The sequence below is a fragment of the Ananas comosus genome, linkage group 18, assembly GCF_001540865.1.
Source record: "Ananas comosus cultivar F153 linkage group 18, ASM154086v1, whole genome shotgun sequence".
Taxonomy (NCBI): domain Eukaryota; kingdom Viridiplantae; phylum Streptophyta; class Magnoliopsida; order Poales; family Bromeliaceae; genus Ananas; species Ananas comosus.
This window is the reverse complement of record NC_033638.1, coordinates 5492988-5637166: the sequence shown is the minus strand read 5'-3', so window position 1 is coordinate 5637166 and position 144179 is coordinate 5492988. Positions and strand designations below refer to the sequence as shown.

The 144179-nt window shown below is 37.6% G+C and overlaps 5 protein-coding genes and 4 long non-coding RNA genes across 9 annotated transcripts in view; 6 read left to right on the top strand and 3 right to left on the bottom strand.

Moving 5' to 3' along the window:
- The window catches only part of LOC109723765, a 4358-nt gene extending 3641 nt beyond the window's left edge, over positions 1-717 (top strand). The window contains exon 3 of the long non-coding RNA XR_002219743.1: positions 487-717. This is a non-coding gene — a long non-coding RNA (uncharacterized LOC109723765). The remainder of the gene's footprint in view (positions 1-486) is intronic.
- LOC109723716 lies at positions 6669-9458 on the top strand. Its single transcript, XM_020252180.1, has 2 exons — positions 6669-7556; positions 8996-9458. Exons 1-2 carry the CDS (start codon positions 6917-6919, stop codon positions 9139-9141), a joined length of 786 nt encoding a protein of 261 aa, XP_020107769.1. The 5' UTR covers positions 6669-6916; the 3' UTR covers positions 9142-9458.
- On the bottom strand, positions 16722-18338 carry LOC109723845. Its single transcript, XR_002219748.1, has 2 exons — positions 17232-18338; positions 16722-17162 (listed from the first exon to the last, which is right to left on the bottom strand). It is a non-coding gene; the product is annotated as an uncharacterized LOC109723845 (long non-coding RNA).
- Positions 27976-33273, top strand: LOC109724448. The gene is made up of 2 exons (XR_002219936.1): positions 27976-31595; positions 32808-33273. It is a non-coding gene; the product is annotated as an uncharacterized LOC109724448 (long non-coding RNA).
- LOC109723771 (UDP-D-xylose:L-fucose alpha-1,3-D-xylosyltransferase MGP4-like) lies at positions 33343-41516 on the top strand. The gene is made up of 5 exons (XM_020252256.1): positions 33343-33347; positions 35264-35789; positions 35862-36023; positions 36766-36981; positions 40944-41516. The coding sequence occupies exons 1-5, from the start codon at positions 33343-33345 to the stop codon at positions 41151-41153; spliced, it is 1119 nt and encodes a 372-aa protein (XP_020107845.1). The 3' UTR covers positions 41154-41516.
- LOC109724058 (rho GTPase-activating protein 7-like) lies at positions 42404-90530 on the bottom strand. Its single transcript, XM_020252693.1, has 22 exons — positions 90146-90530; positions 85079-85115; positions 83225-83301; positions 73298-73368; positions 73117-73195; positions 72847-72991; positions 72545-72664; positions 71753-71830; positions 71621-71676; positions 71432-71501; positions 69622-69709; positions 69285-69528; positions 67119-67340; positions 66641-66991; positions 65872-65921; positions 45671-45731; positions 45502-45585; positions 44953-45066; positions 44693-44862; positions 44182-44251; positions 42934-43098; positions 42404-42851 (listed from the first exon to the last, which is right to left on the bottom strand). The coding sequence occupies exons 1-22, from the start codon at positions 90206-90208 to the stop codon at positions 42660-42662; spliced, it is 2607 nt and encodes an 868-aa protein (XP_020108282.1). The 5' UTR covers positions 90209-90530; the 3' UTR covers positions 42404-42659.
- LOC109724059 lies at positions 52884-55156 on the top strand. Its single transcript, XM_020252694.1, has 2 exons — positions 52884-55045; positions 55115-55156. The coding sequence occupies exon 1, from the start codon at positions 54044-54046 to the stop codon at positions 54764-54766; it is 723 nt and encodes a 240-aa protein (XP_020108283.1). The 5' UTR covers positions 52884-54043; the 3' UTR covers positions 54767-55045; positions 55115-55156.
- Positions 58096-60038, top strand: LOC109724060. The gene is made up of 3 exons (XR_002219810.1): positions 58096-58235; positions 58447-58617; positions 59420-60038. It is a non-coding gene; the product is annotated as an uncharacterized LOC109724060 (long non-coding RNA).
- On the bottom strand, positions 122726-130946 carry LOC109723696 (endo-1,3;1,4-beta-D-glucanase-like). The gene is made up of 7 exons (XM_020252159.1): positions 130728-130946; positions 127095-127116; positions 126591-126720; positions 126035-126125; positions 125818-125907; positions 124330-124430; positions 122726-123143 (listed from the first exon to the last, which is right to left on the bottom strand). The coding sequence occupies exons 1-7, from the start codon at positions 130876-130878 to the stop codon at positions 123003-123005; spliced, it is 726 nt and encodes a 241-aa protein (XP_020107748.1). The 5' UTR covers positions 130879-130946; the 3' UTR covers positions 122726-123002.

The window sequence follows — 144179 nt, the reverse complement described above, 5'->3', positions numbered from 1 at the left end:
CATATTTCTTCTGTATTTGCCTACATTGTAGTATAAATATGAAGGTCGTGTTGTTGTGATTCTTATTGACCAACTGCAATGCCACTATCAGACCGCATAGTCTCCAATTCTCATTGACCAACTGCAATTCTTATTGACTTTACTACCTAATCTTTCAATTTGTTTGATTTAGAGCTCGACTTTCTATGTTAGTATTGTTCATAATTCACATGATGTCAGAGTAGCTTTTCTTTTTTCACATTTTTATTTGCTATTTTCTGTTTTTTCTCCTTCAATTGTATATAGCATTTGTTCTATCTAATTCATGCACTTTTAAAGAATAATATATATCACAGTTTTGACAATTGTCTATTTTGTTAATAATCCATTAAATCAAAAATTCAAAAGGACAAATTGTTTGTGTATCCAACTATGCAAAAAATACTCCTACTTTGTTGTATATTGTTTAATTTAATAATTTGCTTTTCTCTCTTTTGTTTGTTGCAGGAAATGAATTGTTGCTGAAATAGGAGTTGAAGCATTTTTTTTATCGTTTTTAAGTATTTTCTATTTTCAAAGTTGAGAGAGTCAGGAATGATGTTGAACTGTATATCGAATATTATTACTCTATTGCTTTTAAATTGATTTTGCTATTATTTTGTTTTTAAGCTGTTGTGGATCAGAAGACAATTAGCCTTTTAAATTGTTGTTAAAAAAATAATTTTGTTTACTTTAATATTTTGTTTGTTATTTTGTATATGTTCTGTTTATAAAAAATAAGCTATATATTTTTATATTTAGTTTATTACATTTTTATTATTGGTGGCCATTTATCGCACAGTTGGTGGCGACAAAAAGTTGCCTTTTTATCTTCAACTAAGGTGGCGACTGTGGTGGTTGCCACATAAGGTATACATTTGGTGGCAAAAATGTATTGCCACCTTGTCTCCATAAAAGGTGGCAACTAATAAGGGCCACCAAAAATTCATATTTGATGGCGACAAAATATTGCCACGCTATCTTTAATAAGATGGCGACTAATAGTTGCCACTAAAAGTTATATTTGGTGGCGACAAAATATCGCCACGCTATCTTTAATAAGGTGGCGATAAAAAATGGCCACTAAAAGTCATATTTGGTGGCGACAAAATGTCGCCACGTTATTTTCAAAAAGGTGGCGATTTTTCATACTTCGCCACAATTTCATTTAGCGGCAACACTTTCGGTGGCAGCTTATGGCGACTTTAAAAGTCGCCACCTTTTGAAAGGTGGCAATTTTTTATATATATGGTGGCGACATTACTCGCCACCAATATATAATATTCTTGTAGTGTACATCTGTGGAAATTAAAAATAAACAACTAAATGTGGTGAACCATTCATCGCATTTAAATGCGGTAAGTGGTTTACAGTATTTTAAATGTGGTGAATGGTTTACTGTATTTAAGCAACCATTCACCGCATTTGAGCATAATCCAGGATACTTAAAGACGGTGAACCATTCATCGCTTATACTGAAAGCAGTAAATGATTCATCGCCTTCATAGAATTTTTTTTACTTTTTCGAAAAGCAATGAATCATTCACTGCTCTCACCTTAATACGGCGAATGGTTCATCACCTTTACGTAATTCTGCCAGCTTGGCGCCCACGTATCAACTTGAAATCTATTTTTGCAAATATAAATTTGAGGTCTTAAGTTTATAATAAAAATTTTCAAGAGGGTTAGCGGGCTAAAGACACCCATGACCATCTATACACTTTAAACAAAAAGTTAAACAATCTGGTAACAATATTTTACATAGTTTAAATTTATACTATTTGACGTAAAATTGTACATCCTAAAATATACTAGACTTCTTTTTGTAGCAATAATGAGTGAACGGGAAGAATCAATGGGTATTCTGCTGACCGATTCTAGTTTCAAAACCAAGGATGAAGCGAGTCCCGATGGCGATAAACTACGTAGTATCAAAATCCAACTTGCACAATCTCTATACTCCTACTAAATCCATGCCCTTTTGTCCACGTGACGATATTAGCTTAAGTTTGTACTTTTGTGGGACCTACGTGTCACACTAAATTACCTCCCTAAATGCCGCTCGCCTCCCTAGATGCCTCTCCAACTCCTGATGCGTCCTTCATAGACAGAAAATTGGGCCAAGTTCATTATCGGTCCTTCTTCCCATCACACCTTTTTTGTTGGCAACGCTTCATTCCTGCCAATTAATCCCCCTCCGGTTGCAAATATGGTTCGCATTCATTCTCTATGCTCTCTTCGACTCCTCGGATATTTGTATTTATTGAATCCGAAGGGTCATTTTATATTAAATGCGATTTTTTTTTCCTATATAATATGTCTCTATAAAATTTTTATTTGCGGCAAAAAATCTCTATTTCTCTGCTAGTGCTATTTTCTTCTCTGATTTGGTTTTCACCTTTCATTTTTGTTTGAATTTCAATTTGGCTACTTATTATTTTTTTAAAAAAGATATTGAATAATTTTACTATGTCTCAGGAAATTGACTATATGTGTACAGTTGATCTGTGATTGATTGTCTCAGATTTTGTAAGTTTTCTGATTTAATTTTTATGTATATATACTTTTTTGCCTTCCAATTTATTGTTGTGAATAATTTAGAAATTTATTTTTTTTCCGCGGTACTGATCGTAATGCTATTATATATGACATAATCTAATTTGGTTGTCAATTTAGAAATATTTTTGCAATAATTATTTAAAGAATTTTTTTTGTGCTAATCATAATGCTTTTATATATGATTTTTTTGCAAAAAAATTTGTATATGTATTTAGTTTGTTTAGAATACCAATTCTAAACATTAACCCATTGGTTATAAATTTAGGTATTACACAGTCAAAGCATGACAAAATAAATTGTCCATTGAAAAAAAAAAATTAACGAGAATAAAACCATTAAAAAAAAAGAGAGAATATCAAGCTGTAAAGAGAAAAAAAAAGAAAGAAGAAAAAACTCCGACCAATGATTCTTCGATGTTGTTATATATATATATTGAGTAGGGTTACTATACTCTTATGAGTATAAAACCCTTCGTACTCATAAGTTATTTTCAATGTTGGGCTTTTGAATCGATGATCTACACCGTTAAATATGATCTAGAATATTTGAAACTTTTAGAAAATACAACGAATAATCCGATTGTGATAAAATCTAACTAATTTTGTGATTAAATAAATAAAATCTACTTACCGATAATAGCTAAATTCCAAAAAAAAATTGTGGAAGAAGAATATCAACAAATTGATCCGGAAGCGTGCGAGGCACTGTCCTAAGACGTATTCTCGTCCTTCGTGCGGGATTAACCGAAAACACCACCCCAAGATACGACCGGTACTCCTCCTCCTACGGACACGAACGCGGAAGAGGTTGACGGAGCTTCTTTCAACACCCAATGATAGAGGATCAAATAAAGTGAATTAAGCTTAAAAATTAAAAGGGAACTCTCGAAATTATCTCTTTTCACTGTGTTCTCCTTAGTAGTGTTCATAATCTCAATGAACAGGTAAAGGACTATATAAATATCCATATAGGAGTACACTATAAATTTCGTAATTTTTCAAAATCATTATAAAGTCCATCGAGCCGGTATAAAATGAATGGTCATAATCGAACAACATCATAAAAATGGATGATCGGATCCTTCAATTTAAGATCAGAGTTATTGATCTTTATTTAGATAGTGAATAGAATTTTCTATCAAAAATTCAACCGATTCCGATTCTTTTATACCGTTAAACTAGCAAATATCTCATACCAGCCGTTAAAAATTGTCAATTTTGTGAGATTTTGATCATAAGGTAAATGATATCGAAAAATTATAAAATTTGATTTTTAAAAGTTTTAAATGATCTAGATAATATTTAACAGTATGGATCGTCGATTCGGAAGCTCTATCATCGAAAACAACTTATGAGTATGAAGACAATCGTACTCATAAGAGTATAGTAGCCGGACTCTATATATATAAATTTGATTTTTAAACGTTTTAAATGCTCTAGATAATATTTAACGGTATAGATCGTCGATTCGGAAGTTCTATTATCGAAAACAACTTATGAGTACGAAGGCGATCGTACTCATAAGAGTTTAGTAGCCGGACTCTATATATATGTATAGAGACTGGCTACTAAACTCTTATGAGTACGATCGCCTTCGTACTAATAAGTTGTTTTCGATGATAGAGCTTCCGAATCGACGATCCATACCGTTATGAGTATAGTAGCCGGACTCTATATATATATAGAGTCCGGCTACTATACTTTTATGAGTACGATCGCCTTCGTACTCATAAGTTGTTTTCAATGATAGAGCTTCCGAATCGACGATCCATACCGTTAAATATTATCTAGAGCATTTAAAACTTTTAAAAATCAAATTTTATAATATTTCGATATCATCTACCTTACGATCAAAAGCTCACAAAATTGATTATTTTTAATGGCCAGTATGAAATATTTGCTAGTTTAACGGTATAAAAGAATCAGAATCGGTTGAATTTTTGATAGAAAATTCTATTCACTACCTAAATAAAGATCAATAACTCCGATCTTAAATTGAAGGATCTGATCATCCATTTTTAGGATGTCGTTCGATTTTGACCATTCATTTTATACCTACTTGATGAACTTTATAATGATTTTGAAAAATTATGAAATTTATTTTCTAAAAGTTTCAAATGCTCTAAACCATGTTTAATAGTGTGGATCGTCGATTCGAAAACCCTAACATCGGAAACAACTTATGAGAACGAAGGGCTCTATACTCATAAGAGTATAGTAGCCCTACTCTATCTCTCTCTATATATATATATAGGATGGCAATTGCGAAATAATTGCAGCCAATGTGTGTACTAACTAATTTTTATTATTTTCTTCATTTGTTTGTTGAATATTTTACTTTTTCAATTGTTGTGATGGTATTATTTTACTATTTCTGTTTAAAATTATTTTTTTGACTATAAGTTCTGCAATTTATATATTATAATCAATTTTGTAAGTTGCTGAAACACTTGATCTATTGTTGTTGCTATTTCTTCTACTGCATATTTGGGTTGCATAAGGATATTGTGCTTTTGCTTTACTACTATTAATTTTTGTACTATTGTAGTCGTATCTTTTTGGGACAGTCGGTTAGTAATATTTTTTAAAACTTTTCCTATTAATTCTATTTTATTATTTCCTTCATTCCTTATTGACTATTGGTTTTTCTTTGAGCCAACTTTTGCGGATTTTTTTCAACTTCTACAATTCTAAATTTTATTGTATCTATAGCTGCTCCTGCTACTGTTGTTTTAGCTGTTTCTATTTTTATTTCTTTGTTAATTAAAATTTTTTAATTTTTTTTAATGTATTTACTATTTTGTCTTTCTTTAGCTTTTTTTACAAGTTCTCAAATATTTCTTTAGATTATCTATACATCAAATTTTCTTCTCTTATAGTTCTATTTTTCTTGCCCTTTGTTTGTTCTTCATGTTGGAAGTATGATAGTAACGAAAATAGTCGAATATTATAATTTAAAGAAAAGAAAGAAAAAATTTTAGTAAAAAACTAAAGTTAAATATCGAATATTATCTACCCGCCGCAGCGCGCGGGTTACTACATTAGTATACATAAAGATCATAATTTATGAAATCGTGCAACACGAATTTGCTGCAAAGAATTTGAGTTATTAAAAAAACAGAAAAACAACAAAACAAACCAAGGCCAAGTTTACGGGTGAAATAATCAGGAGCCTCCAAAAAAAGATTTTTTTTGCATTTGGGCCCCCTAAATTTTGTTTTTTCACAAATAGTCCCATCAAATTTATAATTGCAAATTTGGCACTATCCCCGCCACGCAGGAGCCATATCAGCGCCATACGAGTTGGGAGGGTGTTAAGTTGAATACGATAAATCATTCACGTATTCAAACACGGTAAATGGTTCACTGTTCCATACTTATATTCCTTTTATTCTCCTTTTCAATGTTTATATTTATTCATACTTTTTCGCAATATATATATTTTCTTTAAATACGGTGAATCATTCACCGTGTTCAAAACACGGTGAATATTTAAACACGGTGAATGAATTATCGTGTTCAACTTATTCCAGCACCTCCCCTTGCTTGCGTGGCGCTTATATGGCATATGTGTGGCAGGGATAAGACCAAAATTGTAATTGTAAATATGATGTGATTATTTGAAAAAATAAATATTTTGAGGGGGCCCAATGCAAAAAAAGCCCAGAATAATCGTATAAAAGGGTTTTTTTGCATTTGGCCCCCTAAATTTTTTTTCCACAAATAGCTCCATCAAGTTTATAATTGTAAATTTGACTCTATCCCTGTCACGCAGACGCCACATCAGCACCACGCGAGTTGAAGCGGTGTTAAGTTGAACACGATAAATGATTCTTTTCAATATTTATATTTTTTCGCAATATATATTTTTTCTAGACATGTATATTCTTTCGCAATACATATATTTGTATTTTCTTCGGATATGGTGAATCATTCATCGTGTTCGGACACAATGAGCGTGGGGATAACGTCAAAATTGTAATTATAAATTTAATGAATTATTAATAAAAATAAATTTTTGAGGGGGCCAATGGCAAATAAAAACCCCGTATAAAACAAAACCGAACGTCTCGCTACGCCGCGGGTGCTGCCCGCACACGGGTGGCCTCCTTTCATCGCCTTCGCTGCGGTGGCACGTTCTATCTCCTCCTTCCGTTCTAGATTTAACGCACGTGCAGACTGCGGACTCCCAACCATCGTTCCACGCCCCGCAGCTCTTGCTCTTCTCTTTCTCCGATTATTTGATCTCGAGATACAAGCTAATTCAGAAGCGAAATCGGTTAAAGAAACAAAAGCTTTTTTTTTCTTGATAGTGCAGTTCCTCGAATCAAGATTCTAAGATGCGGGACAAACCCTTGTGGGTTCCCCCCACTCTAAACCTCCACTTCCTCGAGCGGCTACTCCCCTCACCTCTCAAGCTCCTCCCTCCCAACCCCAACCCCAACCCCAACCCCAACTCCCGCCACCAAACCCAAATTTCCGATCCCAACCCCGCTCCCAATCCCATCACTCCCCTCGCTCCCCTCCCCCAATCCCCGCCCGGGAACGCGACCCTCGGCGAATTCTTCGCCACCATGACGCGCTCCCTCCAATCCGTCCTCCCCCGCCGTCCTCCGCCGGTAAGCCGCCGCCGGCGCGCCGACGCCGGCTGCGCGGTGCCGCTCTTCCGGCCCTACGTCGCGAAGGTGCCGTGGCACGGCGGCCCCCGGGCGCTCCTGTCGCAGCTCTTCCCCCGCTACGGGCACTACTGCGGGCCGAACTGGTCGAGCGGCAAGAACGGGGGGTCGATGCTCTGGGACCAGCGCCCGATCGACTGGCTCGACTTCTGCTGCTACTGCCACGATATCGGCTACGACACCTACGACCAGGCGAAGCTCCTCAAGGCCGACCTCGCGTTTCTTGAGTGCTTGGAGAAGCCCAGGATGGCCACCAAGGGTGGCGCCAATGCTGCACTCCTCTACCGAGCCATGTGTATTGCAGGTCAAAGTTGTTAAGCCTTCTGCTTCTGCTTCTTCTTCTGTTTTCGACTGCTATTTGTTAAATATAAAAATATTTAAACACCATCTCTACCCGCTTAAACTTTTAGAGAATAACGGTTTATTCGTATTATTTAACATGGTATCAGAGCAGAACAGAAGGGAGGTTCTAAGTTCGAGTCACGCTAGGCTCCTAATATAAAAGTCTCTCTCGAGCCCAGGCACGAGGGGGGGAGTTTTGTATAATTTAACACTATTGTCTTGGACAAATAGAAAAGTGTGGATATTCTGCTAGTTAGATAAGAAGATTCTGGGTACCAAAACCCCTTATTTTGTTGCAGAGAGAGATGCTATTGGAAAAATTTTACTGTGGTGCTTCCACTAAAAGCACTACTTACACAGCAATTTATACATAGCATTAAGCCCTACAACCTATGTTGCACAGATACGGATACGGAGATACGGATACGACACGATACGGATACGGTGATACGGCAATTTCTAAAACTTTTAGGATACGATACGCGGGATATACTTAAATAAAATATTATTTTAAATATATTAAAATGTATGTTGATTATATGTAATGATATATTGAGAACAATTAGAATATCTAGACTATATTAAGGAATATATTCCAATATGCATTAACTTGTATAATTATTCTACATATGTTCATAAAAAAAGATAATAAATCATATAAAATAATAATTCAAAAAGTATCAAACCAACTATCATTCAACTTGATCAAATGATAACAATAAATATATAGTCGCACAAACTAGATAATTAGCCATTCAATATATATGTCTGATTTGTTAGTTCTATTATGAAAATAGTAATAAAAAAATGCTAACAATTTAATAGAGAAGGAAAAAAAAAATCATATTTTCTATAGCCTTTGATGCTTAATACTAGGTTGACAAATTAGATGGAAGAGAGTAAATACTGTGTGAAAATAGAACGAGAGAGAGCGCCTCTACTATTCAAGAACAAAAAGATAGATGAAATGACAAATTGAACAGATATTGGTGTTTTTCTCACTCTTTTCCTTCTTTCCAATAGGTTTGGACGTGAGCATTTAAAAAAAATTTAAGTTTCAATCATTTTAGACCAAAAAAGAACCTGGCCGTGTCCTCTCCGTATCCCCCCCGCATTCCTCACGTATCCGAGCCGTATCCGATATTTTTTTATTTTTTAAAAATGCCGGATACTTCATTCCCGTATCGGACACGTATCGGGCACGTATCGGGGGCGTATCGGTATCCGATACATATCCGATACAGATACGGCATGAAATTTGAAGTATCCGTGCTTCATAGCCTACAACAATGCCAATCGGGCTGCCCTTAGTTGAATTGCAGCAAACCAATTGTTTGTGAAAATGTCAAAGTGGGACTAATGCTTTACTCTCCCTCTCTATCTTTCGACGTGTGATTACAGGATTGAGGAGCATACTCATACCTTACAGGATGCATCTTGTGAACCTGCAGTCTGGACCCTCATTTGTAGAGATGTTTGGCAATTTTATCAGTAAACTACAATTGCCAGGCAAGATAGAGACTGCGAACCAGAAGGAGAGATTGTGAAAGAGATTACACTACTAGTGAATCTGTTCTTTTGGTGGTTTCGGATTCTTGTGCGACAAGAGACCTTCTTCGCATCTTATGTCCATAGGTTCAGCTGGTTAGATGTGGTTTCTTCGAGTCTGAATTGTTTGGGTTCTCGCCAAATTGCACATATTTACTATACATGATTTATCTTGTTGTAGATCATTCTGTATGCTAGAGCAGAGCTGTGCATATGTTTAATTTACTAATTACTTGTAAAGAAACTAGGAAATTGTGTTACCTTTTGGTAAATTTCCGTGATTCAGTTGATATAGTTTGAATAATGTCTTTAATTATTGTTTTTGTGATTAGTATGTTTCGCCTCTTGATTAAAGCCATAGATGGATTATTCTCTTTGCAAGTCCTATACGAGGTGTCCGTGTTTATTACTTCCCTATTTTCTCTTCCATCTAAAAGAATGAAATAGTTAAGTTTGAATTTTGATTCAAAATTAGGGCATTAACCTTGTAATGACACCTTCTATGAGATTATCATCTTATTTTCTGTAAAGACAACTGGGTGACCCAACTAATGGAAAATTGACAGATGCATATAGACAAGAAACTACATGTACATGATTCTAGCATTTTATTCTCTACAATTAAATTGGAGTATAACTCGTTTTGCTAAGCAAAGAGTTGTTGTGTCTTCTTGTGAGCAGTAACCAAGTAGAAGTTTAATTGTTGGAAGGATGTGGAAACAAGTTGTGATGGATTTGAATTTTCTGCAGTAAAAAGTAAAAAATGAATTGAATTACACTTGCATTGTTTTGGTCATGGAAGCTAGAATATTAAACTTGAGCAATTGTTTCTTGTAACAATGCTGGGAAAGAGATCTTGCTTGCCTTGCAGAATATTTGTTAGTGCTCACTTTTCCTTTTCTTAAACAAATCTGATGAATGCCTATGTGGTGGCATGCTAGCATAATATATCGTATGGCTCTTGTTTGTTTGATATGGAGTGATAGAGTTAGTAAATGGCTGTAGGTGTTAAAACCCTAGGACTTCATGTTATTTTGCTGTTGACATTCCCAACTTGGGAAGGTTAGAATTTTGTATTGTTAATCTTTCTTTTACATAGCTTCTTTAGGAATTTAGGTTGAGAAAAGTGGAGTATTAGAGTCTACTTCTGGCCTCTTCGAAATCATTGGGATTCATTTGTTTCACCGTTTAAAGCCTTTTATACAGTGATGATGAGTCTTTAATCTTATTTTCAGAAAGGATTTTTTTTAATAAAGGTTTAGTCAATTTGGAATTTATTCTTGAGTTGGATTTTACAAGAATTGTTGCCTGTAATGATTCAACTCACTAACACTAATAACCTATTGGGCCTAAATCACTAGCCGTAAATGCTTATGCGTAATAATTAGTATTAGGGTTCCTGATTCTTATATTCTCAATCGTAATTCCTTTTTCATCCGATACGGGATTATTGAGGTGTTATAAGGGTCCCTTTGTTTAGACCCTAACGTGCTTGGCAGGTCCAATTTCTCAACCCATGTTCACTAAGTAATGTGAGACCTATGTCACACTTCTGGCTAGCAAATTGGCTTTGATACCAAATATAACGACCTGACTCACTAGTACTAACAACTCGTCGGACCTAAATCACTAGCCCAAAATGCTTGAGCGCAGTTACTGGTATCAGATTTCTCGGTCCTTATATTCTCATTCGTAATTTTTTCTCATCCGATATGGGACTATGGCGGAGTCACGTCATCCATACATGATAATAGATAGGTCGAGAAAGCATTTAGAGATCTTAAAACTTAGGTGTATATATGGGGGGTTCGCTGTGAGTGACTTTGGTGGAAATTATGAATGAATACTCTTTACTTGGTGCTTAGTGACTATCCCCATTTTGCTTTCATTTTTTTTCTTTATGTTGTACCTCATTTGTTATTTTCTTTACCAATTATTTGCTTGGTTATTTCTAGCTATGGTTATTCTATTCAATCCACTTGTTTGACCTGCATGTATAATAATGTTGCAATTGCTACTGTGTTATAAGATGTTGAGGACTTGAATCCTTAGAACAACAAATAGCAAATTTGCCGCTCATAATATCTATTACATGCATCTTCTTGAGCTACTTAATTCTATTTTAATTTCTTTACCCCTAAACTATGCTGTTCACTGGCTCTGTCTATCTCTCTTGCATAGTCTATTAATTGTCAGTATCTTTAGGATAGTTGCATTCATATTATTGTGTTGTGTACCTACTGAAAGACCCCTTGCGTTGCTTTGGTTTGTTTTTGTTCTGTTTTTCTTCCCCTAAATTTGAGTTTCCTATTTTAAGATATGGATTCAAACTTCTAGTTCTAACTGATGTATCCTCCTATGATCCTATCCTTGCTTGCTAACTTTAATTTCTTTACGACTTTTATCTTGTCTTTAATTCATTAAATATTGCGTAGCAGAGAGTATGTAATCTTTAGATAGAAAGACTAAATTACATTATTCCACTTTATCCGAGCAGCTTGGTCCTATATTCTTCATGATGTCCAAACTCCCTATCATTTGGGTGGTTGTGCTAGTTTTTAAAGTCAGTTTTGAATGTTTTGCTTATCAATGATACAAATATTCATCCTGCTGTTTCTTTAATAATGTTACTATATTGGGCTTATTTATATTCTTCATAGAATTTATAACCTCCAAAATTTGTCTCCATTTCTGAAACTCTGCTTAAATCTTGGTAGTATCTTAACCGTCTGAGACTTCATGACCTCTTTTACCTCATTGGCTTGATATGCTTAACAGAACTTTTTTCCTACTTGCAATGTTACTAAATTCTACTAGGCTCCTTAATATCCTCGCCTTCTTCTTGAGTACTCTGGAAGCTTCAAAATTTTCTTCTTGGCTTCCTTATGCGGCTTTCTCATAATTTCTTGTTGTAAGATCTTAACCAGGGTGGAATGCTGCCATATTCATTGTGTGCAATTTGACCTGAGTCTTGCTTCTTTGTAATGGATTGTGGATTAATTCTTTGGTTGTATAATTGTGGTTTAGTTTTCTTTGAGAAACATTGTTCTTTGATTCAAAAAACTAGTTTGATACATAAATTAAGTGGATCAGGGAGTTTAGTTTAGCACTGTGCATGTGACACAGTTGTGTTCTTATGTGGCCATTAGTGAGTCACTAGATGAAAACTGCTCCAAATACCAACTCATGGTTTTAAAGATGCAATAATAACTTTCTCAAAGCTTACAAAGATAAACTAGGAAAAGAAATATTTGATTTAACAGTAAGAAATCTGAAAGAAGTTGGTCGAAATTGATATCAACGACTGAATTAACTCACCCAGATTACTTGTCATAGCAAGAGTCAAGAAACTCAGTTCAATGAAACTTTACAGATAAATCCCAGCTCAAATCAAAGTTACAGGGTGTCTAGGTAAATGATAATGGATAGGCGAGTTTTTCAGTTTTAGCAGTAGGTTGAGATGACAAATATGAACAATCCTGTGATTGGACCTCTTTTCTTGTGATAAAGTTGACATTGTCGATGACTCAGAAATAGTATCTCATCTGGAAATAAGCTTGATCTTATAGGTAGGTCAATGGAAGTTGAATTTTGGCTATTATCTTCCACGGATGAGCTTATAACAGCTCACTTGCGGAAGTGCCATACCTTTTTGCCATCAATGTAGAGGGTCATTCACGTACCTTCTGCAGAATTTTTAGGGTGTGTTTGGTAGAATGAAAGATCGCTTAGGGAAGTGTCATGCCTTCTTTACATCAATGTGAAGTGTCATTCATGTAACTTCTGCAGCCATTTTAGGGTGTGTTTGGCAGAGTGGAAGTGGGCGATCGAACACATCAGTGCGGCAAAGTAGACAAAATTAATGTTTAGACAAAGATGATGGTTTTTCACTTGCTAGGGCCCATGTGGTTCCCATATGCATTTATCTTATACGGTGGAAGAAGAGGGCGATGTAGAGTTCCACTATACAGATGAATCTCGAGTAATTTCATTGACTACAAGATTCAAATACCTAACACATCCTTAGCCTTAATGGCTAGTTCAATCAAGAATAGGAGAGTTCTTAATTTGAAAATGAATTAGAGCTTTGATATAATCATATGTGGCTTATTTGGTTTATTTGCATGATTAGTGTATCGAATTTGATTTTGAATTTAATTTTCATAAGGTTTAAAATTTGCTCAACACATAAAATAAAAACTAAATTAGATAATTTTATGCTAATTAATACTGCAGCACTTCTGACATGATCTTTTCGTATGTATACTGTAATCTAACCTTTCATCAACCCTAACAACATATACAAGTTGTTGACCTGCGGTTCGCTACGGCTAATTAGTAGATTCTGATTAATTTATGTAAATATTTTTATAAAAATTTAAGCAGAAAGTAGTATAAAAGTGAACAAACTTTTAGGCCATATAATTCTAATTAATAAAATTTCATACAATCAACCGTCCCTAGAGCAAGTGACAAAAGGCTTGATGGTTGGTACTTGAGACCTAAGTTCGAATCCTAATTGATTCACATTTCTAGCTAAGTTTATTTCTAAATGAAATAAACGAAGCGGGTAGCGTGCTACCTATTTCTCAAAAAAAAAAAAAAAAAATTTCATACAAAATATATATTATAAATGTAAACGGCTACCATCAATTGCAATTCTTCACTTTTTGTCTTCATCAGTGGAGTAGCTTCATCATAACCACAAATTAAATTAAATAATTTAATATAATTCATGTTATATATAAATAGCATCTGTTTTAAGTAACGAAATCAATTAATATTAGACATTACATATTAGACATTACATAAGTCGATATCTTTTGGCATGTTGGATTTCGTATAAGTCAACAGTAGGTTGTATAGAGCTATCAATAAAATCATATAAAAGTTAAGAGGAAGTAAATAAACGTATCTATTAACCTAAATGAATTCCCAATATTTTTTGCCACATGGCAAGTTTTCTTTCAACCTTACTAACCCTTTTTTTGAACTCACATTTGTTCTTGGCTTTTTCCCCTCCCCTCCTCTCTATTCAATGACAAGTAATTAATGTGCTCTTTAATTTATATGTTACTTTTTTTTCTCTTCAATATTAGTCATTTCTTCTCCCTCAAATCTCTTTTCAACGCCAAACCCTTCACCTCCCAATTCTTTGAAATCATGAAAATTAATTAATCGAAAATGCAACATTTAATTATAGGCACTATATTCTACAAATAAATGGGCTTTATAACACCAATCCACCCCCACCTTCATTAATCCCCCACCCCCCTCTCTTTTGCATGGCCTCTTATTTTTCATGCAAAAAAAATATCATCATCTAATTTTCCACCCAACTCTTCTAACTCTCTCTCTCTTATTGTGTTAACGAAGATGATGAGGACGATGAAAAAGAAGAAGAAGAGCATGCGAAAAATGTTGTCTCCTTCGAGAAGCATCGTTCCGCAAAATCGAGCCGCTGCTCATATAAGTGCCCACTAGGTTGATTTAGCTGCACTGGATCTTTTTTATTTTTCACAACGGAATGTTTAAGATGCACATAATACGATAAAATTATATGTCTCTTACTGTATTTCGATGATTTTAAAATATATATATAAACTTCTAACTATAATTTATTTTTTTAATAGTTGAATTTAGTCATACAAATTGATTATGTTTAACATGGGTAAAGCTTCTTATACATCAATAAGTTATGAATATAAAATTTTATTATAATTTTATTTCTATTATCTACCCGCTGCATCGCGCTGGTCTCTATACTAGTGTTTACAATTTTACATTATATAATATAAATATAATTATACAAAATAAACTTACCTGTGATGAAATTCCTGTACTTGGTGATGTCTCTTCAAATAATTCTTACGGATTTGTTTCTTGGTAGCAAGAGAATGAAGTTGTTCTTTACATTTGATGAAAAAAAAAAAAAATGTTGTAGGAGACTTTTCTGGTATCAAAGTTTAGAATAAAAATTTTTATCACTTTAAAAGGAGCACACTTAGTCCTAAATTTTTGTGTATCAAGTGCAACTTGAAAAATATGTTCTTGACTAATAATTGTTTTAATTACAGGAGCGAAAGTAAATTTATCTGAACCGGATGAAGTGGCTAGATTTTGAGTTGGAAATATGAATCAAATTTGCCTTTTTTTAAAACTAATCAATAAGATTTTTAGAAGAAAAAAAGAAAGCATTGAACAAAGCAAAATTTTAAAACTGTGGAAAGAATTAGTAGAGATAGCGACTTCTCAAATCCAACAGTAACAAAAATAAGAGGCAAGGGAAAAAACTTGCAAATATATTTGGAATTAATAGAGGAAGTTCGTGTAAAATAGTAAATATAGCTGGCAAAATCCATAGAGTGAAAATAGTTCCAAGTATGCCTCGAAGTATTAGAGAAAGTTTGTGTAAAAAAGTATTACAAAAGTACGAGGTAAAATGCATGTTTATAATAATAAGTATCTATACACGGCAACAGATTGTACACCATAGGAAAATTACAGGGAGAAAAAAAAATCAGAAATAAATCTTGTAAATATCGCTCAGAGTGGCAAGAAAAGATAGTGTAAAAAAATACGCATTAAAAAAGTAGGTAACTAGTACATTTATTGTAACTAACTATCGGTACGTGATAATATACTGTATACCATAGACAAATCACAAAGAGATAAAAGAACTGCAAATAAGCATCTAAGTAACAAAGAAAGCTCGTATAAAAAAATGTAAGAACAAAAGAAGTAGGTGAACTGTATATTCATTAACAATTAATGATAATTAATATGTCAATAATTTTCGAATAAAGAAAAAGTTTGGTACTGCACAATCATACCTGGCAAACGGGTGAGTTGGATGACCCGTGGACGGATCATTGTACCCGCGGGTTACTTGGGCATGGGTAAAATTTATCCACAAATTTTTTGGTAGCCAACATCTTTACCCATACTCGCCCGCGGGTGGGCGGGTGGGTATGCGGGTTACCCGCAATTTTTTTTTTTCTTATATTTTTTAAATGCAAATGCATATAAATAAGTTTCAAAAATATAGCATAATTCATTTTTTAAAATATCATAACATACAATAAAAATATTTAAAGTCTTAAAATAAAAAAAAATTCGTAATATAAAAGACGCGGTAAGAAATTAGGGTTAGAATTTTTAAGATGGATAAATAAAAATATATGTATTTTAATTAAGAAAATATATTTTTTAATTAAAAAGTATATGTGTGGGTACCCGTATGTACCCGCGGGTTATCCAAAATGCCCACAGCTTAATGGGTACCCACCCGTTTTACCCGTAATTTTTTGGATTTGAAAAGTTGATACCCATACCCGCAAATTTGCGGATAATCCACGGACACCTGCGAGTATGGGTCGAGATTGCCAGGTCTACGCACAATACTTACAAAATATAGTGAAAAGAAGAACTATAAACATGCCCCCAAACTGTAAACATACACCCATCATCAACAACCATCCGTATACTAACGACTTTCTTAAAAGTCACACAGTGAGAGCTTCTAAAAAAAGATAAAAAGATGATAACAATTCGGATAGAAGATGAACACAATGAAAAGTAGATAATATCAGTTCTTTAAAATTGGAGTAACATATCACAAAACATAAATAACATCATGAAGAAACTGAAGATTTGCCCCAAATTACCAACATATTGGGCAAATATGGTAAGAAAAAACCACTGCTTAGAAGAGAGGATAAAATAAGCAATGGAAAGAAAATGTATGAGGCATAAAAAATTGTAAGACAACAGTAAATCCTACTGTAAATAGCCGAAAGCAAAACAGGTCGACACCAAGAGGAAAAACATAGGTACCTAAGAAACAGTAACAGCAGTTTAATGTAATGAGTATTTAGATTGACTTTATCTAGAAAAAGTAAACAAAGGTAAACAAACAAACAAACAAAAGAAGAACATACCTTGAGGGTAGGCAAAAAAGATGGAGAGAAATATAGATATTACCATGAGGGTAGGCAAAAAAGGAGAGAAATATAGATATCTATGAAATAGTACAATAGTTAGAAATATGAGAATAAAAGTAATGATATTAATGAAATGAAAAATATACCTTTTGGTTTCAAAAGATGACCATATTGTGTTGTGTGGAAGAGTTTTTTTTTTTTTTTTTTGAGAGATAGGTAGCATGCTACCCGCTTCGTTTATTTCATTTAGAAATAAACTTAGCTAGAAATGTGAATCAATTAGGATTCGAATTTGGGACCTCAGGTACCAACTATCAAGCCCTTTGCCACTTGTGCTAGGGACAGTCGGTTGTGTGGAAGAGTTAGCATTAATGAAATGAGAAATATACCTTTTGCTTTTAAGAGAAGAACATATTGTGCTATGTGGAACAATTGGAGATTGTAAGTCTTAGGCTGCCATATAGCAAGCAAAGAGGAGAAGAAGCAAGAGAGCAAGAAGAAAGTAACATGGCTACGAGTAGGCCTTAATGATTGTCGCCAATCATATCATTGGCAAGTAGGCTCATGAAAATCATTATGAAGATCTTTCTCTTCACAAAGTAAATAACAGTATAAGAAAGAGGAACATAGAAAATCATCCCATCACAATCTATAAAAATCTTTCTCATTCCCCATGAAATCTGTAAAAAATCTTTAAATGCCCTTGAGATAGGGTAATATTAGGGCAAATAGCAAGTGGACACATGTCATCGTTGCCATCGAATAGAGCAGTGGGGCAATTAGTGAAAGAAGATCAACCGAGAGAACAAATAGAGATAGGCATTGGAAGAGGAGAGAGAAGACAGGTGAAAGAGAGGCATCGAAGGGAAGAGAGAAGCACGGATAAGATCGAGAGGAGAAGAGAGAGGTTAGAGCAATCCCACCTCTAACCTGGATTACCCCCATAGGCAGGGCTAGGGCACAGTCAGTAGCAAAAATACCTCATCATGATGATTAATCCAATCACGACTATCCGATCGGATTGTAGGGTAATTGGGAAGAGCAAGAACAGTCAAGCAAATAAGGAAAGAAAGGGAAAGAATGAGAGAGGCATTGGAGAAGGGGAAAGAGAGAAAGAGAAGCATCCGAGAAGAAGAGAGAGAGGAAAGCGATAAGATTGAGGGGGAGAGAGATAAGTGATGATAAGATCACGAGGACGCATAGGAGAGAGAGGAGAAAGGAGAAGCTGCCATGTTGATTGAAGGAACTGTCAAATAATATATATGTATATAATATATATATATATATATATTACATATCGATATATATTATATATATATATATATATTATATATATATATATATATATTATAATATATATATTGATATTACTGAATGCCCGCGCTCCCGATGGCGGAGAAGAAATTTATATAAAAAATAAATTTAAAATTTTAAATTTTATTTTTAATTTTTTGTATTGATACACAACCAGACAAATAAAAAAATTAGAAAGAGGGGAAAAAAATAGAAAAAGAGATAATAAAAAAAAAATGAAAAAGAGAAAAAAAAGGAAACCCCCAATAGCCTATTATTTAACATTTAATTTATTAATTTACATTTAAAAAGATAAATAGTAAGAGATAAATAAAAAAATTAGAAAAGGAAAAGGGGAACCCCTCAAATAGTCTAAATATTAACGATTTATTTATTAATTTTAAACATTTGAAAAAAATAAATAGTAAATTGTATAATAATCACATATAATAATATTATCTATATTAAAAATAAAATACTATATATAATAAATAAATATAAATTTATAAATAAAATATAATATCGTATATATATATATATATAATATATATATATATAATAATTATATATATATTATATATTATATATATATATATATATTATATATATACATCGGCGAGGCGACCTGCGTCGCGCCCCCCGCCGAAGCCCCAGCGACAGCGCGCGCGCCCCGTGCGGAGTCCTCACTCAGCCTTCCGCTGTGCCGGCCTCCCGCCGCTCCGCCTCCCGCTGCGCCGCTCACGAGTCGCTATCGCTCGCGCTGGAGAGAGGGAAGGAGAGAGAGACTACCCGCGCCTCGCGCCGTCCGCCCCTCGCTCATGCACCGCACCGCGCCGGTGTCGACGCTCACCCTACGCGTTGCCCGCGGCCCCGCGCCGGAGCCCGCCCCGACTCGCGCTAGCCCCGCCCCGCCCTCGCAAGGCCTCCGCCTACGCCCCAGGCTCGCCCGCGCTGGGGAGAGGGGGGAAGAGAGAGTGAGCCGGAGGGGAGGAAAAGAGGGAAAGAGAGGGGAAGAGGAGGAGAGATGAGCCGGGGGGGGGGGGAGAAGTAAAGAGAAGGGGAGAGAGATGAGACACTGCCCCTCTCTCTTCACGCCGTGCGGCCCATGGGACCCCTCCGTCTCTCTCTGCCTTCTCTCTCTCTCTCGCGCCGATAAGTATGGCCGGAGCGCGGGTGGGACCTTCCCCGGGCAGCCCCGCACCGGCCGGGCGCGGGCGGCGCACTGTGGGGAGAAAAGAAATGGGGGAGAGAGATGAGCTGCGGGAGGGAGTGGGAAGAGAGAGATGGGGGGAGAAAGAGAGAAGTGGGAGCCGTGGGTGGCCTGGGTGGAGAGAGAAAGAGAAAAGAGAGAGTGAGAGAGGAACCGAGGTGGGGGGTCGGGCACTGCATGTCGGGCTGCCCGGAACCCCCCACGCGCACTGAAGGAAGAGCTCTCTCTGCTCGTCGCCCGTTCTCCTGCTGCTCTCTCTCTCCCTCTCTCTCTCTCTCCACCCCCCTCTCTCTTCTCTCACTCTCTCTCTTTACCCCGGCACGTAAAAAAAAAAAAAGGAAGCCCGCCCAGGTGGCTCTTGTCCAGACCCGCCATATGCCTACACATATAAGGCGTTTAAAGCAATAGTATACGAAAGCAAGGAAAGAAAACATCTAGAGATATCAGAGCATAAATAAAGCTAGAATCTAACCACGAGAATTAAGTAACTAGACTAGAAGATCATCATTCCTGAAGTTAAGTAAATACATCAAGAATCATAAATAGCACTAGATACATAAGGTGGTAGTCTCTACAAAAGGGGTACAAAACTCTCATTCTCTCCAACCAAAACAAAAGGAGAAAATGAACCACCTAAAGCAAGACTCCTTGCTAGCTATCCCGAAGCGACACCCTTACCGCGATCCCGAGCCTCTCCCGGCGTAGAAGGCTCTGAAATAAACAACAAACAGAGGGCGTGAGAACTATTAAGCAATAGTTCTCAGTGGGAAAACCCCTGACCTCAACGAAAATACTCCACTAGGCTAAAGAGGTATAAGAACTATAATAAACAACCTGTAAGGAAATACAATAATTAACTTGGCTAAGTTAGGATGTCGCAAGTTTAGCATGATATGAACATGAAAAGTTGCTAATCTATCATGATCAATTATATCCAAGGAATACACTAGTTTGTTCTAAACATGATCATCATAATTGGAAATATGCACCAAGCATAGTCCATCAATATACCACTAAGTCCAACTAGTGTAATATTATGCCCAACCAATATCTACTATCAAGTAGTGAATGTCACTTAGTTGTTACATTGTCATATTCCATTTCCAATCTAGGATCTACACAAGTGTAGTCCAGCTTGTGCCGCCTAATGGCCCCTGGTAGTCCAGCATTTCTCTAGGAATGTGACTGTCCCACGGTGACCCAGTAGGCCCTTAATCCCGCACGGGTGAGCATAAGTCGCGTAGGCCAACTCGAGAGTGCCGGCTTGTAGGGAGCGACCCTCACAAGCATGTGCGACTGAGCATAAATGGCAAGCAAGCGTAATCATCATCTCAAGTACTCTGTCATCATGTCTCAACATGGTATAATACTAGCAACCCTAAAGGTCTAGTTCTATATCACGAGGTAAAGGATCAACCATTTAATATCTAATGCCACTTTATGATATTATAAATTTACCAAGCCCAACCATAATCCAAGCTCAATACCCCTTTATGACATTGTAGCTCACTAAGTCCATGCATACCCCAAATACCATGCCACTTTATGACATTATAATTCTACTATATTTAACATATTTTCATTGTTCCAGAGCTAGTAATTGCATGTCATTCATCTACATATAACATGATTCCAACACATCATGAGGATTTCATATACTAGCATGAGCACTTTGCACATATTTCTCTACTACATATATAGAGATGAAATCTCATGATACATAACATATGCATTTTAATCGTTCTAAAATTCATTTATGCCCTATCTAGCATGAATATACATGAATTTTCATTTTACGATAAAAAATAAAGCATAGGGGGAGTTCACCTATTTCGGTGAGGTCAAACCCACCAAGAGCTCCTTGCAACCCTTTCGTTTGCGCGAACGAAGGTGTCCACGAGTTTTCTAGCTCCCTAAAGTAATTTCTAAGAGAGTTAGACAAAACAAATGAACACCCGAAGTGTTTATCTCAAATCAACCCAAGAATAGCGCAAAACTCACCTAAGTGTGGGAAAAACCCTCTCAAATTTCAAATAGAAGTTAGAGGCCTTCAAATCTACCTCAACGAGATATTCTATACCTATCAATTAAGCCCCAATAGCTACAAATCAAAAATCCTCAAAATAAACTCTAGTTTTCTCATTCTAGGGTTTCAATATGAAAAATTCACCAAAACATGGATTAAATAAGGGAAACATGCTACTAACCTCTTTAGAAGCTCCAAACAAGGTTAGAAATCAACTAGGGTTGAAGATCTCTCCTCCAACAAGCTTCAATCCAAGCTCCAAGACTTTTCTCATGGTGGAAATAGCACCAAAAAGCAAAAAGAAGCAAAAAGAGGTGATTAAACCTCAAAAATCCCAACTAAAATGGAAGAAATCCAAAGAAGAGGTGAGGGGGGCTTCCGTACCTTTCTCTCCTGTGTTTCTAAGCTCAGGAAACTTCCAAGGGGCGTGAGGTAACATATAGAGTAGCTACAAATGCAAAAACACCCTTAAAAAACAAGCAGCTCGCAGTCTGCACTGCGTACCGGTACACGAAAAAGAGTACTAGTTCCAAGCAGCAGTCTGCGCCAACCCGAGTCTCGGGTTCGCAGAAAAATACACTGGGTACCGGTACAAGTCCGATGCTGTACCGGTACCAGGTCTGGTTCCGGTAAGGGCCCGATGCTGTACCGGTACTCTGCCCTGCAGAGTCCAACCCGAGAGCAGCTTAGAATCTTCACTTTAGAGATTTTAGTGCTAAGTTTTAAATCTCGATTCTCGGGATGCGAGCCATAGGTCGGAACACTGTCAACGACCCTCCAGAATATCTGAAAAAACTCGGAACACAGATCAAACACTCGAACCTTACAATTTGCTAAAGTTTAGTGTGTTACACTCTCTCTCTTGCGCACACGCTGCAGGTGCGGCCGCCCGCACGCAGGCCCCCCCGCATCGCTCTCTCTTCCTTTCTATCTTCTCTCTTTCTCTCTTTCTCGCGAGCGCGGAGAAGCGGTCACGTCGGCCACAATAAAACTCAGGATTCATTATANGAGAGAGAGAGGAGGAGAGTAGTTTTGCTATATTCTTATGAATATAGAGTTCTTCGTACTCATAAGTTATTTTCAATGATGGGGCTTCCGAATCGATGATCCACTCTGTTACATATGATCTAGAGTATTTAAAACTTCTAAAAAATAAATTTTATAATTTTTTGAAATCATAATAAAATCTATAAAGTGGGTATAAAATGAATGGTAAAAATCAAACGACGTCCCAAAAATGGATGATCGGATCCTTCAATTTAAGATTGGAGTTATTAATCTTTATCTAGATAGTGAATAGAATTTTCTATTAAAAATTTAATATATTCTAATTTTTTTACACAGTTAAACTAGCAAGTACTTCATACTGGCCGTTAAAAATTGTCAATTTTGTACATTTTGATTGTAAGGTAAATAATGTCGAAAAATTATGAAATTTATTTTCTAGAAGTTTTAAATGTTCTAGATAATATTTAACAGTATGGATGTCGATTCAGAAGCGCTCTATCATCGAAAATGACTTATGAATACGAAAACAATCGTATTCATATATAAGAATATGGTAGTCAGACTCTCTCTCTCTCTCTCTCTCTTTCTCTTTCTCTTTTTATATATATATATATAGAGAGAGAGAGTCTCTCTCTATATATATATATATATATATATATATATATATATATATATATATATATATATGGAATTGAGCTAGAATACTTTTAGAAGCACCAACCCCTTGGTGCTTCTAAGTTTTTAGTTCTTAGATCTACTCTTTAATTACTAGGGATGATTGCCTATATACCCCTCATACGTTTGGAAATATCCAATCTACCCCTACTTTTTCTTTTTTTCTAAAATACCCCTCTTATGTTCCACCGTTATTCCAAAATATCCCCGCAGTTATCCCCTGTTAGCTTAACTCGGATTAAAAATGAATTAAATGTATACTAGAGTTAAAACCTAAATAAAATACCTATTTTGCCCCTACCTTATTATACTAATCCCTTAAGTTATCCTCTCTTTCTCTCCCAACTTGGTCGCCGGCTCCTCCGCCTCCACCTCGCCTCATTTTCTCCCAGACCACCACCACCTCCCACAATTCCACCTCCAACACCACCTTTCTCACCCAAAATACCTATTTTGTTGAATCGTCGTCGTCGTTGTCGTCCTCGTCCGCAACCAGCGTCGCTCGCAACCAGCACCCCTCCCCCACCACACCCCACCGCGCCACGCCCACGCCCTTGTGGACGCCGGAGCGCGGCGCGCTCTCGCCCTCGCAGACGCCCGACTGCAGCGCGTCCTCGCCCTTGCGGACGCCCTCGCCCTCGTGCACTGTCCAAAGAAATCAATTGAATCAATCGTTCCTTCAATCGTCCTCCTCCTCTGCCGCCTTGGCCGCCACCTTGCCGGGAGCAAGAGGGCGCGATGTTGCGCGCGGAGAGGAGCATCGGGTGTGCGCGGTCCTCGAGGCCAGTTTGGTCTCATGGACCGCCGTGGACCTCCCTCTCATTATATATATAAATATATAAATATNTTATTTAATAACTATGTTCCTGTAAATCAACTGTCGTGTTTTCTGATGATAATAATAATAATAATAACTAATAGATTTATTCATATAGTATTTTATTTTTATATAGAAATATTATTATATAATATTTTATTTATAAATTTGTAATTATTTATTAATATTTTTAAATATATAACTCTTATATATTATTAATATATGTTTATTATAATTTTAAATATATTTAATCTATATATAAAAATTATAATAATAATATATATAGTATATTAATTATTATATATTTATTATATAGCCGAATTTTTGATCCCGAATTTTTAATTGGTGAACGTATAATACCCGTATAAATCACGTATCCGAATAATTGCCGAATCCGTTTTTTAGCCGTATTTTTCAACGAATTTAAAAATTAAAAGACGAATTTTATCCGAATTATATCCGTACCGAATTTTTGCCAAATCCGAATTAACTAACTATGCCTCCAGCCACCAAGGTTGATTTAGCTGCGATCGATCTCATCCGTTCATCTGCTCGCTCCCGACGCACTTAATTAATTAATTGATATTTGAATGGCAAATAAGAAAAGTATTTGCTATATGAAAGGTACATAAGAAAAGTTAGTTACGATACAAAGATATATTGGAATGGACAAAATGGTAATTTTCCAGAGATAATGGCAACTGTTAACAGCTCACTAACGGAATTTAACTCCAGGAGTATGTTAGAAAGAACTTGGAACATAAGAAGGGTATTTTCAATATTATCCTTCTAAGAGGTGTAAATAAGAAAATCGGAAACTTTTCAGGAGTATATAGGCAATTGCCCCTAATTACTAATAACCCTTGTATCAAACACTATTCCACCTACCACCATCATCTTAATCCTACTTCTCTCCATTCAATGGTTAAAAACTCAAAAGCACCACCCCTTGATACTTTTGAGAATGTTCTGGCTGAACTCTATATATATATGTATATATGTGTGTATAGTTCAGTTTTTGGATTAATCTAATCCAAGCTAAAACAATTCAACTTGTTTGTACCCTTTATATCACATTTTACAAGATGAATACGTACGTAAAGGCGAAAGCACCCTATTTGAGATAAAAAATAGTTTCCAAAAAAAGGGAAAGAGAATTAGAGCATTGCCTTTGCTTATGTTGAGAATCCTTATTAAGGTATCCATGTTGATGGTCGAGCTCCTTTTCAGCAGAGATAAGACCGCAAAATTGAGTTCTCATTTTATTTTCATAATATATGTGATTTTTATGTAACTAAAATAATAGAATTTTTGACAGAAGATTCGTTACGTGTAAGAAGAAAAAATAATGTTATACGACATTTAAGTGTATATTTTTCAAACGATAAGATACTAAAATGCAAATCGGCAAACTTAGAAAAATGACTAATTGGAGCCTCAACTTTTCTTGACCTAGTTACATTAGACAGTTTCAATAATATACAGATTTTATGTCAAACCAAATAAAATTTGAGAAAGCATAAATTTAAAAAAAAATGGCTGAGGGCATATATCAAATGTTTTATAGCTAGGGAAGTCACTTTCACTTTAAAAGAACTAGAAAATAAAGAGCAATATTATAGCTACAACCCACTTCGAAAGGTTAACTTAATAAAATCAAAGTTTTCGAAAGGTTTCGTAGCCGACAAAATGGTTTATAATTTAGATAAATTATGTATATCTTTATCTTTTAGATATTTAGTCACACTCCTCAATTATTAAATATTGCATATGTGTTGGATAAAATCAAAGAGATATACCGAATAATATATTTGTATATTTAAGTATATAATGTTACTCAAGAAATTTGTAGTATTTGGTGGATAAGAAGTTATGATCAAATGTCTAAAATGAAAATCATAATCAACCTTCAAATTATTTTTTAAAAATAAAATAAATCACCTCGTCGATGAAATGTGCTATCCCACCAAATCATAAATGATAAGATTTACAAAAATTAAACTTCAAGCTTCAAATCACACAAAAATAACTTAATTTATAGCGTATGATTCGATATCTTATTCTAACATCTAAACAAAACTTAAATTTCATTTAACATTTTATAAGTTATTAAGAAATAATAATGCTTTACAATTACGTCAAATCGGCCGATTTGACCGGTTCGACCATAACCCAGTTGATAAAGCAGTTTGTTTCAAACCTTTAAACCGAATAAGCTAAAAACCAGCTTTGAACTATTCGAGTTGGTTGTTCAATAAGCAAACCAGTTGTTCAATAAGCAAACCAGTGAACCAGTTCGGTTCTAAATATATCAGGTCAATTTTTTATTTTTTATCTTTTCTTCATTAGTGCAATTTTTAATTTTATTTAGGGTAAACTTCAAATACCACCCCTCTGGTTTCGCATTTTTTCACTTTAGTGCCCTATGGTTTAAAGTAGGGGTGGCAATCCAGCTCGCTGTTCGCGAGCCAGCTCGTGTTCGGCTCGAATGAGCTCGAGATCGAATCGCTCGTTAGTAAACGAGCGAACACGAACCGAATTTTTCGGCTCATTTAATAAACGAGCCGAACACGAGCTGGGTAGCTCGCTCGTGTTCGCTCCATAACAGCTCGAATACATATATTTTATATTTATAACAATTTATTTAATTTATAATTTTATATATAAATATATAATTATATATAAATATATATTTATTATTTATTTTTAGCAAAAAAAAATATATAAATGCGAGCTTAATTATAAAAGACTCATTTATATGTAAATTTCAACTATTAGATTAAAGTCAATGAATAAAATTTTATAAATTATTTTTATATATATTCAATCTAATCCTTTTTAACTTATTGTTCGTTGGCCAGCTCGTGAGCCAGCTCCTGTTCATCTCGTTTATTAACGAGCCGAACACGAACTGAATTTTTCGGCTCAATTTTTTAACGAGCCAGCTTGTGTTGGCTTCGTTTATTAAACGCGCGAACACAAGCCGGCCCTAGCTCGCTCGTGTTCGGGCTCGTTTACACCCTTAGTTTAAAGTGTATTAAGTTAGCATCCTATGGTTTTATTTTTATCTTTTCGTCAGTTTTTCCGTTAAATATTTCGTTAAATTATATACAAAAAACTTCAGATACCCCTCGTTGGTTTATCAAATATTTACTTTAGTATCCTTTAGTTTTAACTTTGTCACTGATTTCACGAAAAAAATTAGTGTAATCAATAATAAAAAGATAAAAATAAAACCACCAGATACTAAATTAAAACACTTTAAACCACTGGGTACTAAAGTAAGAAAGTGTGAAACCACATTGGTGGTATTTGAAGTTTTTCCTTTTATTTATGATTGATTTTTACTAATTTTATTTTTTATTATGAAAACTAAAACTTAAAATGTGACACCCCAATAATCCCACATCGGATGGAAATGGGGTTGTCATTGGGTTTATAAGAGACTTAGACACTAGTAATAATAACTGGGCTTAAGCATTTTGGGCTGTTGGTTTGGGCCCAACGAGTTATTGTTGCTAGTGGGCTAGGTCGTTTCATAAAAACTTGTATCTACTTAATTTTGTCTAAAAACCGATATTATATAATTAAGTATGGTACTAGAATAATAATATATGTATATTTTCTATATAATAAAATTAAAAAAATTATTAAATATTTATAATGTCATGTTGACACCACTAATTCAACCAGTGGTTGAACCATTGGTTGGATCAGTAATCATTTATTCATTAATTATACATATATAAATATTTATATAACATTCATTTTATTTTTCATTCGTCAATCATAAGTATATAAATATTTGTACAATATTCTCTTTATTTTTCATTCATCAACCATCTATATATCCTTTGAATCGTGAATCCTAAACGGGTTTGGAAGCTCCTCCGCGTTTGAAGGGTAGTTGTTGACCAACTCCCCTCATGCGTCTTATCGACACGACTTCTCTCATCCTCACTCTCGCTCTTCATTAATTTGCTCCTTCCTAATCCTCACCCGATCGCTCCCATTCTCACTCATTAAATTGCTATACGCGAAATCGTCGGCGGCATGGCGAGCGAGAGATGGCATTTGTACGATCGCTGCCCTTACTCCGCAGCCCTTTGCTTCCCTTCGAGGTTGGGATTATGGTGGCCACAGGGCGGGTGGGATGGCATTTTGTACGATCACTGCCCTCGCTCCGCAGTCGTGGGGATTTCACTTCCCTTTGGGGCTTCCGTACAGCCGGCAGTGTCTTTGGGTGGTTCTGATTCCGAGGCCCTGTCTTTGGCTTGAACCCTGGCACGTTGTACGCCGCCCATGCATCCTCCAACCTGGCTGTACGGTCCCTCCCCCCTTGTCCTGGGGAACAAAGCGGTTGGTTACATAATCCTCCGTCCTTCTGCTGCCGCCGGTAGCTTGCCTGCCGTACGCGCCCCCCCCACCCCGGCACGCGCTTTGCTCAAGTGCTTATAAATATAAGGATTGTTGTGGGGTTTTGTGGCTGTTCATGTGCTCTTCTTCTTCCATTTTCTTCCTCTATTTCTGATCTACCTTTTCCCTTCATAATTTCGCTCTACTGGCCATTTGCTGTCTGAACAAACCGTTCGCTGTTGTGGGTTCTCTTCCGGAGGGCTAAGAAAGTTGGGGTTTTTGTTCAGTGAACCCTTCGCTGTTGTGGGTTTTCTCTCGGAGGGCTAAGAAAGGTGGGGTTTTGGTTCAGTCATGCTATCTATTTTTGAGCAGAGGTCTAGCAGGAGTTCTGTTTGGTTTCTTGCCATTGCGAGCTATCGTAACTGAAGCTTGGTTTCTTCATACTTTCTTTGTTGTTTTTACCTGCGCTTTTTTTTTTATGTATTTCCCCTTCAAACGCGGAGAAGCTTTCAAACCCAGTTATAACGTAGCTTGGAAAGTTTTTGGGTATTTAGCAGTTCCGATCCCACTGCTTCTGCGTCTGAGAGATGGTCGAGAAAAGCTCGAATTATGAACATATCCAATTTCAGACAATATTAACACTGATAACCAAGCTATTGGTGCATGCTATTATAATATTAAGTATTGGATAATAGTTTAAACTAATACTTATTTTGCACTGTGCTTTATAGGCATGAGCTTTTATTTTCAGGTGCTCTTGATTGTCCCAATTGCCAATGTATCATGCTTATGCTATCAAGTGGTTAATTGGATCAAGATTCACATGATTCCAGCAGTGATAACCCAATAAAGTTCATATTTTATAAAAGATCACAAATTCAACTAAGATGACAAGAAAAAAGATGAACCCCAAAAAAAAAAAAAGAGAAGCACATATTAGATCAAGTGACTTATGATTTACAATTTGTTTGCAAATTGGACCTCTGTTTGGCAGCCAATGTGTACCAAGAATTCCTCGGCGGATTATTTCCTCTTTTTTTGATAATTTTTTCGAATTTTAGGCATACTCTCTTTATTGTTTTGTTGCTATATATATGTTTGGCTCTATTCAGGTGGATTGGATGCATTTCTATGCTTAATACACCCAGCTTAGTGATTTACTCCATCTTCTGTCTATGGTTCTTCTTGGTCTTCCATTTTTTTTCCCAGTCTCCTGTCTAAGGTCTTAGAAATTACATATCACGTTAATTTCCGCAGAAAACCAAGCATAAAGAGGCAGTAGATGGCTTTTGTCTATAGTGAATGTAATTAACGATGAAAAAAGTGAGTGAGTTTATGTTCAAATCTTGCTAATATGTTTTTGCCTAGGGTTTTTTATTATGCACTTTACCTTTTTTGGGTTTGTTTCTTATAGTTTGTGGGTCCCATTATTCTTGCCTGTAGTACTTTTCTCTTGCTCAGATTCATGAGGCTCTGAGTCTAGCTCTGATTAACTCTAATTTTGAGAGGGGAGGAAAGATAGTGCATGCCTTTAGAGAAAAAATTATCCGAACTTATCGTTTATTTTATTAAACTTTCTCATTTCTGAATTTTGCTTATTTGTTGTAAAGCTATGCTAGATGAAGATAGGTCGGAATTGTAGATTTATAATGCCTTTAGTGAATTGGACAGCGAAGTGTGCTTTTCTAGCATCATAATTTTGTGAATTAGGCAGCCAAGTTCATTTTTGTGAATTTTGTTCGTGATTCATGAATGTTGTGCTATTCTTTTGTACGACATCTTAAAAATTACAACAGATAAGCTCCTCAGATTGGTGTTTCCCCACTGCTGGTTAAATACTTTGTTGACAATGACATGGGTATGTAACATAATTCACAAAAATGTCCCCACTGCTTTTCTTTTTATTATTATGTAACATTAGTTACTGCACTGTCCCCCAATGGACATATATCCCCACTGTTGGTTAGAAAATTACAGAATGTTGTGTTTTTTTTTTCCTCACAAAAATTCCTTGCTTCTTTGGTGCCTGCATTATGTACTATACTAATAGCCTGAGATTACGGATGCAAATTTGGCTCTATTCAGCCAATGCGTACATATATCTGATGCATGCATAGTAAAAACACCTCTATTTGAATCGGTCCAAATTTGACGTAGATATATTTTCAGTGGTAGTATCTTGATGACCTAATTGATTAGGATCGAATGTGAACCTAGATCAATTCAAATATGATCTGTTATCATTCTTACCCTTTCCTGCCTGCAAAGAGTTGGAGTATAAAATTAGAGCTAAAGAATAGCATCCATTTAGCAGTATTTGAAAATGAACTTGGCAAATTTTTCTGGCCTTCATTACATTGACTGTCGGATCCTTGCAAAATCAATAATGCATGTATTGTGTACTTAGACACTTCTTAAATTTGTAATTTCCCAGTTGGTTTGCCTATAATTTTTTCGATTTTATATGATAAGCAGTGATGAAAAAAAAATACGGCATCCTTCAAATGGATGACTTCCTTTTCCTCCTCGCATTTTTAGTTTTCGAAAAAGGATGATCGGGTGCTAGAATGTCATTGCAGATTGGATGGCCCTTCGGCAACTATTGGATGCAAGCAATTCGTTGGTGCATTGCAAATTGGGTGGCCGTTGGGCAACCATTGCATACAAACAATTCGGTGGTGTATTATTTTCTCTTTTTTTTTGCGAGGGGTGAAAAGATGATGGCTGCTTCTTTAGACAAAATTATCTGAGCTTATCATTTATTTATATTATAAAAAAAATGAACGCTTTTTTTACCCTATTGGTTACTGCTGCATGTGTTTGGCTTTTCGACGGTGCTTGGAAAGTTTTTGGGCATAACTAAACCCTAAATCCTAAATCGGACCAGATTGCATGTCGAGTTGTGGCCGCCACTTGCTGCGAGGTCCATCTTGACAGTCTTTTCGCATAAGTCGTCGGTAATTACATAAGATTTGCCTGCTACAACATATTCGGTGAAGGCGACTACTGCGACGGTGTCAGGCTACTGCTGCTGCGTGAGTATCTAGCGTTGCAGCCAGTTCCGGTCCCGCTGCTGCTGTGTGTGAGAGATGGTCGAGAGCTAAGCTTCGCTATTCTCTCTACAGGTCGTGCTATTCTTCTGCTGTACTCTCTCTTTGCTGCTAAGATTAGGCTATGATGCAAAAGAAGGGAGACTTTTTGGATTCTGTCAGCAGCAGGAACAAATTGAGTTATTCATTGTCCATTTGATGAGGATCTACGAATAATTGATCTCAAACTTTCTTGATGCATATTTTTTGTTAGGTTAAAAAAATAGAAAGCAAATCAATGACATGGTTCGAAACCACACAAAATAAAAAATCCAAAGACAAACTTACATTGTTTTCTTTGGGAGAGCTTTAGTCTGATTCTGTAATACTAGTTAATAAGTATTACATAACATGTGATATTTTAAATCAAATGACAAACATCAAACTGTGTACCTAGATCACAAAAAAATCTCTCTCCTGTTTCCATATGTAGATCCAATCGTGACTTATGACTTACGATTTGTTTGCAAATTGGACTGCCGTTTAGCAGCCAATGCGTACAAAGAATTCTTCGGCGGATTATTTTCTCTTTTTTTTGATAACTTTTTCTAATTTTGGGCATATTCTCTTTATTGTTTTGTTGCTATATATATGTTGGGCTCTGTTCAGGTAGATTGGATGCATTTTTATCCTTAATAGACCCAGCTTAGTGATTTACTTTATCTTTTGTCTATGGTTATCGTTTACTTTATTAAACATTTTCATTTTTGAATTTTGCTTTTCTGCTGTAAAACTATACTAGATTAAGATAGGTCAGAATTGCATATTAATAATGCCTTTAGTGAATTGAGCAGCGAATTGTACTTTAATTATATCTGTCTGGTACCAGGATGCAATAAATTGCTTGCAGCATGTGAGGAATTTGTTGCTGCTTTCTTTTTCTAGAAGAGGGGGTTTGATTTGAAACTTTTTTGGGATTAATTCTATTTCCCCTGCTTGTGATTATAGAATGGTGGCTTTTTTGAGGATCAGGCTTTTTTCGTTTGGGTTTGTTCTATTATTTGCGCAAAATACTATTGTTAGGTAATTTGATAGGCATTATCAAGTTGCCGTTTTTTTAATTTGTAGAAAGCTTCGATGGTTTTCTCCATACAAGAACTGTTTGATGTGATTTATGTTACATTCCCATTTGTGTAGAAATGCAAAGAGTTTTGCAAATCAGAGAGTTTTGCAAATCTGCTCTGGGTTTACAATTCATAAGGTACATAGTGTGTATCTTGGGTTCATTTTGTCTTTATTACCTTACAGGTTTCTCCAAACAACTGATGCGGCTGCTTCTACCTCTTATTCTTATTTCTTGCGCCTTTTCTCCAATGCAAAATATGGTCGAGAGCTGACCTTCACTGCTCTCTCTACAAGCCATGCTGTTCTTCTACTTTACCCTTTCTTTGCTGCTAAGATTAGACTATGATGCAAAAGAAGGGGGCTTTTTGGATTCTATAAGCAGCATGAGCAAATTGGGTTATTGTAAGCAGTAGGAACAAATTGAATCTAAGTTGGATCCGTGAAGTTCGTGGAGGAACTTTGTGAAGTTTTTGTCATAAGCTTATGTGTTGGTGGGAAAAAAAAACTTCTTCCTCTGCTACTTAATTATGTACTTGCCTTTTCAGATTTGTTTTTTAAAGTCTGGAAGATTAACCAGTGTTGTATTTAGTTTTGGCCCTTTTTGTATTTTGCTATCTCATTATTCTCATCCCCACTACTTTTGATTTTATGTGTATACTTTGTTGAATTTCGCTTTTGTGCTACCTTGGGTTTATTAATTATTTAGGAATTAATAGATATGAGGTTTATATTTAGTTCTTAATTATTGTGAAGGCAATCTGACTTATACTAACTTTTATTGTTAATATTTATACTAGGTTCTTATTCTACTATATTATATGCAAATTGATTTATCTATTTATTAACTATGTAAAATTTTCTGGCCATCATATTATGTTTATTTTCTATCCATTGTGAGTATATTTTCTATTATACGTATTGTATGTTTTCATATGTTCATAAAATTATACGTATCTAAAAAATAAATATTCTGAATCTAAAAATAATTTAAATATTTTCTTCCGGCGGCATCGCGCGGGCCCTTACCTAGTAATAAGTATATAAATAGAGGAAAACCGTATGACCATTTTCTTCTCAAGATTAGCATGTTTGAAATGACATAATATATGATCATTTTCTGAAATAATAAGATTTAATAAAGATAATCATGAATATTTATTTTTAGTTCTATTGATATTTTTTTAATCTTCTAACACTATCTACCCGCCGCATCGTCCGAGTTCCTACATTAGTATTTTTAAAATGACAAAATTACTCTCAAATTTTATAACTAGTTTAAGCCTATTCTTTAAAATAGGGAACCTTTTCTTAAATATTAGAGTTTGGGGTTTCCTATTTTAAAATAATTAAATTTTTCAACATTAAAGAAAAATAATAATAAATAGAAAAAAATTGTATAAGGACTCTAAACTTTAGCTGTTTTGTGAATAAGTGTCTGAACTTTAATTTTTGATGGTTAGACTTCTTATACTTAATCAAATAGATCAATCGATCCCTCTCTTGATTAAAGTTATTAATTACACAATCATTTTTATTGTACATTTTGTTTTCTAACATATAGTAATAATAATAACAATAATAATAATAATAATAATAAAGAATGTTTGGTTCAACCATTTCTTTGACGGTTGAAGTAAATGATCAAAACTAGAAAAGAAAATATATATTCCTTTATATTTTGAAGTCTTACAAAATTATATGCACGACATTCGATCAAAACGGTTGTATAATCAATAAGTTCACTTGAGGAAAAGATATTGAACTATTTGGTAAAACTTAGAAAATACAATTACCAAAAAAATAAATTACGTGTTTGAGGTAGGTAACACTTTAGTTATCAAATTTTAATATATCGCAATTTCTGGCTTAAACTTTTAACATTGTTGGAATCAAGTCTTACAATACAATTTAGTTAACTAAATGTTGATGCATCGCTGATATAAAAGTGATATAGTATTTTAATTATTGGCATATCATCAATCATAACACTGCTACATTATTTATATTTTAACGATTGATTAATATTTAATCAATTAAATTAGATTATAGGATTTGATTGTAATAATTCGAAAAGTTCGAGTCAAAAATTACAACAAATAAAAATTTAAGGATGAAAATATACCCATAGTTTGAGGACCAAACATGTAATTTACCCTTATCAAATCAAAAAATTCATACGTCTATTTGTAAAAGAGTTAAAGTTTAAAATTTCTCTATATATTTTACCCAACAATAAAAAAAAAAAATTGTCAAAGAGTTGAAGTTAAAAATTTCTCTATACATTTTACCCTAACAATAAAAAATAAAAAAAAATCTTGTACATCCCAAAAGAGATGCACAACCCCATTTTTAAATTTATCAAAATCCAAATGAGTTATAGTAAATAAAAAAATAATTAATATGATAAATAAAAAATATTAATTTTTGAATAAATAGAGTATAAGATGGACATCTCACCTAACATTTTTTTTAGTTTATATAATTAAATTATAAAATAGGGAACGGTGGGACCCTAGTGCGATCTAACCTCCTCCCTCTCCCTCGTATGAGTATCACTGCAGGTGTCCTCTCCGCCTCTGCTCCGATCTCTACCTCCAATTTGCAGTCACATATTCATCATTTTTACTCACATTCTGAAGAATCCATCACCATCAACCCCTCCGCCCTCCCAAACCGAAAAAAACACGCATTACGGGGAGGAATAACCGGCGGCGGGACTCCATTTCTGCCCTATGTCTCTCCACCAGCGCATTCTCATTCTTCCTCCCTTCCCGAACCCCCCTCCCTCTCCTCGCCCTCCTCGCCCTCCTCCTCCTCGTCGGCGTCCTCCTCCCCTGGCCCCTCTTCTCCCCCTCCTCCCTCCTCGGCCCCGCCGCCGGCAATCCCAACCCACCCCTCTCCCGCTGGCGCGACTACACCCTGGCCGACGCCGCCGCCGCCGTCGCCCGCAACGGCACCCTCATCCTCTGCGCCGTCAGCCACCCCTACCTCCCTTTTCTCAGCAACTGGCTCATCAGCCTCGCCCGCCAGGGCCGCGCCCACCAGGCCCTCGTCGTCGCCGAGGACTACGCCACCCTCTACGCCGTCAACCAGCGCTGGCCCGGCCACGCTGTCCTCGTCCCTCCCGCCCCCGACTCCCAGTCCGCCCACAAGTTCGGATCCCAGGTCTGCCGCCCAATTCCCCCAATTCTTTCTTGAGGCCTGTCTGTTCACTTTTAACTTATCTCCTTCTGCCAGGGTTTCTTTAACTTCACGTCGCGGAGGCCGCGGCATCTCCTGCAGATCTTGGAGCTGGGGTACAGCGTCATGTACAACGATGTCGACATGGTTTGGCTGGCGGATCCCTTTCGGTATCTCGAGGGGAATCACGACGTCTACTTCACCGATGATATGGCTGCTGTGAGCCGTTCTTCTTGCCTGTGAATTTTGTGAATGTCGTAGATATTGTTAACACTATTTCTAGGCTATTTCTTATTAGATCAATTGGTTGGGTAACTAAGCCTTCTTACTTAGTTCTATTTGGATTCTCAATCCCCAAATCTTTATATGTGACACTCCTAGGATTGAGAATGGTCATATATCTCAAATATAATAGGACTAAATCTCTTAACCCGACTATAGCATTTTGGGCAATGGCCAAACCCAAGAACTTAAGAGAATTAAGTATGCTAGAGCTAGAGTAGCTCTAGGATGGGTAGTTTCTTGGAAAGTAGGGCGCCACAGTTGGTATCAGAGTCAATCACCAGAGTCGATCATCAGCCGGAAATATAAAATGAGTTTTGGCTGAGCCAAAATTATACAACGGGTAGAACACGGCTCTCCAGCTGATAAGAGAATCTCAGGGCTTAAGCGGGGAGGAATGTGATGCCTCTAGGATTGGGAATTATCCTATATATGAGATATAATAGAGCTAAATCTCTTAGTCCGACTATAGCATTTTGGGTGGCAGTTAGGCCCAAGAGGCTAAGAGGGTTAAACGTGCTAGAGCTAAAGTAAATCTAGGATGGGTGACCCCATGGGAAGCGGGACGTCACAGCCTAGTTTGTGTTGTGCCATTCACCTCATCTCCTCCACTGTTTCCTATTAGATCAAACTTTTGCGTTGTAGGAATTCTTGATTTTGACTGATGCATGACGAACAGGTGAAGCCGTTGAATCATCCTCATGATCTGCCACCTCCAGGGAAGAAGGGGAGGACATACATTTGCAGCTGCATGATCTTCTTGCGGCCGACTGAGGGGGCGAAGAAGGTGATGAACAAGTGGATTGAAGAACTCCGAGAGCAGCCGTGGTCTAAGAAAACAAAATCAAACGACCAGCCAGCCTTCAACTGGGCTCTCAATAAAACTGCTAGTCAGGTGTGTAAACTAAAAGGAGCAGTGCTCCATGATTTCTGATTTGTTTACTATTATGAACTTTTACTACTGACAGCCAACCTCATTGACTTATCATAAGACTATATTCTCTAGTATTTTTAATTTGCTTCAGCTCAATTTATTAAGCATCATAAGAGCTGTTAAAAAAAAAAGGCATCATAAGAGCTGCAGCATGCAGTTTACCTTTATAATTGGCGTTGAAATCCCTAGATACAAGCTATGTGAACCTTAAGGAAAGAAATAATATAGTGTGAACCAAGAGTGTGCTCAGAAAATTGAGATGTTATATTGCTTTTAGAAAACAAGTAGTGCGCACTTACTTTTGGTTGGAGGTGGTTTTTAGTGGTCATTATGGTGATGATTCCTCAAGCAATGAACTTTAAGAAAAATCATCGATCACTAGTTGACTTGATGGACAACCTTTAACTAAAATGAAGATTGCCATTCGCATTGAAGATGAGGTAGTTATTGGCATCCGGTAGGATTTAGAAGAATGTCTGGGTCCTTGGGTAGAGGAATGTAGCTTTTGGACTTTACAATCTGGACAAAATGCTTAGAGATCATGGCATTGAATATTGAATGTTCTTTTCTGAAAATGATATCCATTTTGTAGGTTTTGGAAGAAATTTCTGTAGTAAAATAAATAAGGTAATATTTTTGGGGTTTTTAGTGCAATAGTTCTTTTCTAAAATTTTATTTTAAAAATATACCTGTTAAATTTTTATTTGTAAATATAGTCCTATAAAAGCGGTGAACCATTCACCGCTTTCTTTCTTTTTCTTACTTTTTTTTTATAATTTTACGATGGTAAAAGCGGTGAATGGTTTACCGCTTTTACTATTTTTCTACTCCTAAACAGAAGTTATGAATGCGGTGAATCATTCACCGCATTTAAAGGTCTATTTTTATAATTATTTTTTAAAGAAAATTATTTTTATAATTATAAATATCGATAAGATTAGTTATAAAAAAAATTCAATATTTTTCTATTTTCTTCCTGTTGTCCTGGCTAAATTTAGTTTTGGAGGAGGACCTAGAACTAGGTCCAATGATCAGGTTTAATGGTTGCTCCTTGATGCCATTGGTTCAGGTCGAGGAAACATCTCTGGTTTAATGACAAGGATCTTAGTTGTTAGGATACACAAGTTTTGTGTTCCTTAGGGGGCATTTGGATTGATGAAGTTGTGATTCGACTGTAAACCAAGTTTATTAAGAGTAGAAATATTAACCTTGCCATTCATCATGAGGACATCGAGAAGATCTGTTAAGCAGTCATGGGCTTAAATTCTTGAAAAGAAAAAAAAAAGCCTTTGAAATGGTTCGAAGTCATCTTTTGTAGAAAGACCTAAAATCTAGCCTATGACTAGACCTGAAACTCCCCGGCATTGTACTAGTTGATGGCTAGACAAATATTTTTATCCTCACCAAACTTGATTTTCAACCGAACTAAAATTATGCCCTTTGGTGAAGTATCAGTTGGAGCATTGTGCAATGGGCGACCCTTTTTGTCTTAGATATCTATCTAGAAATTTTGAAGATGACTGGGGTGCACTTATTGTTGAGTCATGCGTTCCTTCACTAAGATAGAGCAGTAATTGGTATTCTTATATGCCAAAACGAAGTACTTGATGTCAATTGTAAGATCCACCTATTATTAGACTATTGGCATGCTTCACTGTAAGAGTAGTTTTTTTGGACATGGACGCTTCATCTATCTTGTCCTTTTAGTTAATATGTTCACAAACAACTGTAGCAACATATTGTGTTCTAAGCTTGATCGACGTCTAAACCTGAAGCTTTAGTCCTGTAGGTGCCAAATCGCAATTACACTAGTAGAACTGGTCTTCGGCCATATGTTTTCCAAAATGGTGTTGTTCTGCCCTGCTTGGCTGGAAAGTCTCTGAGCTTACTGATTTAATTGTTGATCTGATGTGGTTTGCAAGAGAACCCAGTATTCCCAAATTCCTTTGAGTGGGGCTGCTTACGCTAGTTTCGTTCAGTGGCTGTCCTAGCCTGGTGACAATCAGTGGCAGTAAATTCTTTTTGCTATTGATTACATTGAAAATTTTGGTACTAAATTTTCAACAAATGGAAAAACTTTGTTGGTTCAAGAATAATTACTATGATTAGTTTTCACTGATGATAGGATTGTCAAACTGTCTCAGTAGAAATCGGTGTATTTAGTTGTGTTTAGGGAAGAGTCAACTATCATAAAAACAATTTTTGAGAAAGATTACATTAAGATAACATGGTTGGTCATAGGGGTACCACAATATTTTATTATTGAGTGATATGTAGACTATAGGTATGAAATGTTAAGGCATAATTTACATTAAATGCTAAGACATAATTTACATTAAATGCTAAGACATAATTTATGTTATTCCTAAATATAAGGAGTTAGGGAAGGAGAGAAAGTATCTGAAAAGTGATATCAGATAATGAGATATCTCTGCTAGTTTCAAAGGGCAACCTGAGAGTAGTTCTATTAGCAAAATGCAAGAAAACAAGATCATTTGTTGGGTTATTGGTAGCTAGAATTAGTGGCATACCCCTTGAGTTAGTAGGTTTCTGTACTTGTTCTCTAATGATGAGATCCTGATTGATTTTGATGCTCAACACTGTTATAGTTTGCTGTTATAAAATCCAGATCTACTTTCTGCGTGTGTGGTCCTATGTTGTGCATGGAGGGTAGGCGGGTGAATGTGTATTACTAAAATATTCGTATGTAAAAAATACTTGAAGTTTGTAAGTTTGCACAAATAAAATAGAAAATGAAGATAAGTGTCAGGTGAAGTATCCCAGAAGGGAATACAATTACTGCACAGTTTCATATACTCAAGGCCCTATCTTTTGTAGTGGTAAGACATTATATTTGTAAACTGATAAACATCACGCCAAACCAAGTCATATGCATTTTGGTGCGGCTTGTGCTAGTATCTCTGCTGGATATACATCTGTCCTGTCTAAAGAGAGGTTATGGACCATATTCCAACGGAAGAGTATCTTTGGATATGGTGCTGTTTCTGCACCTAATGCCTTGTTGGCAACTTTTTGCCCTCATTTATGTTATCATGAAAGCAAACAATAATCACATATCAAGTATAATCAACGTCACGATTATACCTCTTGTCGATTTGTAAGTAACTTGAGGAATATACAACCTTTTAAACAACATGCTTTTTCAGATTATCTGGTTCGTCATTCCTACTGCTTTGTTGCATATGAATCTTTCATTATGACCTGGATTTCTATTAAGTTTGGCTTGCTGTTACCAGTTAGTAGGTATTAGTTATGTAGGTTCCTTGGTATCTAGTTCTTTTAAATTGTCTACTAGTTGGTACGACTAATTTTTCCGAAGAGGAAATTAAAGTGTATTTGCTGTATATCACATATGGCTAACCTTGGAATCTTGGATATTTCCAAGTCCTTTTTTAACTGCCATGATCTTGCAACTGAGCTAGTTTAACATAACAGAAATGGAGGGAACGACATAATTTCCTTTCATTGGGTTGTTTCTTGTGTTGCTGTAAGTAAATATGTTCCTACTTAAGCTGAGCTAGTTTAAGATACCTCTATCTGGCCCTATCAGCATACAGCAAGTGCTGGTTCCCCATGTACCTGGATGCATGCTATCTCTATGTATAACCCAATGCCTATGTGCAAATATTAGAAAATTAATCTTGTTAGGCATTTCAAATGCTGTAAACTGCACAAGTAAATCAACCATTACATATCTCTCCCATCCTTTTACGGATGACAGCATCTCTAGTCCCCTTAAACTGTCAGTTAATAACACTCGGATATCTTCCTGTTTGTTACTAATTGTTCTTTTAACTTTTTTCTCCTATTTAAATGTGGCGCATCCGTTGTTCCCTTTTATAAAATTTTGTATTTGATAAACTAGCAAGCACAATACTTAATTGGTAAAAATGTAATTTCAGGTGGATCTGTACCTGCTGCCTCAGGCTGCATTTCCGTCAGGGGGGCTGTATTTCAAGAATGAAACATGGGTAAAAGAAACCAAGGGGATGCACGTCATCATTCACAATAACTACATTACTGGTTTTGAGAAGAAGATAAAGCGGTTCCGAGATTTCGGGCTCTGGTTCGTTGATAAGCATAGCGAGGAATCACCACTCGGTAGATTATAATCAGAGCCAGAAGGAACGTATCCGGTTGATGAATTGAATGTAGCAATAGCGTGGCCTGTGAAATTTCACCAGCAAAGAATTCATTAGGAGAAGAAAAGAGAAGGAAGAGAATTGACCGCATGCCACCACACAATATAGTCTAAAACTTGGAAGCCAATATGGAATGTGAGTTTGATTTTTTTTTTTTTTTTTTTTTTTTTTTCTTTCTTTTTGCAACCATTTCTTTGTGGTGATATGCTGAAATTTTGATTTTTCCGATATGTTCTTTACATGTCAGCTGAAATTAGTCTGCAATGTGTAATCCTAGACGTAATTATCACCTTCTGGGCATTATAATTTGATCTCGCTTTCGGTTTAATTTCATTTATGGTTTCTTTGTTACTCCCAAAGAAGTCATTATGTTCTTCTCTTTCTGCTGTTTGATTTTTACAGAAATAACACTTGAAATGCCTCGTTCTTTGTGTTGCCGCCTTTCCTAATGGAGGAGGTCTACACTGCTTATTGCTGCTTTCGTTGAGTCTCAGTTGCGCTCAAAATAGCTGAAGAAAAATGGCATTACGATCACTGTCAAACTTCATCCGCATCTCTATCAGATCCTATGAATTAGCTTTTAAGTAAATATATAAGCTAAAATTGACGTCGTCAGACCGTTGGAATTCAAACAAAGAGACTTGTCATGTACCGAATACCGTAAACTTCCAAGGCCAAGTACAAATCCGGGTACATCCAAAACAAAATTGGACCCTTTGGATATATACCTTCTTCCACATTTCGTGAGGAACTTATATTTTTTTGATCCACTAAGGCCTTGGTTCGTGTTGCCGTAGCTAAAAGCATCCACTTACACTTCGGAAGGCTAAAAAAAAATTTCGAAAGTATTTTCCAATTTACTCCAACATTATAGAATTGTTGTAAGATCTGCTACTGAAAAACAGTCATCTTTTCTCCGGTGGCGATTTCCATTACAATCTTTATAGCAATAGAGGAAAGATTAAAAGAACTTTGAAATATTTATGGCCCTCCACTGCAATATTTTATAACCTGTACAATGCTAGGATTGAGAATATTGACAGGCAGGGAATTATTCTTTTTCCTGTTCTTCACAAAATCTGGCCACATTAGAACTTTTGTAGCAAAACTAGCACGTTCATAACCGTAGGATATTTAAAGTTATGAATCTCCTGGTGATCCAAAGGAACAAGAGCATCAACAAGTAGCTAAATATTTGATGCCCAGAAGGAACAAGAACATCAGAGAATTGCTGAAGGGTTAATACCAATAAAAATTTGGATGTGAACATCAACACAATAAACACAAGTGATACAACACCTGCGGCCGCTGATACAGATACAAACATGGGAGACCCAACATACAAAATTTACATCCTGCCAATTTTTATAAACACGCAAAACATATCCTTCAAACAGATCAAGTTCATGAGCACAAAGTTGCAGAGTAGGGGAGCATATTGTAGCAAGGATATACAAATAAATGGCGTGGAAACTCTCATCTCGGACTGGTCCATGGAGGCGAAGGTTTGTGGAAGAACCCTTGAGAAGTTGAATTTCCATGACTTAAATCCAGATTATGGAGCTGCTCCATCAGTTGAGACCTCCTTTCCCTAAAGAAATCAAGGCGAGTTGTCAGCTCCACCAAAGTGGAAGACGCCAATGATGGTTGCCTTGGATATTCTATTCCCTGTTTAATTTAAAAACATAAGCAAAATTGTTACTTGGAATTCATATTAAGAGTGTAAGAAATGTGGCTTCTCTTAGTTTACCTCAGCTGGTTTGGGAGTATTACTGGTTGATGCCTCCTCTGCGCCTCTTAATCCACTGGAACACGTATCTAGAAAGGAATGCTTCCTCAAGAACTGCTTGGAACTACTAGAATAGGGCGGCACATTTTGCTTACTGCTCCTCCAATCTGATCCCGACGATCCCTCCTGTTCATATTTCCAAATTTAGTTGGTGGAACAATGAAATATTACAAAAAAGAAATGCTCTTCTGCTAATAAGCTTTCAATCAAAGCAAAGAGTAGCTAGCTATTTTCCTCTGATATAAGTAGCAATGAGGGAAAATAATAGACCAACAGATCTCTTAATCAGGCTGCTTGTTGAAGCTTGATAAAGAGAGGTTAGGCTATTGTAACTCTTGCGATAGAGCCTACAGGATCTATGGCAAATCTTCTGGGCCACCAATTTCGTTGCCTCATTCCTCACCTTTCCACTACCACATCCTCTGATGCAAAACCCCAAATTCTGACCACGCTGCCCGAAAAGACATAACCCTTTTGGTTATCAATCTCAGCTTGACAATTTCAGGCTTGTAAGGGCAAAAGAATTTGTGAAAGCATTCAATCTTATAATTTAAGAAATAGAAACTTGACATAGGAAAGGAAACATTTGATTACTAAGCTCAATCATCAAGGAAATACCCAAAAGAGGTTAAAGAAATTCACTGTGTATCACTCTCCTGCCATTTTCAGTACAACCTCGTCGAATCATCTATATTTTTCAGTGGTGTGTAACACCCAAATATTCAATTCTTTAGCATCGGACTACGCAGAAAAACATGCAACTACAATGAGCACATATGGAAAAGCATTTTCTTTGCAATCATCATAACATTGTTCTCTGTTGGCAAAAACATCAAAAGAAAAACATTTGATGAATAATGACATATTGGTCTTACACTGCAGTACCAATTCATGCTAAGATTAAATGATTAGACTATATAAAAAATCTTAGTAAGATAATTATGGGCAATCACAAGACTTTGGAACCTTCTTAAGAGATTGAGACCTTTGATCACCAGCTGAGTGACTCCAACAAAACTAGTACTATTGGAACTTAAATAAATAACAGCCTCTTCGAGGTTCAAAGGTCTATCATATCAAAGAAAGGCAGGTTAAGTTGCTGTTGAAAAAGAGAATATGGACCACTTACATCACATTTCTATGACAAATGCAGTTAAACAAACTTTGAATAGTGAATAAAGAAAGAAAAAAGAGAATAACTAAATATACCTCGGTTCTTTGTTTCTTCTCATGATTGCAGAAAGCAAGAGTTGCATCAAAGTCATGCTGAACAGTCTTTCTGCAACCACATGAAAATAATACAGTGCATCAAGATATTGATAGAGAACAAGACATAACACTGTAAATGAATTAGATTACCAATTGACAGCACACCCGTCAATATTGATGATCATAAAAATGCATAGTCTAGAATTCATCTCCTGAATATGCTTTGGAGAAATCTGAATTAGATTCTACCCATTAAATACAGAATAATATCACCAATCAAGCTACCCATATATAAAGAAGATAATGACAGCCCTACCAAGAGGAATAAAAGGTCAACCAGGATAGGACCTTCCACCTCATGTTTTTTGTTGGATCAACTCATCTCCAATCTAAGCAGATCTTTAAAACAGGTGAAGGAACCAAAGATAGCGTCTAGCTATTATCAGGTCTTTCTGCTGTAAGTAAACTAGATAATAGCTACAGAAGGTTGAAGCAACCAGGAATGTCTTACAGTTGTGAGAGATGGGGTGGAAGGTTCTGATAGCGATTGCTTGCATCTGTGATAGATCCAAAATGCTGTTGATGTTGTTGATTTAGTTGGAGGTGGAGTTCTGCAACCTTCTGCTTTAACCTTGCAACATCTGCTTCAGCAAGGGCAATTTCCTCAAGTTCTGCCCTTGCCTTAGAGGAAAAGAAAATTTTAAATTATATATAAATTTGCATATGATAAATCCAATATGTTGACCAAGGAATAGTCGCCATGGGAAAGACCTTCGAACTAACAGCATGAGAATTGGAAAACTGCCCAGAAGACAAGCTCAAACCAACTTCCAAGGCAGCTCTGAGGTCCCTCTCAGCTTGCAATTGCTCTTGCAATCTTAAGACCTATAAGTTGCCAATGTAATGAAAAAAAAACATTCCTGTTAAAATGTACTTAAAAATAAAATTCCCAGAAAAAATCTTATACTATGCCTATAATGTACTTATGCAGATAAAATCTCCTCTATGTTTCTTGAAAAGGTTCATGCCCTACTGTTGGGTGTAAACGGCGACCAAGGTTTACGATAACAAGAAAGCTCAGCATGACTAAGATTTCCAACCTACTAAATTAAATGTTTTATTGCATGATCCAGTAAAAGCATTAAATATTTTAAAGTTTTGCTTTTACAGAATAAAATAAATGAAATTTCCAATGTTGAAAATTGACCGAGAGTAAAGCCAAATTCTGTTGATAATTCCATCAACTTCAAGCAAGACACCCAACACAAATAATTCTAGGTAAATAGCGCACAATTAACAGCACGAAGAAAAATTACATACGTCTTGCTCTAGAGCTAAACGACGCTCATGCAAAGCCTGTTTTCTTCTTTCCAGACTAGCTTGCAATATTGCATTGCCTCTGGCCTGAGAAAGCATTCATTTTGTCAGCAAGAAACAAGCTGTTCAATCACATAGGATGCACGGTCATAGTCAGAGAATGAATCTCAACCTCTTTTGCAATTCTGAGCTGGAGATCGTTCTTTGTTATCTCAAGCCTTTGAATGGCAAGCCTGAAAAGTAGATCATTTTATCAACTATAGAGCAATTATTCACAGGAGAGTGATAAACAAAAATCATTAGGTGTCTCTCCCATAAAGAGAACAAAAGAATTTGAATAAATGAACAAAATAGTTTTTACAGTAATTAGAAGCAAGAAATTGCAAGTGCAGTAGGGAAAGGCCATAAATTATCAATCCAACAATTCATATAGCTTCATTTAATAAAATTCCATTTGTAAAAATTCGATAGTAACCAGGACATCCATCACGATGAACTGTCAAATAGGAATCTACAAAATCATCCCAGGCCAAAGAAACAGCAGAGATGCTAGTCATATAGTCCAAGGACAAGTAATAAATACCCATACTTGGGTACATAGGAATACATGTCAATACATGGCAGAAATTTCACCAAGTATCGAGCTTATTTAACAATGATGAAACAGAAGTATGGCATTAGTTAACCCAGGATATTTCTAGAATACATTAGGAGAAGTGGGTTAAGATGTTGACAAGCATAGGCACAACATTTGCCACAATCCTTTCAAAGATAATCAAAATAAAGAACTCCTATTCTTATTTTAGGAGAAATAAGGGGAATATACCAATTAACTCTTCTAGCTCAACACAATCATGCAAGGTTCCTGATTCAGCTATCAATTAAACTTAGGAATACTACTTCCTCTTATGGTTCACTGCATTAAGGCAAGGTCGCCCATTCTGCTTTATTGAAAACTCACAAATATATTGCTCTTCTAAATTTAAAGTATAACAAATAAGAAAACAAAGAAAATGGTCAGATAATAAAATATCTGATTTGTTTCAGCTTATAATGATTTCATATATATTTTTATTCAGCTAATGCAAATATTTCATTTTAATTCTACACTTATTGGAATTGGGTGACTTGACACCTTATAAAATATTTTCGATGGATGTAGGAAGTGTTCGACACCGTCGGCCTAAGAATAAAAAGAATGTAATTTGTCTCATTTCATGTTAATTAGCTCAGCTAGAAGCTGATAAGCATTGATAATCAGGATACTGAATGATGGAGAACCGGATCATTTTCGGACTTATACTCGTCGTCAGAACCGTATTCAAAATATTTGGTTGGATGATAGACCGGTACTAGAAGCCTAACTTGAATCTGAGTCTGATTCAAATCGTGAATTGAACCTGAGTCTGACTAAAATTTGGTGGGTTTTAAAATTTGGTGGGTTTTAGAAGTATTATTAGATTAGGATTTTTTGTTTATTTGAAAGTTTTAGATTAGAATTCTATTCCTTTTTAGAACTCTATTTTGAATTCTGCTATGAGAATTTATTGAATTCTCTCCACAAACCATCCGTACAGAGAAACTGTACATGAGATTCTCTCCCTTCCGTCTGTCCAGTCTCTCTCTTCTCCTTCTGTCCGTATGTTAGGAGTCAGCCCACAAAGAAAAAAAAAACCAACAACAATCCGAAGGATATCTCTTTTCCGACGATCCGCCGTTGCCGTGACAACCAACTAATTTAGATTGGGATCAAGTCTACTCCGTGAAAGCAAGCCGTCGTTGAATCCATTGATTTCTCTTTCTTTCTGCAGCTATTTCTAAACCCTAATTTTCTATTATCATCATCCTATCGTTTTTTGAATCCTAACCCTAATCTCTTTCCACTATTTTAGAAATTCTAAATAAGCGGCTAAAATCCAACGATCAAACGAAATTAAACTGACTCGTCCGCGTGCGCGCAATGGATCCAATCCTACGAAAACTCTAAGGTGTAATCTTTCCTAATCGATCTTTTATTTAAGTTTTCGAATTTTGGATTTGTCATTTATTTCTTTTAGTTTGATTTCTAAGAATCACTCAATCCATATTTTAAGTAATCCTTGAAAACCCGAAACACCCTAACCGTCCTGCATCAGATTTGGTATTAGAGCCTAGGTTTTATCATGACACCTAATCAGGAACCAAGTTTTGGGATGACTCTGTAGATGACCCAAGTACCCTTGTACTAAACCAAATTTTAGAGAAAATAAGCAAACGTGAAACACTTCGTACTGACTTTCAAAATCTAGCTACTAAGGTACAAGACCTTAAAACTCAAACAACAACTTTAGAAAATCGACAGGCTAGAGATCGAGTTCAAAACGAGGATAATAGTGTTCAGAGAACACCACAAACCAGTGAAGGGTGTAGGGTGCACACACCACCAAATAGAGAAACCTATAACAATGAACCAAACCAATTCATAGGACTCGTTCCACATGCACACAGGAGACTGCAATTACATGCCTATGGTCAAATAGGCCGAGACCAACATGATAAAGATGACATTGTAGACATAACACGTAAGGTTAAGGCAGATGTCCCTTCTTTTGATGGAAAACTTGATCCAAAAAGCCTTCACTGATTGGTTAGTTGACATGAAGCAATACTTCGATTGGTATGAAGTTGACCTGTGCCGCGAGGCAGTACTAGATTGGTGTTGAGAGACAAATTAAGTGAATGAGGCAAGAGCCTATTACTTTATTGGCAGAGATGAAAGCTAAGCTTATGGAGATATACCTACCAGGCTACCACCAACCTATAAGCAACGACTTTACAAGCAATTGTTTTCGTTACGCCAAAGGTCACTTTCTGTGGCCGAATACATGACTTGTTTCGATAAATTGAAACTTCGATGTGATGTTTTCAAGAAGATGAGATGACGATCCTTACAAGATTTCGTCAAAGGGTTAGGTAAGGATTTACAACGAGAAATCACACCCCATAGGGCCTTTAGTGTTGAAGAAGCCTTTCAAGTTGCACTAGAATATGAGCGACACCTTAAGGCACTACCTAAGAGGTTTTCTTCCCAAGTCGGGGAGGCAAATTCTAGAGAATAGTCTGATAGGAATCGTAAAGCCAATAACATGAACCCTGTTAAGTCTTGTGTGTTGGCAAGTTTCGTGAATTGAGTCGGAGACTTGAAGGATCGAGGCAAATTGACGAAGATCGAAAAATCCAAGACTTAGGAGAAACCAGAAATATCTCACGACGTGAATCACGATGCTCAGGTAAAGTTTTATTATATGTTATGGTGATTCATACTTAGTTATAGACATTAGAATCATGAAAATCAAAGTTTAGTGGATTAGAAAGTGCTTTGGAACTTTGTGAAACTCGAAACAGTGCAAAAAACTGAAAATGGCAAAGTGTACCGATACAGCATTGAAAGTGTACCGGTACAAAGCCTATTCCGGTACAACCATCAACATGTTACCGGTTTCAAGTCTTTACGGTTTTCTGTTCCGTCATCGTGTAACCGGTAACACCTTGATTTTGTACCGGTACACAATGTAAAAATCTGAAAACTTTCTAATCCTACTCTAATTGATTCTAAAGTCTATAAATAAGATATTGGGGTTCTCTAACTCATCAAGCAGCACGAAAATACATGTTTGAGAAACCCTAGAGGCTCAGATTTCATCTAAAACCTATTTTCTACATTTTAGCCTCTTTTAGGTCAAATCGAGATATTGAAAATTGATATCTATATGTCGATTTGATCTACTCTTCGCTTGGAGTTGTCTTCTTTGGTTTTCATCGATACTCTAAGCGAAGGATCACCATACTCATGATGTTCTTCATGGACGGCGTCGTGGATTCGGCGTGATTGAAGACGGTTCGTGGATTCGGATCATGAGCTCGTGGATTCGAGTGGAGCTCGTGGATTCGGACGTGTTCAGGCGTTCGTGGATTCGAACGTGAAGGCGTGGACAACCCAAAGGATTGCGTGAGATTCATAGGAGGTTAAGAGAGGTTGAGTCCGTGGAGTCGGTAATCACCTTGTAATCTTTTCTCTTAGTGAATTGTTTTTTCGCGTGTCGGTCCCGTGGGTTTTTCTCCAAGTTGGAGTTTTTCCACGTAAATCTCGATGTGATTTTTATTTTCCGCATTTATTTTTTATCGCATTAAGATTTGAGGTTTTGACTTTTACACCTATTCATCCCCCTCTAGGTGTTTGATACAATCTAGATAGATTCTTGGGCTCCTCAAAACTTCCAATTGGTATCAGAGCGGAATCTAGATAAATTGCTATCTAATGGCCGAAGGCGGTAACATTAATTGACCACCACTCTTCGATGGCACGAATTATGCCTATTGGAAAGTTCACATGAGAGCTTTTCTAATTGCAATCGATGAGCGAGTATGGCAATCTATTGAATTCGGATGGAAGCATCCAACCGAAGTTGTCGATAATGCTACCGTCCCTAAACCTAGAAACAAGTGGACAAAAGATGAAAACGAGTCATCTTCGTTTAATTGCAAGGACATAAACGCTTTGTTTAATGCATTGTCTCAAACGGAGTTTACTCGTATTTCGGCGTGTAATACCGCAAGGAGATTTGGGATACTCTACAAGTTACGCATGAAGGAACTAGGTTGGTAAAGGTCCAAAAATTACAAATGTTAACAAACAAGTTTGACTCGATTTTTATGGAAGAAAACGAGACCTTTACCGAGTACTATACGCGACTACAAGACGTTGATACATGTGCTAACTTGGGAGAGAAATTTCCTGGATTCTAAAGTTGTTAGAAAATTCTTCGGACTATTCCGGAACGCTTTAGGGCAAAGGTTGCCGCGATCGAAACCGTTAAGCATCCGGACGAGATGAAAGTAGAGGAATTAGTAGGCGCTTTACAAACGTATGAAATGACTTTTCCTACTAATCAATCTTTTGCCAAGTCTTCTTCTAAGAGTACAGGGATTGCACTTAAATCTACAAAGGAAGAAGACGACGACTCGGATTCCGACGGAGATGTTTCGCTCGCCAATTTCGAACATCAACTCGCGCTCTTAACGAAGAAGTTTCGTCGGAATTTTCGAAACAAGAACAAATCGGAAAAGGCTTCATCTTCTAAGAAAAAATCGTTTTCTAAATCATCTTCATCTTCTAAATCTAAGGATAAGAAACTTGCAAAGTCTTCGAAAGATAAAGATGAATTTGAAGGGAAAATCCAATGTTACAAATGTAAAGGCTACGACCACATTGCAACGGATTGTCCTTCTAAGAAGACATATAAACAAAAGACTTTACAAGCGAAGACTTGGGATGATTCTACTTCAAGTGAATCAACGTCAAGTGACGAAGAAATGAATGAAAATCTTGCTTTATTTTCCAACACTTCTTTGCCTTCGTCTAATATTATTTGTTTATCCTCTATTGTTTCTAATTCTAGTGTTTCTGCTTCCTTGCATAGTACTTCGAGCGATGATGGCGAGAGCGAGGAGTCAAACGACGAGGAATTAGCGGAAGCATATAATCAACTTCTTATTGATTCGAAAAAGTTGGCCAAGCATAATAAGAAGTTGAGGAGGCGTTTGTTGGACCTTGAAGAGAAGAATAACAATTTGAGGATTACAAACAAGGCTCTTGAGGAGGAAAGGTTATCAAATTTGAAGAATAATTCAATCCTCCAAGAGAAGCTTGATGAAGCGGAATCAACGATCAAATCCTATAAAGATAAAATTGGATTTTTGGAGCATCAATTTGAAAAAACCTACACATCAAATCAAGTCTTGACCAATCAAGTTCGTCAACTTAAATCCGACATTCAAAAGTTTTCTTCGGGGTCAAAGAAATTGGATCATATGCTCGGATTGGATCAAATGAACAAGTTAGGCCTCGAATATGAAAGGACTTATATTGAGAAGGATTTAAAGTCAACTTCTATAGTCTCAACAACTTTAAAAGAAAAGGTGTGTCATAGATGTGGCATCAAAGGACACATCAAAAAGTGTTGCCCCGAACAAAAATAAGAATAATCAATCGGCAACCTCGAATCGTCAAGTGGCACCCTCTACTACTCGACTTCCCCCACGGAGTCAAAAGCAAAATAAATTGGGTCGAGTACCTCAAGGGAACCGGACTTCTAAGCCGCAACGCCAAGTCCAACCGAAGCCACAAGCAAATCGGGTTTCTAAGCCTCAACGACAATTTCAACCGAAGCTTCAAGCAACGAAACGATCAACGGTTGATCCAAAATCAAAACAAATTGTGCCTAACGTCGACAAGCCAAGACAACCAACAACCCGACAAGTTTGGATCTGAAAAGGTGATATCTTTCCTTGTTCTTCGTCTTAGTTTGTTTTTATTATTGATGTAATGCTTTGATTGGTGCTTATTACATATTGTTATTCATTGCATTACATGTTCAAACGATTTTTGTTATTTTTAAATTTTATTCTTTTAAAATCGTTTTGCGAAGGATGCATGGGAATTAAATTTTTCTTTGAGATTGGAGATGATTTGAGATCACTATTTCGGGGAGATTAAAATTTTTTTTAAAGTATCTTAACCAGAATTCATCTTGAATTAAATTCATATTAATTATCGGTTTTACTCCACTGTTTATTATTTTGACGATAATTTATTATATGAATTCTTCATACATATATTCATCAAAATTTTGAAATCAAATTTGATCACTTGGTGATTATTTCATCTTGGTTGTGTGTGTTGAATATGATGGATAGATATTCACTAATAGACTAAAATTTATCAAAATTTCTTTCAATTGTGAGATTGTCTAATTTAGGGGGAGTTTAAATTATTTTTTAAAAAAAGGGAGAAACTCCTATGTTATAAAAGATGTGGAAAGAATTACATCTAAAAGAAGTGTGAAAACTACCACCACATGTAGGAAAGAGCTACCACCCCGGTCGTCCGGTAAGTGTGTGAAACTACCACATGAAAAATTAATTGAATAACCGAAAAGGTTGAAAAAAATTGAATATGTTAGATTTTTCGGTGTTATAAGGTGGTAGGATGAAAGGATGCTCAAAGAGCCACCCCCGGTGTCATATTAGTTAAATCTCTATTTTGAACGACTTGCGACAAATGGATGTCAATTTTGCCGAATTTCTAAAAATCATTTTTCATTAACCTTTACATCTTGATGATTTTGAAACACTAGATTATTTTTTATAACCAAATTTTTGATGTTTCGATGTATTTTGAAATCTTATAATATTTTATTTTCATCATAATGATTTTTGGAGTACAACTTTTAATTTGTATGAAATTAATTTAATTTTGAAGGATTTTTTAGGAAAAAATTCAAAATTTTCGAAAATCTGGCAAAGTGTACCGGTACAAAATACCGTGTACCGGTACAAAACACTGTAGCCGCGGTTTTATAACCGGTTACAGGGTTCGATTCATCCCCAAATCTGAATCAAAAATTTCCTTCTCTCTAAATATCCCTGGTGACTTCCTCCTCCAGATCTACATTGTTTCTCCAAAAATTTGTGAGTATCTTCCTCGAATTTAATCTTTTACTCGCGTTCTTGCTATTTTTTCAAAAAATTCCGAGTTGAAGCATGATCTCTGTTTTTAATCGTTTTTTATGCAATTTTTTGCTGTGAATCAGTGTTTAGACATATATTCTTGCTTCTAGAACACTTAGATCATGATATAATGCGTTATTTTTTCCTAATCTGTGATCTGTACCTCATTACATATGGAATTTCGGGATTTTTGATAGAATGTCATGTTTTAGTGAAAAATCTTGCTTGAATTAGTTAGAAATAGTGTTGTTATGCATTCTAATATTATTAGAAAATTTTCCACTATTTTTACAGATTTTTATTGAAATAATGTTCATGCAAGGTTATTTTTGTGATATTCTCGCTCGTGCTGATGCTGTTGGTACTTATGGCCGCGGGGAGAGGTCGTGGTCGTGGGAGAGGCCGTCGAGGGGCTTCTAAGAGGACTCGTACTGTCGACGAGTCACCAGGTTCTGATCCGGATTATCAGGCGAGCTCCCCGGAGGCGGCTGAAGAGCCAACTGCTCGAATTGATAAAGGAAAGGGAATAGCTGCTGAATCCTCCCGCAGAGGTGGTTCTCGTGTGTGGGAAACTCGCTCAAAGCAAGCCGCGGAAGTTCAACCGGAGCGGCGGAAGACGTTTTCAAGCAGATCATGCATAGCGGAGCGATATGTTAACTTCAATGAACTCATCCAGAACAGAAGGTTCCGGAGTTTGGACGATTGCTTCAGAGGGTCCCCATTGAGCCCGTTGTACGGGTTCCTGCACGTGCTCCATTTTGTGTGGAACTCATTCGGGAGTTCTACATGAACGGAAAGGTTCTTGCTGAAGATAAGGAGACCGGGACTTATCTTTTTGAGACCTTTGTGCGTCAGCAGAGGGTTCTAGTCACTCCTCAACACTATTGGAGAGCTCTTGGGGATGCACGTTGACACCACGGGCCTTCACTATACAACTGGAATTTATCAGTCTTCATCTCACTAGGAGACTGTTGTTCGTACAATCTGCAAGGATGGAATGAGGACGAATCATGCCTATGTGGAGTCCAAGGACTTGCGACTAGAGTATTATCTTTTGTCCTTGGTAATGTACTACAATGTTCAACCAACGATTGGGACCAAAAGGATTCGATGGGATCGATTAGTTCTTCTATATTTCCTTGGACATCCTGAGCAAGCGTACGGATTGAACATTAATGTTCCATTCCTTGTGTGGCAAAGAATGACACATGTTATACAGTCTTCAGTACGACGTGATCTACTTCCATTTTCGTTATTGATCACAAGGATTCTGCAAGAAAATGGAGTAGATGTATTGTGTGAGAAGTATGATCAAGGCCTTGGACCAATTGATGCAGTAACGTGGGCCAAGTCTGTAGGTATTTTGAAGACTTTTCAGCAGACTAAGGGATCTTCCAGAGGAGCTTCGAGTTCCGCACCTCCACCTCGTGCAGAGCGTAAAGGATCTTCGAGTTCAGGGGGAGTGATTACTGTGGAATCACTTCACCATGAGGTGCGATCCTTAAAGAAGAAGGTGGTGCAACTTGGAAAAAGGATGGAAGAAGGGATGAAAAGGATTATGGAAAAACTGGGATGTCGACATGACGACGTATTTCCTACCTATACTACCTATACGAGATCAACATTGAGACATCCACTCATTCCACCGTCCACTGGTGCTCCTGATGTTGGAGGATCTGGAGCTGGAGCAGGCGATGATGATGATGAGGACACTGAGTGATGTCGTCGTCGAGCTTTGTTTCTTTATTTTAGGACGATGTTTGCTTTGCTTAGTTTTTGCTTCTCTTTACTTTGCTTGCTTTTGCATTTGCTTTAGGCCTGTAACTATGACTTGACTACTTTTTTGCTTTCTAGTTGGTTTTCTCTCTATATGCATTGTTTTGGCAACTTTTGACAAAAAGGGGGAGAACATAGATGAACAGGTGTTGATCAAAGCAGAGGGAGAAGTCGTGAACAAAAGGGAAGAAGTCGTGAAGTTTCGAGGAAAATGACATTAAAGGTAAATTGAAGGTATAAGAATCCAATGGTTTCAAATTTCTACATTGATTTTGAATAATCTGTTTTGCAGGAAATCAATACTTCAAGGCTCCTAGTTGCGTCTAAGTCATAGAGTCTGTTTTAGGAGTTTTGATGTAATTTTGGATTTCACTTTGTATTTGGATTACACGCGAGGGGTTCGATGTTTTGGTGATGACATTGAACTTCGTGAATTGAGTCTTGTGTTTTGGGTTTTGTCACGAAATTGCCGAAGGGAGAGATTGTTAAGTCTTGTGTGTTAGCAAGTTTCGTGAATTGAGTCGGAGTTTTGAAGGATCGAGGCAAATTGACGAAGATCGAAAAATCCAAGACTTCGGAGAAATCGGAAATATCTCACGACGTGAATCACGATGCTCAGGTAAAGTTTTATTACATGTTATGGTGATTCATACTTAGTTATAGACATTAGAATTATGAAAATCAAAGTTTAGTGGATTAGAAAGTGCTTCGGAACTTTGTGAAACTCGAAACAGTGCAAAAAACTGAAAATGGCAAAGTGTACCGGTACAGCATTGAAAGTGTACCGGTACAAAGCCTATTCCGGTACAACCATCAACATGTTACCGGTTTCAAGTCTTTACGGTTTTCTGTTCCGTCATCGTGTAACCGGTAACACCTTAATTTTGTACCGGTACACAATGTAAAAATTTGAAAACTTTCTAATCCGACTCTAATTGATTCTAAAGTCTATAAATAAGCTATTGGGGTTCTCTAACTCATCAAGCATCACGAAAATACATGTTTGAGAAACCCTAGAGGCTCGGATTTCATCTAAAACCTATTTTCTACATTTTAGACTCTTTTAGGTCAAATCGAGATATTGAAAATTGATATCTATATGTCGATTTGATCTACTCTTCGCTTGGAGTTGTCTTCTCTGGTTTTCATCGATACTCTAAGCGAAGGATCACCATACTCATGATGCTCTTCATGGACAGCGTCGTGGATTCGGCGTGATTGAAGGCGATTCGTGGATTCCGATTGTGAGCTCGTGGATTCGAGTGGCGTTCGTGGATTCGGACGTGTGCGAGGCGTTCGTGGATTCGAACGTGAGGGCGTGGACAACCCGGAGGATTGCGCGAGATTCATAGGAGGTTAAGAGAGGTTGAGTCCGTGGAGTCGGTAATCACCTTGTAATCTTTTTTCTTAGTGAATTGTTTTTTCGCGTGTTGGTTCCGTGAGTTTTTCTCCAAGTTGGAATTTTCCCACGTAAATCTCGGTGGTGATTTTTATTTTCCACATTTATTTTTTATCGCATTGAGATTTGAGGTTTTTGGCTTTTACACCTATTCACCCCCCTCTAGGTGTTTGATACAATTTAAATAGATCCTTGGGCTCCTGAAAACTTCCAACCCAAGTATGTCCAAGTTTACTAGTGCATCAAATCACCATGATGATAAAGGTAAGTCAGTAGCTAGCGAACGTCCAAAGTCTGATCAAACATCCGGCAGGTGCTTCAACTATCATAAATAGGTCACTACTCCTATGAGTGATCTAAGTGAAATATGGTTATTCAACCCAATATAGAAAACCTAGAGAAAGTTGAACATATTGCAAAAGAGATTGCCAGTGATGAGAAAGATTTAGAGCAGACGTATGACGAGAATGAAAATGCCTTTTTCGAGGTTATGCGATGTGTCCTAACTACACCCAAGTTAGATGACAATTGGATACGCACAACAATTTTCCATGCTTAAACAAAATACGGGGATAAAAATTGCAAAGTTATTATTGGAGGAAGTTGCATAAACGTGATATCCAAATCAGTTATCGCAAGAATGAACTTGAAACCTGAACCTCATCCTACTCTTATAAAGTAGAAAAAACTTCAATGGCAGTTACCCAAAGATGCTTAGTTCCACTTCACTTTGCCACATACAAAGACCAAATTTGGTATGACGTTCTCCTTATGGATGTTGCACACGTCCTATTAGGTAGATCTTGGATGTACGATATGAATGTCACTCACTATGGTCTGTCAAACACTTATTACTTCGCCACAAAGGGAAGAAGGTCGTCCTAAATCCCAACAAGTCAACCTCTCTTAGAACCTCAAAGAACTTATCACAAACGACTAAAAGAACCCTAGAATTGCGTCTAAAGTCGAAACCACCAGACCTCTGCACATTTTGAATAGAAAAAGTTTTGTAGAGAAGTAGAAACAAGAGTTGTGTATGTGCTGGCCGTTAGAGAAATTCCCAAGTCCCCTGACACACCTGAGTTACCCTCAATTCTTAGGGACCTTCTAACCGAGTTTAGTGACTAAACATCTGAAGAGTTACCTGATGAGCTTCCATCTTTAAGGGATGTTCAACACATCATAGACTTAGTCTCTGGAACATGATTGCCAAATCTTGCCCATTATAGGATGAACCCAAAAGAACATGCAGAGTTAAGGCGACAAGTCGACGAACTAGTTAGGAAGGGATGAATTCGAGAGAGTATGCGTCCATGTGCGGTTCCCGCACTCTTGACACCCAAAAAGGACGGGACATGGCGTATGCGTGTGGACAGTAGAGCCATAAACAAAATTACCATTAAGTACCAACTCCCCATTCTTCGACTGGATGACATGCTAGATATGATGACGGGATCCACTATCTTACGAAAATTGATTTGAGAAGCGGTTACCACCAAATTAGAGTTAGACCAGGAGACGAATGAAAAAACTACTTTTAAAACGAAAGAGGGTTTGTATTAGTCGTTAGTAATGCCTTTTGGATTGTCCAATTCCCGTAGTACATTTATGAGGGTCATGAATGTAGTGTACTAAATTCCAGGATACTTTCCCGAACTTTGGCCAAATTGGGCCAAATACAGAGAAAATAGTGTATGAGACTAACATTGGAGGAAGTTAGAAGCAGAAGTTGTGGGTTAAGTGAAAATCATTAAATGAGAGAGGTTAAGTTGCAATTATTTTGGGGCTTATGGATAAGGCCTAACTCACCTACTCTCTTTTGTCTTCCACCCATAAAAGAGAAAAAAAAAAAAAAAAAAGAAACCTTCTCTCTCTCTAACCCTTTTCTCTTACTCTCTAACTTTTCTCTCTCTAGTGATCTCCCCAATAAGAAAAGATTGAAGGAGATAGGGCTTGCTTGGAGGAGAAACAAGCTCTTATACAAAAGAGGCTTAAAAAGAGCAAAATTCCTAAGGTGAGATTTTTGAAGTTTTGAGTTAGGGTTTGGGTTATATTCTTCGAAAATGAGATAGTTGGAAACCCTACATAAATCTAACCTAGATTATAGCATAAATCCCAAAGGTTTTTGGGTAATTATGAGAAAAATGGGCTTCTAGGGTTTCAAAAGGGGTTTTTGGATTTGTAGGGTTTTAATCTAAATTGATGTAGCAATTCTTTAATTGAAGGTTGTACAAGAACGCCTAGTAGCTTCGATTCGAAGAGTAGCGACGTTTCGATGATCGATTGAGGAAAATCGAGCCAAAAATGATGGATTTCATTCGTTAGCGCCAAAAAGTGCCGAATCAGTGTCGGAAGCTAAATTGCTCTGATTTTCCTGCAATTGGCATCGAATCGAGGTGGGTAGTGCTACCCAGAATAGTTGGATTTTTTTCTATATCTATGTCGCCATTTTGGTCATATGTGTATATATATGAAATTCTATGCATTTAGTGGTAATATTGTGTTTGAGCTTTCAATTTCCTTGCATGCTTTCCTAGAGTAGCGTTGGTCAAATTGTATTGAGAACTCGGTACTTGGACGCATGATGATTGGGTTGTTGGACATTGGGAACCTTACAAATGCACAAAACTCGAATGTGAACTTAGAAAACATTGTGAGACATTGGTGACGTAGACTTGGTGGCATATCATGTCTAGTTGTGTTCGATAGCACTTTGTTGAGTTAGTTCCTAGGGATTGGTAGATCCCCAGGTGTTGTTGCCCTGGTTATAGGGTGTCCTCGTGATGAGAGGATTGAATCGTACTAACACATAGTCTGTCCGGTTTGTTGGTGGTCGCGACACCATAAGCAGTGAACTTCGGAGTTGTCACGTATGGGTTGAGCGGTTATCTCCCCAGCAGACTGCCCTAGATTGGTTAAGCGGCTATCTCCCCATGGGCTTTGGTATGTGAGTGGGCTCGACCTTCGGATGAGCCTGTATGATTGAGTTGACAGGTAAAATTGGTAAGCATCATAAGCATAGTGGCATTTATTGTTTACCCAATTTCATATTATAAAGGCATAGTAGTTGTATCAGTTGCATATTATTGTTTCTTCTTTCTTACTACTTATGCCTGATTAGACCTAGTGGGAAAGTTGCGGGATCGGCGGCCGAACCCACTGGAAACTTACTTCAGTTCTCACCCCCTTGTTTTGCAGAGCTTAGCACGAGCGGTGCGGTCGAGGATCGCGGCAAGGACATAGCGCCCTAAGTAGTAGACTCCCGTGTATTAGCTCACTCTATATATATTAGAGAGGTGTTTTTGTGTATTATAAGAGAACTTGTAGAGGCTTCACTTTGGGAGATGAAAATGTTCATGTCATTGTATATGCATGTGTGTAATATGTATGGAATGATGTATTTTGGATTGATGTATGTGAAGCTTAAATGTTTTAGTTGTAATAGTTAAGTAATTATTCTCTCGCTCTTGTATAATTGCCTTCGTGCAATTCATGTATATTGTTGTTTTTCCTAAGCAAAACTTGATGTACATGATCTTGCTTATGCCTTAGGCGGACAGAGAAAACTCTGTTCGTTCAGCGATCTGTGTGCGTGCCCAAACTGACCAAAATGGCGGTCTCGAAGCGTGACAATAAATCAAATTTTGGGCCTTTTATGGAAAAACTTTTAGTTGTGTACTTCAATGATATCTTAATATATAGCAAGACAAAGCATGAGCACTTGGGGCATGTTCGACAAGTTTTTGCGGTTATGCGTAAAGAGATTATATATTCACATGAAAAAGTGCATCTTTATGCAATGACAAGTCATTTTTCTCGGATTCGTTGTATCCTTTGAGGGATTGTCTGTAGATCATAAGAAAACTAGAGCAATTAGGTATTGGCCCGGAGCCTACAAATATTCTAGAAGTTTCCACGGTTTACCAACCTTTTACCGTAGGTTCATTAAGGGCTTTAGCACCATAATGGCCCCTATCACTAACTACTTGAATGAGAGTTCAAGTGGACCCACTTGGCTATGAAAGCTTTTAAGGAGATTAAGGAACGAATGACTAAAGCTCTGGTTCTAAAACTACCGAATTTTGAAAAAGTGTTTAAGGTTGCATGTGATACGTCAGGCTTAAGCACAGATGGAGTGTTGAGCCAACAAGGTCATCCTATATCTTATTTTAGTGAAAAGTTAAATGAAGCCAAACAAAAGTATTCTACCTATGACAGAGAACTTTATGCTGTAGTTCAAGCACTTAGACATTGGAGGCACTACCTTTTGCCTAGGAAAGTTATTCTTTTTTCTGACCATCAAGCCCTTTGGCACCTAAATTCACCAAAAAAAGTTAGGATTCCAACACGCTAAATGGGTGGAGTTCCTTCAAGAATACACATTCGTTCTCAAACATTGATGGTGTAGAAAATAATCCAACAGACACACTAAGCACTAAGCAGGATAGTAGGTACTATTCAGTCGATAGGTGTGAACATTATAGGCTTCGAGAGAATCAAGGAGGAATATCACAGTTGCCCCGACATTGGTGAAGTTTATGCTGCGCTTGTGGAGGGTACGACCACCAATAATGATTATGTCTTACACGATCAATATCTTTTTCGGGAAAGTCGACTATGCATACCCAACAAATCACTACGAAATTTCATTGTATTGGAACTACATGCAGGAGAATTAGCAGGCCACTGTGGACAGGACGAGGCCATAGCGATAGTGGAGGATAGGTTTTACTGGCCTAGCTTGAAAAGGGATGTTGCAAGAATTATCGAGAGGTGTGGGACATACCAGCGAGCTAAAGGCAAGCGGCAAAATACTAGATTATATACACCCTTACCTGTACCACATTCACCATGGCAAGATCTTAATTTACCAAAGACCATTAGAAAGCACGATTTGGTTATGGTTGTTGTTGATCGATTTTCTAAAATGGTACATTTTATACCCTGTAGGAAAACATCTACTGCCTCTCACGTTGCCCATTTATTCTTTGCTGAGGTTGTAAGGTTGCATAGAGTGCCCAAAACAATAGTTACAGATAGAGACGTCCGATTTGTTACTTATTTTTGGAAAACTCTTTAGAGAATAATTAAAACAAAATTGCAATTTTCATCTGTGCACCACCCCCAAATAGACGGACAAACTGAAGTTGTCAATTGAAGTTTAGGTGATTTATTAAGATGCTTAGTTGGAGAAAACATTAGAAATTGGGACACTATTCTTCCTATAGCTGAATTTGCATACAATAATTCCATTAACCGAACAATAGGCATGAGTCCTTTTGAAATTGTTACTAGATACAACCCACAGAAACCTATTAATTTAGCACCCTTACCTATAGGTTACCGAAGTAGTGAACATGCTGACTCTTTTGCTGAAGATGTACGAGAATTGCATAATGAAATTCAGAGACGAATAATTCGTAGCAATGAAACTTATAAGGAATCTGTTGACGAGTGCCCCGAGTATCAAAGAATTTAAAGAAGATATGGTTATAGTGAGAATTAGACCTAAGAGGCTTCCAAAAGGAGTCATTAAGAAATTGCACGCACGACGAATGGGCCCGTTTAAAAATTCTAAAGAAAATTGGTTCTAATGCCTATTCGTTGCAATTGCCACTCGACATAGAGATTAGCTCCACTTTCAATATTGAAGACCTAATAGCCTATCATGAAGATTTAAATGACTCAAATTTTTTTTCGTTTGATAGTTCTATTCCACCTTCACCTTGTCTTGCAAGCCCTTCTTTGCTTAAAAGGAAAGTCGAATCGATACCCGATGACCGTATTGTGTCCATGCGAGATGGAGGAGATCGCACATTCTTAATCAAATGGTTGTACAGGCTTTATGAGGATGCAACGTGGCTCACAAAAGGGGAATTTTAGAGAATCGACCCAAACTTTATGAAGAGTACATAACTCGCAATTTGTCGGAGCCAAACTTTTCCAAGCCAAGGAGAGTTGATGGAGAACCAGATCCTTTTCGGACATATACTCGTCGTCGGAACCATATTCGAAATTTTGGTTGGACGATGGACTAGTACTAGAAGCCTAACTTGAATCAGAGTCTGATTCAAATCCTGAATTGAATCTGAATCTGAATCTGATTAAAGATTTGGTGGGTTAATTTTCAAAGTTTTATTAGATTAGGATTTTTAGTTTATTTGGAAGTTTTAGTTTAGAATTATATTCCTTTTTAGAACTCTATTTTGAATTCTACTATGAGAATTTATTGAATTTTCTTCAAGGACTCCTAGTCATATTCCTAGCCGTTTTAATCTATACTCTCTACAAATAGGGATCAAGTCTCTATTATAACGATGCTTTCGATTAATGAAAACTGAGTTCTTATCCGCGCGGAACCCACCCGCAGGATTCTCTCCACAAACCGTCCATACAGAGAAGCCGTATGTGAGATTCTCTCCCTTTCGTCCGTCCGGTCTCTCTCCTCCTTCCATCCGCAAGACCGGAGTCGGCCCACTTGATCAAAGGAAAAGAAAAAAAAAAACCAACACAATCCGAAGGATATCTCTTTTCCTATCATTTGCCGTCACCGCGACACCCAACTAACCAAGATTGTGATCAAGTCTACTCCATGGAAGCAAGCCATCGTCAAATTCATTGATTTCTCTTTCTTTCTACGGCTATTTCTAAACCCTAATTGTGAGATCCTTGGTGTTTGACTGTGGAGCCTTGTCGACAGCTCTGGAGAGTGTCGGGACAAGTCCGAGTCGCGTTGGCGTCAAATAGACGTAAAACGGACTCCGTGCGACGCGAGGGCAGCTTATCGCGAAGAATTTTGCAAAACAGCAGCATTCTCTGCTTGCTGTACCGGTACAACCAGCGTGGCTGTACCGGTACAACCATCGCGCAATGGCTCAACTGCTCTCGGGTTGGCTCTTGTACCGGTACAGGAGCCCGTGTACCGGTACAAGGAGGTAGGTAGAGGGTTAATTTTGTAATTCTCTCTCTCGTTTGTATCACCACTCCACCTACCTCTTCATATAGGCGTAGAGAGCTTGAGAGGGAGTTCTATTGCTGCTCCTTCTTCCCCTCTCCCTCTCTAGCTTGGTTCGACCGTGGAGGAGTTCGGTTGGAGCTCGGATTCGACACCGACGTCGCGCCGCGAAGCCGTTCGGGATTACGGTTGGGATTGTAGCGCTGCGAGGAAGCTAGGCGAGGGTGCGTTTTCGCCGTTCTCGACGCCGTGTCGCTGACCGATTAGCCGTTGAGGTGAGTGTTCCTTTGCGTTGCTTCAAGTATTGACATTTCGAGCTAGATGTTGTTTGCTGAAATCCACCGTCGACTGTTAGTATTTCAGCTCGTTCTCGACGTAAGAGCATCGAATTTCGACGAGGCTTGGTTCGTTGGATTCGGGACTTCGAGAGGAATCCACGAAGCCCTTACTTGCGAATTTTGGTGGAGGTTAGCTAGGTCGAAATCCCTTTCTTCTCTGCTGCTGTGGATTTTGGACTGAATTGGGAAATTTTGGTGTTTTTAGCTTGGAGTTCGCTCGATTTTGAGACTCGGGCATTTTTGGTCGATCCAGCAGGTGGTGTCGCAGCCGAGGGGGTTCCGTGCTGCCAGGAGCTAGCTTCTTGAGGTGGGTTACATCGGTTTTACTCCTAAGTTCACATTCGTCGACATGTATAGTTTCGATTTCTGAATAATCTATTCTAGCTCGAATTCATGGACTAAATGGTAGATTTTATATCTGAACTTGGAGTATGTGGTAATAAATTGAATAGGCTATACATGTTGGACTTGGAAATTGAATTAGGAGAAAACCTGCGATTTGGACCTGTCACTTGATTAAACTGCCTGATTTAGCTCTAGGAGCCGTTATTAAATTGTACTGTCGCGGTATTTTCGAGACGAGTACTTCTGGTAGTTTAGAGTATATCAACACTCGTGCTGTTTCGCCGAGGGGATTTTACAGGGTCGTTCAGGCTGTTCCGGACTGTAGGGTGCCGTTGAGGTTGACGGTGGACCCGTATCGCCTTTTTGGCGTCTGATTGTGCCGAGGGCACGTTACTTGTTGGTTGTTAGACCAGTTAGAGTCGATTTCTTGACTTTGGCTTTTCAGAGCCTGTTTGAGCTCGACAGAGATACGCTGCATACTCGGTTGGGTAGCGCCCACGAGTGCCACTCCGGAGTCAGGCTTTGTGCTTTCGCGTTGGTGTCGCTCATGCCAGTTGGACTTGCTCTCCACGGACCAGTTAGTGTGGATAGAGCCTGATAGTCGCAACGGGGCAGGGACGGGTGTATTCACAGTCCCGGGGACGGGTATGCTTACAGTCCCGATTGGATTGGGTCAGAGTTGACATTTCCTACAGTTGGTTAGTGTAGAGCATGATAGTGTAGTGATCGGTAGCGGTAGAGTTATTTTCCTGCTTTTCTGACTACTCTTGCTCCCTTCTGTAGACTTAGTGGGTGGACCGATGTTGTTTTGAGCGGTACCCACTGAGGACTACTTGTTTTTGCAGAGCCACAGGTTTCGGCTGCTGCGCCTTCCGCGGATCAGGATCGAGGCAAGGGCGGCGCGAGCTAGAGCCCTACCCGACTGACAGAGCTAGAGGCACCCTACCGCAGGTAGTTGTTTACTTCGAGCTTATGTACATAGTACTTAACTCGCCAGTGCGAGTAACGCTGTATTTTGGTTTCTGAACTATGTATATGAAGCTCAATTGGTTTAGCTTTTGTTTATTTAGCAGCTCTATGCTACTGTTTGTAGTATTGCATATCTACAGGTACTTTTGACGCTTCGTATACAGGGAAAATTTCTTGTATACGGCGAATTTGTCGGCGTGCCCGAGGAACGAGACATCCGGGGCGTGACACTAATTTTCTATTATCATCATCCTATCGTTTTCTGAACCCTAACCCTAATCTCTTTCTACTATTATAGAAATTCTAACAAAGCGGCTAAGATCCGACGATCAAAAGAAATTAAACAGACTCGTCCGCGTACATGTGATGGATCCGATCCCATGAAAACTCCAAGGTGTAATCTTTCCTAATCGATCTCTTATATAAGTTTTCGAATTCCGGACTTGTCATTTATTTCTTTTAGTTTGATTTCCAAGAATCGCTCAATCCGTATTTTAAGTAATTCTCGAAAACCCGAAACTCCCTAAGCTGTCCCACATCACTGAAACAAGAAAAAAATATATATATACTAGCAACTCTTTACTTATTGACCAAATTTTTAACTTCTTGAGATTCACTTGATACAGTCTTATAGAGCTCTTAGGAGAAATAGTGCAGGACACTTTCCAGGAAGTGCTAAATAGAAGTAACCATAAATTAGCCTGGTTTGAAGACTTGTAGCAGATCAGTCAAAGTAAATCAAATACCAACATATGAGGGAAGAGGTACTTGACATGCCAAGCTACAGCCTGGAAACAGCCTTCCGAGTTCCAACTAGTTCTCTATAAGTGAAGCAACTGAACCTCAAGGGATAAAAGAAATTTATGGTCAAAGTTTGAGATGATTTATTAAATAAATTCGGGTGTTCCATCTTTTTTTTCCCTTGTATCACCGATAGCCAGGGTCCATCAACAAATGTCTTGAGTACATTAGAAAGAACAAGGACAACAAAGTCATAATATCACTGGGAAATCATACTGTGCAAGAGAGGAAAAAGAACTTACTCTTCTTCACCAGATGAGTCAATTGATTCCATTGATTGGTTCTTTCTAGCCTATAACATATACAGTCAAAGAGAATTTAAAACTAAGTGTTAAAATTAAGTAGTTGTTTCGAGGAGGCCACAGCTATTACGTTAAGAAAATAATGTAAAGCAAAATAAAAATGTTTAAATTGATAAGCATGCACGCAAGTCCAAAGCAGGAGGTAGAACAAAAAGAAGACCATGTCTTACTAGGAATTTCAAAGAATTTTGAAGAAAATAATGGCACAGAGAGTCCTAGAAGTAAAAAGGCTACACACAAGATTAAATCTCCATTATCCCCCACACTCTCCAATACTCTCTTTCAAAATTATAAACGACATATGACAAAGCAAGGATTTAAGTGGCGTGGCACGGGGTCGTGCCGGAAACTTGCCGGCACGGTACGGCACGGTGCATGCCGAGCTGTGCCGATGCGTGCCAGTCAAAAAAATTCTTGTGTGCCGACACATAATAGAATGAAATATTTATTTTCTTTAGCAACAAAATATTCTAACTATTTAGTATGTCTTTTTATCACATCTTTTGAACTTTATTGAAGAAATTACTTACTAATTTAAAGAACACATGGTTTTGAGCTGTACCATCCGCACGGGGTCTGTATCGTGCCGGTATCTTGTTGGCACGGTACGGCACGGTGGATACCGCCCGTGCCGACGGACACTTAAAATCTTGTGACAAAGTGACTTACATTGTAATGGACCCAGCAAAGAAATGTCAAAGTGACTTACATTGTTACGGCCCCAAAAGTTACTGCGCTTGACATAAGCTTGTGATCCATTTATCTTATTTGGGTGTTTATCCACACAAAGTTCAGCTCCATGAGCTGCAAAAGGAATTCCCGGATCGAAGGAAGACAGTATTTCTCCCATTGAAAGGGGAGTCTCACAGACTCCCATTGAAAGGGGAGTCTCACAAACAGGAACCGTACTTGCCATATTCTTTTCTGTTGTTGACTTTGCAATATTTGGTAAGACATGATCATTAAATTGATCTCCTGGACTTCTACTTGGGTCCATTTTTTTTGTTGAAGTTGAGTACTCTTCATGGGATTCGTCGTCTGAATCATCACCAGCAAAGACCTGTTGATCAAATTATTCTGAGTGGGCAAGAGAGGAAATGGCCAAATTTATTTTCGAATGAAGGAGCAGCACCTAGGTAGGGGAAATTTTATAGTTGGCAGACATAAGAGACACATGACTAACAGACCTTACAGTCATAGAGGTCACCCCCACCATATCCACTACTTCCACTCAGCTTTCCACTAAGTACACGTTCTGCATCAATATCAGTTTCTGGATCAGCATCATTGACTGCATCATGGTATCCATTATCTTTTATATCGATGTTTTCATCAACTGTTGACGCTTCACTCCCGCTGTCTTCAGCTTGAGAGTCAGGTGAGAGAGAGCATCTGTATGGGTTATCATCCTGCATAAAAGTTAGATGCGTAAGAAGATGCTGACATATGAAAGCTCCAAGAAGCCAAAACTGGCATAATGCAAGCAGAACTTCTTACTAATGTCCAAGACAACGATTTAACCAGATATATAAATCAAGCATTAAGAGAGAGGCTGCTGATTTATTCTTGATACTGTTATTGCAGAAAAAGAGGAGGAAAGAACAAAGCAGAAGAATCATTATCAGGGATTTGCCTTATCACGCATGTCAGCATCAGGCATAGGCAGGGACAAACTATAATTGTTGAACATAAAAAAAAAATGGCTGCACATAGCTGCATTACCCTCCATAGCGCAGCTTTAAAAAGGAACAACAAAGAGTTTCCTTTCCAGGCAGATTCCTTTACAACTTTACATGCATTTTATTAAAGAAAATCTTGAAACAATTTCGTGACCGTAAAACAATCAATACCAATTTTAGGTCTTCAAATTTGGCAGTTCACCACAAAAGACATCCACTCTAAGGCAGTCAGCCGCTTGCTAATCTATAGAAATGCACTACATAGTTCCTCCAAGTAGAACTTGCCAAAAGATCATTCCATTTCTACTTTATGTGACTTCCCTTCATCCCACAGCTAACACATTTAGTGTGCAAAACAATTGCAGAAATGTTAGTTTTTATGAACATAGCAATCAAGATTCTCATTTGATCAAAATTGAAGGATGTCAAATAAAATAGTTCAAAGCACAGGTAGTCATGCCAGATGAACTATGCTGTGCCAATCCACATGAACCGAGCTGGTGAGATGAACTATTCTGTGCCAATCCACATGAATCAAGCCGGTGCTGTAAAAAGCTACTGCCTTGTCGTTCTAATTTCTAACAGACTACTATAATTTCCCCTTCTATAAAGGTACGAAAGTATGCAGGTCTACAGTAAATTGTGCAGTATAGCCTAGCAAGTTCAGGCCTATTTGCAGCAGTTCAAGTAGCTTGAAAACACGTCGGTCAGCAAACAACAAGCCAATGGCTCACTGGCCACATATGAATGCCTAGATAAGTCAATCCTTCACCATATGAATCCGAATAGATGCTAAATATTATAGATTACAAACAAGAAAAGAGCCTATGAGAATCAAGTATATTTTGTACATTCATGGCGATGCACTTCTGATATATGGAGTGGTGTAAAATAAAATGCACCAACTGGAACAGGAGTTTTGTCAATATAGTAAATCAAATGTGTTTGTACTAGTCATTACCTCACTATGACTTAATTAGCAAGTCTAATAAAAGTATTACGTTAGGGCTGTTTGGTTTGGTGTAAGTGGAGGGGTGGAACTCAGGTTCCATCAATTCCGGTGTTTGTTTTGTTGTAAGTCAAAAAAATAATGTAACTTAAGTTACGTTAGATTTCCACTTCACCTACTCTTGACTTCCTCCTCTAGAGTACCGAACTCAAGTTCCACCACAAACTTTCTCTAAAAAATTTATTAAATATTAAAACCTAAACTCTACTTCCTTTAAAATGGGTTAAAGTTACTTTTTTTTACAATCAGTTAAGATTACTTCCAAACAATAATAAGGGATTTAATTATTTAATATGTTGGATTTTATAGTGGTAAGTTTACCACTATATTTAGAAGGTAACAGGATCTATTTACTTACATCAAAACAAACAATGGAACTCAAAAAACTAATTTCACCAGCATCAAGTTACACCAAAACAAACTGAAGAAGTAATTGAATTTAACTTTTAGACTGTACGAGTTACGTCACAACAAACAACAAAAAAAAAAAATCACACTTTAATGAAACTCAAACACCACTGCACTTGAGTTACTTTGGATCTAGAGATTCATCAATCCAAACGCCCAAGTTGCAAAAGCCAGAAATCAAAACAAGAGTTTCTTATACTAATCATATATAAAGCAAAATTGAAACAGAATAACAGATTAAGTGGGAAGAATCTTACATCAAATATAGTTTCGTAATCCTCCAACAGAGTAGTTATAATGGCCTGAGCATTGTTCGCAGCATTAGCTGCAGCGAGAAGTTGAGCTGAATTATCATTGTTTACATCAAATTCGTCCTCCATCTCACATTCGCCGGCCAAAAGTGGGCGCAACAAAAGAGGAGCCATACAAGCAGAAACAGCGGATGGAGTCATTCGATTCTCAGCAGTATGAGAGGCAATAGTGTGCATCATTTTCAGGACTCTGATTTAAAAGTACCAATGGGACATGATACCTTAAGAAGTTCAGCAACAAACAAAGCAAAGAAGAATTTTTTTTTAAAAAAAGTCAAATAACCTCTGTAATAATCGGCGATTTGGTTCGGGAAATGTCTCAGATATTGCAGAGCGCATAGCATTAATGCGAGCTTCCTTCTGCTCCAGCCCTTGCAAGTGAAAATATGAGAAAAGAAATTAATCAAAAGCAGAACAACAATGATAGAGAAAGCAAAAGCCAATGAATCCACATTACCCTCCTCCCCTGAAGCGAAAAAAAAAAAAAACAGAGACTCCAAAGAAAAACATGCATCGCTTATTAACCAAAACAAGACACAATAAAGCGGTAGCATAAGCGGAAAGTTAAAATAGAGATGCTAGCAGGGTTACTTTCACAATAAGGGCTTCCAAAGCACAATAAAAGCAGGATGGTGTAAGCTGCTCACTGGCGAAAGCCATGAAGGCCATAGGAATATCTCCACTCAGCAATTAAAAATAGGCAACACTGGAGGATGTTGCAGAAAATTGACAATTCGGCAATACCGACCTGAACTAAACTGAGCAACTAAATTTAGCACAATTTTCTTTGTGAACACAATTTTGCTTGTGCTAATGAAGCAACAAATTGAGTCAAGCAACTTCTTCACAATTTTCTTTGTGAACACAATTTTTCTTGTGCTAATGAAGCAACAAATCGAGTCAAGCAACTTCTTCTTTGACCAGAATATTTACCTTTCACGAATTTAGAACTTTCTAATACTAGTCAGAGACTCAGATGCCTTGACAAGAACTGTCTAATGTGTCTCCAATCATGGCCATTGCAAGTACTGTTGTCCGCCATCAGGTATTTGATCCCATAAGGCAATCAGATAAGAAATGAAATTACAATGCAACACTTTAAAAGCTAGATCCAGGTTCGTGTCTTCATTAATTACTCAATAGGAACTAGGAAGTTGTGTATAAAATCTAGAAAAGGAATACCAAGTTCGCATGATACCCTAAATAAGAACGATAGCAGGAGGTTTAACAGTTGCAAGCCCAATCCACTATTGCAGAGTAAAGGCTTAGGACAAATCTAACATCAATTACCGAAATGTACTAAATTTATCTCGCGACAAAAGAGAGTTACAAATGTGAATCAATCAAATAATCACATAGTAGGCAAATAAAGTATGAACAAATATCATTGACGAAATTAAAAAAAAAAAAAAATCTAGCAAACAGAAGATGAAAATGCTTTAATGAAAATTATTTGATCTGAAGAAAAGATAAGGCCATTATAAGTCTCTCCGTTATAACGACATATTTTTAGTAAACTAAATTATAGTAGGCAAAATAAATATGAACAAATATCATTGACGAAATTAAAAAGAATGTTAAATCTAGCAAACAGAAGATGAAAATGCTTTAATGAAAATTATTTGATCTGAAGAAAAGATAAGGCCATTATAAGTCTCTCCGTTATAACGACATATTTTTAGTAAACTAAATTATTTTCATTGCAATACGTTGAACAATGAGTTAACAAGATTTCATATATCTACTTGATTTAACATTCTAAATGATAGTGTTCCCCCCCAATATGAAAAGATAAAAAAAAAAAAATGAGGTTCCCTCTTGAAGTATTAAAGGTTAATATACAGTTTGCGCACACCTCTCAATACCCATGCAAGTAAATTTGTTGTGCCATGTGTAAAAACATTCAATCAAACATTTAAAATCAAAAAGCCATTGCTCTAACTCAATCTTGCTGTTTCTTTTCATGCATCTGTAGTATATTCTAAAAGGAGTAAATTAGCCTTACATCTGACCACAACAATATCAGAGAAACATTACAACCAAAGGAACATACATAGCTTCAGGTGGCACTCAAATTATATACTAGTACTTACTATGAGCTTCCAGCAATGCAGTGCAGCAGGATGCTGGAACTGGAGATGATGGTAGCTCCCGAAGAACATGCTATGGAGACAATTTTGATAGATGTCAAAAGCCAAAGAGAAAAAGAAAGCAGTATATATAATATAAGCAAACTAAAATCCCATTGCCATGGAAGTTGAACAAATAATAACGATAATTACCTTTACACAGTCACCAACAACATGAGCATCCTCATCTGGTGCAAATTCAGTCCTCCCTGATGAAAAATAAATCGTATATATAAATACATGGCACTAACATAATGAAGAGAAGAGATCAGAATGAATTAAAACCTTGCTCATATTCTCGAACTCTGCGGTCCACTTCCTCAACATCAGCTGCTTGACGCAAGATTCCTTCAACCTTTGTTCCTGAGACAATATTTAAGCAGCAAATAAGTTTAAATATTTATAAACGAGTTATTTACAAAGCTTATAGCAAACACAAATGAAACTATCATAATTTGTTACATTGATTTGCATAAATAAGAGAGAGAACTTGATTCCAAATTCCTAAACCATACTATACATCTGAGAGAAAAATTATACAAGTGGTAGATAGCAAGGTTCGAGATGAGTAACTGTCTGTGCAATGTCAGAGAATGAACGGCGGGCCACGAAGTGTTGAACAATGTACATTTATTAAAGGAACTCTGTGCATCATAATATAATAATCTTTCTACACCATAATATAATAATCTATCAGTATGTACATGACATTTTCACTACATGCACTATGTCTATGATCGAATTCAACAGAAATATTGCATGTCTTTAGTCATGAGGGATGAATGTAGTAAATGCAAGTTATTCTGTGATACAGGATGGCCAAGTAAACCACAGCCATGCCAACAATTATCTCCACTATTTGGGGTCCTGACAAGCACTAAGATCGAAGTTTTGCCATTATAGAAAATGAACAATCCATGACCAGGTTTGTATGATTCAGTTTGAAATTTAAAGGACTATCCTCTAATTCCAGTAACACTATCTGCTAATGCATACTGGCTTGCCACAAAATTTTAGCATATGAAAGACATAAATTATAACAAAACCTATCAAATGCACCAATTAATAAGCACCTACCATTCTTCTCTAGGAATCGCAAAGCTTTTTCCAGGAAAGAAGGTCCTCCATCAATGTCCTCAAGTGCTAGCAGAATTGGCCTGCCCACAACTAATGACTTGGTTGGACGCTTCTCCCTCCCTGTAAGTGACATGGCAAAAAAAAATTAACAGAACACTTTGCAATTGAAAAAAAAAATCCAGCAATTATATCCTCCCTCTACTTCACAGTTCAATTTAATAAAACTGACAGTATGCCTATCTTTATTTGGAAGTTCAATTTAATAAAATTGATGTAAGATGTTATGAAAGGAAGGAACGAACAATGCTGGATAGATCCTTCAAATGCTTCAGTATTGTCATTACGAAATATTCCATTATGTCCCATTACAAGAGCAGCACTTGGAGCTTGTGCAAGAGCTTGTTCTAGTGCTGTTTTCCATTCAAACAAATCCTCAGATGATTCTGCCTGAAGGGCATTTGAAGAAACATTAATAGAAAGAAAATTAAAAAAAGTATACAACAATAAGCAAGAAAACCAGGAATTTCTGAAATTTCCTGCATATGATGCTAAATGAGATCTAAATAATGCACCTTAAGTGTGAATGCGCGCCCATCACGTCCATCAGGAAATAGAACAGTCAACAATTTTTTATCTTCCCTAACCACCACACTACATAATCGAAAAACAAATATTTTAGCACATTAATTCCATGCAAAAATAGATAGAGAAAATAATCCCAGAAAGGGTAATAAACAATAAAATGATGTGTACCTCCCAGAATTGTTTATGTCGATACCCCCCAAAGTAAGATTCACTTCACCACCTCTTTGAGGCAATGCACTCTACAATAAAACAGAACAATTGCCAATTAAGTTTTGTTTTCCCAAGACAAAAGGCATCTTTCAAAGTTTCAAACACCAAGTACTGTAAGGCCATGAATAGGCTACAAACCGGCCAAACAAGCACACAAAGATGATACATAGATATAAATATCTCAATGTGCATTTTAGACAACTTGAATGAAATTCTATGCTTCAAAGCAGAAGAAAACAAGTATCACATAATAAAATAATCAAAAGTCAAAAAAGATTTAAACCGGATTAGTTAACATGGTTATGATATGATTTAAGTAGAAAACTGAAGAAAAACGAGATCATCTAACCACAGGAAAGTTTTAATAGCAAATTTGGTAACAAATATGTTGATATGGTAAAATTGAACATATTAACAGTAAACTTAAAAAAGTAATGCTGGTAACTCTTGGAGAACAAATATATCTAGAGTTAGCGTATTGTGATGGAGGTACAGTTTGTGGGTGAAATTAGCAGATTAAGGTGCAAAAGATCTCGCTTGCTCCATTTTACTGCAGTACCTCCATCTTAGGGTTGCAGACCTGGTGATGAGAGAATTTTTCTTTCACAACACTACCCTCTTCTTCTTCTTTTCTCATCTTGCTACATATATCTCTCTTCCCCTCCTACCTCCGCTTTCAATCTTCTGTTGCCTTCTGGTCAACCGTCTTAACCTCTGCTGTATTTGCATATCCCATATTTACTGATTTATTATTTGCTTTAGGCATCTGAGGTTTCACATCCAAGTGTCATGTTATCATGTTGTGTATCTTTCTTTCCCTTCCTAGTTAATCTCTCAATATTTCTTTGTTATCTTCTAGAATTTGAAGCCATTCTATTCTTGATGTTAATCTTTCTTTTTATCTGAAACCTGACAACAGCGCCTATTGAGTATCATATGAGAAGATAGTGAAGAATTATGTTAGCCATTTGTTGTCTCCACAAATATTTTAAGAGATGGAAATAGTAGATTCATTCAATATGTACTTGCAGTCGGACAGAATTACATTAGCATTTCCACTTCTTTCCTTTCACAGAACTTTAGTCTATCATTCATGCATTTGAAAATTTCAATCTGATGATCAATTGTCGCAAGCACTGATGGCAAAAGACTTGACGGTTGGTACCCAAGGTCCCAATTTCAAAGCCTAGTTGCTTTATATTTCTAGTTCATTTCTCAAAAAAATAAAAAAAGAACGAAGCGGGTAGCATGCTCTCTCTCTCTCTCTCTCTAATAATAATAATGATAATAATAATAATAATAATCTAATGAATCTAAAAGTTAATTTGAATTTTGGAATTTCGATCCTCCATTTGTGAACAAATAAAAAATCACAGCTAGCTGAGATTGCATCAAGCAATCATCCTTCTCGTTACACAATTGACTTTTGAATTCCACAAGTTAACACACAACGTAGGCTATTTTGGGTCTTTGGCTATAACTTTCTATATACCAAACTTTTTAGGAAGAACCAAAGAATGTAAAGTTCACCGTAATTTTCCCTAGATTTTTCATATGAACTCATGCATATCAGACAGAAAACTTCAACTCAGCATCACAGATTCCTAATTACTCACTAGTTCAAGTTCTTGAAAAAGTGAGCACTCACGAAGATATTTTTTTTTACCAGTAAATATACATCTGCAGGATCTGCTTAATGAGAGATAAAGTGAAGAGCCCCTAGAATGGAAGGTGAAGTCCAAAAAAGGTGAACTCGAGCATGAGTCTTGATACCAGAGGTCTGTTGGCATATCTGTGAGGACTGAGATTTTTATGGTGTAATTTGTGCTTTTCAGTGGATTATTATAGGTACTTATATTTTTTTGGAATTTCTGGTTTAATTATGGGGATAAATGAGTTTTTAATTTGAGGCGTATGATGTTGGGTACTATTCAAGTGAATAGTAACTTAAGTGAATAGTAACTTACGTTTTATTTTGAAGCATCACGTTGAGGAAGCCTTCGGACATGAATTGGACTCCGTTTCAGATGATCCAATAGGTCGTTTTCGATGGTCCGACTATGCAGGAGGTGATGGCACTGCTCGATTTCATGTTCGATGCACGGTTTTCGAGAAAATCAGAGTTTATCGCAGATTAGCCTTTGATTACTCGATGTTCTTACTTTTTAGAAGTGCCATGTTCCGTTTTACGTGAAAATTTATGGGATGGTGCCACTGGGCTTTTTACACACAGTTATTAGTTTTTTATATGAAACTCTAGAGTTGGAGGATTAAATTGCAATTTTTGAATAGTGTGGAAATGGAGCACTTTGCAAAGGGGTCGTTATTTCATGTGAAAAATTTTGCAGTTTTGGTGAACAGAAGATCTCATGTGAAAGTGGACCCTGAGGTGATTGTGTGGATGAAATTCCACGGAATTTTGGAATTTATGTGGTTCTTGTCATGGAGATGAATTGTTGAGAGGAGAAAATCAACTGGGGATTTTTTGTGAAAACGCGATAGTTTACTGATAAAATTGTAAAGTTCTATCACGAGAGGGACCTCTGCACGAAGCGCACAGCTCAGCGGAGCCATGGGCAAAATGGCTTATGCAGGGGGACTTTCTTTACATTATGTATGGGTATATATGTATATATGTAGTATATAGATGTGTATATATATAAAAGTTTAACATATATATATATATATATATATATATAGAGAGAGAGAGAGAGAGAGAGAGAGTGTGTGAGGCTACTATGCTTTTGGAAGCACGGAGCCTTCCGTGCTTCCAGATCGTTTTCGATGTTGCGACTTTCGAATCGTCGATCGGCTCCGTTAAACTTGATCTAGAGTATGTTGAGCAGTACTGCTAGAGAATAAATTTTATGATTTTTCGATTATCATTTGCTAGTGATCAAAGGGCTTCAAATCAATTAATTAATGGCCGTTAAGTGGCCGTTTGGCAAGTTTAACGGTGTAGAAATATCCAAATCACGTGAAATTTTGATAGAAAATTCCTTTTTATACTATATAAAGCAGAGATCAATATATCTTTGATCTAAAATTTTAACTGTCATATTATCACGTTTTGTTGATTTTTATTTTCAGCTGCTTGATTTAGACCCTCTCCTGTTCACTGTAGGCAAAAATATATGAAAAATCGCATAATTTATTTTTCTAGGTACTTCAATATCATCAGATCAGAATTAATGGAGCGCGATCGGATTCGAAAGTCGCAACATTGGAAAACGCTAGAACACGGAAGCACGGAAGGCTCCGTGCTTCCAGAAGCATAATACCTCACTCTATAATATATATATATATATAATATATAATAATTATATATAGAGTCCAGCTATGGTGCTTGTAAAAGCACCAGCACTTGGTGCTTGTAAGTTTTTTTACCGTTAGATCTACTCCTCCGGCATCATTTTTCAACCATTAGATTATACTATTCAACCAACCACCCACTCAACCCTAGGGGGCCCACATCATCCTAACCGCATATTTCTTAATCCAATGGCTAAAAATCTACAAGCACTAATAACTTGGTACTTTTAAAAGTATAGGAGCTCAATTCTATATATATATATATATATATATATATAGAGAGAGAGAGAGAGAGAGAGAGAGAGAGAGTAGGGCTACTATACTATTATGAGTAGGTCATTCGTACTCATAAGTTGTTTTCGATGATGGAGCTTCCGAATCGACAATCCACTCCGTTAAATATGATCTAGAGTATTTGAAACTTAAAGAAAATAAATTTCGTAATTTTTCGAAATCATAATAAAATCCATCAAGCGAGCATAAAATGAACGGTCAAAATCGAACGATGTCTTAAAAATGGATGATCGGATCCTTCAATTTAAGATAGGAGTTATTGATCTTTATCTAGATAGTGAATAGAATTTTCTATAAAAAATTCAACCTATTCGGATTCTTTTGCCCCGTTAAACTGGCAAGTATTCCATACCGGCCGTTAAAATTTGTCAATTTTGTGAGCTTTTGATTGTAAGGTAAATGATGTCGAAAAATTATGAAATTTGATTTCTAGATGTTTCAAATGCTCTAGATAACGTTTAACGGTGTGGATCGTCGATTCGAAAGCTCTATCATCGAAAACAACTTATGAGTACGAGGGCCATCGTACTCATAATAGTATAGTAGCCGGACTCATATATATATATATATATAAAGTAGGGCTACTGTGCTATTAAGAGCACAGCAACTATTGTGCTCCTAAGTTCCTAACCATCCATCAATTTTGACGGATGGTTAGGATGAGAGAGAAAAAATATTGGAAAAAAATTCAAAGAGAAGAGAAATTGAGATATCCAATTTCTCCTAAATTTCTCTTCTCTCTCTCATCCTAACCACCCATTAAAATTGATGGATAGTTAGGAAGTTAGGAGCAAAAGAACTGCTGTGCTCCTAATAGCACAGTAACCCTGCTCTCTCTCTCTCTCCCTGCTCTCTCTCTCTCTCTCTATACACACACACACACACACACACACAGTGGGTTGTACGGTTGGATTGGGAGCCCTAACCCTAACCCTTGGTCACCATCTCTCCCTTAACCCTACCGCCGCCGCCCCTTGCACCGTCGCCCGCCCCCTCTCCGACCAGCAAGAGGGGATGCTGGGAGGTCCTTCGCATATCTCCCTTCTTCTTCCTCCCTTGATCACTCTCTTTCTCTCCCTCTCTCTCTCTGGTTGGTTGGACCCGAGCCAAAGGCTCGGCTGCCGCGGGTTGCTGGGGGCAGTCACCGCCAACCACATGTAGCCCACGAATCCTCCCCGCCGCCGCCGCCGCCGCCTCCAGTCCTGGCCCCCCTCTCGAACTCGATTGCCTAGCAACCTGAACCCAAGGGACCTCGGGTGGATCTTTAGATCCGAGCCGCCGTCGCCTCTCCACCGTCAGTCGCCGCACCATGAGTCACCTTTGGTCGGGACCAACCTAGCAGGGGTGGTGTCGGCCACCCTCTGCCCGCACTTGTGATGTTGAGTCCTCGGCTGAGCTCGTGCTTGGATTCTTATTGGCCGAGCACTCCATCCTAGCTAGTTCGGACATCGGAGACCCTCCAGCTTGTGCGCACGGCCCTCTTGAGTGCTTGCTGATGGTCGTGCTCATCTTCGTTTCTGTCTAGCCAGCCTCGGATCACTGATAGGAGAGCATCTCTCCCCGGGGACCTTATTGGCCGAGGCTATGGATCTTGCAGATCCGAACACCGACGGTTCTACCGCAAGGGAGCACGATCACCCTGGATGCTAGTACATCATCATGCTCACTCTAGTTGGGGTCGAGAGGGCTTCCGGTTGCTATATCTGAGATGTTGTCCCCGCGGACACTTTTGGCTCTTTGGACAAATGACTACAACTTTCTCCATAGTGCTCGGATTTGCTCCGGATAGCGAGCACGGTGTCCGGGACCTCAAAGCCTTCAGGATGACACCTTGGTTCGGATTCCAAAATTGCAGAATCAGCGATAAATTGTTAACCACTGCTTTAATGCATATATTTTCGTGCGTTGGGTGTTCGATAAAATGTTTCATTGACTCTTTTTACATCATTGCTATCCCGGACAGTGTGCGCTCAAGCATGAATGGTTCGAACTTGATGTTTGAGGTTCGAGAATCCCTCAATTGGGATTTCATAGTGATCGGCGCACATAAACGGTAATTTAGATGCTTTTGATGTGCTTTTTGGCCCTATTTTCGTGGAGCGAGTTATGCTACTGGTTGCAGCAGTACGGTAGCCTCGTTGGCTAGTTGGAACCTCGCTGGTGCGAAGCACGAACTAGCGAGGGACTAGGTGAGTTCCAGAACTAAATTATGATTTCCTGGAACCCAATACGACGGCTTTTGGGAATTTCACACCCGGATCGCACAACCTAGCGTGCAACTGTCCCGACACCCAAAAATGAGTGTTTTGGGACAGAGAGGGTGGTCGTTTGACCCACAGAGTATTTCGGAATACTTCAGGGCTTAATGAGAATCCTAAAATACAAAAATCGGGCGATTTTGTGCGGGATTTCTTGTCACGCGGGTCGCTGTTGTTCGGAGCAGAGTTTGAACCTTATTGACTGGTTTCAGTGTAAGGTTTGACACCTCTGGTCGCGGCAAGAGGGTTGTGGGTGGTTCCGATGTTGAAGTGGGCATCTCGGAAGCCAAACCAATGATTTTCGAGATCTCGGCTTTCCATTCTGATGCACTATTTGTGCGGCTGCCCCAATGATATTAAATTGATGTATTGGGACAGCAAACAAGGTAGGCTTTGTGTGGGACTTGTGTTGGAATGCCCCGTAGGTTGGGGTAGGGATGTAATGTGGGCCGTGCCGGGCCGGCACGGCCCATATTTATCTGGGCCGAAATGGGCCGGAGGCTAGCCCGGCATGGCTCAAACCCAAAGTCAGGCGGTGCCGTGCCAGGCCAAAGTTCTTGGACCCCGACCCAACACGGCCCGCTGGCCCGGACTGTACGGGCCATGCCGGGTCGGGCCGAGCTTAGAGCCAGCCTTTTTTATTTTATTAATTTTATTTAAAAATATTTAAAATTTTTTAAAAATAAAGATATTATTTTTTAAAAAAAAATTAATATATAAGTAAAAAAATTAAAATTTTAAAATATATTTATACAAATATTAAAATTTTAAATTATTTCAAAATTTTAAATTTTTTGGACCAAAATACCCTCCTAATAGTCAAATTTTTGACTGTTGGAAAGGGCATTTTGGTCCAATAGGCCCATCTCCCAAGGGTCTGTCATAGAGCAAACCCTTAAGAGAGCCCCAAAGGCTAAACACAACTCCCAAAGCATTGGGAGTTGGGGTGGTGCAGAAGGGCCCTGGGAGTTGGGTACAACCCAACTCCCTGCCCGTGCTCAGCTCGGGAGGCACTGTCCGCACGGACCAGGCCGTGCCATGTCTTGCCGTGCCGGGCCGGAGTATCCCCTCAAGCCTGGCACGACTCAGGCCCGTGTCGTGCCGGGCCACCGGGCTGCAGGAGCAAGACCCAGCACGACCCGGTTTAACTGGCCAGGCCGACCCGGCACGAGTGCTGCAGTGATCGTGCCGTGCCTGCCACAGCCCACTCTTGTGCCGGGCCGCCCGGCCCGTTTGACACCCCTAGGTTGGCGTGACATTCTGAAGAGTCGGTGCGACAATCGAGAAATCTTTCGGTGACCGTGGAACGGGATCCGAAAATTCGATTGCTCGCCTGCTGGTTTCACTTGAAACCATAACTTTTGTAATTAGCGGGTTTCAGCTAATTACGTTTTCGGTGAGACTTTGCATAGGTCCGGATTGTGGCGGGAGACATCGACGAGTGTTGACGACTCGATTTTATTCTTCAGTAGAGGTGGGTACTTCGATCCGAAGTCGGTAAAGTGGTACCTGCTCGGTGATTTCTATCCTTATTATTTCCTTCCATTTACTTGATGTTGATTGAGCTTTCGTACACCACTTGACTTCGTAGTAAAAAAATATTAGTCACTCTACACTTACTCATATTTCATATGGTCATGATCTAGTAGTGAAGCGGTGTTCCTGATGATTAAATCATCCATGGTATGTTCATAGTAGATGACCTTGACATTACTTGACTTTATAGTTGGTGGCACTCGTAGTCATCCACTTCGTGTTTTGACATTAGTTGATCGTGTGGTCAGTGACACTCCTAGATGTATGTTGCATATTGCGACATTAGTTGACTTGATGTCGGTGGCACTCCTTGTATGTTGCACGGTTCGATATGGTTGACCTTGTGGTCGGTGACCCCTTAGTAGTATATTGTGTGTTTAACATTAATTGACCTTGAGGTCGGTGACACTCGCATTCGTACATAACATGATTTGACATTAGTTAACTTTGTAGTCGGTGACATCTCTAGTGGTTTATTGTATGACTTGACATCCTTGACCTTATGGTCGGTGACACTCTTACATAGAGATGGACCTGATTGATCGGTGACTCCTTGTGTTATTCTCTTGGCTACCTGCCGATATTGACCATTGAGCATATTGCATCGATTGCCACAACTCGTGAGCATCTTCACACCAGTAGTCTGATCCACTGCAAGAGGGTGTTCTTTTCCAGAAAAGTAATCGTACTTCCGACCCGTGAGCCCTACAAGGTAATATGTCAGGTGGGCAAGCAGGATGTGGTTTAGCCTGAGGTCTTTAGACCAATATGGCAGTTGACTTCGTTGATGGCATTATTAGTTCATTTGATGCATTAGTATACTCTGTTATTCTTTACAGTAGCTGATAATTGTGTCTTGATTGGCAGTTGTAGTTCCTTTCTGGTCATTATTGTTACTGTACTTGATTCACCTATTTACTACTATTGGTTTTCTCTTCCATCTGCCAGTTAGTACAGCTCGCCTTTTTCGGCTTGCGGTACCCACTGTGAGGGAAGACATGTTTACATGTTCTCACCCCCTGCTATTTTTCAGGTGACGCAGGCGGTGAGAGTTAGGATGGTGTGTGAGGATGATACTAGATAACCGAGTTCCTGTTTGGTCCTCACAGACCCTTACATCCAGCATTTGGATTAGCTTTTCATATCTATTGTTTGGTTCATTACCTGTTAAAGTTCATATATCAATGGATAGATGTGGATAATTATTGTAACGTAATTATTATTGTTTAATGAGCATTAGATGTTGTGTTGTGTGGTTGTATGTGGGCTTGATCTTGTATTATGGTGCTACGCTGTGCATGTACAAGAGAACAAGGATTTAAGCGTCGTGGCATGGGATCGTGCAAGAAACTTGCCGGCACAGTACGGCACGGTGCGTGCCTAACAGTGCCAACGCGTGCCGGTCAAAAACCTTCTTGTGTGCCGACACATAATAGTATGAAATATTTATTTTCTTTAACAACAAAATATTCTAACTATTTATTATGTCTTTTTATCACATCTTTTGAACTATACTGAGGAAATTACTTACTAATTTAAAGAATAGAGGGTTTTGAGCTGTGCCATCGGCATGGGATCTGTATCGTGCCGGTATCTTGTTAGCACGGTACGGCACGGTGGATACGGCCCGTGCCAACGGGCACTTAAAACCTTGCAAGAGAGGCTCTGCCCGTTTGTACAAGGAATCCGTTATTCATGTGGCAGGTCTGTGTACGTCTGCGGGTATTCTCTAAGGTGTTTTAAAAAAAAAAATCTACATGTTTTCCGCTAGTTTTTCTAAAAAGGACTTTCCAAAAGTACCCTGGGGCATGACAATATCACTTTAACCATTTGTTAATTAAATGAGAGTATTGATACAAGATGTCTGATGGTACATCACTTTAACCATTTTTAAGATTAAGTTTTTTTTCCCCTTAACAATGTTAAGAGAATCTACAGGAATAATTTTCTCCTTGAGAAAGATCCTGTCTCCCCATATCCCACGTTTCTATTTTATCAATGTTATTCTGTTTTCATAAAATGGACTTCCAACAGTGGCTGCACAAAAGATAAGATGCAGGAACCAATTGGCACAGATCAATCCCCCACGAGCTCCCAAATGACAAGATTTGACATTGTTCTCTTTTTCAAAATCCTACCTTCATCAGATAACATTTTCAATATATGCTAAGCAATTTGGCAAGTTAACAATGATAATTTGAGAAAAACCCAATTTGACCGATTCCTGAATGCAGCTTACAAGCTCTTAGTAAAATAAGTTAAATAACTCAGCATGATAGCTTCATAGTAAACACCATCATGTCAAGAACACCATCTGAAAACTCCTTATAAAAGAATTAATCACTAAGAAGCAAATATCGATGTTAGCATTTGCTAAGAGCACGTCAACATCAGCACTTAAGTTTCAAGTATAGTGCATAGGAGCATATCATTCAGACAAGTATATCAAATGACTGATGTGTAATATCAACAGTAGAGTACTAACAGGATCATTTTTGAAGAAAACTAAAGAGGTTCGCGTGAGGATGAACCAGCGCTTTTTCCATGACTTCCAACCAATTCCTGCAAAGTTAAAATGGACAGGCTGATTAGAAAAAAGTCAATGAAAAGTACAACATAAATATACAAGAACAAGATGCAGATAATCTAGAAAAGAGCTATCACTGTTTCAACTACCTGTCCTGTAAATTTAATGGGCAGCTATTTGTAACCATCATTGCCTGTAAACCAGCTTGGGTGCAACGACAAAAAACACAATATTCTCATAAAGCAACAATTTCAAAGAGGCCAACTTTCGAACATAATCAACATTCAAGGCAAGGAATAACAACGTTAAGTAAATAAGAAAAGAAAGAACAAAGAAACAGCTAGCCTACGGTCTCTTAACAGCGTGCCTCTTTTTAAATGTCAATGTTCCAATGGGGCCAAGAAACTCTTAAGCAGAAGGAATTCTTAATGGCCTAGGTACTGCCTAGCATCTAAGTGGAATCTTCATTGTTTCAGAAAATCTCTAGAAATGTTCAACAAGTATCATACCTTATTTGTGACACCCCAATACAGCAATACTCCCACATCGGATAATATGGGAGAGTGTAAGAGGCTTACATCAAATGGGCACACTAATTAATAACTGGGCTTAAACATTTTGGGCTGGTAGTTTTAGAGTGCAACAAGTTATTAGTGCTACTGGGCCGGGTCATTACAGTCGGTATCAAAACCGATTCATCAGTCGGAAGTGTGAAGTGGGACTCGCATCGCCTGATGATCTTGGGCTATGCATGTGATTGGACTGATAAGAACGTCAAGGCTTAAAATAGGGAGAGTATGTGACACCCCAATAGTCTCACATCGATAATATGGGTCAGTGTGAGGGGCTTATATGCCACGGGTGCACTATAACTAATAACTAGGAAGCATTTTGGGCCGATGGTTCAGGGCCCAACGAGCTATTAGTGTTAGTGGGCTGGGTTGTTATATTATCCAAAAACACAAGTAAAAACTAAAAAGATGAAAAAATGGCAAAAATGAATGACATATAACAAACTTTCAGTAAGAGCCGTAATGCCAAAGAAAGAAAAAAGTGAATTTGCAAAAGTAGAATATAACAAATTTTCAGTTGCAGTGAAAGAGCATTTATGCCAAAGAAAGAAAAAGAGTGAATTTGCAAAAGTAGAAAACCCTTTCATTGCTGGAACTAGCAAACTTTTCAACTTTAGGATCAAACTACCATTCAGCTACAGGATTTCGACACGCAGTTCTAAAATATCAATCCGTAGATTTGACTATGTCTACACAATTCTGAAGCTACGCCCTGAACACTAAAAATTGTGGATGGGTCATTTGAAGTTGTGCATTGATCATTTAAAACTTTGATCAGTTAAAACTGTGCACTGACCACTAATCATCCAGACTATAGATCATCATCTTGTATGGAGGACAAATTTGCGCTGAAAGTTGGAAACTCGGCTAAAGTTGCAAAAATGTAGGCGCTGAGTGTTTGCAAGAATGAAAAAGAGGAGGACTTCCATGCAAAAAGAGCCACAAGAAATGCCCAGACCTTATGTTCTGTTCAACATCATCTCAAAGATAATCCATGCTTCATTTATTTAAATTTTTTATCCCATTTGAATAACCCGTTTTGCCTCCTCGCAAAAACAGCAAGATAATATAAAGAAAAGATTTTTGGTCAGAAACAACACTGTCACTGTAGTAGCAAATATATTCAAGCAACTGAATTGTACAACTGCAAATATCGCCCCTAAGGAACATTATAAAATGCATATAAGACTCAAAAAATTAAAATGATTCCAGGAAAAAAAAAAATGAAAAAGAAAGTGACCTTTGGAAGATATGAAGAGTGGTCCGCTCTTGTACACCTGCAGAGGAAGATGGCGTTAAATATCCAAGAAAAATAAACTATCCAAGAACATGCAGAAGTATGCTTCTCTACCAACAACAAATCCTGCCTAACTCTCTACCACATTTATACTTTCACTTTTAGGTAAATTCAATTTCAGGCAGGAATCCCATAATAAACAGAAATTTATTCTTTTCCCTCAAAAGAATCTTTCGATGGATCACACAATGACTGCAACTCCTTAGCTGCCAATTGCATTAGGTATTTTATGCCACAAATTTAGGAGTAGCAAGCAAAGACGTGATGCTAATAGTGTTTTCCAATATATTCAGATGATACTCAATTGCAAAAAAGGATAGCATACCTACTATTTCGGTAAATAGCGCAAATAATGAAACAATTCATCAAGTAGCTGGTACTAATGCTATGGGTTGATAACAGCAGCAAACTGATATACATCATTCCACAGTATACCAATTTATTTAATATATATACATTTTACCATAAGGGTGCGTTTGGTTCGAGTTATCCTGGCAGGATTAAAAGCAATCCTGCCAAGATTATTGTGTTTGGTTCATCCGCTATGTAATCTAATCGTTAATGTAGTATTACAAATCGAGCAGGATTACACCGAAAATATTAACGAAAGGGGGGTCATGTATCATGCATTACTGAAAACCGGTAATACTACATATTATGTAAAATGACAATTTTACCCCTCTAACTCCTGAAACCCTTTCAATACGTCATTTTAAAAAATTTAATTTAAAATTTTGAATTGTCAACTTTTAAATTTTAAATTTTAAATTTTAAATTTTTAAANTAGTATATATTATGAGAATATTCTCCCAAAAATTGCGTTTATTCTGAAGCTACAGTTTCTAATAACGCACCTATGCTTTATATGGAAATTTATACTAAAAATAATTTCTAGTTTTTCAATATTTATATGCAATTTTTTTTAGTTTTTAGTTTTTATTTCGTAAAAGTTTAATACTCAACTTTTTTTTTCTGGGAAATTTAAGAATACACTATTAACACTTTGGTCCTTCATGGAAACACCCAAATTACAAACAGTTGGTTTGTATCTATTTCCACTTAATAAATTTAATCCAATATATACACTTGATATGTGATAAATTCAAACCAAAAAAAAAATGTGAAAATTAAAAATATTGTGCATATATATATATATATACTAGAAAACAATAATTAATTGCTTGTGATATGTACAAAACATGTCCAGCTATTCAAAGCATGGGCTAATGCAAATGGTGCTGTACGTGTCCTGTTATGCAAATAATATTTTTAATTTTCACATTATATTTATATTTATATTTTGGATTTTAAATTTATTAAATTTATATTTTTGTTCAAATTTAAAATTTAAAATTTAAATTTTAAATTTTAAAAAATTAAATTATTTAAAATAAAATTTAGTAAAAAATATTATTTGTAAATAGTAAAAAAAAAAAGTTTACAAAATATGGTTAAGGGCAAGGTTTTAAGTGTCCATCGGCACGGACCGTATCTACCGTGCCGTATCGTGCCAACAAGATACCGGCACAATACAAACCCCGTGCCGATGGCACAGCTCAAAACCCTCTATTCTTCAAATTAATAAGTAATTTCCTCAATAAAGTTCAAAAGATGTGATAAAAATACATAATAAATAGTTAGAATATTTTGTTGCTAAAGAAAATAAATATTTCATGCTATTATGTGTCGGCACACAAGAATTTTTTTGACCGGCACGCATCGGCACGGCTCGGCACGCAACTTGCCGTACTGTGCCAACAAGTTTTCGGCACAACCCCGTGCCACGGCACTTAAATCCTTAGTTAAGGGCAATTTTGGAATAGACTATACTTTATTGTCTAGATTACTGAATTTTATAGATAGAACCAAACATATTAATGCTATAACCACTGTAATCTAGCATTACATTACTGTATTAAACCAAACGCGCTAATGCAGTATAAGTAGTAATCTCTTTTAGAAATCCAAGATACCTGGATATATCGAAATACTCTGTAATACTATATAACTTGAACCAAACACGCCCTAAGTGCTGACATGCAATAGTCATGAATAATGAGATAAACAAGATGGTATGGTTATCATTCATCATTGTTCGTGCATCATCTCTTAGAACTCAAGAAAAAATAATAGCACATCTGTTAAAGTAATAGAAATTAGTGATGCCATGCATCATGCTTCTTATAATTCATAGAAAGATTATTTACATGTCTTTTAGAACAGAATTATGTGAAAAGTGCCGATCAATTGAATCCACAGCATGGACAACAAGAAATGAGTTGATTAAAGTAGTGAAGGACACAAGTGTCCTCAGATTGCCATAAAACACAACATAACTGAAGTCAAAAGAAATAAATATAAAAATAAAATTCATGAAACTGGTTCCAAGGAGTGACAAGACAGCGCTATCCTTTAGTAGAAATTGTACAGGTCTTTTATTGCAACACAACTTTCAAGCATTTCATGAAAGAAACACATGGAATATCCAGCTAGGGAGGTCAATTGTTATGGATACCCAAAGTAGTATTTAAAACCAAGCCTGAACTGAATGGTTGAAACCAAAGCTAAACAGGGATGGTTTCGATGATGGAGGAAGAAATTCAAAACTCTGAGGGGAGTCACGTTCAGTTATGGTTTTTGCAGCTCCAAGAATTGAACCCAAGACCAGCATTGAACTCGCAAAAAAGAATCACATAAACATACAAATACTAGGCACTCTCTTGATCTATAAGCTCTAGATCAAGGTGTAAGTCCTTGCGAGCAATTAACTTTGATACAGTGGCTCTAGACTAAGATAATCATCATAGTACCGTTTAATTAAGTTGTTAATACATCAAGATTTCAAACTTGGTTTAGGGGCTGTTTGGTTTGAAGTGGAGGGATAGAAGTCAACTTTCATCAGTTCTGGTGTTTGTTTTGGTGTAAGTCAAAAAAGTAATATAACTCAAGTTACATACCCCTTCTCTTGACTTCCCCCTCTAGAGTTCCGAATTCAAATTCCACCACACTCAACTCTCTCTAAAAAAAATTTATTAAATATTAAAACCTAAACTCTAATTCCTTTACAATGGGTTAGGGTTACTTCCTTAATAATAGTGGGGGATTTAATTATTTAATAGGTTGGATTTATGAGGATAAGTTTACCACTATATTTAGGAGGTAACGGGATCTACTTACATCAAAACAAACAATGAAACTCAAAAAAATTAGTTACACCAGCATCAAGTTACCTCAAAAGAAATAGAAGAAGGGACTGAATTTAAATTTCGGGCTATATGAGTCATACTAAAACAAACAACGAAAATATAACTACACTTCAGAGGAACTCAAACACTACTACATTTGAGTCACGTTGGATCAAGAGATTCGTCAACCCAAACACCCCTTAACGTTTTGATTGTAAAGAGAGAGCTAGTCGGTTTCTTATTCAGTTTTCATTTTTCGGCTGGTCTGGTTATAGTATTTTTATAACTATTTTAAAACCAATCTTTCAGTTTTGGTAATGGTTTCGGGTCAATCTCAGTTGGCAAGTTCAGTTTCCGTTTTCCTAGAAACTGAATCGTACTTGTTCCATCACTATATCCAGCTTTCATGCAGTAAATGACATGGTTGCAAATGAACACAAATTTGAATTTCTTAAATGGTTTTGCATTAGTTAAATTAAAATTTTACTGCGTTAGTTGAAAACAGTATCATGTTCCCAAATTTGAACAACACGTATACCAGCCAAGAGTAAAGAACTTCCTAAACAGACTGGGCATACATAAATTCTCTTAGCCTATCTTAAAACAAAAACTTGCATCAGAGTCTCCTCTCATAGAATTGTTAACAGTCAGTACACAGACAACCTCAGAAATCAATGCCTAATTGAAAAGTCAGAGGACTTATTCACAGCAGAGCATAAGAGCATAGGTAAGTTCACTGAGCCTAAACCAGAAAATATAGACAACGTAACTCGGCATAGTTTCATACTCAATTATCCTAGCAAAGAGCTCAACTAAAATGGGTAAAATGAATTATTTTAAATAAAAAACTTGCTTATGGAAAACTTTAGCAAGCACGTGCCTACGATAAAAAGACACATCACGTATACAAGTCATATACTTGCTTTATGTATGCGATAATTTCAATAATAATGTTTGGGAAGTGCAGAAACAACTTGGCTGCATTTTTAGATGCTATCAATTAAAGAGATTAAAATAATCATTAATGGTGGGATCTTCCAAATAAATCCTAAATGAACAAAATCTATTACTACATTATTTTCCCAAAAGTTAAGACATTTATTTCCTAATTAAATAAGATTATCAAAAAAATCAAATGAGATTACCTTAATTGCATATACATGCAAATGTTAGACTCTTATGTGCACGCACATGTGCGCAAACAAACATTGTAAGGTACTGACATTCAAATCTATATACGTATTAATGATCATGCATGCATGCATGCATGTATGTGCATATGCATTTCCGTTGGCGTATTTATAGCATATCATATCCTTTTTCAGCATATCCGTGTCTTCTCATGTTTGTATCCGAAGTCCGCATCATTGCAATCTACTATGGGCTGTCCAGAATAGAAGAAATCTAAATGAAGCCTCATCTTCTAGCAGGAGTTGGGCATACAGCTGTACGCAATTCTAAACTGCCCTGCGACAACCCTAGCTCCTGATTCTCTAAATGGACAAATTAATCATCGTTCCCTTGCTTGTAAGTTTAAAATAGGGTCCGAAATCTCTACAAAAAGTCGCATAAGTGATCAATCTACACTAAGTGGATTACTGATTTTTGTAACATACTGGAAATGCAATGCAGGAAACATCGATTTTGCTACATGTTTGCAGCCATAATGTGTATCCGCATTGAATTGGCAACTTCCCACTATGAAAATTTCTGCATTTGCCCGGCAAATCAAATGCTACAAGACTAAATTTTCAAAATATCGCGGTTACAAACTCTACAACTCCTCACACTACAAACAAGTCAAGAAAAAGTATAACACGCATACCGTATTAGACGAAACGGCGCGCTGCCGCTCGAACAGCGGCGCCGCTGCCGGAGGCGAGGACATCTCCCAAAAGCCCCCAGACCCAACACAGCGAGCATCAGATCAGCAACCGAAGCACTACAATCCTCATCAAGAACCCTCACCCAGAGCAACCAATTACAAGACTCCCCAGAAATGTCTGTAACCTTGCGGGAAATCGCTTCCAACCAAAAAGAAGCAAAACCCCGCGCACGGATCCGGAGTGCGACGGAGGGGGGGAGGGATTTTGGGAGGGATTTGGAATTAGGGTTTTGAAAAGCGGAAAGGGGGAGGGGGAAGGCGATGGATGGATGCTGCGGGAAAGAGACACGCGGTCTCACTGTCCATATCGCTCTATCTTTTTCCAGCTACGGATTCTTTACTCTTTTATTAAGCCGCTTGTTTGCTTCCGCTGAAAGTCTCTCTCGTAATTTCTGGTGAGAGAAGAGCACAAATAATAGTGTTTTTTTGTTTTTTCACTATTGCAAGCAGCAGCAGTTGGGGGAGGCGGTTCCTTAATGAGCCTTTCTACGGTTTCACCTACTACTGACTGACTGTGGGCGAGAAAAATTTAAGATGAAAATAAATTTTAATGGAATCAAAATTTGGATAAAAAGTAAATTTTTTATCCGCCTTTGTTTGATATAAAATGTATTAGTTTTGAAACTCAAATTTACCATTTATGTTATTTATTTTACAGGAAGGTAATAGCGTGAAAGCTGAATTTTGCTTCTTATTTTTATTTTATTGAAAATTACTAAATTCTAATATCTCATAAAAAGTTATAATAAATTAAAGTTTTATATAGCTATCTACAACATATACAATTTATCCGGAGTGCGGCTACTATACTATTATGAGTATAGATTCCATTATACTCATAAGTTTTTGACCGTTAGATCTATTCCATTACCATTTCCACCCGTTAGATCATATTATTCAATCAATCACTCACTCAGCCCTAGAAGACCACTATCATCCTAATCGGAGATCATTATTATCCTAACCGTATATTCCTTCATCGAACGGTCGAAAACTTATGAATACAGAGGGGTCTATACTCAAAAGAGTATAGTAGCCCTAGCCATTTATCTGATATTATTGTATCTCCAATTAAAACATTTTCTTTTTTTTTAATATTTTTGTCTTTGTAATATTACCTAGAGACAATATAGCGACCTCACTTCTTTCCTTACATTTACTTCAAGGCTAAATTACACTTTTCGTTCCCAAACTAGTTAAGGAACCCGCACGTTGCAGTGGGCAGTATTGAACAATTAAAAATTAAAGAATGAAATTAAATTATATTTCTTTCTGGAAATATCTAAACCAACTTACTAAAATAAATAAATCAGATTAAAATAAAAAAAAAAACCTCATTGTAATTTTTAAAAAATGCGTAATATTTTTCTATTATCATCAGTATAGAATTTACAAATGAAAAAATATAAAAAATTAATTAGAGTGAAAGCACTATCTTTTGTAGCATTGGCGGTAACATCATCATCGTCGTCGTCGCTGATGATGAAAGAAAGCTTTCGTTAACTTTTATCACTACAGATACAACTAATAAAGTATTTGATTCCTAAATTTAGGTTAGTGAAGGAATCAATAAGCAATTATTAGAAACACTTAAAAATATGACTAATTAAAAGGCATTTAAAAATTAAAATAGATATTTTTTTTATACTGTAAAAAATATTCAACTATCAAAATAAGTATTCTAATTATTATATATTAGAAAAGAATTAGTTCTCTAGCTCAAGATTAAGATTAATTGCGTGCGAATTAGCAAAATATCACTCACATGAACTAAAAAATATTATTTAACTAGAGGAAAAAACTGATATCAAAAAATCTTTCAAGAAAAAGAAATTCAAAAGTTGAATTCTCTTATGGACACCAATTTGTAAATTTAAAAAATAAAAAAATTATTTACATTATCAATCAAGCACCATAAGTCAATAGTCACAATTTTAAAAGTCAATTTATATTTGAATCCTCGCGAATGAAAGGATTCAAATTCAATAATATTATAGATACACATTAATAGATAATACACCAAGTAATGGCTTTTATTGATATTGAATTTCTTACATAGGAAGGAAGATGTAGATACAAGATATACAATACAGCTAGACGTGTGTGTACATTTATGTATCTTTATAGATAATGTAATGTTTCTCTTTTTTATTTTTATAACATAACGAATCCTTTCCTTATTTTTTTTGACCTCTATCAAATTACGACAAAAGATTGTAATCCAATAAATAAAGGTTTCGCGGGCGAATATTTACTCTTTCGTGTTTCATTCGTAGGTTCAATTCATGACCTATATATATATATATATATATAGGGTTAAATGCATACAGGTCCCTGCAAATATAGTCAATTGCGGAAATATCCCTGCAAAACGGAAACTCCATAAGTTATCCCTGCAAAAGTCTAAAGTTATGCAAATATGTCCCTCTGATTAACATATGTTAGAGAACTGTTTATTTTTTAACAGTTTTCATGTGAAATGACCATTTTGCCCTCACAAATATATCCCTCCAAAAGCATCTTCCCCCTCTCTTTCTCTTCTCTTCCTCTTCGGGCCGCCAGAGCGGATGGCGGCGACGGCGCGGGTCGAGCTCGCCGGCGACAAAGAAGAGGGAAGAGAAAGAATGAGAGGAAGAAAAAAAGGGAAGAGGAAGAAGGAGAGGAAGAGGTAAGGAGAGGAAGATGGAGAGGAAGAGGGAAGAGAAAGATGAAGAGGGAAAGGGTTCGTCGCCGCGCGCCGCCGCCGCATCTCCTCCCTCGCCGGCGACGAAGAAGAGGGAAGAGGAAGAGGAAGAGGAAGAGGAAAAGAAAGAGGGAGAGGAAGAAGAAGAGGGAGAGGGAGAGGGTTCGCGGCCGCCGTTGCATTTTCTCCCTCGTCGGCGATGAAGAAGAGGGAAGAGGAAGAGGGAGAGGAAGAAGAAGGGAGAAAAGGGAAGAGGGAGAGGAAGAAGGAGGAAAAGAAAGAGAGAGGGTTCGCCGTCGCCGCCGTCGTCGCCGCCGTCGCTGCCGCCGCCGCCCTCGCCGGCGACGAAGAAGAGGGAAGAAGAAGATGAGGAAGAAGAAGAAGATGAGGAAGAAGAAGAAGGGTAGGATCGTAAATTTACCTTATAATTAACCATGGTTAAGTACTTTAACCGTGGTTAACGAAAATTTTCTAACAGTCCTTAACGGCAGAGACATATCTGCATAACTTTAGACTTTTGCAGGGATAACTTATGGAATTTCCGTTTTGCAGGGATATTTCCGCAATTGACTATGTTTGCAGGGACCTGTATGCATTTAACCCATATATATATATATATATGTATGTATGTATGTATGTATGTATGTATGTATGTATGTATGTATATGTATATATATGTATATATGTATATATACATATATGTACATGTATATATACATATATGGAATTAGGCTGGAATACTATTAATAGTAAAACGCTTTTTTTGCTATCAAGTTTTTAACCTTTGGATGAAAAATTATAGGGTCAGGATGATATTAGTCGGTTAGAGTTGAATGGTCCCTCTAGGGTTGAGTGGTCCCCACTGGGTTATAGTATTTAATCCAATGGTTAGAAATAATGAAAAGTGTTAATCCAAAGGCTAAAAAACTGGTAGCAACAATGAAATTTTGCTACTAATAGTAGCCCAGTCCAACTCTACATATATGTATATATATGTATATGTATATATATGTATTGTCCCGAGGGTTTGGTATCGGATTGGTTTCAGTATCAGCGATTGGTCAACATATCTGTAGAGTGTCGGGCTGAATCAGAGTTGTTTTTGCTCAAAATGGATGCGAAAACGGAGTCGGCGCACTCAAATAAGCAAAACTGGAGTTTTGCCTGTTTCGGGCGCCCAGAACATGGTTTGGGTCGCCCAGAACTGAGTACTAAACTGAACTGAAACTGGAAGCCAATTCGGATCCTATTTTCGGGCGCCCAGAAGTGGGTCCGAATGTTCACTTTGGGAGTATTGACTGCGCTGACACGCGTATAGTGGTAGGTGAGGTCCGCCGGACCATATTTTGGGCGCATTATACCGCGGGCGGAGGAACTGAAAATGAGTGTTTGTTCAGCCTGGGAGTTTCGAAAGCCCAGAAGTGAGTTTCGGGCGCCCGAAAGTGCAGAATTCTACATGAGCAATAGGTTTGCATTTCTGTTCCTGAGGCCTATTGTACCATTCCACCTCCCTATAAAAGCTTGGGTGCGATCCCCTAAGAAGCTTTTTCACCCTTCTTCACAGAGAAACCTTATTTTTGCACTCTAGTCCCTCAAAATACTCCAAATACCCAATTCCACCTTGAAGATTGCAGTTCTAGCAGTTTTTCAGCGGCGATCTTCGGTGTTTTGGCTCGTGTGCGACTTAGGAAGCTCCGATTGCTGCGAAACTTGGTTTGGTAGTTAGAAAACTTCTTGGAGTTTTCGTAGAGCCCATTTTGACAGCATTTGATTGAGGTTTGTATGGTCAATTTGACGTTTTTCTCAACTGCTGTTATGCTTAAGCTGAAATTGGGACTTTTATGGTTTTCTTGGATCAATTCTTGGAGGAAGCTAGAATTTCAACCAGAGGAGGTTGCTCCATCATTCTCTACAGGTTTTGGGACCTTTCTTCACCTAAATTGAGAATTGGAAGGTGAGTTTGACATTGAGATTTTGAAGAATTTAAGCTTAAGGGCTGAAATTGAATGTATTGATGGAAACTTTGGATTTTTGTGCTTTGATCCTTAGAGAGGTTTGTTGCTGGTTGGAGACTGAGTTTGGCAGGGGTTTTTCCAGCGACTTCTCACCTTGGTCGGATTCGTGCTTGAGGTGGGTTAATGATATGTTTACCGAATTTTACGGATTTCCTCCTAAGCCTAGTTGATGTCAGCATGTATATTTTTTAGTCTTTGTATATCATGTTATTTAGCTCGAATTCATTGATATGCATGTTAATTGAAATATAAATTTAGAGCATACAGTAGTGATTTAGAAAAATTATACAGTTGGACTTGGAACTTGACTTAGAAGAAAACTATCGATTCTACACCGTCATTTTCTCAAACTATCCGATCTAGCTCTAGGAGCCGTAGTTTGTATTGTATCGCTGCAGTTTGTGGGCGATGGATACCCAGGATGGTGTAGAATAAATTTATGCTCATATTGGGATGCCGAGTTTATATTTACAGTAGTGTATAGACTGTTCCGGACTGTCGGGTGCCGTTGTGGTTGACGGTGGACCCAGTTTGCAGTTTTTGCATCGGATTGTGCCGATGGCACGTACATTATGGTTGTTCGACCTGTGAGACCTTTCTACTTGGTTTACAGCTTGTGAGAGCCTGATTGAGCTCGGCAGAGATACGCTTGTATACTCGGTTGGGTAGCGCCCACGAGTGCCACTCCGGAGTCGGGCTTAGTGCTTTTGCGTTGATGTCGGTTTATCCTGTTTGGACTTGCTCTCCACTGATAATCTAGCGTGGTGGCTATTAGTGTAGTTTCGACAGGAGGGACGGGTGTGTTCACAGTCCCTAGTGAGATTGGGTCAGGATTTGCATTTTCTACAGATAGTTAGTGTTGGATCATGATAGTATAGTGGCATATAGCTGTAGATTTGTTCCAGCTTTTCTTACTATCCTTGCTTACTTCTGTAGACTTAGTAGGTCAGCCGTTGAGGTCGTTAGCGGTACCCACTGAGGACTACTTCTTTTTGCAGTAGTTCTCACACCCAGTTTTGCATCTTTTTTACAAAGCCCTCTTCTTCGGCTGCAGCTGTCGTGGATACTGATCGTTGAAAAGGAGTCCCGAGTTAGATCCCTTACCAGTTGCTGCTAACCTAGAGATATATACCAGCTACAGGTAGTTGTAGTTTTTGGTTCTTATACATACTGATGTTAGTACCTCGCCGAAGCGAGTGTTTTTGTACTAGGATACTATGTATGTATGTTGAACCGATGTTATTTTTTTATCTGTATTTCTTTTTAGCGGCTCTATACTACTGGTTGTAGTATTGTATGATTTCAGGTACAGGTACAGCTATCGCTTGGTATACAGAAAAAATTTCTATATATACGGCGGGTCTGTTAGTGTGCCCGGAAAAACGAGTAATCCGGGACATGACAGATTAAGTTGGTATCAGAGCTTAGCATTAGGTCGTTGGGACCTAGGAACCCTAAGTTTGGCAAACCTGAGGAAGGCAAGACGCGAGAGGCGTGATTTATCGCGAAAGTCAGTGATTGATTAGTTTTAACTCCTCTCAGAGTGGAGGGAGTGATTGAAGGAGTGTTTGTTTCAGCCAGAAATATTATGTCGGCTGCAGACAGCATAATTTTGAGGGGAAACAGGGGCCGCCTTCTAGACTTTCGTTTGATTGGGTCGAGAGTGTTTGTGTTTTCGTATCTGACCCTTATTTCTTTTCTTTACAGCTATGTATCGACGCCGAGGTCGACTCTCGACCAGGGATCGTGCCGCACCTCCTGAGATGCCTGAGCAGACAGCGCCGAGTGCATGACCAGAGGCGAGCGCACTCCCTGACTTGAGAGAGCAGTTGGCTCCCCTGACTGAGGTGATGATGCATCAGGGGGTATTGTTGCAGAGGATGTGCGAGACATTAGTTTCGCCGCAGAGCACAGCACCGAGAGCACCAGAGCAGGCAGCTCCACCACCGACTACCCCTGAGGCCGCACCAGCTGCAGCGGTACCCCCACCAGTGACAGTTCATACGGCACCAGTTATATTTTCTGGAGGGGTGTCACGGATGTCAGAGGCTGAGCAGGAGCGGATGACAGAGAGGCTTGCTCGTTTTCGCCGTTTTGATCCGCCGACCTATGACGGCAGCTGTACGGAGCCCTGGATTGTAGAGGGCTAGGTAAGCGCGATAAAGAAACTGTTTGAGGACTTATTTATTCCTGAGCAGGAGCAGGTGCATTTGGGAGTTCACTGCTTGGCTGGCGATGCACATTCGTGGTGGAAGAGGATGAAGCGAGACCGAGGGTTGGTGGCGTTGCAGATGAGTTGGGATGAGTTCTGTGGAATGCCGTATGGAATGTATTTTTCAAACAGTGTGAAGCAGAAATTTGAAGAGGATCTGAAGAAGCTTCAGCAGGGGAAGCGATCAGTTCAGGAGTACATCCATGAGTTTACTCGGTTCCTGAACTGCATTCCATTTGTAGCTAGAGACGAGGCACACAGGGTGTATCTGTTTGAGTGAGGCTTGAGATAAGAGATCTTCAGGTTTGTATAGGCGCAGAGGTTGAGGACCCTGGATGCGTCTATGGAGCAGGCTTTGTGGGTAGAGAGAGGTGATGTATCTATTCAGGAGAGGGCCCAGGTACCAGGGCAGAGTCAGGATAGGAAGCGCCCGGTTCCAGATAACGGAGGACAGTCGAGCAACAGACGTCCGCCGAGGCCTCCATGATCACGCTCTCACGGTCGTGGGTCTTCAGGGTGTCAGCATTCTAGAGGATCTCATCTGCAGGGACAGTCACGGGGGACTCCGCAGTGTGTGATTTGTGGAGGACCGCACTGGCCTCGACAGTGTGAGCAGAGAGAGGGCCGATGCTATGGATGTGGACAGTCTGGACACATGAGGGCAGCTTGTCCCCGAGCAGCATCCCAAGCACCATCGACGGCATCAGCACAGCCGGCACCTCAGCAGTCCTACGGAGTACACCGAGCTACCGCCAGGATGACCGAGCACCCGTGCCGCGGCAGGGTGAGCGGCGACAGCAGGCTTCAAGTGGCAGGGTTTATGCAGCCCAGGTGGAGGACTCTACAGTAGCCGACCGAGTGGTGGCAGGTATTATTTTGATTTTTGGTATTCGAGTTCGTACCTTATTTGATACCGGCGCATCACATTCTTTTGTTAGCTGAGCATTTGCATCATTGCATGGTCTAGAGATAGGGCCATTATTGCATGCACGAGGGGTGTAGATTTCCGACCATACCTTGCAGGTGGTAGAGTGTTGTTGGTCGTGTCCGGTGCAGTTAGACTCACGGATCATGCCTGCAGACCTGTTGGTGTTAGGGCAGTTGCAGGACTTTGACGTTGTGCTTGGCATTGATTGGCTGGCACGGTATTATGTTACGATTGACTGTGGAGCGAGGACAGTGACGTTCCGCGAGCCTGACCAAGAGGAGTTCACGTTCAAGGGCTACAAGAGTACATTATTTGCCACATGGATTTTGTCGGCGAGGGCTCGACAGCTGATGAGTAGAGGATGTATTGCTTTTCTAGCGATGGTTGTGGTGATGCCTACGGTAGTGCCGGGACTTGAGAATATTCCTATAGTCCGCGATTTTTCGGATGTATTTTCTCCGGAGTTGACGACGATACCGCCAGATAGAGAGATCGAGTTTGTGATTGATGTAGTTCCTGAAATTGCACCAATCTCGAAGGCACCCTACCTGATGGCACCGGCAGAGCTGAGAGAGCTAAAGGGACAGCTTCAGGATCTGATGGATAAGGGGTATGTGAGACCTAGTATATCGCCTTGGGGAGCGCCAGTGTTATTTGTGAAGAAGAAGGATGGTTCACTTCGATTGTGTGTGGATTATCGGGAGTTGAATAAAGTGACCATTAAGAACAAGTATCCTTTGCCGTGCATCGATGATCTGTTTGATCAGCTGCAAGGATCTTGTGTCTTTTCGAAGATTGATCTCCAGTCAGGTTACCACCAGTTGAGGGTGAGGGCCGAGAATGTTCCCAAGACGACTTTTTGGACTCGGTACGGGCATTATGAGTTTACTGTGATACCTTTTGGATTGACGAATGCCCCTGCCGCATTTATGGATTTGATGAATCGAGTGTTCAAGCTGTTCTTGGATAGATTTGTAGTCTTCATTGATGATATTCTGATATACTCCCGGAGTGATGTCGAGCATGAGGAGCACTTGAGGATTGTGCTATAACTTCTAAGAGAAAAGAAGTTGTATGCTAAATTGAAGAAGTACGAGTTTTGGCTGTTGGAGGTTTCTTTCTTGGGCCATGTGATTTCTGTAGTTGGAGTAGCAGTGGACCCGAAGAAGATTGATGCTATTCGGGAGTCGCCGAGATCGTCGACGGTAACGGAGGTGAGAAGTTTCCTTGGACTTGCTGGATATTACTATCGGTTTGTGGAAGGCTTTGTGAAGCTTTCCACACCCCTCACTTGATTGATTCGAAAAGGAATTAAGTTCATCTAGAGTGAGGATTGTAAAAGGAGCTTCGATGAGTTGAGACAGAGGTTGATGTCGGCTCCTATCCTTACTCTTCCAGTTATGGGGAAAGGATTTGTGATCTATAGTGATGCATCGCACAGTGGTTTGGGTTGTGTGTTGATGCAGCATGGTAGGGTAATTGTATATGCTTCCCGGCAACTGAAGGATTACGAGAAGAATTACCCTACGCATGATTTGGAGCTTGCTGCAATGGTCTTTACTTTGAAATTGTGGCGGCATTACTTGTATGGCGAGCACTATAAGGTTTTCACCGATCATAAAAGTCTCAAGCATCTGTTCACCCAAAAGGAGTTGAACTTCAGGCAACGCCGGTAGTTGCAGTTGTTGAAGGATTATGACATTAGTACTCAGTATCATCCCGACAAGGCGAATGTGGTGGCAGATGGGTTGAGCAAGAAGTCAGTGCAGAGCTTGAGCATGTTGATTACTTAGCAGAGGCCGTTACTTGAGGAGCTACAGCGGTTGAGGCTCGAGATAGTGTCCCCTGAGTCTACTGCAAAACTGATGTCTTTGGTCTTGCAGCCTACTCTATTAGATTGGATCAGAGAGAAACTGAGTGGAGACTCTCACTTGTTGAGGATTCGAGAGCAGATGGAGAGGGGACAGACAGAGGATTTTGTTGTGGACAGTTCAGGACCGACTGTGTGTGCCTATGGATGCAGGGATCCGAGAGGAGAAGAGGTACTGGAACTCCCCTGTTTAAACCGAGAAATGCTGCTATCGGGTTTGAGCTGTTGGGTGGTCGGGTACCGGTACGGCATTGGCCGAGTATCGGTACGCCGCAGGGTTAAGTACCGGTACTGCATCGGCGGAGTACGGTACCCAGTGCATTTTCCCACCTGGGAGAGGCTCGGTTTGCGCAGACTGCTGTTTGGTACTAATACTCCTTCCCGCGTACCGGTACGCAGTGCAGACTGCAATTTGGCAGTTTTTTAGGAGTGTTTTTGTTATTGTAGCAACACTACAAATACCCCACGCCCCCTCTTGTGTTCCCTGAGTTTGGAACAGAGGAGAATCAGGTAGGGAAGCCCTCCTCACCTCCTCTCCTCTTCTTTGAATTTCTTTCCCTTTTCTTGGATTTTTAGAGGATTAATCACCTCTTTTGCTTCTTTTTGGCTTTTTGGTGACTTTTCCACCATGGGAGAAGTCTTGGAGCTTGGAGTGAAGCTTCTTGGAGGAGGGGTTGCTAACCCTAGCTCACTTCTAGCTTGGTTTAGAGCTTCTAGAGAGGTTAGTATCTATGATCTCTCCTTTAGATCATGTTGTAGTAGAGTTTTTGCTTATAAACCTAAAAATGAGAAATCTGGGATTTATTTTGGGATTTTTGATTTGTATCTTTTAGAGCTTAATTGATTGATTCGGAACCTTCCTTTAGGTTGGTTTTGAAGGGTTCTTGCTCTTAATTGGAGATTGAGAGAGATTTTCACAACTCAAAGTGAGTTTTTGCTCTTTTTTTGGATTGGTTAATGTTTGATCCTTGGGGTGTTCGTTCGTTGCGTGTAACTCTTGTAGAATTTCCTTTAGGGAGCTAGGAGGCTAGTGGACACCTTCTTTTGCGCAAACGAAAGGGTTACAAGGAGTTCTTGGCTGGTTTGATCTCACCGAAATGGGTGAACTCCCTCTATGTTGTTTTACTTGTTGTAAAAATAGAAATTCATGCATATTCATGCTAGATAGAGCATATGTGAATTTTAGAATGCTTAAAATGTATGTGCTATGTTTCATGAAAAAATTAACTCTATATAGTAGAGAGATATGTGTATATTACTCACGCATGTGAATAGTATTCTTTTATGTGAGTTGGGGTCATGTTTCATGCAATGAAAATGACTAGAATAATATATGCTTTTGGACATAAAACTCATGTTTGATATAGTAGACAAAAATGTCATAAAGAGGCATTCAACCTAGTGAATGGTTAAACTTCTATATGTTGTCCTAGTGATAGGCCATTGGGACATTAGCCTTTATTCCATGTTTTAGACATGACACTACAACAAAATTAAGTTTTAATAGCGATTATTTTTTAAATTAGTGGCAATTATAATTGCCGCTAAATGATATCGTGGCAATTTTGACAATTGCCGGTATTGGTAGGGTCGCTAAAAGTTATAGCGGCATTTATTCCGGCGGTTGGTAAAAATCCAAATAAATGCCGCTAAAGACTATACAATAACAACTATTATAAATGCCGCTATAATTAATTGTAATTGCCACAAAAAACATATAAATTATTGATAAATAAAGCTTATAGAGACAATTACAATTAATATTAAAATACTAGACTCACAACTAAATACTACAATGAATTGAAATATTAAAAAACAGTAATAACCAAAAAGCATTAATAATTTGTATAACAAATAGTTTCCACTCTCAAATTACAATCTCAGTATTCAAATTAAATTTCGAACATAAGTTCTAACAAAAAATACTTGTTCAAAATGTAGCCAAAAAATAACAAACATCGCATGATCGAAACTCTTGCTTCCCACTTCAATTTCAACAGCTCCAGTTGTTCTGGATCAACAAAAAAAAAAGTCATAAAATCAGTATCCGAAATTACCAAATAAAAATCATCATATGGGCAAATGATTCATAGTAGTGCTATACAGATACATGCATGAATATGCTAAGATGATGTTGTCTGGTGAAGTATAGACTATGGATCTAATCAGTGTGTTCTAAATTCTGCTTAATATTAATTGGCGAGTTCCTGATGCAGTGTCAGCAATTTTAATATTAGTCTTTCAAGTGAGGTAAATAATAAAGTCGAAAATTTTTCAAAAATGTATAAGCAATTGGCCTTCTAGATAATAGTGTCAGCAGTGACAGCAATTCCTCAAAACAAATATAGAAGAGTAGTCAAACCAGAAAATTTAGCAATTCCTCAAAATAAATGAAGCAAAGCATTTTATTGGATCATATGGGCAAATGATTCACAGTAGTGTTATACAGATGTATGCATGAATATGCTAAGTGTTGTCAGGTGAAGCATAGACTATGGATCTAATCAATGTGTTCTAAATTCTACTTACAATAGAGGACTGCCAACATTACAAAATTAACTAGATAGAAGAAATGAGCTCTTCATAATAATAATAATGTCACATTGTTTTCTGCTACTGACCAATTATACTTAACTAATCCTATTTCTTGCTTGACTAAAAAGCCACATTCTTCTGCATCATACATAAGCTCAGTTTTTGTGCTCAATAACAGTTGTATCAAAAAATGAAGGATTTGATAAGTAGATAAAGCAATGCCTCTTGTATGCACGAAACAGAGAGAGCGAAATATATTTGGGCAAGAAAACAATCTACATTAGTCATATCAGGTCAGAACATAAATCAATTGATATATCATGTGATCTAGCTACAAAAATTTGGCTATACACAGATCTATATGCAAACGAATGCATGCAAAAGACTATAAATCAATGTAAGAAACGCAGCTATGACATCCTTATCTAAAGATGACATGCAATCACTGTTCTGTTCATTTATATGAATAGCTATCAACAAGTAATATCAAGAAATATAAAATTACATACACCTCAACTCATTTCATATTTGTTCTCTTTTAGAATAGCAGACGAGGCAATTTGATCCGTTTCGAATCCCAATCGAGAAAATGAATACCCAGCAAAGAAGAAGAAAATAGCAACAATGGAAATGTGCTGTACACAGGTTTCCATTGCTTTTTTTTAGCAATTTTATAATAACCACTATGATTTAACTAATGATCATCTTCTATATGACATTAAATGCAGTCAATGGTGTGTATCTTCATTCAGAGGATTATTACACATTAGCTCGAAAACTTTAATAGCACGAGGACATTTCGACAAAAATATCTATATATCTATAGATGAGTAAATAAGGTTAAATCCAACTGATTTTTTGTCTTTAGTCTTCAAAATAAACTTAGTTCATCAGGCATAAATAGGTCAATCAGAAATTTCTGGGGTCAAATAGGCTAGCCAGACATCTTTTTCTATGAAGCCTTCAATATGACAACCACCCCATCACTAATGAACTTTGTAACTACACCCCTTCCTAAGGCATCTTCTTAGTTAAGCCTCACAATACATAATGCACAATGCACAAAAAATTTCTGTTTACGTCATTTGACTCATCATCCATCCGAAAGATGAGATCAATCTCTACTAATAGTTGCAACTAAAGTATCCCCTTCGCCAACATTATACAATTACTTAAAGGGACCTTAGAGTATTCAGCAATTTTCAGGTCATGACAAACTAATGATGAGAGAAATGAGGAGATTATTACCCAGTCACCAACGACAAACAAGCTTATGAGCATTGGATAACTAGCCTAGAACAAGAACTCCCAAAAAACCTACCCTCATCTATTTGGATAATATGAGATTGATATGCCTTTATTACAAGAAATCATTCTAAAGCGTTAGTCAAATGAAAACTTTAGCTGGAGAAACACTTCGCATGAATAAAGAAGAAAAAACTACCAATACTTTTAGTTCGCACATAAACAAAATTGAATGAAATAGTAATTCTTAAAAATGTTTGCCACTATTAAACTTGTAAAGAATGCAACAGTAGACCTCCCCAAAAGCACCTTTTCCAATAATGGTGAGTAGCTCTGTCACGCCCCGGGGTCCCTTTAGGTTAAAAACACAGCAGAAATTTTTTTTTTTTTTTTTTTTTTTTTGCAAACCTGATCCCAGGGTATGCCAGATCCGCCACAAATACAGGAAATCCACTGTTCACACAGACAGAGTCNTGATCAACCGTCGGCAACCAGCCGACAATCCTGCCCCCCAGGGCCTATCGACCGCATAGGTCATCAACTGTAAAGAAGCACAAGAACCGACCACTCAGGTCAACTAGGATGGGACAACATCGACATCCTCTCAAACATATGCAAATACTGACTAATCAAGTCAACTGGGATGGAACAACTCAACATCCTACCCACAGTATGTAGATACTGATCAATGAGTCAACTACTGTATATATGCAAGAATCGGTCAACAAGTCATCTGAGTATATGATCTAGAACTACCGTCGGCCACTAGTCGACAATCCTACCCCTCAGGGTACCCCGACCTTAAAGGTCATCAAACAACAAGAGTCAGGGAACAAACCGACTATATACAGATATAAGATACAAGAACAAATCAACTAGGTCACCGATTTCACATAAAATCACGAAACCGCTCTACTCTAAACATGATACAGGATATGCAGAATAGCTAAGTAGCGCAATAAAGAAATATGGTATAACTACTCTACTCCTACTCATGATATAAAGAGAACAACCGAGTAGAGTGTAACTGAACAACATGGTGCTAGGCTCAACACTATATATCAAGATATATATATGCTAGATAATAACGAAAGAGCAAAGGTAAGAAACCATCACCGAGCGTGCACCATTGTACCGACGTCGGATCGAAGTACCCACCTGTACAACTGTCGCACCTGTCTCCTGACTGCAAAAGAACGTCAACAGGACCTAAGGAGGGTCCACTCGGTTAGTGTCTAACCCACGACTAAGAAACCCTTAAAAGCATAACCCCACAAATAAACCACTGAATACACAACCCACAAACAATCCCACGGAGATCGGTTTCCCAAAACCGATTACCGAACAAACCGAAAATCCCGAAAACCACACCGGGACACCGTCGGGACCCACTAAGTGTCCCGAAACTCATCGACTCGTGTCACGAGTCACCTGCTGCCCCAAAACACTCCAATTTGGGTGTTTTGGCAGCAAACACAAGATAACACCCCTACACAATTATCGCCGGATAATTGTATGAATCCGGGTTCCCGAATGTGTTTATTTCGACACCGGAACCCACCGTCGCTCACCCATCATCACCGAACCCACAAAGTGATGATGGTGACTAGCCAACAAGGCTCAGCGACAAAACACGAAGCAGCCAAACACCGTCGGAAAGAATCCGAACCGAAACCGCGTTCTTTCGGCGAATTTCGCCGAAAAACGGACCGAAATCGACCTACCGATTTCTGCGAAAGCTAACGGACCATGGACAATCAGTCCAGAGGTCAAACACACTCACACACACTGTCCACAGTAGCCCCAAGGTGTACAATTGCACAAAAGCCCCTGAATTTACATAAAATCCCAATATTTCATGTAAATTGGGTGATAACATAGCCCGTACACGCAAACCGAGGACTTCTAAGTTCTGCTGAGACACATAATGATAGGTCTCGACGTACCGGAGGCCGTGCTCATGGTCTGGAGCGCAACAGGTCACTGTGGGAAGCGCGGGAGCAACCCGAAGGTTCAGCGAACAGCGCGCAGTCGGGGAAGATTGCGCCAAACAGGGCTAACCGGATACTGTTGATCCAAAGTGAGGTGAGCACTGTGATCTGCACTGACCCACGATCACCGTGCTCACCTCCGGAGGCATCAGGACAGCCTCAGATCGCCGGATAAGCGTGCGCAAACCCAAAAACAGCAGCCAAACAGGCTCGACAGGGTCGACACCACCGAAACATCGGAACGGAGCCTTCCCGACAAAAACCAAGGTGAGCACGATGATCAGAAATGAGTCACGATCATCGTGCTCCCTTCCGTATTGATCAGGGAGGCTCGAGAAGCTCAGAACGCAAACCCATCCTAAACTAAGCCCTATTTCGGGCTTGGCCGGAGCGAGGTTGCTCCGGCCGGCTTCCGGCAGCACGGAGGCATGCGCGGCGGCCAGGGACGGGTGCGGGGGAGGTGAGGAGTACCGTGCTCACCTCGGTTGGCGGCTGGAAGCGGCGGCGGCGGCGGCGGAGCAAACCGAACCCGTATCGGCTTGAGCTTGGGCTCCAAGGGCAATGGCGGCCACGGCGGCCGGCGGGAGGCTCAGGGGCAATGGAGGACGACGAAAGAAGGCCGGGGCACGAAACGTCCGGCGGCGAGAGGCGGCGGGGACGACGGGCATTGATGCCCTAACCGCGGCCATCCGAGAAGATACCAGCTCGGGTCCGGCCAGCTGAGGACTTCGGCGGCGGGGGCGCCTGTGGAGGTTGAGTGCGGCCGGCCAGGGAGGTCCGGCGTTCACGCCGTCCGGCGGCGGAAGGCAGTGCCGGAGGCGCTGAGACAACTCGAGCTCCCACGGCTCGAGCTCAGCCTCAGGAAGCAGCGGCGGCCATGGCGACGGTTGGGGAAGCTCCGGGTGACGGCGGCACCTCGCCGGAGGTGGAGTAAGGGCGACTCGGCCGGCGGGGAACGGCGGCGGCGTGCGGAGGCAGAGCTAGCCCCGGCTCGACCCGCACTCGGTCTGGGCGGCCGCAGAGAGCAGGGGCGGCGGCCGGCGGCGCGCGAGAACGGCGAGGATGGCCGGTTCCGGCGCCGGAGAGGGAGATATCTTCCCAAGAAGCTTCCAAGAGGGTCAGTGGTCGCTTCCCCAGCAACTTCGGCAGAGAGGAGGCGAGGGTGGCCGAGAGGGGAGGAGAGGAAGAAGACCATGAGTTTTCCGGCTGCCGGAGTTGCTCGCCGGAGGTCTGGGCACGAGCACAGGTAGGGCAGGGACCTACTGGGGCTATCTAGGGCACGGTTGGGGAACTAGGTCGGCTAGATCTAGGGTTCCTTGCAAAAGAACCCTAGATGCACATTGTATGCAATGTGCAAATTGCACAAAAGTCCACCTGAACTACAAATTTCAACCCTAGTCCTGCACAATGGGTAACTCTCGCGCTTTTGCACCTCCACAATCGCTCTCGCGCGATTCGGTACATAAAATATTACGACTTTTGCGAATTTCCCGATTTTCCACTCTCGACCCCTTACCGAACTTATTGCAATTCCCAAAGATCCGTCCATCGGATTTCCGATCGGATCACGCCAATGCGTTCAGCACGTCGAGGCATCGAATCTAGCATTTCGTTTCGTCAGATTTGATCTCCGATTCACGACGAAATCCATTCTCTCTCCAAAAGGCCAAAATGACGCACAATTACATAAGAAACATGTATTTTCAGATTTTCTCGAAAATCGTGCATCAGATCTAAAATCCGTCAGTGCCATTGGTTCCAGAATAGCTGAACCATTCAAAACGAGCTATTGGATCGCTATGAACGGAGTCCGATACGCGCCGAAAGCCAGCTCTACTCCGTGGCTTCACCGAAAAACCGGAGTTACTATTCACTTAAGTGAAAACTAATAATCGCGTAACTTTTCCGTTTTAGCTCAGTTTCTCCTGAAACTTGACAAGTGCTTATGTAATTAAATTACACACATAAACATCGTCAACAGAGAGTTTAGTAGCACTGTAAAAAAAATCTCAGTCCTTACAAGCTCAAAGTCGTCTATGCAGATTTTGTGCCTTTTAAGTCGCATAAACTCTGTTTCCTTCCTCTCTAAACCCTTTATTATATTAATTTGCTCCTCCTTGGGAACTTGGGAGGAGGCTAATTGTCTCTCCAAAAACCAACGTCTGCAACAAGTATAAATTTCAAATGAATTTTAAAGTTTTCAGAAAATAAGATAATCAGACCTCCATAAAAAAGGCGAATAATTGTAAATGAGTATCTAAGTTAAAAGAAGAAAAAGTCTGTTAGTCAGGATATAGAAATCAATGATAAATATATTTGAAAATAAGGAGAAAAGGTAGGTGTTTAATGTAAAACTAGCCACTTCAAGTAAATATGTGGTATCTGTACTTTTCATATCCAAGCTTGTTCATAAATCTAAAGCAGAAATTTTAAAGCAGAACAAGGCCAAGATACATCGTCATGTGGCCTTTTAGGTGCAAGCGTGTAAGAGTTTCTTTAAAAAAGTAGCACAAAAGAGTACATTCAGAAAGGAAAGATCTTCATTTATTGCTAAAAGATACATAGCCAGCAAGAATACAGGTGTACTGAGCATTGTAAATTATGGACTAGTTGTCTTGCTCAATCAAGTTCGCCTCAAAATATGACTCTAATGACAATATCACTCCAAATCTGGTTTTTTTACTCTCATTCATGTTGAATATAAATATTAAAAACAACTGTTGTTCTCCAAAAGCTTAAGCTACCTAAGAATGACGTTCAATATAAATATTAAAAAATTCATCCATGCTGATGTCTACAATCTCCAAATCATTCCGCTCAAATATACTTAAATCTCCTTTTGCAAACTGAAGTTTAATTAACTAGAAATGCCTTCAAAGGTTAAAATGTATTAGAACCTATCATTTAGTGATATAATCCTGCCAAATACAAGAGTACATCTCCAACACTTATGGCATGACCATAAGATTCCAAGTGTTGCCTAACCACTTATCTCCAAGAGATAACTAACTTACCATTTCCTAAGATTGTAGCTGCCTTCAAAAGATAAAGTACTTCACCTCAATCACATTCTGTTATCACAAAGCTTCTTTTCCGTATCCAAAAACCATAGCTCATTAATGCTTTGTACTACCACAATTTTGACATTCGATTAGAATCACACACAATTTCTAGCAATGAAATTTCACTTGTTATGTATAATGTATAGCTCAAGATCTATATGTTATGACCGACCGTCCCTAGAGCAAGTGGCAAAAGGCTTAGTGGTTGGTACCCGAGACCCAAGTTCGAATCCTAGGTGATTCACATTTCTAGCTAAGTTTATTTCTAAATGAAATAAACAAAGCGGGTAGCGTGCTACCTATCTCTCTCAAAAAAAAGAAAAAAGAAAAAAAAAGATCTATATGTTATGCCATCAATCCTTCAACTTGCTGCACTCAAATAGTAACAAGCATTTATAGGAGACTAGAGCATTCCCATCATGATCAGAGACATAGAACAACAACAAGAGCATAGAGACAAAAAAAGGAGAGGAGGGGTGATGTGTGTCATAAACAAACAACTCTAGAAATCACAACAGTGATCGGTTCTTTACTCCCGTAGTACCCCAAATCCATAAATAGTGGAGATCAATAGATTATCTCCAAAAATAACTGGCATCAACTAAACATAGACCCAGTTTTATTATACTGAACAATAGGAGTGAACGTTAAAATACCGGCACAATTTTTTGGGCTCTAACTGGTTGTTGACAAGGCTTTCATAAACATGTGGCAACCTAAATGACATAGATGTAGTAGACCAGGTGTAAAAGCAAATTTAGCGGACCATACTTGCCTACATGGATCCTGCGGTAAAAATCAACACATAACCGGATTGATCTAACTACCAAGCGTTGAGGCTTGAACTGTAAAGGCGCTATAAGAGTTAACATTGCATGGTGAAAATGTTAACTCTGTTTCACAGTTCCTTCCCTCCTCAAATTGTTGCTTCAGTTGAAAAGAATTTTTTGTCAAGGGTATCACAGAATCTAGAAAAACATGAAAGGCTTTGATCCTTCAGATTTGTAGCTGCTTTTACCTACAATGAGAAATACGGAGCCAATACATCCATCGAGTACTAGGAGATAACAAGTTATAGGATAGATTAGGCGACTCAATAGCTAATTGGAAGCATAAAAATACAAGATAAAGCATAAATAATCCTGATGCATACATGTTGGCAAACCTCATAGCAATCCACAAGCAATAGATTATCACCTAGTAATTTAGTTTGATTTTCTTCTTCAAAGATTTTGCATAAAACTCTTATTATAGATTCGAGTGTTATTTGGTGTGGGAGGTGGTACTGTAAAAACCGACGAATTAACAATAATTGGCATGTAAGAAAGTCTGCCACCAATAGAATCAACTAAGCATTATAGCAATAACAGCCCTCTTTGTCCATGGTATTGACTAATCATAACGTAAGGCACTTCCAAGTATGACAAACAAGCCATGTCGACTCCAACATCGAATTGATTAATCATGAACTGTTGATTAGGCAGCCTAGGTCAAATTCGTTTGAGATACTCATGTTCTATAAGACAAGACTTTCTTTATCAACCGAGTCAAATTAGGGAGTCAAACAACTCACAGTGTGTTGGTCTAATCCTCCCTACTCTAGTATTCACATAAAACAGATCCAGATCTCAAGAAGAATCGATTGTAGATGTAAAAAGCAGTGAAAGATCGGTGACGTCGAGGGAAGAATAGGGACTTGATGTAGAGATCGGTGACGTCGAGGGAGAGCTAGGCGTGCTAGAGGGGATTCTCGGCGAGCCACACGGCGCGGTCGTCGCGGCTCCGCCGGAACCCTAGATGCCGTCGCCGAGAGCTTTCTCAGCCACTCCTTCGCCGCCGCCGAGAGCTCTTCCGCTGGAGACGACGACGCCGCCACCGCTGCCGATAGAGAGCCGACACAGCTTGGATCGAGAGAGGAGGGGGGAGAGGGAGGGGGAGGAGGAGAAGGAGGGGGGAGCGAGGGGGAGCTTGGATCGAGATAAGAGGGGGGAGAGAGAGTGCGGGTTGAGGTCAACCCAGGTTGGGTTCGGATAGGTTGGGTTAGGTGGAGGTTGGGTTAGAATTATATTTAATATATAAATATTAGTAGGTTAAAATTATACATTTGAAAATAATTGCCGCTAAAAGTGTAATAAAATAATAATAATAGTGGCCGTTTGATAATCGCCGCTAAATAATTGCCACTAAAACTCCGTTTTGTTGTAGTGTGATGACATTGGACTTGAGACGGATGATTACGCTTGCTTGCCATTGTGCTCATTCGCACATACTTGTGAGGGTCGCTCCCCACAAGCCGGTACTCCGGAGATAGCCATCGTGACATATGCTCGCCCGTGCGGGATTGGGCGCCGAAATGGGATGCCGTGGGGGAGGCTCATTCCTAGGGTGGGAATATTGACTACCACGGGGCCATTAGGCACGATGCAAGCCGGACTATCCTTGTGTAGGTCCTATATGTTTGAATCAAACTTGAACTAAAATGTAAAGTGGACATTGGACAAGTTAGTAAATAATAACATTTTACTAGTAGTACTTATGGACATCATGTCATTTATACATATGCATATTCATGTTAGAATAGCATTCTACTTGTGGAATTCATGCTAAGTAGAGACATTGTAGTTTAGTAAGTTTATTCTATGCTTAACATACATGTTGTACATTTTATTTAAATGTTAGAACTTACTACTCTTGCCTCTTTCACCTAGTGGTGTATTTTACTGAGGTCAGCGGTTTGCCCACTGGGAACTATTGATTAATAGTTCTTACGCCCTTTGTTTTATTGTTGTTATAGAGCCTTCCACCCCGGGAGAGGCTCGAGATTGCGGGAAAGGCATCGCTTCGAGCTAGATAGCGGAGAGTCTTGCTTTAGGTGGTTCATTTTTCCTTTTGTATTGTTGGAGAGGATGAGAGTTTTGTACCTTTATGTAGAGACTACCATTTTGTATTTTTTGTACCTTGTGGATCTCTTGATCTACCTATCTACCTTTGGATTATGATAGTTGATAGTTCTTATTGCTTTTACTTGTTATTAGAAACTAGTTTAATCATGCTCTAATATCTCTAGATGTTTTATTCCTTGCTTCCATTTACTATTGTTGTAGACGCCTTATATGTGTAGGCATATGGCAGGTCTGGACACGCACCGGGCGTGCTTCCACCGGGTCCCGTGGCATGACAGTAGTTATATTTACATTTGATATGTTTGCTAGTATGCAATGAGTGTTGCGATTATAAATTCTTTTTTCTATATATACAAAGAAATGTGTAGTTGTATTTACATTTGATATATTTGCTAGTATGTAATGAGAATGTTGCAACAACAATTTTTTTCTTCTTTTTTTTTTGTAAATTTGTAGTTGCATATTTTATTATTTTATATGACGGATAGTGAGATCATCTCCTAAAAGAGAGATTTTTTTAAAATTTTTCTTTAGGAGATGAGTGCATTGCTAAGGTTATCTTTAGAATAATAATATGCCTTGTATTTTATGTATTTTAACCACATGTTTATCTACAATCAAACAACCTAATTATAATGAGCCAGACCATTAGCATTAATAACGTGTTGGACCCAAACTGCTAGCCCAAAATGCTTAAGCTTGATCATTAGTATATTAGTATTAGTGTAGGACTATTGGGACATTACAGACTCCTCCCGTTTTCACCCCCTAGCCTATTAAGCAATGTGGAAACTTATTTCGCACTTCCGACTAGCAAGAAAGCTCAACAAGCTAATATGTTTGGTAAACTCATGCCAAAAAATTAACAACTGGTGGACCAACAAAGTTCTCAAACCCTTATGATTGTGGTGGGTCTATAGCATGCTCTATTAAGCTTCTAGGTATAAGCACAACAAAAATATTAGCAAACCAAATAACTCGTATGCAAATTTTTTTTTCAATCTTTTAATTTAATTAATGAAATATATAAAACCAAGCTGTAGTATTCCAGAGGTTTTGGATAGGATTGGCTACAGTATTAGTGACTGGCCGACACATCTGGAGAGTGTCGGACTGAGTTAGAGTCATTTCTGTACGAAATGGATGCAGAAATAGACTTAGCGCACTCAAAGGAGCAAAACTGGAGTTTTGCTAGTTTTGGGAGCCCAAAACAGGGTATGGGTCGCCCAGAACTCGAGTGCTGAACTGAGCAGAACTGGAAGCCAATTCGCATCCTAGTTTTGAGCGCCCAGAAGAGGGTCCGAAAGTTCACTTTGGGAGTATCGTTTGCGTTGACACGTGGCTGGTAGTAGGTGAGGTCCGCCGGACCAGGATTTGGGCACAACACACCGTGGGCGGAGAAACCCAAGTGGAGTATTTGTGCAGCTTGGAGGTATCGGACGCCCAGAACATGGTTTCGGGCGCCCGAAACTATTCATTTCTACAGGGGCAGCAGGTTTGTAATGTTTGTTCTTGGGGCTTATCTTATCCTCTCACCTTACTACAAATAGATAGTATTCGACCCATGAGAAGCCTTTTCATCCCTCCTTCATAGAGAAGCCATATTTTGCATTCCAGCCCCTCAAATCACTCCAAATTCCACAATTTGCACATTGAGGACTGCAGTTCAGTAGAATTCCAGCAGAGACCTTCGGCGTTTTGGCTCGTGTGCGACGTAGGAAGGTCGGATCGCTGTGAAACTTGGTTTGGTGGTTAGCTGACTTCTGAGAGATTTCGTGGAGTCCATTTTGACTATATTTGATTCAGGTTAGTTTGGTCAAATTACTATTCTTCTGGACTGCTGCTGTTTTGGACCTGAATTTGAGTTTTCTTTGCTTTTATGGACCAATTCTTGAAGATAGCTAGAATTTCGACCAGAGGAAGATGCTCTACCTTTCCCTACTGATTTTGAGAGTGTTCTTCACCTGAATTATAGATTTGGGGATTGATAGGTGAGTTTTGACATTGGAACTAGTGGATTAAGCTTAAGTGTTGAAATTTGGGAGTTGTAATGCAAGTTTTGGTGTTTGTGATGTTTAGATTTTTGGAGTGGGTTGGTTGCTAGTTCTAGGGGATTTCGGTTGGTCTCGGCAGGGTTTCCAGCGACTTCGTGACCTCGGGTTGCCGTGGATTAGTTATAGAGGTGGGTTAAAGTGATGCTTATCGAATTTTCGCGGATTTCCTCCTAAGTTCTATTGTTAGCATGTATTAGTGTATTTTTGTATATCATATTTCATTACTCGATTCGTTGATTTATTGTGTCCCTAAATCTGAATTGGAGCTTAGAATATTAGTTAAATAATACATGTTGGACTTGAATTTGACTTATGAGAAAACTGGCGCTTCTACACTGTCATATATTAAAACTACCAGATTTAGCTCTAGAAGCCGTAATTTGTTTGTATCACCGCAGTTTGTGGGCGGTGGATACTCAGGATAGTGTAGAATGTATTTACGCTCGTGCTGGGATGCCGAGCTTATTTTTACAGCAGTGTTTAGGCTGTTCCGGACTGTCGGGTGCCGTTGAGGTTGACGGTGGACCCAGATTGCTGTNTTTTTTGCATCAGATTGTGCCGAGGGCACGTGAGTTTGGTTGTTAGACCAGTGTGACCCTGTTTACTTGGATCATAGCCTGTGAGAGCCTGATTGAGCTCGACAGAGATACGCTTGCATACTCGGTTGGGTAGCGCCAACGAGTGCCACTCCGGAGTCGGGTTTTGTGCGTTTGCGTTGGTATCGTTTTGTCCTGGTTGGACTTGCTCTCCACTGACGACCTAGTTTGGTGGCAATTAGTGTTGTTTCGACAGGCGGGACGGATGTATTCACAACCCCTAGTGAGATTGGGTCAGAGATTGCATTATTCTACAGATAGTAGAGCTGGATCATGATAGTATAGTGGCATGTGGCTGTAGATTGTTTCCAGTTCCTTTACTATCATTGAGCATACCTTCTGTAGACTTAGTGGGTAAGCCGTTGAGGTCGGTAGCGGTACCTACTGAGGACTACTTCTTTTTGCAGTAGTTCTCACGCCCAGTTGTGGATCTTTTGTAGAGCCTTCGGTTGCGGCTGCTGCTATTGCTGATACTGATCGTGGCAAGGGTGTTGCGAGTTAGAGTCATTCCTGACGAGTCAGAGAGCTAGAGGAGTACCAGCTACATGTAGTTCTAGTTTTTGGTTCTTTACATACCGATGTTGTACCTCGCTAGAGCGAGTATTTTTGTACCAGGATGCTATGTATGTATTGAACCATTGTTTTATATATGTTTTATTTTTCCTAGTAGCTCTATACTACTGGTTGTAGTGTTGTATGATTACAGGTACAGGTACAGCTTCGCTTCGTATACAGAAAAAATTTCTATGTATACGACGGGTCTGTTAGCGAGCCCGGGAAAACGAATAAACCGGGGCGTGACACAAGCGTTGTAAAATATAGCGGTGAGCTCTATGAAAATGGAATATATGAAAGCAAACTATTATTAGACAGTTCGTTGGTTCTCTCGTTACTCAGAGCTAGGACTGGCAATCCAACTTGTTTGCTAGCTAGCTCATGTTCGACTCAAAATAGACTTTAAATTGAATCACTTGTTTAATAAACAAAATGAACATGAGCTAGATTTTTCAACTTGATATCTTAAAAAGATGAGCACAAGCTAGAGTTAGCTACTTGTGTTCGACTTGATATAGCTTGAATGCAAATATTTTATGCTTATATATTTATTTATATTTATATTTTACTTTTGGAGGCACCAACGTCTTTATGCTTTTAACTTTTTGGCCCTTCTATCAAGTTTTTTGCTATTTGTATGGTGCATACAGGTGCCCATATTACGCCACCATTGTTAACTTCTGAGATACTTTCATCCAAAGGCTAAAAGCTTAGATTGATATGAGTCCAAAAGCCAAAAAATTTGGAGGTTTGAATAAGAGTTCATTTATTTATAGTAATATACTATTCAGCAATAACATCACATCAATTAAAGAGCTCTCGTGAAGTCACATAAGCATTAAGTTCTTAACCAATAAAACCTTGACACATATCTTTCGAAAAATTTGGACACACCTGTTGCACCGTAAACCAATTCTAAAATATACATCACAGATAAAAGTTCAGTCGTATAATAAATTATTTAATTTTTTTATTATATTATATCATATTATACGGGATTAATCATCAAATACTTCATCAATTATATAATATTCTAAATAGTATATAAAATATTAGTACGCACCGGGTGCACACAAATATGTCTCCTCTCATCACCAAAACAAACTCTTCTCAAGCCACATTGGGCATTAATTTCTTAACCAACGGGAAATTGCCACATCTTGAAAATTTTGGACATGCCTGTTTCACTGTAAACCAACTCTAAAATGTAAATAAAATAAAATTACAGTCGTATAATAAATTATTTAAATATTTTATTATTATATTATATTTTATTTGACGGTATTAATTATTAAATACTATATCAATCATAAAATATTTTATGTGCATGGATATAAGAAATATTAGTACGCAACATATGTAAGCAAATATTTCTTTTCTTATTTGGAAGTGACAAAGCCACCTTCATTACGTATTAATTGACTAACTAATGGAGGACTACCACATGCCTACAAAAAATTTTGGATGTGCTTAATGGAGGACTACCACATGCCTACAAAAAATTTTAGATGTGCTCATTGCACCGTAAACCTATTCTAAAATATATATCAAAAATAAAATTTTGATGACATAATAAATTATTTAAATATTATATTATATTATATTATATTATATTTTACAGTATTAATTATCAAATGTTCTATCAACCATATAATATTCTGTACGATATATAAAAAATTAGTACACACTAAGTGTAAGCAAATATTTATGCCACAACAGTGTCTAGTCTTCATCACCTCGAGTGGTTACTGCTGCTTCACCTTTAACTGTATTTCCCTCATCAAAATTACCAACTCCAATCCTAACGAAGTCATTCCTCCGAAATCCAATGAAAAATATTGATTACTTAAGATCAGCTTGCTATTTTCTCCTTTCTTTTAGAAGTGACAAAGCTATACCCATTAAGTCATTAACCAATGAAAAATTACCATAAATCTACTAAAAATTTTGAATGTACCCATTGCTCCATTGCACCTTAAATATATTCTAAAATATGTATAAAATATAAAATTTCAATGGCATAATAAATTATTCAAATATTTTTATTATATCATATCTTATTGTACAATATTAATCATCAAATGCTCTATCTCTACATATTTAACCATTTAATAAAATTTTACAATAGCTAATTCATTGTAATAGGTCTTTTCTTTTTTATAACGATTTGAATAAACAGAATAAAACAAAAATATAGAATTTCAAATTAAACAACTACCCGCAATATCGCGCGGGTCCCTTAACTTGTATTATAAAAAATCCCATCAAATTCTTCCAAGGAATCGAATTTCCTAACTTATAGTTCCAAAATACAATTTAAAGAAAAAATTAGAATTCCAATTCTTTAGAATTCTAGGAACTGGAGGAGCCAAACAGGGTGGGAATCTTTTCTAAGTTGTTAGTTTGACCAACTATTTTTATATTGTTGATGCCAAAATTGAAATTAACATGCCGACCTAATCTACGTATGAGCCAATAAGGACACGTGGTACACCAAGAGTCGGCAATAAGGCGCCTGAAGGTTTTAGGCAGGAACAGTTGAGAAGTGGGCATAACTTTCACGATGGAGCATAACTTTCATGAGAAGTGGGCGTAACTTCCATGATCATGGTTACAACCACTCCCCCGGCCACTACTTTCAACCGACCAATAATGTGGGCTGAGAAGATATCACTATAAATAGTAACTTCAAAGCCTGTAATAAAGGTCTTTCTCCATCCTGAACAAGAAGACCACTCTTATTTCCTCTGTATTTTATCGCTTTTCTAGGAGTAGTCTAACTGTAATCTTTTTCTTTTCCACATTTACTGCTTTCCTAGGAGTAGTTCGCTAAGTAGAACCCTGGAGTCTGTCTGCCCCACGGGCATCACTCCGTTGTAGACTACATTTGCAGAGTCTGTCTGGCCCATGGGCATCACTCTGTTGTAAAATATATTTGCAGAGTCTGTATGCCCTTTGGGTACACTCTGTTTAATTAATTAATATATATATATATAGATATATATATATATAGATATATATAGGTATTCGGCTCTTTCAGCCGACCAGTCATTGTGTATTTCATTTATTCAGCTCTTTCAGCCGACCAGTTACTGTGTACTTCTTCTATTCGGCTCTTCTGCCGACATTGATCCCTGCATAGTTCATACATTCGGCTCATCCAGCCGAACCGATTCTACAGTAAAGGTTTTCGAACTCGGCTAATTCGATCCCTCGTCAGCCGAATCGCTTGATCTGTGAAGGGCGCAAACTTCGAGGGTCATCTTTCGGAGCCGTTTCAACCCCGACGCGCTTCCCGAGGAAGGTCTTTGATTGGGTCAAGGGTCGGGACGATCGACACCCAATAATTTTTGGCACGCCTAGTGGGACTCGATTTTAGATAAATTCACATTTTTATTGAAATTATGGCTGATGATAATGCCATGAATTTGCGCAATAGGGTTGTTCCTAGAAATTCTGGGAGTGATCAACCTAGTGATTCAGACAATGCTGGCGAATGTCAAGCAGTTTTGCCAGTTGAAGGAGAAACTAGTGGACAGTCGGCTCATCAAGAGCCGTGTCTAACTCAGGCGCTCGGCCAGATGAGCCGAGTCCTACAAACTTTAGATCAAAATATCCATCAAAGTACCGCTCGACTAGACGCGGTGCTGGCCGCCATCACGGCCTATAATAAAAATATTGCACGAATAGGACAATTATTAACTCAAAATGAGCAACCAATGACAGACTTACAAGGGCCTATGATGACACCAGTATTGCAAAATCCTGCGATACCGGTAAATGGACAGCCCCAATACCAGGGGGCACCATTCCAAGCGGCTTACAAACCGGTCGTCGTCAATACCGGTCAACAGCCGGAAATTGCATGGGGATTGCCACCACCTCCGCCGATGGCAACATACCGGCCCCAAAATGTAGGGGCTAGAGCTGGGGGGCAAGCTCTAAATATTCAAGGAGCAAATCCCATAGTACAAAATTTCAGACCATTACAATGACCGAATGAAGTACAAGAACAAGTTCTTTTGCAGGGAAACAATAATAAAATATATGCGCAAATCGAAGAAACCACCCGAAATACTTTTGGAGTAGGCGCAAGGCCGGCAATGCGGCTTATATTTAGATCACCTTATCCTGTAAATATAGACACAGAGCATCCATACCCGGCAAACTGGAAAATGCCGAAGTTTGATAAATTTTCTAGGGATGAGACCGAAAACACGGTCGAACATGTGGCACGGTTCACCGCACAGTGCAGGGAAGCCGCGACAGATCCATTTTTAAAATTAAGATTGTTTAACACGTCGTTAACTAAAACGGCGTTTACTTAGTATACAAGTTTATCAGCCAATTCCGTCCAAGATTGGGACGAATTAGAAAGAAAATTTCATGAGAGATTCTATAGGTCGGAGCCACAATTATCGGTCGCCGACTTGGCTTTATACCGACAAATGTCGGGTGAAACGGTCGAAGAGTATTTGAACCGTTTCAAAATAGCCAAAACCCGGTGCTTTATGAGAATGCCGGAATCAGAGTTCGCCAAAATGGCGTTAAATAGTCTGCATTTTAAGATAAAAGACCATTTTGAAGATAAGTATTTTTCTAACCTATTTGATCTAGGTGTTCGAGTTGCCCAATATGAGCAATTTCAGAAGAAAAGTGAGGACAATCGGCTGCAATGGAGCCGATATAAAATGCAAAGCAAAGGCAAAGAGAAATCCTTGATAGAAGAACAGTCGGTTCAAGAAGAGCCGAGCCAATCGAGTGAAAGTGAAAAATCAGCTGATGAAGNATCCATCAAAGTACCGCTCGACTAGACGCGGTGCTGGCCGCCATCACGGCCTATAATGAAAATATTGCACGAATAGGGCAATTATTGAATCGAAATGAGCAACTAATGACAGGCTTATAAGGGCCTATGATGACACCAGTATTGCAAAATCCTGCAATACCGGTAAATGGACAGCCCTAATACCAGGGGGCACCATTCCAAGCGGCTTACAGACCGGCCGTCGTCAATACCGGTCAACAGCCGGAAATTACATGGGGATTGCCACCAGCTCCGCCGATGGCAACATACCAGTCCCAAAATGTAGGGGCTAGAGCTAGGGGGCAGGCTCCAAATATTCAAGGAGCAAATCCCACAGTACAAAACTTCGGACCATTACAAGGACCGAATGCAGCACAAGCACAGATTCCTTTGCAGGGGAACAATAATGAAATATACGCACAAATTGAAGAAGCCATCCGAAATATTTTTGGAATTGGCGCAAAGACGGCAGTGCGGCCTGTATTTCGTTCCCCTTATCCCGCGAGCATAGACGCAGAACATCCGTATCTGGCAAACTAGAAAATGCCGAAGTTCGACAAGTTCTCGGGCGATGAGACCGAGAATACGGTCGAGCACGTAGCCCGGTTCACGGCCCAATGTAGAGAAGCGGCCGCTGACTCATTTTTGAAACTTCGATTATTTAACATGTCGTTAACTAAAACGGCATTTACTTGGTATACAAGTTTATCATCCAATTCTGTCCAAGATTGGGACAAACTGGAAAGAAAATTTCATGAGTGATTCTATAGGTCGGAGCCACAATTATCGGTCACCGACTTAGCTTTATACCGACAAATGTCAGGTGAAACGGTCGAAGAGTATTTGAACCGTTTCAAAATAGCCAAAACCCGGTGCTTTATGAGAATGCCGGAATCAGAGTTCGCAAAAATGGCGTTAAATAGTCTGCATTTTAAGATAAAAGACCATTTTGAAGATAAATATTTTTCTAACCTATTTGATCTAGGTGTTCGAGTTGCCCAATATGAGCAATTTCAGAAGAAAAGTGAGGACAATCGGCTGCAATGGAGCCGATATAAAATGCAAAGCAAAGGCAAAGAGAAATCCTTGATAGAAGAACAGTCGGTTCAAGAAGAGCCGAGCCAATCGAGTGAAAGTGAAAAATCAGCTGATGAAGCCGAGTTATATGCGGCTGGTAAAGAGCCATTTTCTTCAAGGAGAAATCCTTGATAGAAGAACATTCGGTTCAAGAAGAGCCGAACCAATCAAGTAAAAGTAAAAAATCGGCTGATGAAGCCGAGGTATATACAGCTGGGACGATAAAGAGCCGTTTTCTTTAAGCCGACCAAGACAAGCGAAACAAAAGCTTGAGTCTCTGCTATGTCATTTGAGCAGTCGATTTGGCACCAATAGTCATCCGAATGTTCATTCGAAAGACTATTGGGGGGCATTGTTGATGCCAAAATTGAAATTAACATGCCGATCTAATCCACGTATGAGCCAATAAGGACACGTGGTACACCAGGAGTCGGCAATAAGGCGCCTGAAGGTTTTAGGCAGGAACGGTTGAGAAGTGGGCATAACTTTCACGATGGAGCGTAACTTCTATGAGGAGTGGGCGTAACTTCCACGATCATGGTTACAACCACTCCCTTCACTACTTTCAACCGACCAATAATGTGGGCTGAGAAGACATCACTATAAATAGTAACTTCAAAGCCTGTAAAAAAGGTCTTTCTCCATCCTGAACGAGAAGACCACCCTTATTTTCTCTGCATTTTATCGCTTTTCTAGGAGTAGTCTAAATGTAATCTTTTTCTTTTCCACATTTACTGCTTTCCTAAGAGTAGTTCGCTAAGTAGAACCCTGAAGTCTGTCTGCCCCACGGGCATCACTCCGTTGTAGACTACATTTGCAGAGTCTGTCTACCCCATGGGCATCACTCTGTTGTAAAATATATTTGTAGAGTCTGTATGCCCTTTGGGCACACTCTGTTTAATTAATATATATATATATTTAGGCATTCGGCTCTTTCAGCCGACCAGTCATTGTGTATTTTACTTATTCGGCTCTTTCAGCCGACCAGTTACTGTGTACTTCTTCCATTCGGCTCTTCTGCCAACATTGACCCCTGCACAGTTCATACATTCGGCTCATCCAGCCGAACCGATTCTACGGTAAAGGTTTTCGAACCTGGCTGATCCGATCCCTCATTAGCCGAATCGCTTGATCTGTCGAAGGGCGCAAACTTCGAAGGTCACCATCCGCAGCCGTTCCTCACCCCTATGCGCTCCCCGAGGAGGATCTTTGACCGGGTCAAAGGTCGGGAAATTCGGTTACTAACACATAATTATCTATTTTTCTGCTCAAATAAATATTAGATAAATTTTTCTAGTTAGATCATAAATCAATTCTTAATCCAGTCCGATGAAAACTTGGATGAAGCAGTCATAATAATTATTAAACCATTAGTGAAAACTAGTAAACCTTGCACTGGTAAATTTTTCAATTCATTAACAAATTTAATATTTAAACCACAGTGTAGATGGTAAAGGATTTGCTAGGGTAGCAGCTGTAGGTGGTAGCAGAAGAAGTAGAAGCTGGCTGCTTTACTACCACTCAATCAATTAATGGATTTTACATTTATGACAGCAGCAAAAGGGTCTAGTAGTAGCACTAGGAAGTCCACAACTTTATCGCCACCAACATCATCTTCTTTTTCTCCTCCTACTCTGCTGGTAGCAGCAATAAGAGTAGTAGCAGTCCCAGGAGCTACTACCAGCACCAACTACAGCAACAGATTCAGCAACTTGTAACCGAGTTCAAGATGAAATTTTGAGAGATTTCGAACTTCAAATTGGTTGCTTGGATTCTTTGTGAAGAGTTAAACTTGGGGAGTGCTTCAATTCAGCAAATGACCTGGTAAGTTTTGATTAATTGTTGAAATGGTGAACGATGTTGGATTTTGCAATTCTTGGATTAGATGGAATTTACCTTGCTTAATCCAGTTAGCTGAGCTTTTGCTGGGTTTTGAGTGATCTTAACTTCATCTTTTGNTTTAAAGCATCACAGTAAGGCCTTCAGGTACATAGAGATAACAAGTAAATTATAATATGCTGTAGACCGAATACCTATAGATGACTTACAATCAAACATTACTCTAAGGATAACAAGTAAATTATAATATGCTGTAGACCGAATACCTATAGATGAATTACAATCATCAAACATTACATATATATAGAAGGCATTGGATCACAAATATTTACTAGTAGCCTTAGAAACATTGATCAAGTACTATTATTCTCATGCCACATGCAAGACCTCATTTGATAATATATCATGTCCACTCGAGCTATTTCTTAGTTAACATGCTTGACAAACCACTCTAGCATGTCATTGTGAGCTTCCTCCGCTTTCTTTACAGCTGGCTCGTCATTAACATCGTATCTCACGGTCCATCCATGCGTAGTCCCAGGAAAGATCTTTACGAAGCTACTCACCTGCTCAAGAACAGAACAGTAGCTGCTAAGTTCGATATAGTAAAAATGACTATAATAGAAGAACATAACTGTGGGCAATTTTCTAATTAATCATATGTTAGATATTTGTTTCGACACATCAGCTTGACCTGCTATTTCTTGCAAACTCACAAACCATAAAATGATCTGGCGAAAATTTTGGGCAATCAGAAGCTCATAAAGTATTTCACAATATTATTCAGGAAAAGATCGAGCATTGTGAATCGTGACTACGGTAGTGTTATGCTTGCCATGGAGTAATAATATGTGTTGGGGACAAATTGTACAGGCAAAGGGTAGGTCCGCTGTGCCAAGTACCTTGGCGCAAGATTTTTTATTTTTTTGCAATTTTTTCTTATCAGAATCTACTCCAAATGGCAAATTTATTTTCATATATGTTCTGCACCGAAATATTGGAATTGATCACAAATTTGGCAATCTTCGTGAAATTGGCTAGGATGCAATAATATTGAAGGTTAAAGCTTCAGAAAAAGAAAAAATTGCCAAAAAAACCATTATTTCATAAAATTACTAATGCAAATGCATGAAAGAAGATCTACCTATAGCTGATTTCTTCGAATTTCCTTAAATTAAACCCACAGTCCATCAATTGTATGAATGAAAAGGAAAAAAAAAAAAAAAAGAGTTCGAATTCCAGCATATTGATTTTAAAAGTAAAGGATTTTGGTCATCCTACTGATACTGTTTAGGCCTGTTACAAGCATACCAGTGTAAGCTTAGCACAAATAGCATGGCAATTCATGGTTGTACAAATTAATGCATGCACATGATCATTTCAAAAATAAATTATTGTTATTATATTATAGTAAACATCCAAAAGTGCATAATCATGATATGCTAGGACAAAATTGAAAAGCAGATTTTCGTACAACTTATGTAGCATTGTTTATGATTTTCTTCTCAAGCTATTTGCGAATTAAAGCGCATTCAAATGCACTTTCTGTAGAAATTTTGTTGTAGTGGTGTTTGCAGGCTCTTACTTCTTTTACAGAAAATTATAATACTATATTTTCGATTTCTTCTTCTTTATGTAGAAAGCACAGTTGATGTGAATAGTAAACACAAGACTACAAAAACAAACTGAAGTAGCAACATGCCGAAAAAAATACCAAAAGTGCCCAGATCATGTTCTTAGCATGTCACTTACCTCAGATTTGGCAGATAGAATCTCCTCAAATTGTTTCACCACTTCAGGCGGACTGGCACGGTCAACCTCAGCTCCAAGTATGGAAATGGGGCATTTAACCTCTGAAAAGTAATTACAGTTTCAATTACCACTTCACATTAGAAAGCTTCTGCATTCAGAAACCTAAAAAACATTTCCAACAAAGTCATACTATTTCCTCTAACAAATATGCACGCTGGTTGTGCAATACATGAACTAGTTTGATAATAGATCTAACTTAAAAAAAAGAAGAAGAAAAGATTTATCTAATCTTCATTGATTAGATAAGTGGGATAAATTTGTTCTTCAAATAAGATATAGAATTTTCACAGAATGCATGACAGACTCACAAGATGCTGTTGAATTTTTGAAATAGCCCGTGTAGTCTCCAAAGTTTTGAAATAGTCTTTGCTCTTGTTAACAGGAATGCAACATATTACAAGGCTAAAAAACAACTTATCTCCTAAAGTTGATTGAACTAAAAGCCAGAGGTACTTTAAAGAAGAACACACAAATTCTCAAAGGCAGCATCCTTAAAAATGAAAAGGTAGCATGTGTTTCAAAGGCTCCAATATGAAAATACTAAGTGGAGATGCAGAGGCATTGTAGGTTAGACTCTTAAAATAAAGGCTTCAGTACTTCAAAGAGAAAATTAAGCTGATGTACTAATTGTGAGGAAGTCAGCTCATTTGCTCACCCAAATGAGAGATGAATGTGCAAAACAAGATGACTCATTTGTTAATGACTTGGAAGGTCAGTCCTATAAAGATTTGTGCTGTGTAATTAGTCTTTTGTATGGTCGTGAACTACATTGTAGGATATCTCTCTCGACAGACAAAGACCTTTAGTGTTTTTCCTACTGAAGAGAGAAATAGACTAGCTAAATGTGTCCACTCTTTGATAGGAAAGAAAGGACTAGTCGATATGCTCTTCAAAGCAATGGAATCCCTTATGTTCTACTTAGATTTTTCTTATTGGTTTATTATAATTGAATAGAGTTTCTCTGTAGATTCAAGTCCAACGACAATTCGATTGATCACTAAGAATATGTATTGACACCGAAAGGTCATAAGTGCTCAAGTGCAGCCCCGACAACGACATTGATAGGTCTTAAGTGCAAGTCAACTATTAGTCTTGTTAAGGAGATTGAAGTGGCATCAACCCTTACAGTGCGAAATTCGCAAGAGCACATTGTGCTGATGTTTACATGGATAACACCTATGTGCATATCTGTAGCTACAAATATAATAGAATCAATATACATATATATATATATATATATATATATATATATATATATATATATATATATATATATATATATATATATATATGTCGTGTTGCAAGTGGGAATAGTTGCACATTCAACGATAGCCAAGAGTCGCCATAACCGAGAGAGCAACTCAGGTATTGGTTGCATTATGAATCCAATTAGTAAGAAAGAAATGTACAATCCAACAAAAAGCATACCTTTGATTTCATCAACTGTGATAGGCGATGGATGTAACATGACAGCCGCTTTAATGTAGTCAGACATTGCAAGTTGTACAACAACCTTGGCTGGGAACATCAAAATGATTGATCTTAGGCACTTCGAAAATAGACGTACGCTCTAGTCTATGCTAAGGCAAATAGATGTCTTTAGCCCTCAGAAACATGATATGTGCAGAGAGGATATGAAACATACCACCCCAACAAAAGCCAGCAGCTCCTATTGAAGATATGCCTTTGTTTTTCAGCGCTTCAATTACCCCTTTTGCATCTTCAAAACCTTTATCCTACAAGTAATTTATGGTGCAGAGTCAAAAAGTGAGTAATGATTGAAAGCTTAGACCAGCATAGAGAGAGAAGTCCATGAGAAACATTCGACGCATTAGTGGAGCACAAAATTATTTGAGAAAAAAAGGTGAATTGCTACTCAGGAGGAAAGTTTGAAGAAGGCAAATATTGCGAGAATCGAAAGCTACTCGTAAAGAAAAGTTTCAGAAATATGAATAACCGATAGCAGAAGAAATAGACATGTATATTTATGTCAAAATTTGCAAATTTGGCTGCTTATTGTCGAAAAAAGTGATTTAGAAGGTCTAGAAAAAGATAAATAACTGTCAAGAAATGCAAAAGCATGATATCAAATTTTAAAAACAATTTATTGGCCTATTCTTGATAAAGTATGTCAAACAAGGAATTTCTAGAAAATCTCAAGTAAATAATAGATCAACATGGAACAAGCCAGTAGGACATACCGTTCCATGATTTTGCACCCATTCTGCTACGGGTCGCGGAGGATTACTATCAAGTACGTACGGATCTCCATGAAAAAAATCAGAAACTACGACATAGAATCCAGCTGCAGCCACCTTGTCCGCTAACCTCCTTTAAAAATAACATGGCAATTGGCAAATTAATTTCGACTAGTGGATTTTTAAGTTTATAGACCTTAAATAAAACCTCAATGCAAAACATTTCTGAATGTAATTACAGGAAAATGTATATTTCAGAATGAAATTAAAATGACATGACATGCATCTGCAGATTTGCAGAAAAATGCTAAACATAATAGTTGTAGTGTGACAAGGATTCCAGATAAATATTTAGTAGTGGTGTTATTAGTGACACCTAGGATCTTGCTAAAGAATATAAAATAATAATTATTGGATCATAAAAAGTATGGAGAGAGAGAGAGAGAGAGAGAGAGAGAGAGCAGGAGAAAAGGTGATTCAAGAAAAAATATGGAATAGCCAACTAACCTCAAGTTCGGCGCTTCATATCCTGCAAAACCAATAAAAAAAGGGTAAATTGCATTGTTACCCCCTGAACTTTTGGCGAGGTTTCACTTTATCCCTCTAACTTCTAAAATGGACATCTAACCCCCTAAACTCTAATATTTCGTTCATGTTACCCCTTCCGTCAGTTTTCCGTCAAGCTCCGTTAACCGTAAACTGACGGAAGGGGTAAAACGAATAAAATATTAGAGTTTAAGGTGTTAGATGTCTATTTTAGGAGTCTGGGGGGTTAAGTGAAACTCCTAAAATAATTTATACTACTAGTCAACTAGCTTCTAGTGTAATATTTTTTTATTGGGAAAATTGCACTGTTACCTCCTGAACTTTTGGCGAGTTTCACTTATCCCTTCCGTCAGTTTTCGATTAACAGAGCTTGACGGAAAACTGACGGAAGGGGTAACATAAAGGAAATATTAGAGTTTAGGGGGTTAGATGTCCATTTTAGAAGTTCGAGGGGTAAAGTGAAACTTCGCCAAAAGTTCAGGGGGTAACAGTGCAATTTCCCCAATAAAAAAATATTACACTAGAAGCTAGTTGACTAGTAGTATGATAATTACAATAAGAACAAATCAAGGATTCAAGAAGAAAGATGATTATCACTAGCAGCATTGAGTGCAATATTATCAAAAAAGAATTACGATAAATCCAAATATTCCGCTTGAAATATCATACTTAAGAAGAAAAGAAATCTAGAAGAGTTACATGTGTCCTTCTTTGTTTGCGAATAGATATTCTTGATTATGTTATAATTAATCAATCCTTGTGCTATTTAGAGCAGTATTTTCTAAGCGTAACATATCCTACATGGTATGAGCATTTCGGAAAATAATTTTCCTAATCTTGAAGAACAGAGAGAGCTAGTCAGATCGCAAAACTATTGTGAAAGTCTAATTTTTTTTTACCCCTTCCAAATTATCCAAACCAGGTATGTAGGTCGATCAACAATAGTTGGTAGGTTTTTATAACTGCATTTTGTGCTCCACCCTAAGTTGCCTAAAACATATGTAAGCTCAATGCATGCTCAATGCATATAATGAAAAACACATAAGGGAGCCAAGATTCCTAGTGGCTTCCAATTCAGGTGCTTCTATTGAAGAGCGAAATATTCCAATTTGTAATATTCCAGGAATGCTCTGCATTTTCTATTAGAAATTGCAATATTGTCGCCAAGTAACTCAGGCCAGATGAGTATAATAGAAGGAACCTAAGAATGTTATGTTCCAGTAGAACTCTCATTCTGATCAGGTATGAGAATGACAAAAATCCCCCATCCCAAAGCAAAATAAGATGCCTATGATTTGGGAATATAGTTATTTCTATTACATCCCAATAAGTCCCTTTACGCCTCCCAACCTATATTGCAAAGTGACAATCTCATTATAATGAAACAAACTATAGATGAATGGCCCCTATCCGGTAAAAATATACTCAGACCATTCCCAACTATAAACTATTTTGAAATAGAACTGTCAATTTTATTCTCAATGTTAGATTGCATCACTACTACCTGAACTTTTTGCCAACTTTTACTTTGGTCCTCAAATTTTTCAGTTCGATATACTGAAATCCTTATCTTTGAAAAGTGTTTTACTTTCAGTTCTTGTCCTCATTTATCATTAGAGATATTTAATATAAGTATTAAAAATATTATTCTGTGATAGCTCAAGCTTTTTGAGGGCAATGATTGTTTCATATTATTTAACAAGAGAGGATTATTTCCCACATCCCATGCTTCTATACATTCATGCACCGTGCAATTATCAACCCTTGGTCTTTCATCTCATATTTCAAATTAGCACCATTGAGTTGCAGTCATTCCTATATCTTGGAATTGGGCCGTTAGACAAGAAGTATGAAGTAAATGGAGGGCTAATGAATTTCGATGCACGGACATGTGTATGAACCAAGGGGCATGCAATAATTTTTCTTGGAATATAAGTACTAAAATAAGACAATTCTAAAAGTTTGGGGCCTTGAACATAAAAGAAAGAAGTTTGAGATCAAAATGAAACTTGACTAAAATTTCCTGGACTATAGAGCATGCCAACCCTCCTATCAAGGCATATAATTTTCTTGCTTTCTTTAGCTAGATTATGGTTATCTTAACCATCTTTTATTACCAAATCATGAAGATATTATCGCCTTTATTACATGACTTCACAAACTATATCATATCTGTAGTGTTTCGAAAATTTAATTGTTGGGATGACAACAGTTTCAGCGACTAGTCGACACTTCAGTAGAATGCCGGGATGTGCTGGAATCATTTTGACGCAAAATTGACACCACAAACGAATCCGAAAACATGAAAATAATTCAGCCAGAACAAGTGTTTAGTGCCAAGGACACAACTTAACTATTCCGACCACCCTTAATTGGGTTTTTGTCCACTTGTAAACCAGCTGAATAATTCCATCTTCATTCCTCTCCTTCTCTTCTTCTCCTTCCTCTCCTTTCTCTTCTCCATTTCTTTCCTTCTCTTCTCTCCCCATCCCTGCTGGATTCTTCTTGCTGGTTGCCAACAAGCAGTGGCAGCACCAGCACCAACAGGTTAGTGGCAGCAACAACCAATAGCACCAGCAGCATCACTTGCTGTGCAGGAGCAAGGGGCAGCAGCAGGGTTGCACAGCCATAGCCAGCAGCCATTGCTGCAGGCTGCAGCAACATCAGCCTCAGCTGCAGCAGCTGGCTGCCTCCCCAGCAGCAGCAGCAGTGCAGTCAGCCTAGTAGCAGCCTCAGCAAGGCATTGGCAGCAGGACACTCAGAAGCAGCAGTAGCATCAGCATTTCTAGTAGGGAGCTCCAATTAAGTGCAATTGAGATTCTACTTGGGAAATTAAAGGTTCATTGGAGGAGAAGGGAAGAGTAAAGCTCAGCTTACACTTCTTCCAGCTGGAAATTGAGGTAATTTTGGGTTAGAATTCTGCATTTTTGGGTTTAGGAGCTGAATTCCAGCATTTTGAGGGGTTCTTTGTTAGATTTTAATTGGGTTTTTTGGTGATTTAAAACTTCATGGGCTTCCTGGACAGCCTTATATTCCATGGGCCTTGCCTGGAAGCCCACACTAAGGTTTTTACATGTGAGGATTAGTCCCATATTGAAAACTAAAGGCACGTTGTTGCCATTTATAAACTCCTTCTTCCTCAAGTTAGTTGCTTGGGAGAAAATGAGAGTTATACTCTCGACTAAACGCACGCATGCACGGCGCGAGCACGAGCCAGGCCGGGCCATCAGTCCAAGCACCTACATTTTATTGTTTTCTTTATTTTATTTTATTCTAATACCAATTGTGACGCCCACTTCCCACAATTGATTCTGATACCAATTGTAACGCCCCACTCCCTAGAGGATTACCCATTATAAGACTACTCCAAACCTAGGACGTACGCTTAACTTTTTTAAACTCATGGACCTAACCATCATCTAAAATACTATAATCGGATTAAGAGATTTAGCCCTATTATATCTTTATATATAGGGCTAATTAGGGTCTCACATGTAATGGGTCTTATTTTATTTTTTAAAAAAAAACAGCTAGCTATGAATTTTGTGAAGCATTGTTTAAAAATTGTGGATGGCTGAGGTGGTGATGGATTACCGAAGACATCAGAGATGAGGAGGATAGCGCGTGGGCAGTCTGGCGAGCCGGCGGTGTAGGCCTTCAGGCCGCCCAGGTCTTCCACGACGCTGCCCTGCCCGGACGCCGCGTTCAGCTCCGGCGGGTTCTGACAGCACTCAGCCCCTGCCATTTTCTAACTAAGAGAGAGAGAGAGAGAGAGCGATGCTTCCTCGGAGCCGGAGTGACAGGTATTTATGGTGGCGACTCACTTACCGCAAATTACCCCGTGCACCACAATTGCTACCTAATAACCTTTAATAATAGTTTAATAAGAGAATATATGTAGTGTACGGTGCACTAGTTGTACGTAATGACTTCTTAAACATTTTGTACCAAATTGGCAATTTATTTATTGAAAAACAAGATGACATCACGGCTTAGCTTAGCTACTTCACACGTTTGTAATGACCGCAGCACCGACAGGGAATTTTTTATAAAATAACCTACTAAAAATTTTATAATTTGTGAAATAATTCGGCCAAATTTATATCTGACAAACTAACCCTCTTTTCGCCACATAAGAACCACGTGAGGTTATTTTCGAAAAGCGGTGAATGGTTCACCGCGTACTCCCATGTCTTTTAACGGCGGTGAATCATTCTCCAATTTCTTTTAAATGCAGTGAATCGTTCACCGCTTTCTTCTATTTCTTTTTAGGATTATATGTGGATTATTATAATTTTTATTTGATTATTAGAATTGTATGGATAGATTATTAGAATTTTAAAATTATATGAAATTGTATAAATAGATTATTAGGATCTTCAGGCTGTTAAGATATATTATATGAAATTATATGGATAGACTATTAGGATTTTTAGACCGTTAAGATTATATGAAATTGTATGGATAAATTATTAGAATTTTCAAGTTGTTAAGATTATATGTGATTTGTTAAAATTTTTATTTAGTTGTTAGGATTATATATAGAATATAGAAAGTGAATTATTCACCGCCTTTGTGGAAAATTAGAAAGGCGGTTACTAAAGCCGGTGAATGATTTACCGTCTTCAAAGAAAATCTTCACCCTGACACCTATATGGCAAAAGGAGGGTTAGTTTTCCAAATATAATTTGGACATGGTTATTTTGCAATTATCAAATTTTAGAGAATTATTTTGTAAAAAAATCCCAATAGCAACTTGGCAGATTTTTTTTTTTTTTTTTCGGACAACCTTAACAAATATTGTATAGAGTTAAATAATTTTAACAAAAATATATTTGATAAATTAAATTTATTTTTTGTTTTACTTAGAAAAAATAAAAGATAGTGAATTATTGACCATAAAACCTGAAGCTAGTATTCAATCAGGAGAGAAACCAAAATGTATATAGATAGAAACTTTGGCGTATAAATAATATTTTTATCTATTCTAATTTCTAATAAAAAAGTTTATTGATNATAAAAATTAAAAAAATTAAACCGCTAACTTTATTTTTTTTATTTTTAAACTTACTTAACTTTTAATTATTTTATTTGCATTATTCCATTCAATTAACTTAAGAATTTTACTAAATCTAACAGTAATTCAGTTAGCGGTTTAATTTTTTTAATTTTTATATAAAATTATAACAATTAATGATTATTACCTAACCCACTATTAAATTTAACATAATAATTTATTTAATTAAATAAAATAGCCCATCTAAAAGAGGTAAAAGATTAAAAATATATAAAATAAAATATTTAAAATTAAAGCACTTATTTAAAAATGCTAAGTTCTTAGTAGATTTTCTACTAATAAAATACAAGAGAAGAGCGATAGGTTCATAGTAGCACCAAAAACTTTTTTACATTATAGGCCCATGTATTTTAAAAATTAATTAAAAATTATAACCTATCAAGAACTATAAAGTAAATATTAAAGAGTTGAGGAGGGTCATGGCCACTTTCGATCCATAGGTGGCTCTGTCCTGTGGACCGTGTTGACCGTGGACTTTTCTTGGATCAAATTTTTTATGTCTCGGTTGCATATATACTCCATGAATGGGCCAATAAGACACACCCACGTGGCACCCGCTAACGGAATTGACATTGATGGCTTAAAAGGAAGGAAAATGCTACCTGTACACCCTTGTTAGGGGTGTATATCTTACAACTAATGAACTGGTGATTGAGATTCAATGTTCACTAAAGACTTGATATAATCTCATCTCTTTTTTCAAGTTGCAAGCATTCTCACACTTGTGACAAGGGGTGTAATGTGGGCCGTGCCGAGTCGGCACGACTTATATTTTTCGGGCCAAAACGGGCTAGGAGCCGGCCCGGTTCTGCCCGGATTTAATTTCGGGCTGGGTCAAATTGTCTACCCTCTGGCCCGGCACGGCCCTTCGGCTCGAAGGCACGAGCCGTACTTCGGGCCGGCCTAGTAAAATATTTATTTTTAATTTAAATTAATATTTTGATTAAAATAATAAAAAAATTATAAAAATAATTATACTAAAATAAATATTTAATTATTTTAAAAAAATAAATATATTTGTATTATTAAAAAAAAGTTAAATTTTGGTTCAATGGACCACAGAATTCGTTGGTCCATTGGACCAAACTACTCCTCCCAAGGTCTGCTGGCAGACCTTGGGAGGAGAGCTTCTAGTGGGGTAGAACTGGGCCGGGCTTGGGTCGGGTAATACTATGCCCAAAAGAAAATTTAGGTCTCGGTTGGGCTTTTATCCAATTTTTTTAAAAAATAAGGCCCGGCCCAATCCCAAGCCCAAAACCAATGCCAATACCCATCAGGCTTTGTGAAGGCCTCATTTATACATTTATCATATAATACATAAATACTTTTTTTGTATAAAATTAAAATAAAATACCTATTTTTACTGGATTTGATAACATCAAATAAATTAATATCTAACAATCATATAATATTATTAATGTCTCCATAATTATCCATCAATAAAATAAGACTAAACAAAAAAAATTAATAAACTAAAATTAAGACTTAGACAAGTAGAAGATGTGCTTCAGCAATTCTCACTCTACTCCGATGTTATAATCTACAAAGTAATTTAAGATAGAAAGTTCTCATATAAGATAGAAGTTTAATTAATTATGGCATATGTAGTTTTTTAAGAAGCGTTGTAGTATTTTAAAATTTTAAAATTATCCTTAAGTTATTACCATAGAATGTCTAATTAATTTTTTTTTAAATTTTAAATAATATATATTTAGTAAGTGTTATGTGCATAACTAATTAAGTATATATAATAATATGATACCATATATTTAATCGTTAGATATGTATAATTAATTAATTATTATATATAATAATACTATTTATATGGAAACTAAATATTTTGATATATATTAATTATTATATATTATATATATTATATATATATATTATATATATATAAATTAAATATTTTATTTAATAATTAATATATTGGGCTTTTGGCTCGGGCTTGGGCCGGGCTTGGACATGCCCAAAGAGGTCCAAAATTTTTTCGGGCCTAAATTTTGAAGCCCGGCCCGAATCCAAAGTTAAGTTTTTAATACCTAAAGCTCAGCCCAAACATTCCCATCGGGCCGGGCCTTGGTTAGGCTCGGGCCCAGTTCCACCTCTAGCTTCTTGGGAGGAGGGCTGCTCCCCAGGAGCTCAGACCCCATGGCCCAAGGCAGTTGGTAGTTGCCTTGGGCCATGGGGTTCGGGCCCGGCTGGCATGGCCTAAACGGGTCATGCCGTGCCGGGCCGTTGGGCTCCAAAGGAAAGGCCTAGCACGGCCTAGAGCCTCGGGCCGGGCCGGCCTGGTACGGGTGCTACAGTACCCGTGCTGGGCTGTAGCCCGGCTCGAGGCCGTGCCAGGCCGGGCGGCTCACGTGCCGCCCGGCCCGTTTTACACCCCTACTTGTGACGTTGATGGCTTAAAAGGAAGGCAAATGTTGCCTGTACACCCTTGTTAGGGGTGACCATCCTACAACTAATGAACTGATGGTTGAGATTAAATGTTTACTAAAGAATGATATAATCTTACCCTCTTTTTTCAGGTTCCAAGCATTCTTGTACTCGCCTCTCTCTCGTGCTCTCGCCTCTCTCTCTCTCTCTCTCATGATCTCGCCTCTCTCTCGCTTTCGCCTCTCTCCATCGGGCAGGAACTTGCCTCTCATGCCGTAGTTCTTTCGTTCCACACATTCTCGTACTCTGTAGAAAATCCTGCTTGAACCTTCTCAGAGCTCTCTCTCGCCCTTGCCTCTCTCCATTGGTAGGAGGTCGTCTCTCAATCGCTTATACGATACTCCAAATCGCTCCCCTGTCCATTTTAGGACCTGCCACTTGTTCATTTGCTTGTAGGCACTCGATTGGGGGCAATTTTTGACTTCTCGGCCACAACCCAAATAGGGGACTCTTTTAATCCCTATAATCTTGTTCTTTCAATTTTTTTATTTAATATAAAATTTTTATTTTTAGGGTTTAGGGTTCCATCTTCGCATTCGCCTTTGGCATATTATGGATTTCGTCACCGAGTAGTAGATTCACTCAATTTTAGAATACTCCTGGTATATATTAATTTTGGTTGCATTTATATAAATTCAGGGTTTAGGATTATAATTAGGGTTTAAGGTTTAGAAGTTGCTTCCACAGTCACACTTATACTTCATGCATTTCATTAAATTTTGTTCGGTTTAGGATAAGAAACATATATTCATTACAAATATACCTAATTACGGCATAATAGAACAGTAATGTGATATTTTAAATTTTGTTTGTTTGAATGTGGTATATATATTCAGTGCAAATATTCACTCTTATTTAGCGATTGGTAGAATAATGTTACACAAATTTACTCGTACATATTATTTTGTTTGTATTTATATAATTTATAATTTAGGATGAGGATTTAGAAATTTTCACTTGTATACTACAGTCATACACACACACATACGGTTTATAGATGACGCATATGATTAAGTTTTGTTCGTTTGAATAGAGAAAATGTATAGGAAATATGTATTAATTTCTAATATATTCTCTTATGGATTAGTACAATGGTGCTATGGGGTTTTAGGAGTTACTTTGCTACAATACTTGAAATGGAACATCACACTTGTACACTCCTATGAATGATTATTTTGTTTGCAATCATAGAATTGCTACTTGTATAGTATAGCGTTAAACACACATATGGTTTATAGATCACGCATATGATTAAATTTTATTCGTTTGAATGTGGATATATATTCGTTACAAATTTACACTCTTAGAATAATAGAACACTCTTATCATATTTTAATTTTTGTTTATTTGAATGCGAACATGTATGCGTTGTAATTTTATACTCTTATGCCATAATAAAATACTCTTAGAGTATAATAGAACACTCTTATTAGGTTATAATTTTTGTTCGTTTGAATGCGAATGTATGTGTTATAATTTTACACTCTTATATCATAATAGAATACTCTTTTGACATAATAGAATACTCTTATCAGGTTTTAATTTTTATTCACTTGAATGCGAATATGTATGCGTCGCAATTTTACACTCTTATGGCATAATAAAACACTCTTAGGGCATAATAGAATACTCTTATCAGGTTTTAATTTTTGTTCGTTTGAATGCAAACATGTATGCCTTACAATTTTACACTCTTGTGCCATAATAGAATACTCTCAGGACATAATAGAACACTCTTATTAGGTTTTAATTTTTGTTTATTTTAATACGAACATGTATGCGTTGTAATTTTATACTCTTATGGTATAATAGAACACTCTTAGAGTATAATAGAACGCTCTTATCAGGTTATAATTTTTGTTCATTTGAATGCGAACATGTATTCGTTACAATTTTACATGCTTATAATATAATAGAATACTCTTATCAGGTTTTAATCTTTGTTCGTTTGAATGAGAAAAAGTACTCGTCGCAAATTTATACTGTTTGGCCGCAATTGAGTAGCTTAATGTTGTTCCGGTTTTCGTTCTTGTGAACGTGGACATCTAATTTACCCCCTCGGGGCATAATAGAACATTTTAATTAGGTATTAATCTTTGTTCGTTTGAATGCGAATATATATGCAGCTCAATTTTACACTTTTATGCCATAATAAAATACTCTCAGGGCAGAATAGAACACTCTTATTATATTTAGTTGGAATACAAAATTGGAATAATGGTGAGGGGGCAAAATATTTATCAAAATCGATACTTCTAAAGTTATAATGTATAGACAACATTCTACTAAGCCCCAACAATATATCATTGTAGCGAAAGAAAATAATACAAGCATTTGATTATAACATTTCAAGCATAAAGAATAATCACCTAATCAATATTTAATTTACCAAATTTTACTCTCATACACTGTTAAATAACTAAAAAAATAAAAACTAAAATATAAAAAATTTCATATTACTGTAATAGAGAGACTTGATTACCAAATCAGGAAGAAAAATGTTTAGGTGAAATATCAATAAAATTGCTTCAGATGAAAGAAAATTAAATTTAAGAAAATTAAGAGGAACAGTAATCTATGACTTATACATCCACCTATTCAAGAAAGGAAAATCCTATTAAAACAAAAAAAATTGTTAAGAATAGAAAATTTTCAATGAAACAGATTTATAATAAAAATACATCATCTATTAACTACTTGATCATAGTTCAAATTAGTGAAAAAATACTAAAATAATGCACCCTAATTAAAAAATATTAATTTACTTAAAATGTTATTAATTATTAGAAAAAAAGTGAAGTAATGAGTTCAAATGAAGTAATAAGTTCAAATTAAAGAAAAAAATTATAATTTTATTCACGGCTCGCCTAGGGACACAGCTATCGTGAGCGACATACACGCAGATGGGGCTAAGTATCGCAGTCGAGAAGGATGCACAGATAAGGACTAATCAGAGAGGAGAACCCGTAGATGAGGGCTGAGAACTCCAGCCAAAAATGGAGGAAGAAAACAAGCGGATGGCCGCAGGACACGAGTTCACTGAAGAATCGGTGAAGAATGAAGGAAGAGAGAAAGTGAAGATGGAGAAAAAGAGGAGTGAGCGGAGGGAAAGGCCGGAGGAAAAGTGGCAAAGTGAAGAAAAAAAAAGAGAGAGTGTAGTTATCAACACTTTTTTAATAAAAAAATTTTATTATTCTCAGCTGTTGGATTTGGTAGTTGTAGGATGTACATCCCAAACAGGGGTGTACCTGTAGCATACTCTAAAAGGTAAGGATAAAAATATATAGAGAGATCTCATCAATAGATCATTTTGAATTTGGTCCCTCAAATTCAAACTCTTTTATTTACGTCTCCTAAGTTTTTGATTTCCTTAATTAGATTATTTTAGTTACTATTTACTAATTTTAGTAAATTTAATACTTTTATTAGTTCTTAGCTGGTAATTATTTTAATTTTATTTACTAAAAACTAACTAAAACCATTAAATTTTATAAAATTATCAATAAATTTGATAAAATTTTAAAATTTTTATCTAAAATTAATAAATTTTACAAAATAAGAGTTAAGATAGTCTTAAATCTTAATAAAAATAAATTGAGGGAATTATTTCAAATGGCCTATAGTTAGTTTTTAGAATTTTTATCTAAAATTAATAAATTTTACAAAATAAGAGTTAAGATAGTCTTAAATCTTAATAAAAATAAATTGAGGGAATTATTTCAAATGGCCTATNTTAATAAATTTTACAAAATAAGAGTTAAGATAGTCTTAAATCTTAATAAAAATAAATTGAGGGAATTATTTCAAATGGCCTATAGTTAAAGAGGTGGCTAGCGCTACAGATTTTAGTTTAATCAAAACAAATACAAATGCCGCGTATTCTCTCTTTTGTTTTTGTTTTCTTTCACACATTTTTAGTATATAAAATTAGAATAATTAGCAACTAGTAATTAATAATTAAAGCCATTAAATTTACTAAAATTATCAACTAAAATAACTAAAATAATTTAATTAAGAAGATAAAAAAAATAAATGTGTAAATAAAAAAAGGTTGAAAATCATGAAGGGATCAATTTCAAAAAAATTCTATAAATGAGAACTCTCTATATATTTTTAACTGTTTCTTTAAAACCATCAGCATCATTCCCGTTAGGATGAGCAAGTGTGGATCGTAAATACTAACTAACAATTACAAAAGATCTAGCCAACTGAAAAGCCAAACTTATCAGACTTAAGGTGTATAGATGTATGGCACTTGTAGGTTCGACAGTGATTAGACTCAACCTGGCCCATGCCATGGGACAGGACGTTGGACATATTTCTCAGTCAACAATCTTCTGACTTACACATGCTCTATGTGGGAATCAAACTCGCACCACTAGCTCTGATACTACTTGTAGATTATAAGTATTAGCTATATATTAGTTCTAAAAAATCGACCTAAAGGAAAAGAGCGCACTCATTACACTTAAAATATATAGATGTATAGCATCCACAACTTGACTATAACCCGACCCATCATGGCCTCCACTACGAAGTAGGACGTTGGACTTATTTCAACTAACAACAAGAACTGCAAGATGATGAATAATTCACCGTATTCATTTAAAGCTGTGAATTATTCATCATTTTAAAAAAAAAATGCTAATTCATATACCGCAATTCTCATTTGTGGGTTTTTTGTATGGTTGTTAGGATTTTTTATGAGGTTCATAGGATTCTATATAAGTTTTTATAGGATTAGTAGGACTATATGCAAGCTGTTCGGAGTCTTTATAGAATTGCTAGAATTGTATGTGAAAAACTCTTATAACAATTTTTCTTAACTCAAAAAGAAATGGTAAATTATTTTTTGTTTTCTTTCTAAAGAAAAATAGATAAACAATTTGTTGTCTCTCAGTTATTGCTCCATTTTGATATTGAGCGCGATAAAATATAACTGGCCAAATAAATTTTTTACAGAATTATTCAACCAAATATAAATTTTTAAAATTATTTTTTGTAAAAAGCTCCTGGCGTAGCAGTCCAAGAAACAACAACAACATCAACGCTACCAAATGAAACTGTGCTTAAAAAGCACTGCAACTTTTGAAAAATTTATTTAGAGTTTTAATTGATGAATTATTTAGAGTTTATATATATATATATATATATATATATAGAGAGAGAGAGAGAGAGAGAGAGCGCTAGACTGGAATACTACTAATAGCAAAAGATCTTTTTTGCTATCAAATTTTTAATCCTTAAATGAAAAATTGTAGGGTTAGAATGATATTGGTTTCTTAGGGTTGAGTGGTTCCTTAGGATTGAGTGGTTCTTATTGGGTTATAATATTTAATTCAATGGTTAGAAATGATGAAAGAAATTAACCCAAAAACTAAAAATTTGATCTCTCTCTCTCTCTCTCTCTCTCTATATATATATATATAGAGCTAGGCTGGTATACTATCGGTAGCACGGAGGCCTCCGTGCTACCAAGTTGTTTTCAATGATGCTGCTTCCAAATCGACAATTGGCTCTGTTAGACTTGATCTACACTATTAAAAGTATTTGGAAACTAAATTTCATAATTTTTCGGCATTATTTGGTTAGTGATCAAAATGTCTCAAAATTGATAATTTTAATGGTAGATGTGATGCGTTTGTGAATTTAATGGTGTAAAACACTCCAAATCTGATGAAATTTTTATAGAAAATTCTTTTCACTATTTAGAGTAAGATCAATACCTCTGATCTTAAATTCAAGTCTTTTATCATCATTTTTTATGAGATTTTTATTTTCAGCCGTTTATTTTTAGATTACTCGTTTGATAGGTAAATGATGCCGAAAAGTTATGAAATTTAGTTTCCAAATACTTTTAATAGTTTAAAGGAGCCGATCGTCAATTTGGAAGCCGCAACATTGAAAACAATTTAGTAGCACGGAGGCTTCCGTGCTACCGATAGTATACCGGTCTAGCTCTATATATATAATCCATCTAGAGTTCTTTTGTAAGTCTTCTACTTACAACTTTTTAGCTCTTGGATCTCTAGGGTTTACTATTTAATGGTTGGAATAGTATGGATCTAAGCGCCCAAAGGTTGGAAGTAGCAACTTCCAAAAGTATACGAGTTTAGAGCTTCTATAGTCATAACTGAGTATTTGTTTTCGATGATAGATCTTCCAAATGGACAATCCATTCCATTAAATATGATCTAAAGCATTTGAACTACCTAAAAATCGAATTTCGTAATTTTTTAGAAATTAAAAGAGTCCATCAAGTGGTAAGAAAATAAATGGTCGATTGAACGACCTCCTAAAAATAGAGCACCCTGTTCTTCTATTCAAGATCAGAGTTATTGACCTTGATCTTGACAGTGAATAAAATTTTCTATCAAAAATTCAACTAATACCATTTCTTCTACACTGTAAACTAAAAACACCCCATACTAGCCATCAAAATTATCAANTATAAATTTGTTTAGACAAAGTTAAAAATTTTAAAAAAGTTAAAAAGTTACTTGGAAATTTTTTTTAAAATATAAATATTTTAAAAAATTATTTGGACAAAACTTTAAATATTAAATTAATTATTTGGAGAATAGTGCACCTCAGATAGGATCTCTTATTTCTTTTTTTTTTTTTGAGAGATAGGTAGCACGCTACCCGCTTCGTTTATTTCATTTAGAAATAAACTTAGTTGGAAATGTGAATCAACTAGGATTCGAACTTAGATTTCGGGTACCAACCACCAAGCCCTTTGCCACTTGCTCTAGGGACGGTCGGTGATAGGATCTCTTATTTCAAGTTGATGCCGTCCGGGGAGCACATAATCAGTCCCAAAAGCTGAGAGTTGATTACGTGGTAAGGCAATACGGTAATATATATATAGTTTGTATTAGTAATAACTGAACATATTCCGTTAGCTGATGTAGATGTCCGTTAAGAGTTTTGCAGCTAGATAGGATTTAAATTTAAAATTTTGATTAAATTTTTAATTAAAATTGTATATAGGTACGATTGTCATGATTCGAATTAGGAGGTGTTTTGGGCCCTGAGAGCGTAGTTGTACATTACATTTGTCATAATATATTTTTAATTTTAAAAAATACGATCACAATTATTGAATGTGATGAATGAGACGTACATATAGACTCGGAGCAAGAAATAATTTTTCTTTTACGTACTCAATAATTTCTCTCTTTAATGATTCACTAAGCACCCGTTTGGTTCAGAGTTAAGGGGTGGAATAACCCTTTAACTCCGAAATTATTCTCAAACATCTAATTTGGCTGGTGGGGTTAGCTAACCCCACTCCAAATGGTCTACTTCGGAATAACCTATTTGGGATGGGATTTGTTAATCGCACCTCACCCCACTACTCCAACCAAACAAAACACTATTTTACCCACTATACTTCTTATCCCATCTATTTCAACCAAACACTTTTTATCTATACCTGAACTAAACCCAATTCTCAACCAAACACAAAATTACTCTAACCCCACCTTAACCCTAAACTTAACTTTATCCCTGAAATAACAAGTTTTTACTTAATCCCGAACTAAACGGTGGCTAAAGGTGATTTGATAGTACCTAACACGAGCCGTACGTTAGGGATGCAAACGGGATGGATCTGGGGACGGAATTCATGCCCTGCCTCTTGCCCTAACTATCAAAATTTCACCCTGTCTTCTGCCTCGAATCTGTGACGGATTAAAAAATATATTTCATAATCCCCAACCTCATAATCCACTTCTCGTTTGTTGCCCCGAATTCGCCCCGCGAGCAAATACTTTTTTTTATAAATTATAATATTATTAATATTTTATAAAATATTAATTGATAGTTTTTTTAATAATAATGGATAATATTATCAAGTTATATTTATAATTAACAACATCAATTACAAAAATAAAACATATCAATCACAATTTGAAACAAAAATTTAGAAATTTCGAATACGTGAAAAATGAGAGTACCAATTTATTTGTATTTTAGACTTCTTTGTGAATATATTATTTTTTAAGTGTATTTTTTTAAATACAAACAGTTTTCATGGCAGATTTGGGAGGATCATAGTGGGACGGATTCGACGAGGATTCAGAACGGATCAAAATTTTTGTCACTTTCTATTCTGAATCTATCTCGGATCATCAAATCATCCCGTTTTCCACCCCAAATCTATTTTTTTTTTTTTGTTTACTGTCCCATTCAGAATGGATAGGGGCGGTAGTTCCACCAATTTGGATTGGTTTGCAAACCTACGAGCTACCCACTTTTACGAGATTCGTACCTAGAAATTTTGCAGTCAAAGTAGGATTTTTTTTTTTTTACTGTCAAAAGGCAAAATTATGTGACCCCTGAATTAAGTTTGAATTACAATCTTTAGCAGAAGGACCTAATTGATTTACTTAATGGTTAAACTCTGGCCTCTTAATTGTTAAATTTCAAAGTGTAGGGACCAAAATGGTATTTGCTCAAATTTTAGAAAATGAAAATGTAACCAGTCCAAATGATTAATCTCGCCAATATATAAACTTTACAAATTGTACTGTATTTCTAGAACTGTTAGTCAAGTTTTACTCGATGTATTAAAAATCGGATTACCAAACGATCCGAAAATATTACCGAATTTAACATTAATGGGTAAGCCATTGATTAAATCAATAATATTAGCATGACATCATAAATATTTAAATATTATTTTAAAATTTATTATTATATAAAAAATATGTATACATTATTATTCTAATATGATACTTAATTATAAAGTATAGTTTTTAAGATCAAATTAAATAGATGTAAGCTTTTAAAGTTTTGTTTTGTATAGAATTAGTTTATGCTAATAGAAAACAAAAGCAACTAACTTGATTCGAAGCGGTTGGATTTTAATATGAAGTACTAAAAAAAATTCGATCGATTTAATTAAAATTGGACCGATTAACCGCAATTCGATGGTGGAACTGCCGGTTCGAATAGTCAAAGCGGATTTTTGACTTATTCGGTTCAAACGGTTGAAGCGAGCTGTTTATAGACTGGATTATAATCGAACCAACTAACCAATTGGATCCAATTTTTCTTTAATCTTCTAAGGTGAATGTTCAATAACCTATACTTTTTTAACTTTTACATTAAAACCTTGATTCTGTCTCGTATCGTGACCCATACTATTGATTAAGGCTTAGTTTGGTATTGAGATCTATTTAACACTATTTTATATAAAATAAAGTTAAGAAAAAGCATATAGGGATATGCTTCAGCGTTCTCCAGTGAAACTGCAGAAAATGTATCGTAACCGACTCATCGCGATATGCGGAACGCAATATTACGTACGGGAACAAACAGGGTATTTTTCCAACGTACTTTCTCACCGCATGTAACGCAATCTCCCCGCAATCCCAAACGAAGGCTAAGTTGTAGCATTTTTCCTTCTAAGACTCTGGACGAAAGGATTGTATATATGTAAGAAATGAATCTAGGGCTGATGGATTTGTAGTGCGCTAATTATACAGCTAGGATTTGAAAAATGCCCCAAATTTTCATCTTTT

Bases quoted from the DNA above. Each gene is read 5' to 3' on its own strand.
- LOC109723716 (XM_020252180.1), top strand. From the start codon at position 6,917: ATGCGGGACAAACCCTTGTGGGTTCCCCCCACTCTAAACCTCCACTTC. The intron at 7,557-8,995 runs GTCAAAGTTGTT...GTGTGATTACAG, and splicing joins CCGAGCCATGTGTATTGCAG to GATTGAGGAGCATACTCATA.
- LOC109723771 (XM_020252256.1), top strand. The intron at 35,790-35,861 runs GTCTGCCGCCCA...TCCTTCTGCCAG, and splicing joins CCCACAAGTTCGGATCCCAG to GGTTTCTTTAACTTCACGTC. The intron at 36,982-40,943 runs GTGTGTAAACTA...ATGTAATTTCAG, and splicing joins TCAATAAAACTGCTAGTCAG to GTGGATCTGTACCTGCTGCC.
- LOC109724059 (XM_020252694.1), top strand. From the start codon at position 54,044: ATGAGGACGAATCATGCCTATGTGGAGTCCAAGGACTTGCGACTAGAG.
- LOC109724058 (XM_020252693.1), bottom strand. From the start codon at position 90,208: ATGTCCTCGCCTCCGGCAGCGGCGCCGCTGTTCGAGCGGCAGCGCGCC. The intron at 69,710-71,431 runs GTAAGTACTAGT...TTCACTTGCAAG, and splicing joins TGCATTGCTGGAAGCTCATA to GGCTGGAGCAGAAGGAAGCT. The intron at 45,732-65,871 runs GTAAGTTCTTTT...TCTACTTTTCAG, and splicing joins GACTCATCTGGTGAAGAAGA to GCTTGCCATTCAAAGGCTTG.
- LOC109723696 (XM_020252159.1), bottom strand. From the start codon at position 130,878: ATGGCAGGGGCTGAGTGCTGTCAGAACCCGCCGGAGCTGAACGCGGCG. The intron at 126,126-126,590 runs GTATGTCCTACT...AATTACTTGTAG, and splicing joins GGGTGCAAAATCATGGAACG to GATAAAGGTTTTGAAGATGC. The intron at 125,908-126,034 runs GTATGTTTCATA...TGATGTTCCCAG, and splicing joins TGCTGGCTTTTGTTGGGGTG to CCAAGGTTGTTGTACAACTT.